This window comes from Chiroxiphia lanceolata, chromosome 23, assembly GCF_009829145.1.
Source record: "Chiroxiphia lanceolata isolate bChiLan1 chromosome 23, bChiLan1.pri, whole genome shotgun sequence".
Lineage (NCBI taxonomy): Eukaryota > Metazoa > Chordata > Aves > Passeriformes > Pipridae > Chiroxiphia > Chiroxiphia lanceolata.
Window position 1 is genome coordinate 6,193,813 of NC_045659.1, and position 121,486 is coordinate 6,315,298.

Consider the following 121,486-nt stretch of genomic DNA (forward strand, 5'->3'; position numbering starts at 1 on the left):
TCTGGAAAGAATTTCTTCCTAATATCCAACCTAAACCTCCCCTGGCACAGCTGAAGACCCAGCCCTCTTGTCCTACTGCTGGTTCCTGGGAGAAGAGCCCGACTCCCACCTGGCTCCCCCCTCCTGTCAGGGAGTTGCAGAGAGTCAGGAGGTCTCCCCTGAGCCTCCTCTTCTCCAGGCTGAGCCCCCCCAGCTCCCTCAGCCTCTCCTCGCAGCACTTGTGCTCCAGTCCCTTCCCCAGCTCTGTTCCCTTCTCTGCACCTGCTCCAGCCCCTCCATGTCCTTCCTGAGCTGAGGGCCCAGAGCTGGACACAGCACTCCAGGGGTGACCTCACCAGGGCTGAGTCCAGGCCAACAATCACTGCCCTACTCCTGCTGCCACACTCTTCCTGATCCAGGCCAGGATCCATTGGCCTTCTTGGCCACCTGGGCACACTCTGGCTCCTGTTCAGCTTTCTGTCCATCCCCACTCCCAGCTCCCTTCCTGCCTGGCTGCTCTCCAGCCACTCTGTCCCAGCCCGGGGGGCTCCAGGGGGTTGTTGTGGCCCAAGTGCAGGACTCAGCACTTGACCTAGTTGAACCTCATCCCCTTGGAATCAGCCCATGGATCCAGCCTGTCCAGGTCCCTCTGCAGAGCCCTCCTGCCTTCCAGCAGATCAACACACCCCCCAGCTTGGCATCATCTGCAAATTTGCTGATGATGGACTCAATCCCCTCATCTAAATCATCAATAAAGATATTAAACAGGACTGGGCCCAACATTGATCCCTGGGGACACCACTGGTGACCAGATCCCACCTGGATACAGCTCCATCCCCACCACTCCCTGGGCCTGGCCCTCCAGCCAGTTCCTAACCCAGCACAGCGTGCCCCTGTCCAAGCTGTGGCTGCAGCTTTACCAGGAGTGTGCCTTGGGAGATGGTGTCCCAGGCTGTGCTGAAGTCCAGACAGACACATCCACAACCTTCCCCTCATCCACCAGGCAGTGATCAGACAGGACCTGCCCCTCCTAAACCCGTGCTGGCTGGGTCTGATCCCTTGTCCATCCTGTAGGTGCTGTGTGATTGCACCCAGGATGATCTGCTCCATAACCTTGCCAGGCACTGAGGTCAGGTTGACGGGCCTGGAGTTTCCTGGGTCCTCCTTACGGCCCTTTTTGTGGATGGGTGTGACATTTGCCAACTTCCAATCATCTGGGACCTCCCCAGTGAGCCAGGACTGTTGGGAAATGATGGAGAGTGGCTTGGTGAGCTCTTCCACCAGCTCCCTCAGCACTCCAGAGTGGATCCCATATGCTCCCATAGACTTGTGAGGATCCAAGTGGCTCAGCAGGTCACTGACTATTCCCTCCTGGATGACAGGGGGGCTGTTCAGCTTCCTATCTCTGTCTACCAGCTCCAGAAGCCAGCTCTCCTCAGGACAACCTGTCTTACTGTGGAAAACTGAGGCAAAGAAGGTGTTAAACACCTTTCCTTCATCTTTGGTGGCTATGTTCCCCTCCATGTCCAACCAAGAATGGAGGTTTTCCTTTCCCCTCCTTTGCTATTGATGTATCTGTAGAAAGACTTTTTGTTATCCTTCACAGAAGTGGCAAGATTGAATTCAAATTATGCCTCTCTCTCTCTCTCTAATTTTCTTTCTACATGACCTAACTATATTCCCAAACTCTTCCTGAGTAGCCAGCCCTTTTTTCCATAGTTGGTAAGCTCTCTTTTTTCCCCTATTTCCTTTAAAATCTCTCTGTTCAGCCAGGCTGGCCATCTTCCCCCCAGCTTGCCTTTTGGCACAGAGGGACAGCTGCTCCTGTGTGTTCAAGACTTGCTTTGGAAGCATGTCCATCCCTCCTGGACCCCTTTGTTTGCCAGGGCTGTTTCCCAGGGTACCCCCTGAACCAGTCTTCTGAACAGGCCGAAATCTGCCCTCTGGAAGTCCAGCCTAGAGGTTTTGTAGCACTGCAGCCCATAGTTTGCTCCCATTCTGGCGCCCTAGGACGAGGGTTTGCCTCTTCAACCCCCCAAACCTTTGCAGTCCACCGCCAAAAGCACTTCGTTAACTGGCGGTGGGGCCGGGCAGCACCTTGGCAGGAGCCGCGTCTCCCGGAGCCGAGGCGCCGTTCCGAGGGATGGTTTGCTCCGAGCAGGAGGGATCCCTGCATGTCCCGAGCGCCTCAGGAAGCTCAAGCACGCCTCCTGAAGGCAATCCTCACCCAGGGTCCCCCCCAGCGACCGTGAGCTCCCCGCAGGCAAAATAAGGGAGGTCCGCGCTCCCCTGACAAAAGTTTATCGTGCACGAGCAAATCACGGCGCTGTCGTGGGGTTTGTGCTCGCGGAGCTCAGGTCAGGAGCACCCAGACAGGGTGTTATCCTGCTTTCCTGGGTTATTTTTGGCTCCCTGGCAGCATCTGGAGAAGCTCACAGTCTGTAGGCTGTTTATCTCTGCGGGACATCTGTAGGGCAGGGAAGTGCTGTCACCCCCTCTCCCCCGGAGGAAAGGAGGGGATTTACTTTGCAAACGGTCGGGAGCTGAGCTGTAGGGAGAGGTCAAGTGTCTGGGCTCTGAAAAGAGCAGTGCCAGTGCAGGCACCTCCCCGGAGCAATGTCAGAGCATCACAGGACCCCAGACTGCTCTGGTTGGAAGGGACATTAAGGCCCATCCAGTCCCACCCCCGCCATGAGCAGGGACACCTTCCACTAGCCCAGGTTGCCCCAAGCCCCGTCCAACCCGGCTTGGACACTTCCCGGGATCCAAACCCACAGTAGGATTAACTGACTCAGTCAGGTCCATGCAGGACCTAGAGAGACAAAACAGGACAAAGCCCCGTTTCTGCTGCACTACTCATCCTCAGCACAGCCAGTGCTCCTTCACAGGTTTTGTTACCCTTTGTTTTCCTCCTGATACAGCTGGAAACTGGAGCACAAGGAAAGGGAGGATTTGCCCACATTCACCCATCGCTTGGCACAGCCACTGCTGAGTCCCCTGGGGCTCAACAAACCTCCCCAGCCTCAGTGTAAGATGATTCCAGTGCTCTCCCTCCAGCAAACACACAGACTCTGCTGATATTTGTTTTAATTGCATTAAACCCCCATTTTCCAGCTCGAAGCAAGAGCAAATAAAGCCCACACTGCTGTTATAGTGGAGCCCTTCCTTTCCTACAACTAAAAAAATCAGAATGCCTTTCTTTCTTTTTCTTTTTCTTTCTTTCTTTCTTTCTTTCTTTCTTTCTTTCTTTCTTTCTTTCTTTCTTTCTTTCTTTCTTTCTTTCTCTTTGTTTGTTTATTTCTTTCTTTGTTTATTTATTTATTTCTTTGTTTATTTCTTTCTTTCTTTCTTTCTTTCTTTCTTTCTTTCTTTCCCTCTTTCTTTCCCTCTTTCTTTCCCTCTTTCTTTCTTTCCTTTGGAAATGAAAGAAGACATTTTCCCAGTCTCCCTTCCCTTTGCTATCAGCAGCCAGTCAGTCCCATTTGCAAGTCCTCATCCATCAGCACAAACTTTTGGGTTGCAAAGTTCTGGGTTTGTTTAAATTAAATTAAAAAGAGGAGGAAATGTAGAGGCACTTCTTCGGTGATGAAGCAGCTTGTTTTGAAGGTTCAGGTGAATCTGAGCTCTTTAAGACAGTTTTAAACTGTCGACTTCACCTAAAAGACTTAACCTTACATGAAAAAGCGTCTGAGCTGCAGCAGAGCCGGGAGTGCTCCCGGTGCGTCTTATTATTTTTCGTTGGGTTTTTCTTTTTTTCAGGGCTAAATGTATCCAAATACTTTACATTGTGCTTCTCTCTGAAGTGAGACTCTCCTTCCCTGCCTTTCTGGAAGTGTTTGAAGCCCGCAGGCGGCTGTGGCTGAGCAGCATCCCCGGGAGCCGCCTGCCGCCGCCCGGCCACACTGCAATCCCGGCTGGATCCCCAACTGCCGGGATGTCAGGGATGAGCCACAAACCACCCTCCTCTCACCGAGCTCGCAGGTCTGGCAGGTGCAGAAAGGCTCGTGGCTGAATAAAGGCTCCTTTTCTGCCCCTTTTCTCCTTCAGGGAGACAGAATTCACGGGGAACAGGCTCTTTCCTTATTAAATCAGCTGGAAAACGAGTCCGAGGTTTAGTTTTACTGCACCAGGCAGAGCAACCAAGTTTCATCATCCTCCTGGGGAGAGGTCACCTCGTGGGGGGATGTTGGCAGTGAGTGTGAAGGACTGAGCCTGACACGAGCTGACACTCAAGGCAATGTCCCAAATCTTCCCCAGACCCTCTTTCCTCCTCCCCAGGGCCATCCCATGACAGCAGAGCTGGGCAGCCACACCCAGGCTGAATGGGCCGTGTCAGAGCATTTCTCCACACTGGCACCTCTGGGTGGCACCTCCAGCACCCCAAGTAGGGCTGCAACCCACATCCCACATTGCCCTGCCTGCCCCCCAGGGTCCCTGTCTGGCCCTCTGAGCTCTTCTCCCACCTAAAGTCCAGAGAAGAGACAATCTACTGTGAAAAGGCATCACTTCAGGTCCCAGTGACAATAAATCTGTGGGCACTGGGAGCTTCCCGAGCAGTTCAAGGTTTTCCCGTCCCCCAGGGCACTGCTCTTTTACAGGCACGTGAAGAGCTCCACACTTTGGCTGCAGATCTGAACTTTCAGAGATCTTAAAGCCAGAAAGGACCATAGATTATCCAGGCTGACTTCCTGTCTAACACAGGCCATATGAGTCCATCCCCTTATTCCTACTCTGAGCCCAATAATTTCTGCTTGGCTGTACATCTCTTCCAAACAGGCATCCGGTCTTGATTTAAAGACTTCAAGAGATGGAGAATCCATCACTTCCCGTGGCAGCTTGTGCCAATGGTTATTTCCAATAAAGGAGGAAGCTATTTAGAGCTGGGCTTATATGTCAGAATCCTCTCTCAGGGTAAAGAATGGCTCACAGGCTGCTCACCCATAAAACAAAGGCACAAAGCAGTCACTGAAGAAGGATCTTGCCCCAAAAGCGAGTCTGTTCTTTCCCACTGTTGCAGCTGATGTATCTTAAGTTGGTCTTTTCTCTATGAACATCATCTTCCATGCCCATGGTGGCTGTGAAAACGTTACCTCAGCACATTCATTACCAGTGGGTTCTTTTTCTCAGAAACAACCCAGCACGTTTTGCCAACACACACATTTCCCAAGAAATCCTCCTGGGAGTGTGTGGCCACCCTGGTCCTTCCAAGGGCGGTGAGAGAAGGAGATGTTCTGCAGGAAACACCTCCATGGCTCCCCCAGTCTCCATGGATCTCTCAGTCTCCATGACATCCATGGCTTCCCAGTCTTCATGACATCCATGGCTCCCCCCAGCCTCTGTGATATCCATGGATCTCTCAGTCTCCATGGCATCCATGGATCTCTCGGTCTCCATGGCATCCATGGATCTCTTGGTCTCCATGACATCCATGTCTCTCTCATGGAGATCTCTTATCTACATGACATCCATGGATCCCCCAAACTCCATGACATCCATGGATCTCTCAGTCTCCATGGCAGCCATGGATCCCCCAGTCTCCATGACATCCCTGGATCTCTCAGTCTCCATGACATCCATGGATCCCCCAAACTCCATGACATCCATGGATCTCTCAGTCTCCATGGCAGCCATGGATCCCCCAGTCTCCATGACATCCCTGGATCTCTCAGTCTCCATGACATCCATGGATCCCCCAATCTCTCTGACACGCATCCGTGGATCCCCCAGTCTCCATGACATCCCTGGATCTCTCAGTCTCCATGACATCCATGGATCCCCCAATCTCTCTGACACACATCCGTGGATCCCCCAGTCTCCGTGGTCTCCCAGTCTCTTTCCCATCCTCCTATGTCCAAGCCAAGGCACGGAGGAGAAGGAAGGAGCCCATTGGGTTATCAGGATGGACATGTGGACACCTGGGTCTGCGTCAGCCTTTCCAGGTTTTTTGAGTTCCCATCCCTCAGCTCTGGAGTGGGACAGGCCATGGCCATGGCCCAGCTGGCTGAGCCTCAGCCTGGCCAGGCCAGGCAGCTCAGGGGAGCTAAGGGAGGATCTGGGAGAGCTGATGCCCAGCAGGACTGGGCCGTGGAGTGGGACATGTGTCCACTCTGTGCTACCGACCTGGACTTGTCCTGAATCCTGGATTCCCTTCTGGGCTGACAGGGGACTGGTTCTTGGGCAGATTCAGAGGACCAAGGCATGGCCCTGCTGACACCCCAGAGTGTACTGCCATGGACCACACCTGGGAGCTGTCCCAGTTTCTGTCCCAGTGCCACCAGAGTGTGCAAACCCGGCTGTTCCTGTAACCCCTGTTACCGAGTTATTTATATATATAAAATATACATTATTTGGTGCTTCCTGTTCTATTAACTGGCTCCAGGTCCCCAAGACATTTCCAGAGCAGTGAAGCAGTGAGGGCCACGGGAGCTCCTGGAGCATCCAGACAGGTTCTCCACACCTGGAGCGATGTAGAAGCGGGAGGGAGGGATGGGAGTTGCTCTTGACAACTTAATGCACTGAGATAAAAATTTGTGCATGTCTGGGAGGGCTGTCCAGGCTCTCAGTGAGGAGATTTGGCACCCACTGAGCACCTGTAGGAATCAACCTGGAACTGTAACTGTGGGAACTCGCTTGTTCCAATGGATTAAACAAATCTTCCTTTGCTGGAGGAGAATTCCCAGCTTGGCTGATAATCCATCTGGCAAAAAGAGCTGGACAAGATCTGAGCCAAACCTACAGATATTTTTAACCCTTGCAATATGTCTGGCACTGGCTGGTGGGGACAGATCTGCCCTCAAGTCTCAGCTTTCTTAGATCTTCCAAAATCAGACGAGAGAGATCTCCAGGATGAGGGAAAATGTCTCATGTGGTCTCATTTCCTCAGCTGATTGACAGAGCCCCCCAGCCCAGATACCACAGGCAGGGCAAAATATGGCATCCAAATCCATCGAGGAAGTTTGTTGTTTGATAACCACATCCTCTGGAGGGGACAGGGCTGCTCAGAAATAGGGTAGTGGGAGGAGCAGGACTCCCACATCCCCTCTTCCCCCCAGACAAACGGACCCAATTTCTGCCCCCGCTTGTCAGAATTTCTTCCCCATCCAACGGGATCTGAAACAACAAGGGATTTTTCAAAGAAGCACGTTTGGCCTCGGTATAAATGTTATTTTTCCGAGCTGCCACAAGGTGCCAGCATTTCAGAGTGTTCTGGGAGCCAGGCAGCGGCAGCTCAGCGCGGGGAGGACCCGCGGCACGGGCTGGACCCCGCTCTGCTCCACCAGCTCCCCCCAGGGCCGTCACAGAGCCCTCTCTGTCCCCATGGATTCGGTGTGTTAGGGGCAAGGGTGGGGAAAGAGGAGGAAAGCATCTTCATGGAGAGGTGGAAGAAAGCATCTTCATGGAGAGGTGGAAATCGTTGCTGTCTGGGCTGCAGACAATGGCTTGAGCAGTTTTGGGGCTGCACTGTGTGACCAGCCCGTGGCTCCCCTGTTTGAGGCACACACAGGTGTTGGATGGAAGGATGTTCCCTGTGCCCATGAGGACCATGGTTTCTCTGTCTGGGCTGGGCTGCCTCCTTCCAAACTCAAAGAAAACATCCTCCTTCTCCAAGACTGTGCAAATGCTCCTGCTGGATCTGTTTTGTAGCACTTGCAGTGGGAGTTTTCCCTCTCACTTCCCCAAACTGAGAGAGACAAATGAAGCAGTTCTGCATTTTCTCATCTCGCTTGTCTCTCTGGCAGGGACGTTCCCCTGGCAGCCCTGGGGAGCTCACAGCCCTCTTTCAGTTCTGTTCATGCCCCATCTGACCAGCTGCCCTCCACCCTGAGCCCCCTGGCAGGTCCCAGTAGGAGAAGAACGACTCTGTGGACCCCATCCTCCTTCAGGAGTCACCGCCCTGAGGCACAGGAGACTCCTGGATGTCCCCTAAATCTTACAGTGCCACCAAGAAGGAGCAATTGGTGGGGTTTTACAACCTAGTTGAGGTTTCTTCCTCTCGTGGAAAGACATACAAGAAATACAGCTTCTCCATCAGGCTGATAACCTTCTGACCCACCCCAAGTGCACCAGCAGTGCCCTGCAAGCCTTTGGTAATTCCTCTAATCCTTCACACACCCCAATCCCCAGATAGGCACTAACAATCCATCCTTTCTGCAGGGAGCTGAGCCACCTGGGAGATAGGATGCAGCAATCTGCCATGGCACCTGAAACCCTCAGGGGCTCCGTGATCCTTCTGTAACTCCTTGAAAGCCCCATCCACAGTGGCTGATGAGCTGAAGACATTCCCCTGGCACCCCTCAACAGCTCTCTCCAAAACAAGATCCAGCAGCCCCGTTTCATCCCCCTCCCTTCTCTATCCATTCCCCTGGAGATGGGGAGATGGGAGAATTAACACACTTGTTTCTGTAAATATGTATTTCTTCCCCTCCTGGCTCACTTCAGGGATCTTCTCTCCCACAGAGAGGGATAAGGAAGATAATTGAAGTTGATGGGCAATATGGTAAAAACACAAATCCCCTTTTGGTTTGAGGGAAGACAGAACAGCCAGCTGGTTTGGAGCTTTACTGCTCCGACCACAGCACGGGAGGACAATTTGGCTTGGGAATATGCCTTTGCAATCACGGAATTCCTCACCTCCCTGCAGCAAATCAGGATTGATGTCAGCAGAGCAACCTCAACTTTCACAACCCGAAGCCCAGGCCAAGGACTTTTTGTGCCTTGACATGATTTTTACACTCTCCAGTCTCCCAGCACTCTGCTCTCCGTGGAGGTGTGGGATAAATTCCCTGTTTCACTTCTGGAGCAGCGAGCCCCGGCTTTATCAGTGAATATTCAGGGAGACAGACACTGCTTCCAGACAGTGCTGTCTCCAGAAAGGAGAGCTGGGCCAGTGGGGCTGTGGAGGAAGGACTTGCCTGCTCCCTGCAGGCGGGTGGTTCAAACCACAGCTGCAGAGCTGCCCTCGGGCTGGTGACACACGGGGGATGCTCCCAAATGCAGCTTGGCCACAACCCTGCGCGGTTTTTTTTCCACACGCACATTACAAATGGACTTCTCAGCTCAAAAGTGGAAAAACAAATGTTTTCCCTCATGCCCCTCATTTATTTTTGTTAAGGATTGGGTTGTCTCTTTTCTTTAAATAAACTACTGATTTGTAGTTTCCTACCAGTGTTTCTGCTCTGCAGTTGAGGCGAGCCTGTGAAATCTTTGCGCTTAGGAAATAAAGTGGGATTTCATCATCACTTTTCTTCAGGGAAAACTTCCAGCCAGGACTTTACTACGTGGCACTTGGAGCACACCGGAGAGGCTCCTTCCCCAGGTCATGGAGTGGAGCCTACCAAAGCCAAACCTCAGACTTAACCCCGCTGATTATTCATCTCCTTCTGTACCACTTCTCAAAACTAGGCTTCCTAGCACTGGGAGACACTGGAAATGCCTAGTTTAACTGGGGCCATGGCAGGACAGCCATAGGGTGCCACTTGGCACCAGCAGAAAAGCAGCACAGATGCCAAAACATCTGGATTGTGCAGCAAAAGATGTGCCAGAGCCATTCCTGCTCCTTTCTCTGCTGCTTTGTCACTAACACAACACAGAAGGGCCTACAGAACAAACATGCTGCTGCCAGATGTTTAGAACATCTGCTCAGACCAATAAAGCAAAAACAACAACAAAAAATAACCGTGAAAAGAAAGGGAAAGAAGGAGCATCCACGGATCCTGCAGGGCACAGTCTGTGTTTGATGGGATGTGGTGGGATGGCCCACAAAAGCCTCATGGCATGGTGACACCACGGGTGCTCCCAGGGAAAAGCACTCCCATCCCCAGGGATGTGAGAGCCGTGGGGATTTGGATACCCCTCTCCCAGGGGTGACCCCATGGATTTCTGTGTCCCTCCTGCTGCCTAGGTGTCTCTGCTGGATGCTCATTCCTGCTCCATGTGCACATGACATCATCCTGCCTGTGTTCATGGCAGCCCTGGGTGGTGAGGGAGTGTTCTCATTCCCTACTGCAAACCCATCCCAAAGTGCAAACAGGCCCTGGCACAGACTGTGGGCTGTGCTCTGGAGCTCCACAGATATGGTTTGGGAAGCCAACAAGGAGCAAAGCATCACAGGGAGCTGGACACTGAGGGGCTGGAGTGTGTCCAGCTGGGGAAGGGACTGGAGCACAAGTGCTGTGAGGAGAGGCTGAGGGAGCTGGGGAGGCTCAGCCTGGAGAAGAGGAGGCTCAGGGGAGACCTCCTGACTCTCTGCAACTCCCTGACAGGAGGGGGGAGCCAGGTGGGGGTCGGGCTCTGCTCCCAGGAACCAGCAGTAGGACAAGAGGGCTGGGTCTTCAGCTGTGCCAGGAGAGGTTTAGGTTGGATATTAGGAAGGAATTCTTTCCAGAGAGGGTAATCAGCCATTGGAATGGGCTGGGCAGGGAGGGGGTGGAGTCACCGTCCCTGGAGGTGTTGAAGGTGAGACTGGATGTGGCCCCAGTGCCATGGGCTGGGTGACAAGGTGGGGTTGGGTCAAAGGTTGGACTCAATGATCTCAGAGGTCTTTTCCAACCTGGTTGATTCCGTGGTTCTGTGATTCTGTGGGTGGCTCCTGGCACAGCACCTCGCCCAGGATCACCCATGGAGAGTACCTGGGAGTGGAAACCCAAGAGCCTCAAGCCCAGACTGAAGTGAGTCCTTGCTGGGGTGATCTGAGCACTGGTCAGTCCATGGGGTGTCCTGGGAATGCTGTGCCCTGACAGGTCTGACAGTGCCCATTTTGGGCCCCACAGAAAGGGAAGCTCCCTGGGTTACAGCAGCACCTCAAGGCTGGTGCAATCCCTCCTGGGTGGGTCCTGCCCTGGCTTTGTGCCCAGGGGAACCTCAGCTCTACCAAAGTGGGGTCAGTTCTCAGGTTCCCCCAGAGCCCCAGCCCACCTCCTGCATGGTTTAAAGTCCTTGGTTTCAGCTCAGACCCTGAGCCCTCCAGGTGTAAACCCGTGTGAAAACACCCACCCTTTCCCCAGCCTGGCTTTGCAATCAGTGCCAGGTCTGAGGGAATTACACCCCAGCCTGGGTCGTGCCTCCATGTGCCTCTGTGGCCACCCCCTTGGGCCTGAATCTGCCTCCAAGTTTGTGCCAGAGCATGTGGTTGGTTAAAGAAAGCCCAGTAACCACAGCTGACAGGTTGTGACTGGGTCATAGAATCATGGAATCCTGGAATCATGGAGTCACAGACTCATGGAATGTTCATAGAATCATTAGAATCACTAATCTTAGAAAAGACTCTAATTCTTTAGAAGGTCTGGATCATCTTGCACGTCCTTCACACCTCAGCTGAGTGTTGGGATCTGCTCTCAGAGCACCGTGCCACGATGCTGGAGCCAGACAGTGGGATGGTTTGTCTTGCTTGGTCTGAGCTTTGCTACAGCTGGGAGTTGAACCCAATCCCTGCTCAAAGCAGCTGCCCCCAAGAGAGTGACCCCCATCCCACCCCTCCTGGCTGGGGACAAGGATCCCTGGAGCAAAACCAGGGGACAACATGTCACAGGAGGGCACTGGTACCTCCCAGCCACTGCTGTGGTAGGTTTTACATATGTAAATATATGCTTATATATATATAAAGTCTGAAGTCAGGAGAAATGAATCATTTGGCAGAGGTGCAGCTCTGGTTTGGTGACAGGCTCTGGCTTCCAAGCAGCTCTCCCAGAGAGCCTGGAACCAGCAGAGCAAAGAAAAACACCTCTGATGGGCAGAGAGGCCGGTGGGTCCCAGCAGGAGGGAGTCAGAGCAAAAGGCTGCAGAGGTGACCTCAGTGGGCAATAGAAAAGCAAGAGCAGTGCTGCTTCCAACTTAAATAAAGGCAGATATTCCACTCACTGCCTTCCAACCAGCCTCTCTGGAGCTGCCCATGCTCGTTCCTCCACAGTCATTTAAAAAGGCCCAGACAGAACTGCAGAGAGATTCCCCAACCCCAGCAAACCTGATTGACTTGCCACTCTACCCAGGTTTGAGCTCTACCCTCTGCATCATTGAATTCCCCTGCAGCAAGGAGTTAAATCAGAGTTTTAGTGCTCAGGGAGCAGAAACTGGCTTCTTTGCACAGAGAGCAGGTCTTTCTCTGGGTGGTGCTGCTCTGCCCTGCCCAGCGTGGGAAGCTCCAGCATCCTTCTCCTTGTCTGCCAAGGCTGCTCACCTCCAGCTGGGTCCATCCAATGCTGCCCAGCCAAGTGGAAAATACCATGATGTACATCTTTCCTTGGCAATTTTGGGATTCGTCAGGGCGGTGAATAATCTCATGCCTTCAAAACTGGAAACCTTTCTGTGCCTTGTGAAGCTGCCCTGAGTGAGAGGAGGAGTCTGAAGCAAAGAACAGCAAGGTCTTGGCCTCGGTGAAAACACTTGCTGGTATTTCCACGTGCCACCAAGTGCAGCATCTTTCTCTGGGTGACCTTGTATTTTGTTCAATAGCATGAAAAATCTGAGTAATTCCAGAGGAACTGGTTGTGCTCCTGTGTAGGGACAGGATTTCTCTCAAGCTGGAATGATTGTCACCACCTTGGCAGATGATCTGAATTTAACAGGTTAAAAGTGCACACATGGGGTGGGGAAATAGAGAGAAATGACCTGTGATCCATTACACTTGTGCACTGGGAAATATGGGATTTTGAAGCTGCAGTTTTGCAGGAGGGACACTTTTCCCCTAAGCATTGTGGTTTCACCTGGTGCAATCACTGGAGCTGGCTCACCTGGAGCTACAGCCATTTTCCTGAGGAAAATAGGGAGTGAGGACATCCAGACTCCAAAAATATCCCTTTCTGAATTGGCCAGAATCACAACACCCAGCACAAGGGACTTTTTAGTGTCAGAAGCAATTTCAAAAGAATAATTCACCCTCCTGCAGCGACTCCTCTCATGCTGTGCCCGTGTGCCCAGAGCCAGCACTTGCACTGGGGGAGGAGGTGTTTGGGATGGTGAGTTTTCCAGGGTAAGGCTCCTTCCTCAGGAGACAAAAGAGCTGGAAATTTTCATAAACACTGCAGTAAATTTCAGAGGATTTGATTTTATTCCAGGGCAAAATCTGGGGCATTGCTTTGGAGAGGGATGGAAAGAGGTGGGAGGCAGGAGGGGATAGTTTCCTTCCCAGACCCATTGATCTGCACAGGGGATGGAGAGGGACAATCCCCACGGGGCTGTACGGGCTGCCCAGGAGAAAATTCATGCTGGGGAATGTGAATCTCCCCCCTGGGTGACACCAGGGCTGTCTCTGGAATTCCCAGGCAGACAGACCCTGGGCAGGGTGTCCATACACTCTGCTTTGCCCTCATCCCTCATCCTTCAGCCCAACCCTTGCCAAGCCCTCTGATATTGCAGATGCATCAGGAACAAACTACAACTGGCAAATCATTGTATTTATGGCAGCAGTGTAATCACCTTTTAGCTTTCAGACCTAAAAACAGAGTTTCCCGACAGCTGGTTGTATCATGGCCCCATTAAACTCAATTCCATCAGCCAGGGCAAAAAATGCACTTTCTCATTCATCAGTGATTTTGAAGCTTTGACTATTCCAGCTAAAAAAAGAGAAAGGGGAGTAGGAGTCATGAAAATAGGAATATTTATTTTTGAAAGAATTGAAACACCTAAATATTGAGCTTTGGTGCTGTTTGAAATAGAATCAAACATTTCTAATCAAATGGGGATTGAAACAAAATGGATGGAAACAAAAATATAAGCACTTGACAACTACCAAACCAGGACATTTCAAATTTGAAAACACTTGGGAAAAAGTCTGAATTCAAGAGACATTTGTGAGCATTTGGGGGCTGCAGGAGGGGGAGCTGGGCTCTTGACAGGAAGCTTGAACCATGCCCCCACTCATCCCTCTGCTCTAACTCCCCTCTCCTCTCCACCTCCTTGGCTGATTTCAACCAAACAATCTCTAAAGGTTGGTTGTCCCAGTCACATTAAATTTGTACAGATTTTGCAAAAGTCAGCAGCTGAGGACACAGAGGGAAGAATGGGGTGAGTTGGGGCACAAGGAACATGAGGACACAGGAAAACAGAATTTATGCATTTGCAGAACATCTTGTAACAAAGAAAGAATAAAAAAAAAGCAATTGCCATGCAGTGCTGTTACATCCTTCTCCAGGACACTCCTTGTACCCTTTCCTGAAGCATGTTCCACTGGGTGCTGCAGCAGAGAGGACCAGGGCAAGGCTGCAGCCATGAGCTGGACTCCTCCTGTGGTTGAGGCACCTCTTTGATCCTCAGTCCAGGGCTGGTCTCCTCCTGCTCCCGTGTCCTGGTGCTCTGCACTCGCTGATGTTCTGCTCCTGTTTCTGTTTATTTGTCCTCAGTTGTGTCATTGTCTCGACCAGGAGCTTGGAAAGCTCCTTGGAACACTGGCCTGTGCTGCCTTGCCATCTGGCTGCTGGCTGACGACTACAGTAGCAAACAAAACCCAAGCATTATAAAATAGGCCTGTTAAAGTTGGTTTTTATGAAGAGGATAATAGGATGGGAAATGGGAGACTGCCTGTCTCGTGCCAAGCTGAAGAGGAACCATCACCAGAGCTCTCCAGACAAGGAGCTCTCACCAGGGCTGCAAAAACCCCTGGGTTTGAGGCTCCAAAGTCTGGGTGAACAGGAGTGGGGACACTGAGGCACGGGATCAGTCCTTGGGTCTGGGGCAGACCTAAATGTCCTGGTGCCCAGGAAGTGTTGGCATCCTACAGGGGGAACCAGCCAAGGAAAGGCAACTCTGAGGGTAAAGAATCTTCTTGCACGTCACTTGGAGTTGACTCTACTGAGGACAGTGGCAGTGCTGCTGCTCCTGGAGGGATCACATCCTGCTGCTCCTGGAGGGATCACATTCTGCTGCTCCTGGAGGGATTATGTCCTGCTGCTCCTGGAGGGATCACATCCTGCTGCTCCTGGAGGGATTATGTCCTGCTGCTCCTGGAGGGATCATATCCTGCTGCTCCTGGAGGGATCACAACCTGCTCCTCCTGGAGGGATCACATCCTGCTGCTCCTGGAGGGATCACGCTTGGAATTGGCCAGTGAAAAATGGGCTCTGGCTCAAATGAATCGATCTTATCTTCAGCCTCTCTTCCTCCCCCTGAGGGGAACACGAATGACTGAGGCTGCCTGGCTCAGCTGCCATTTCCCTGGGTGGTTCTGGGTGGATGGGCACTATGAATCAAAGTGTCACAGGGAGCCAGGAAATGGGCCAGGATGGAGAACAGGAGCTCAAACCACTCTACCACAGACCGTCCAGGCCAGGGAAAGCCCAAAAAGACCTTCCCTGCCTTCAGCTAGGGACTCAGGGCTGGGATTTTAGCAGCTCTCCAGTCCCTCAGATTTCCACCCCCTGTTTTTTGAGGCCATTTTTTGGCAGCTCAGCCACAGGAGCTGGGAGTTTGCGGCTGCCATCTGTTTTCATTGCCCTTCTACTTCAGTGGTGATGTGTAAACATGAGCAAGATGAAGGATTGTCCTGAGGGAGGTCAGAGATGGGGTGGGGAGGTGAGAAGTTGTGATGGAGCAAAGAATCCACACGGATTGAGCTGCACCTCCAGCCTAAAATTAACTCATCTGGTCCTTCAGCCACTCCTCATGTGTGAGACCTGCACCCAGTTTCTCTGGGAAAGGATGGCTGAAGGGAGGCTCTCCTGGTTTGCTCCATCCTTTCCCAGCCAAAGCCAGGCTTGACACAAGGCAGCTCTGTGCCCTCAGCACCCCCTGCTATCTGCACTGCCCTCGTTGCCATGGGCAGAGTTATCTCACAGGGGCTTGGGCAATGCAGCCCTGCCATTATCTCTGCTTTGCAGATGGGGAACCAAAACACAGAAAAAATGAAGGACAGGCCTGTGAAATAAACTCTTCAAGTTACATGTGCCAAAGGCCAGCAGTCCTCGACTCCCACAGCCATTCCCAGGGCCAGGGAGTCCTGTCAGTCCCACCAGGAACTGTTTCCTTCTATAGGTACAGACTTTGCTCTGCAGTCCACTCGGTGCAGGTCGAGGAGCTGCCACTTGGTCACCAGTTCAATTAGCAGCTCATATTCCTCTTTCAGCTCCTGGAGCTTCATCAGAGCCTCTCTGATCCCAGGAAATGAGTTTTCCAAATGAGGCGTGCCTGGGCCACTGATAAAGAAGGCATCAATGGCCAGTCCAATTTCTTCTCTATTCTCTCAATCCTTATAATGGATGAGGCATTGGAGCAGCCTGGCCTGGGGAAGGTGTCCCCGCCCATGGCAGGGGTTGGAATGAGTGCTCTTTAAGGTTCCTTCCAACCCAAACAATTCAATAGTAATTTCTCCTGTTTCTGGTTGTTTCCAGTATGTTTGTTCCCCAAGATTATTCTGTAAGGGTACCTGCTCTGAAAGCTGTGTAAAAACGTGTGTGCATGCACATGCACCTTAGAGCTGCCTGGATCCTAAGTGTGCTCAGACAGGAGGATCAGCCCCTCAGATTTCCCTGCGCTGGTTGCATCCCTGCTGTATCCCAGCTTCTCAAGGAATACACATCTATGTCTCCAAATTTACCCCAGAAGAAGGTCTGAATCTCGCACCCAGCAGAGACAACAGCGGGTTTTATTGCCTGCAGCACCATCAGGAGATCAGTTCATAGATTTACATAGCACTTGCCATGCAAGGATCACAAACTGCCTTTATCATTCCCTTCAGACCTGGGCTGCCTCGGGCCCTGGGTCATTATCTGATTCATGGAAGCTGGAATATCTCAGCACCTCAGAGATCAAAAGGAAACTCTGCATAGTTCAGAGAGAAGCATTTTGAGGCTGCTGGATGTGCTCTCTCTGAGCAGATTTCTCTTCCCATAGGAATGTTTTGCCACTGTGACCCAAACCTGGCAGCTCTGCCGCATCCTTGCAGTGGCACAGCTGAAGGGACCATCCCTGCCTCACACAGGGAGGGATGGAAAAGCATTTATATCCACAGAGCTCCACAGTTTTCCTCCACCACAGGAGCATTCCCACCCCTCCACAGCACCCCCAGCACAGACATTGTCCTGTGCCATCAAACAGGAGCCAAGGCAGCTGCACCTGAGAGAGCTCATTTGTCGGTCACTGTAACCACGAATATGTAGCACTTTTCATGCACACAGGATGACAGATAGCAGGGATAGAGATTTCCTACCGTTCCAGTTTGAGCACTGGGTACAAGTGTGTTCACACTGGGATTTTTTTAGCAGTTCAGGGATTAAGTCCCACCATCAGCACGGTGGCTCAGCAGAACTTCTCTCATGTGGACACAGCCTGAAGTCCTTCCCCATGGCTGGAGCAACTGGGTGTCACTGCAGCAAAACTGCAGCAAAGCTTGGCCTGGGAGTGCCTGGAGGGAGATGGTTGGTCATCCAAGGGCTCTGCTGCGGAAACACCTCCTCCCCTTTGGGAATGGTCTGATGTTTAGGAACAGGGCAGGATAACAGGAGCACAGGGTTTACAAGTGCCTGTTGCACCGGGACCTTCGCTGAACTTCCTTCATCAATCTCCATCAATCCTCCCTTTCCTACGCCCCAATCTGGGCTCTTAAACAGCTCCCTTCCTCTTTTTCCTCCCCTCTCTCGCTGCCCCCCAGCACATACGTGCACATTTCCTTTTCCTTAAGCAAACAATTTTCAGATTTAAAAGTGAACTCTCGCTGCAGGCTGGAAAAAGACAATGTGGCTTGGCTCCTTATCTGCTGCTATCTGCTGCTGCTTGTACTCACAACAGGCTGTGAGCCCAGATTGGCTTTACAGGAGATTTCAAGTGTTTATGAGCCACAGGAGGGAGAGAGAGGAGGGGAAATCTGGTAGAGAAGATAAGTCCAGGAAATAAGGCAAGTGACTGGAGCAGAGTCAACAAGCTCAGAGAGCAACCGGACACCTCCAAAGAGCCAAGGATGTGACTCAGTGTCACGACTCCAGTTCTTAGAAGAGATTCACCTCTAATGGTCCAGGAGGGTTGTGATTGTGATGGAAAAGGGAAACATCTTGATCTCTTTATAGACTTGGGATATTTTCCAGTTAGGAGCCCAAATGTAAGCTCCTCAATCCATAGGCAGGCTCCTAAAATAAACTGCTTGGTTTTCCAGGATCGTGCAGCACATGCTGGCTCCAGCAGGTCCCTCGGTCACACCGAGGGGTTTGGGATGTGCTGTGTAAATCTAGACCCTCTCTGGGGCCCAGAGCATCATCTGGTCTTTGTTCATGTGCCACCCAGAGCAACGTGGCTTTGGACCAACAGGACGAGGTAGCAGTTGCTCACATGGGCACTGGGATATTTTTATAATCACCGGGATATTTTTATAATCACCTTTTATCCCCACGTGCACAAGGTTTTTGATGGTAACTGGAAAAGCATGTTGGTTTCATCTGTAACGGATTTTAAGGACAAAAATATCTGGGCTGGTTGTGTCCGAGAACAGTAATTCACCTTGTTCTAGGCAGCCCAAAATGTGTCTCTGAGCACGGCTGTGCAATGAAAAGGTGAGAGTGTGTGCTCTTCCTCTGCAAGACCAGCTGGATGAAGTTTTCATGCTCTGATGGTTGTTTCTAAGCAGGAAAAAATTGAAACCCGTGTTCTTTAGGGCAGATGGTCTGGTTTTACCTTAAAATCTGTAATTTATGACATACCTTTCATATCTTAGCTACTGAGTATAAAGAGAGCCTTATGGAGACCAGAGTGACATTGATTTCCAACAGCCACCAGCTGCAGAACCCTGGACCACCCCATATTGTGCACTGATTTAGTGCTGATCTCACTGATTTAGCTGCCTGAGTCAACACCATTCTCCTTTGGTTGGTTGCCTGGGGGGTTTTCTGGCCCAGCCTTTCCTTGGGGCTCAGTTATTCTGCAGTTTACTTGCTCCAGCATCTTCAGTTTTCCTGCCCTTGTTGTCCCAGTCCTGACACACACCCAGCTTCAATTGTGGGCTCCAACATCGTCCTGACACACACCCAGCTTCAGTTGTGGGCTCCAACATTGTCCTGACACACACCCAGCTTCAGTTGTGAGCTCCAACATCCCAGGATCCGTGTGCTCAGGCCACTGGTGATAACCAGTGCCCCCAGCAGTGCCCCTGCTCCAGCCTCTCTGAGTGTATTCATGGAATCAGGGAATGCTTTGGGTTGGAGGGACCTTGAAGATCATCTCATTCCACCCCCTGCCATGGGCAGGGATGCCAGGATATGCCAGGATATTCCTCCAGTGCTTTCCATCACTGACACAAAAGGGAACCCAACCTTCCCTCCTCCTTCACACAGATTCCTCTTTCACCCACACACCTTTCCCTGTGAATCCACTTCAAATCCCAGTTTCATCCCCTCCACACTTGTGTTGTCTGAGGGTAGTGGAAGGTTCCCCAGCTATGGCAGGGGTTGGAACAAAATGAGCTTTAAGGTCCCTTCCAACCCAAATAATTCTTGGATTCTATAAAACCTTCATTACTCCCATCTCCTTTCCTTGCATAGAGAACAATTTCCTCCTGTCCCAGACAATTTCTTTGGCCCATAAACCCCTGATCAAAGCTGAACTCAGTCTCTCTGTTGTCTCTATTCCATTAGGGATGTCCTGGAGGCCCTGCAGGAGAACAGGGCTGTGCCCTGACCTTGAGTCGTTTCACGATACAGCAAAAGCTCAGAGCGAGCACTTCATAATATTAACCAGAGGGACTTCCCAAATCATCACTCCTTTCCATATGGGAACAGTTACTCTCCCTTATAAAGCACCTCTCCATGGAAAGGCTGCTCCGACGGGCACTGAAACGCTTTAATGCGACTGGTGCAGCCCGAGCTGTCTGGTGACAGTGCGTAGACAAGGCCCAGAGTGTAAGAGCTCTTCAAGGGAAAACCTTCTGTGGAAAGGGCTGTAAAACACCATTTTACTGTGTTGTTCTAAATTTCCTCTCTATTTTATGGTTCATCTAATTCGAAGAGAAACCCTCTCGGCGGAGAGGTGGAATGGGAAACATGCTCCCGTGTCAAAACACTTGGAATAGCATCAAGCTCCTGTTTTAGCCATTTATGTCTCCTAATTTCACCTCGGGGTTGGGTGTTATTTTTAATCCTTTTCATTCATTCAGCTGTTTATGTGGCTTTTGGTGGAGCTGCCTTTCTTCTCTCTCTCTTCCCTCCTGCTCAGCTCCTGTACCATCCACAGTGGATCAAAAACAAGGTGAGATGTTTCCAAGAAATTAACCTCTGGAAAGAAATAATGGATGTGTTTGCTTGGATGGTTGGTTTTCTGTGGAGACCAGAGCAGGTGGAGCCCCTGTAGAGCTCCAGAAGTGTCCTCAGGGGCTACCTGGTCTCTCCTGAGCAGCAGCTCCTCCAGGAGCTCCAGTTCAGGGTGGCCAGGGATGCTCTAAGGGAGCACCAGGACAAGACTTTAGGGTTTTGCTTATTAAAAAAAAAAAAAAAAGGAAATAAGCAATCCCAGAGCAAGCAGATGCAAAAGGAACAGGCTGTGGAGCTGGGCTATACAAGGAGAGGGAGCTGTGCTGGAAGCAAGGGCTCCTTGTGTTTTATGTAGAAAGAATAAATATTGTTATGTCTTCTGGAAGAGGTGCTTCATGCAAAATTCACCAAAAAGCAAACGCTGAACCTTGCAGTGAATTTGGGGTCACGGCTACTTCTCATTTCTTAAGAGGCAAAACTCTGCCAGAGAGAGAAAAGAGTTTTTAATTTCTTTTACTTATTTTCTTCTATTTTTCTAGTCATCATCGTCTGGGCAGGCGTGTGGAAGAGAAAGGGAGTGGTGGGGGCTCCTTTGGGATGGTAAATGTTGGGTTTGTTCAGTCAAAGGGGCACAGTAGACATTTAGGGGGGAAAGGTGTGGCAGAGCTGGAAGATGTGGGAGCCCTGACAGGTTGGGCTCTGACTGACAGGATGGGCTGTGACTGACAGGATGGGCTGTGACTGACAGGTCAGGCTGTGAGTGACAGGACAGGCTGTGGCTGAGAGGACAGGCTGTGACTGAGAGGACAAGGTGTGACAGGTCAGGACTGTTATGACTGACAGGATGGGCTGTGACTGACAGGACCAGGACAGGCTGTGACTGACAGGAAGGCTGTGACTGACAGGAAGGCTGTGACTGCTGTGACTGATGGGAAGGCTGTGAGTGACAGGACAGGCAGTGACTGACAGGTCGGGTTGTGACTGGCAGGACAGGGTGTGACAGGACAGGCTGTGATAGGACAGGCTGTGACTGACAGAGTGGGTTCTCCCCTCAGCACACACCCCCATTTTGTCTGTCGAGGACAGGGCTGCAGGACCCCCCTCAGGGCTCCATTCCATGTCCCCTCACCCCACCAAGGGCAGCAGGGTCCCCTCAGGGGGTGAAGAGCCCCCTTAGCACAGATCCCTGTCCTCTCAGGGGCAGCAGGGCCCCCTCAGTGCAGAACCCTGTCACCTCAGGGACAGATGAGTCCCTCACAGCACAGACCCTGTCCTCTCAGGGTCAGTAGGGTCCCTCAGTACAGACCTCTGTGCCCTCAGGGATGGCAGGGTCCCCTCAGCACAGACCTTGTGCCCTCAAGGGCAGACAGGTCCCCTTAGTACAGACCTTTTTCCCCTCAGGAGCAGCAGGGTACCCTCAGCACAGACCCCTCTCCCCTCAGGGGTGACAAGGTCCCCTCAGGGGCTGTGCCCCACCCAGTGGGTTCCCTCACCCCTCTGAATCTTGACGACCCCCAGGGAATGAAGGAGAGGAGAGCCCAGACTCTGCCAGGGGTGAGACATTCACCTCTGGCATCTCTGCTGGGAAGGGCCCCTCGGCATGGCCCAGCTGCCTCAGGGACCTCAGCATGACTCGTCCTCCTCTGGGGACCTCAGCATGACCCATTTGCATTCGAGGACCTGGTAGGGGTGGCAGTGCTGTCACCAGGGGCTGTGGCCACCCAGACAAACCTCTGCAGGTGCCACTGCAGGGTGTGTCACGGTCGTGTCACCGAACGAAAAGTGAAGGGGTTGAACACAAAAATCCTGGGGAAAAAAGGTGTCACCAGGGCCGCATGTCCAGCAGTGAGGCCCCAGGAGAGCAGAGGCTCCATGCTGGGGAGCAGAACTTGTGTGGAGTGAAGGGTTTGAGATGGTCCCTGTCCTGCCTCTGCCACTGAGGGATTAGATCCCTCTGCCACAGGGATTCCACCTCTTCCATAAGGAATCAGATCCCTCTGCCACTAAGGGATTAGATCCCTCTGCCACAGGGATTCCTGTCCCACTCTGCCACTTTGGCTGGAACAAAGATTTTGGTTGCTCTGTAGCAGTTTCCATATGATGTCTGAGTAGCTCTGGGAATGTGTAAGCCTGATTTAGACCACAGTGAAATAAATGGTTGTCATATATTTCTGTGACCTCTGCTAAAGGCAGAATTCTCTGGATACTGCCCAAGACCTCATGGGATGAGCTTGATATTCCCTGTCTCTCCTGGACATGGCTGGACCCACAGGAGGCTGGTGCAAGGCAGGTGGAGAGTGTGGTTCTGGGTACCTCAACACTCTGGTGAGCCTCTTAAAACAAGGTCCATGGTGGCCATGGTCCTCTGTCACAGGGATTCCTGTCCCACTCTGCCCACCAACCTGTCGTGGGATCTAAGGTCTTATCACCCCATCCTTAAACTTTCCTTCCCACCCTCTTGTCTGTGAATTTATTTGGGCCAGCAAATGTCATTGTAACACTTATATTCTGCCCAATATAACCTGCAGGAGGATGTTGCTGAAGACTGGTTAAAATCCAGAGGAAAACAACCCACCTGGATTGAGGATCAAACCAGTCACCAACCCAGGCTGGTTTAACGGGAGTTCCATGACATCCCACAGACAGTAAATCATTTCCCCCCATGTTTATAAACAACGGGAGTGGAAACTCCACTGTTTTGTAAAGGATCGGGTCTTTAACAACACCACCAAACCCCCATGTTTTCCAGCTTCACAATAAACACTGTCAAAATAAATATCCAAACGTCCTCAAACCCGGGCAGCCCAGCAAGTGAAAGGTTCTCGTTCCCATTTAGCAGAATGGGAACAAGGGAATTAAAATTCCTGGGGCACACATGAACCTTCACCTACCATTCCTTTTTCAAGAATAATATAGAATGTAACAATTACAGCAATTCTTTTTTTCCTGTCCCCTCGTTTTATCTCTGTAACTGAAGTTTCCCTTTTGTTGTGATAATGATTTTATCAATAATTTATGATTATTTATTTGAATACACTAATCACATTCATCACTAATATAAGACCAGGGTGAAACATATTCTATTTCAAAGGTGTTTTTCATGGTAGAGAGTAATTTAGCAAAGCTGAAATGTCTTTCCTAAAAATATTTATAGTGCTTTTGCTAATTTTAAGTGGAATTTATCAAAGTGCTTTTACTTAGATTGATTAGTGGAAATGAAACAGTAGATCTTCATTGAAAAGGGTCTTTCTGAGATCTGAATGAAACTTTTTTGTGATGGTAATTTATTACAGAAATTGTTTTTCATGACAAAATTCTAAATTTGTCCTTTTTATGAATTGAAAATAAAAATAAATTTTAACAAGGAGAATTTTCCTATAAAACTATTATTATATTTTAATTTCAGGTATATGGCTAATGATAATTAACTACTTCTTAAAGTCCCAGCCAAGTGCCTTTTTTATTAAATGTTGCATAAAGATAGCACAAGGAAAAAACAGAATTTGCTGCCACTGCCTCATCCAAAAGCTCCTCAGCAGAACAGCAGATGAAAAATCAGATGGACATCTCTCCGTGGCAGTTGTGTTTCACCATTTCTTTCTTGAGAGGGAATTTAGGAGTCTGTTTTCATTCTAACTCTGTGAGATCCATTTGTAGCACCCAAAGCACGTCCAAAGCCTCAGTCCCTGCGGTGGGAGCAGGACCTGGCAGGGTGTGTTGAAGTCCTTCATCACTTGAGCTTTTGCCCCTCGGCCACTGATGGATGTTCAAGTTTCCTCCCTCCTAAACCCCAGATTTGGGTGTTGTGGTGGCTGATTTCACTGAGGCAGTCACCACCTCAGCTTTTGGTGGCTCTCCTTGACCACAGGCCCAGGCTCCAAAGTGCCTCCAAATTTTGGACCAAGCCATGAGAGGAGCAGAGGGAAAATGAGTTGTTGCCATTATTTTCCCATAGCACAAGGAAACGGAGATGGCCACTTAAAAATCCCCACATTTTCCTCCCAGGAAAGGGAAACAAGCCCAGAAGCGTGTGTGTGGTTCCATGTCAAGCGCTGGAGCTCCTTTTGACTTCACATACTTTCCCCTTATTTCTAATTAACGTGTTGAAGAATTTTAAAATGTAATAAACATTATTTCTAAACAACCAGAAAGTAAAGTTTGCTTCTTTCTGGTTTGATGTAAACATTTATAGCACAGCTCCATCCTTAAACAGTTAATCTTATGGTGACCTATTAAAATAAAATGAATTGTGTTATAATTCATCCTAAAGCAACCTCAGGGTTAGTGTATCAGGTAACTCCTGCTTTTGCAGCCCTCATGACGTTTTTAATCAAATTCAGCTGTAATTGCTGGAGCATTCACATGCCTCTTTTAATACTCTGCCCACATTTGGGACTCACACGAGTCTGTTTTCTCTTAACGTATCTAATAAATAGAAAACATGAAAAGAGCACATTTCGCAGGACTCGGAGCTTTTCCACCGTTTCATTTGTTGCAGCAATTGTCTGACAGGCTCATGGGAACGGAGCACTTGTCAGGTTCCCCCCGCACCCTCGGCTAAAACCCTTTGTGGATTTTAAGTCCCTGTTTGTGTTGCTCGCACCCCGTTAAAGGGGACACGGGCACGGGCGGGAGCGGCTGCCCCGGGAGAGCCCGCAGGGATTTCAGAGGCATCTTGAAGAAATCACCGCCGGTGATGGATGTTGAAATGTTGCTTATGTACAAGTCACCTACGGTTTGGTGAGGAAAACTGGAGATGTCGTGTCTGCCGCCGAGATATTTGGATAAACAAAACTCCCGCAACTTTCCCTGCTCAGGAGGCTGGAGGGGGGGGGTTGGGGGGTGTGGGGGTTTTTTTTTTCCTCCTTGGTCTGCGATGCTCCAGCTGTTTCCAATTTGCCAGCAATTTTCTTTTGGGCTAGTAAAGCTCCCAAGATGACTGCAACTGGCCACATGGGTCTCTCCGCTCGGCTGCGGGGTTTGGTTACAAGGGGCAGCAAAGCCAGCTCAGGATTCAGGGCACTCATCTCCCCGAACCTGGGAGTGCTTTACATCCCGACTTTTTGTTAACGCCAGCCTTTAAAGTTTATTTCATTGCAGGCTGGGAGGCTGCTCACGGCTCCCTGTCAGAGGTTTGTTAAAAAATAAAGGAAAATAACAGGAAAAACGCGCGGGGGAGCGATGCAAGCGCCTGTTACCTGCCCCGCAACGAAAAGGAGGGGAGGAGGCGTCTGTTAACACAATAGTAAAGCCCTCGGGGTTCCTCTTCAGCGCAGTGTTTTGTGTAATTCACACGTGGAAACGTGAGAAAAGAATGAACGATGACTTTGAAACGTGAGCCGGTCCGCTCACAAGCCGGCTCGGTTGTGAGGGCGCAGAAGGAGTTGTTCCCATCCCCGCAGAATAATGAGATTAAGGCTTGGAAAGAGCATTTTTAACCCCGCGCACGCGATGTTTTAAAAGTCATTTAAAAATGACAACGCTGCTTTTAGTTCGGGGTTCCCGCGATTCCCCCTCTCTCCGCACGTCACGAGTCCCTCCTGTCGCTTTGCTTTTTCCTTCCTTAGCGTCTCCCTAAAATCCCTGTCGCTTTACCTTGCTTAGGAAACAGTTCCTCTTGCCACAAACAACAACAATTATAATAATAACAAAGAATGCGAAGAATTTCTATATTAAAAAGCGGCTCTGGCGAGGTCCCTGGTCACTGGGTCCAGGTCTGAGTCTGTTTTCCTTGGAAATTGGGAGGAATGCTAAACGCCTCGTCTACCAGAGAGTAAATTGTGTGCGGAGCTCTAGGCACGGCTCCCAAGTTGCCCTTTCACCCCTTCACTTTATATGTTCCTCTTATTAAGGAGAAAAATGTTTCAATATGTTGGAATTTGGGGCAAAGCCGGCAAGGAGAGAAAGAGAATAGAGAATGGAAGGACATTTTCCAAATAGTTTTGGTAACCCTTCTGGGGGTTACGTTTAAAATTGATGTTGTACTAAAATCCCTGGAAGTTTCTTGCCCAGGTTAGTGCAAAATATTATTTGCAAACCCTTCAGAGATGACAAAATGCACCAGAAACGTGAGGAAAAAATACATCCCCGAACTGAAGATGTGTTTCCTTTCCCTCCCTGAACGCGTTACTATTTGATCGATTCTTATTAAATAGCTCAAAAGATCTGGAGGTTTCGACTCATGGGGAGGAATGCTGGGTTCTTGGTCCAAAAGAATATTTTGGAGCTGATTCCAGCTGGCTTTCCCAGCCTTGTGCTCTGTCATGGTTTCAGTCCTGCTTCAGGGGGAAACGGGTTAACTATTTCCAAGGTAAGAGTCGGGGGAAAAAGCTCAAAGTAAGGAACGATGATTTAAAAACGGATATTTGAAACTTCCTTATTTAAAAAGGGGGATTTAAAGTAGCACTTGAGCTCCACTCAGCGTCTCTTTTCGGCCTGACTCCTCAGCAATATTTTTTTTAAGAAAGTTGTGAATTTTTCCCCCTCCTATTTTTTTTTCCTTTGCTGTGTTCTTTAAAGTCTCTCGCAGCTCCAGGAGGGCTCATTGGGCGAAGATGTCCCAGAGCCGCGATTAATCGGAGGGAACAGCTGGAATATTGATAAGGGCGGAAAACGGAAATCAAATGAAAAGTGGAGGGCACAGAAGCGAGGGAAAGGAAAGCACGTCCTGGAGCTGCGAGCAGCACAGAAGCCCCCTGAGGAAATGCCTGGTTGATGCAGCCTGTCTGGATGGGCTGGGAATTTTAACTTCAGCGCTGCTCTGGATCCAACAAGTTTAAATCTCTCCTCTCCTCGCAAAACTGCAGCGGCAAGGGTAGTAATCCACAGGTGGGGGAGTTCTGGTTTTGGTCTCAACCTGGATCTTTACAAACTGCTCTGCCACTGGCTGAGGGGAAAGGGTATAAAAGGTGAGTCATTTAAATCCCGGTAATAAGAATAAGCAAGAGGCGATTCTAAAAGCGGTTTAAGAGGCCCTTTTATATTGTGACTGACGCTGGCAGGGCGAGACGATTGATAAATAATCCACTGTAGACTTCTGAAAACGGGGTCCAAAATATGCAGATGTATTTATTTTATCGCACTGGCTTAATTAGAAGAGGGAAGTGATGGGGGGAAAAAGGGGGGAGAGCGCTAATTAGGGGTAAAGAGGGGAGCGGGGAAACCAATACGGGAATCCTTGACCCCAGAAAATTTACTGGCGAAACAAAATTACCTCGTCCGTCCACTCTGCCTACCCCCACCCCCCGGTGCAAGTTCAGAAGCAAAAGAAACTGGAATGTGTTAGGAGGGAGGACGACAGGAAAAAAAGAATTGTACTTATCAGAAACACATTGTCCAGTTCGGAGCCGGCTGCCCTCCTGTGCCAGCTGGCCGCGTAATAAATGCTGGAAAAATCAATAAAAGGGGGGTTACGTGCAGATAGCGAACTTTTATTTTCCAGTTGTTGAGCTGTGGGGGTTTTTTCTTGCTTTCTCTCTTTTTTTCCCCGTTAAGTCAGCAGATGTTGTGGGGCCGCGGGGGTGTCCCCGGGCTTTGCGGAGGGACACAGCTCCGGACCGGGGCTCTCCCAGCTCCAGCGGCCGGGCTGCTTCATTAACCAGGGCCGTGATTAACCGCCGGGGTCTGGCTCGGATTAGACCAGGACAAACTGGACTAACTGCGCCCTCAGGACCCCACAGCCTTTCCTGCAGAGCTCCCAAAAAACACCCAACAACCCACGAGTGTCGTGCGCGACTCCTTCTGCATCCTCCTAATCCCGTCGTATCATTTCTCTGTAGTAAATTCTGAGTAAACGTCTCGACTTTTCCCTCCCCATCCCGGGAAAACGGGACGGAGCAGCAGCGCTTGGGAGCCGCGTGCTGAGGGTGGGGGTGTGGATGTGTGTGAATGTGCTTGTGCTTCTTAATGATGCCCTAATTACACTTGGCTAATCGCTTTCTGGCGCTTCCCAAAAGGAATAAAGACCCTGAGAGGAGCGAGTGGGGAAAAAAAAAACCCGTTATTGGATATTTTCGTGCCTGTTTTCCCACACACCGTCACATTTTTCACGATCGTTGTTAATCTCTGCAGTGATGACTCGGGGGTGAGAGGCAGAAACCCCCCCCGTTCATCGGGAGATCATCAAGTCTTAGAAGTACAGAAAACCAGATGTAGTTAATGCAAGTGTGACAGAAAGTTTGGGCAGGATCCGAGCTAGAAGGGCTGAGAGTGACAACTCTGAGGGTTGGGGTTTTTTAAATATTTTGAACGATACTTCCATTCGGTATTATTTTTAATTTATCGTTTAATTATTGTTGGTGAGAAAGGTTCTTTAAATCAATCTTGGCCGGCAGGTTTAATGGCTCGGGATGGTTTCAATGAGGCAGGAAAGGCAACTGCCCTTCACTTAGCCAAGTGAAACCCTTGGATACAAGTCAATAGGGTTAACTAGTCTCGACATGAAAACATGAGTATTTCAGCTGGCTTTTAATTGTTGGCTAAGAAATTCAGTTAATCAAATGTCAAACATTTCCCTCTGCTCTGGACAAAAGTGGAGAAGGCTCTTTGCCTGAGGAGAAGGGGGAATCCAACCAAACTGCTACTAAAAACCAGAAATAAACCCCTGCTTTGTGAAGTCCTGATATTACTTGAGTTTTAGTTACTGTTCTGGATGTGTTTCTGTGTCCTTTAAAAGTTACACTTAAATGCTTGATCACTCCTCTTTAAATTTTATTACTAATTTTATTATTCAAACCATGTTTTATTTCTCTTCTTGTCTCCATACAAGTATATGATTTGATTTTTTTTTTTTTTAAATTTATTTCAGGTCAAGTTAAGGACCTTTGAATATATCTAAAAAGCAAGTAAGGATGTTTCAGACTGTACCAGACACCTCGTCTTACGTCAAGGTAAGACATGACAGCATCTTTAAACAGGTAATGTCAAAAATTACAATCCTCCAAAATTCACAATGAATATTGGTTGAAATGAATATTGAAGTTGAAAACCTTGCTCTTTCTTACTGAATTTAGCAGAAAAAAGGAAAATAATCCCTCTGCCTTCAGTGGGAGAGGGGGCAGAGACTCAAATATCACAGTTATCCTTCTGGAAATGGGCAGGATTGAGTCAAAAGTTGGGAGAACAACAAGATGTAAAAGTGGTTTTGTCTTTATTGCCCTGCACTGGTGCTCGGTTTGGGGGGTTGTGCCATCCCAGTGTCACAGGAGGGTGCCCTGAGCTCCATCACAGCCGGGGTTTGTCGCTCTCAGCCCAAGGTGACCGCGGTGCTCCCAGCGCTGCATCCCTGAACTGCCTCCAAAGTTCTGCCTCCCCGGACACCCTTCGGGGCTGAGCCGGAGTGAATTCCATTGCACTGCCCTCCGCTCCTCCTCCCTGCCAGCTCCTCAGTCCAAAATGCAAAATGATCCGGGAGGGTTTGTGTTTTTTGAAAGGTACATTTCAAAATGGATTTAAAGGGGGAAAATATTTAATGAGTTAAACCAAAACATCTCTTTGAGTTATGAAGAAATGGGTTGTCACACCAGGCACTGGGTGCTACTGGGATGTCTTTCACAGTGTTCCTGGTGGTTTTCCCTTAGTCCTTCCATACAATTTAAAAAGTAAATTAACTTCAGTAGATTGTTTTTTTTTTTAATCTGATAATTCTAAATCTTGCACTCTAAATAGTTGTTTGTACACATATATATATTTATAATTTAAAAAATGGATCTTAGAATGTATTTTGATTTGCCACTTCTGCCTCTCTCTTTTCCTTAAAATTAAAACAAATACCAAAGAAGGGTTGGCACAGCCTCGTCCCTTTATAACTCAGTTGAGCACTATATTATATTTGACATCATATAGGTTTTTTTTCACAACAGTTCCCAAGAATGTAAATAAACCAAGTCTGGGACATCTGGGTTACACATTTAAGGCAAACCCTGCATGCAACAGCACTTAGGGAAAATCTAAAACACAAGCTCTTCTCTCCCTGAAGAAACACAGAAGGGTGTTAACTAGAGCTGGGTGGATAATTTGTAATGAATAATTTATTACAGGAATTTGGTCTCTCTTTTTTTTTTGCTTTCCCTTAGTCAAGGATCCAGGCCTCAAGTGGGATTTTCCTGTACATACATATTATTGGGAATGATCCACTGCATGGTTTCTGTGTATAATCCCTGGGTTATGGCTCATTTTGGGCAGCTCGTTAGGAGTATTAGCTGCAATCAAGTTTGGTGGGATGACCCCCAGGTCATGTGGCACTGCTTGTATCCCCTGACTGGATTGGATTGTGCAGCTCAATGGACCAGGTTTCCAGAGCAAATCCAACCAGGAATGGTCAAGATTCCCCATTTGGTTGAGATCCCCCCCAAATCCCACTCCCAGCTCAGTGTTTCAGGGCGTGTTGGTGACTCGATTTTACTTTAGCCGAGATTCTGCAACAACAGAAACTCTGTGGAAAACAAAGGAAATTCAGATCTTGGGAAGTGAAAGTCCCTCCCAGCTCAAGCAGAGCAAGCTGGTGCCCAGCCTGGGCCTGGCTTTAGCAGGAATTCCCTCTGGAACCGCTGTCTGTGGGCTGGTGCCCAGCCTGGGCCTGGCTTTAGCAGGAATTCCCTTTGGAGCTGCTGTCTGTGGGCAGTGATTGAGCTGTTCTGTTCCCAATGAAGAGATGAAGGCCCTGTGACACCCTCTAGTCTGACATCACTGCCTTTTGTTGGGAGGTAGATCCAGCTGCTGCTCCAGTTGTAGCACAATTCCTTTTGAACTAAGTGGAACCAAGATCCAGGCCTAAATAATTCAATATTCCAGTAGGATTGAGTGAGTCTGTCCCTAACTGGGTCGGGATAACTTATCTTTAAGAACAATCCTGCAGGCAGAGGGCTTGGACAAAGTCCTCTTGGAATGAGTATGTGCTTGATCCAGCAGGAATAGCTCCTCAGGCAGGGCAGGATTTATCCAATGTGCCAGTTGGAGGGATGAGGGAGCTGTGTGAGCCTTTTATTCCAGCCCTTCATCTTCACTGCTGTTATTTTGAGCAAGGATTTTGTCTCTGGTGTTTTGTCTCTAAAGCTTCTTTCATACCAGTGTCTTTGGGGAAACGATTTGTTCCCGTGCTTAAAAAAAAAAAAATCAACAGGATTTTCACAGGAGTCTGATCCAAAATCTTCTGAACACAAGGGAAATGTCTCCCATTGACTCTTCAAAGTTTGGTTGGGCAGCTCAGTACCTGTGAGATAAGGTGGTACCTGGGAAGCTCACTCAGAGCAGTGAGGCTGTTCATAAAAGTGGGAATGGGATTAAATTCAGGGAAGTTAGAACCTGAAACGTGTGGATTGGGTTAATCTCTGGCCCCTCTGAGCTTGGTGGCACTTTCTGCTGACTCAGACACACCCAGAGCCAGCAGAGAGGTTCTGACAATGCCTCGTTGGTTGTACAAGAGTTGGGATTGACTGATGTTCCAGGCAGATAGTTGGGAAACACGGCTGTGCATCCAAACCCTGGTGGAGTGAGCTTGGTGTTCCTAAGGAAGACAATTCAACTCTCCATTCCTCCACTTCTCCAGCTTTCAAATGTAGATGCAGCTGCTGTATAAGAACAAGGAGCTGCTCAGACTTGTCTCTCCTGCTTCCCCACACTGATCTTTCAGGACTTCCCAAGCTGTGGTGAGCAGGAAGTTTGAAAAGCAAAAGGTTGAATCCCGACTCCTCTCTCTTCCCAGATGATGATGATGATTCTTCTTATTGTTGTTATTTTCTTTCATGTCATTCCTTCCCCAGAAAAACTTACTTCTTCATCCTATGGGAGGGAGAAGTATTTTACTTATTACTTTTGTGGGATGTAAATGCTACCCCCATCAGGAAAAACAGCACTTGGATTGATGTCTTCTACAAATCCTCTTTGACAGATGCACAATGTATATCAACTTTAGGTTTATTCTGTGCCTTGTACAGAAAAATGCTTTGTCTCTGTGTGTTGTACCCCGGAGGGGGCTTGTACAGGGTGTTCCACAGGAGCTCCCAGGAGGAACAAACTCCCTGTCACACCCCTGGGGGACCAAACAGCCTCTGAGAACCTTCTGAAGGTCACACTGTTCTTGTCGGGGCTTGGAGGGGTGAGGTGAGGAAGCTGGCGGGGAAAGAGGAGGATTTCATATTTGAATGGTTTGTTTTAAGGGGGGTGTTTTAACAAGTGGAGTCACACTGGTTGAAGTTCAGCCTCTCAGTGTTGTAACCTTGGTTTACATCCCAACCACGTAGGATGTACCTAAAGCCCTGATAACAGACCCTACACAACCTCCTGCCCAACCTTCTCTCTCACACTTCCTGTATGTGCCTCGATGCAATGGAGGGGTGGGAATTCATAAAACTGAAAGCTAATTTTGATCCTTACTGGCTTCTTCTACACAACTGTTCAAGTATTTATATCCCTCATACCGTTAGGGACTTACTGATCTGCAAGTACTTAATAATTTACAGTATATCAGAGGGTGCTAATCTCATCTAAACATGAGCATTTGACTTTAGAGAATGGAACATGTAATATAATTGGGAAATTAAATTTTAAAAGAAGACAGCACTGGAATCCTGACTGTAGGGATATGGAAAGAATTAGGGCTATAAGCAAAGCAACATGACCTCTGAATACTGATTTTTTAATTATTACCATTGCCACAAGCTACTCTGGGCCACAGCAGCCCCTGCTCCCCCCCTGCACCGCCAGTCTGTGCTTTGACATGTGTGGAAAGGTGGCACAGGAATAGTTTTGGGGGGTGCATAATTCACTCGCGCTTTTCTTCTGCCCTTCGGCAACGTCCCAGCGCCGATCTCCCCTTTTATCCCCAACCCCCTGCTCGCACACTCAGCGCTTCTGCTTTCGCTTCCCCTGCTTGGAAACGCAGCCACTGCCCTGCCCTGCCCTCCCCGAGGCATCCCGGGGTGCACCTCCCGGGGCCGGGGGGAACCTCCCTTCCTGCTCCTGGAGTCCCTTTTCTTCCCCTGGAGCCCTTTTCCTTCCCCTGGAACCTCTTTCCTTCCCCTGGAACCGCTTTCCTTCCCCTAGAGCCCCTTTCCTTCCCCCAGAGCCCCTCTCCATCCCCTTGAGCCCTTTTCCTTCCCCTGGAGTCCCTTTCCTTCCCTCAGAGCTCTTTCCCTTCTCCTAGAATCCCTTTCCTTCCCCTAGAGCCCTTTTCCTTCCCCTTGAGCCCTTTTCCTTCCCCTGGAGTCCCTTTCCTTCCCTCAGAGCTCTTTCCCTTCTCCTAGAATCCCTTTCCTTCCCCTAGAGCCCTTTTCCTTCCCCTTGAGCCCTTTTCCTTCCCCTGGAGTCTCTTTCCTTCCCCTAGAGCTCTTTTCCTTCTCGTGGAGTCCCTTTCCTTCTCCTGGAGTCCCTTTTCTTCTCCTGGAATCCCTTCCTTTCTCCTGGAATCCTTTTCCTTGCCCTGGAGAACTTTTCCTTGCCCTGGAGCCCCCTGCCCAGGCAGCCGTGCCGGCTGGAGGCAGGACTGGCCAGGTGAAGCCCCTTGGTCTAAGCAGAAGGCAAAGGAGAGGGCGATGATGTTCCCGGTGATGTTCCCGGTGTCCCGGCATCACCCCTCCTCTCCCCCTCTTTTCCTCTGCCGCGCCTGGAGATGATATTCCAAAGCTTCTGCGGGAAGTGGTCTCCAGCCCAGCTCTTGGAAAGGGGGACGAGGATGGATTTTCCATCTCTGTGCAAGCGCGGGGTTCTCGCTCTAAAAATGGGTTTAATGCAACCATAACGTTTGTGGGGCTGTACAAAGAAGCATATTCATGGAGGTAAAATGGGCTGCGTGGCTGGAAACAATATTGGGTTTGTTCTTGCTCTCACTCGGCCTGGAAAGTTTACAGAAGCCCAAAAGAGAGAGGGGGGTTAATTCTTTTTAAGGACAAAACAGGGAGGTTTTCTTTGGAGCGGGCGACGCGCAGGGCACTGCCAAAGCCCGGCACGGACACGTCCTCCCTCCCGCTGAACAGGAGCACGGGCTGCTCGGGACAGGTTGCAGGGAAAGGGTATCCTGGGATTTCCCTTGTTTCCCAGCGAGGATGATGCTGAGGAACCGAGCGAGGAGGAGCCGTGCGGGCTCGGCCCGCAGGTGCTCAAGGATGCGCGGGTGGAGCAGGAGGAAACCTGGGCAGCTGGAGAACGTGGCGGGAAAGGGAAATCAAAGCCTTCACCGACTGGTTTTTCGGGTAGTGATGTTCCTACTGAGCGCATCCTCCAGCGCTTTATCCCTTTCTGCCTCTTCTTTTTCCCTTTTTTTTATGTTTTTCCCCACACTCCCGCCCCCCATTCCCGGCGTCCCGCAGGATTTCAGTTCCTCCCGGCTGGGCTCGGGCCGGCGGCTCAGGCACCCCCAGGGAAGGGGGAACGGCGGCAGCTTTGTCGGCAGAAGCTGCTGTGAACTCCCACGTCGTTCTCACACCTCGGGGTGATTAATTACGCAGACACCGAAACGTTCTCTTTTGGACGCTCATTTCTCGGGGCAGAAACGCTGCTAAATTGTTGGACTTCAGCAAGTCCTTGATTAATGCCTTATGATAAGTTGGTGCTTAAGGATTTCGTTCTTGTTTGCACTTACCTCTCTATTTTACAGAGAAAGATCCCTTCCCGCTTCCCGCTGTCCTGAGTTTTCCCCGTGCTCAGCCCCAGCGCTGCGTGGGGAAGGGCTCTTGTTGTTCCCTTCCCGCTTTACCTTCAAGACATGGTTTGAATTTAGGTCGAGAAGGTGGGAGAGAAGTTGTTTGTCTGCTGGAAATGTGGCATGTTGGAGCTTTCCAAAATAAACCAGACCCTCGGGCACAAGGGACGAGCTTTTGCAGTGACCCTCGCATTTAGAGAGCAGCAACCAACTCCCTCCCCAGCTCGGCGACCTTCTAATGGCTCCATTCTTTCACAATTTACAGAAAAACGCCCCCCTCCAATATGCTGGATCCAGGGAATTTTGTATTCCAGCCTTTCCTATGCTCCTACGTTTAGAAGGAGAGGAGGTGTGGAGGGAAAGGGGAGTGAGAAGGGAAGAAAAAAGAGAGTAAACGCTAAGGGGAAAAAAATGCTTTAAATCTTTCCTGTAAATCTCCAAATACATGAAGTCTGAGGAACAAATTCAAAGCAGGCACGGACGCCTGAAGAGAAGTTAGAGAGAAATATTCTGTTCCATTCAAGCGCATCAAGGGTCTCGCTGAAGCCTTGTTTGGCTAAGGTCAGACGAGACTGGGTTCTCCAATAAAAATAAATCTCAAATTAATTATGGCCTCAAGCGAGGGGCCAGACGTTTGGAGCTAGTGCACTGCAGTCTGTTTTTTTGGCCTTCAGTATTTTTGTTTTTTGTGCCTTAGCTTTCCAATAATTGCGGGATGGGGGAGGGAGGGAGGGCGGGGGTGGTTTTATTGGGACGTGGGGCTCAAATAAAAGCAGCCAGGACACTGCTCACCCCGCTCTCCGCCTAATTGAGGTGCAGCTTCAAAGCTACTGCATCTTCTCCACACCGCTTTTAAGACATTATGATTTACTTAGCACCGATTAGCAGGGAGCAACTTTCCGGCTTCAAGCTCCCAAATCTCATGGGCTGTTCCTGTAGGGAGGAGGGACCCGATCCTTCAGTCGTGGGGCTGGAACACTCCACTGCTTCCTTTTTATTGCTGGAGCTAAAAAGCAGAGCTTTGACCAATTAGTTTAGTTTAGAATTGGGATTCGTTTCTGGGGATCAAATCCCAGGGCTGCAGTTTGGGCTTTTGGCTTGTGAGGTTGTGGGTTTAGAAAATAAACACAACGCGTCGCGTTTTTCATTCTGCAACGGAGTCGGTGCCAGAGGAAAGTCAGACCCAGAGATTCCAAGCGTTCACTGAGGCTGGTGGAGATTTTCCCCTCTAGTAAAGGCTGGAGCAGGACAAACTCTGGCCTTCTGCAAGTACTCAATGATGGCAAACGTTGTGAAACATGATTATAGAGAAAAGAATATATAGGAAGATATATATATATATACAAAATATCGCTAGCACAAGGTACTATATATATATAAAATACATACATATATAATATATAGCACAAGCTACGTGTATAGAGAAGCTGGTTACAACAAAGAGGACGCTTTGTCTCAGTTAATGCAAAATGAGCCACTTTCCAGCGACAGAGCCAGGGCGTGGCTGCCGCGTTTTCTGGGGCTCCCCTCCCGTATTCACTGCGTGAGTTCGCAGCGACCCCAGGCCGGGGTGAAGGAGAGCTCAGCTGATGCTGTTGGGGTCAGATGGGGTGACAGAAGCCAAATCCCCTCTCCCATCCTCCGAAAATCATATTTCTAACCTGCGACTGAGGCTCGGGAAGGTTTCCATGGTGTTTATTCCTATGGAATAACTCGACGGTTTTAATTGCGAAGTGATGCCCGCTAATCCCGTGGGAATTCCAGACGGAAAATCCATATCTTTAGGGTTCTGCAATCCCGTGAAGTCCTGTAGTTCCCGGCATGGAGCTCCACTGAGGGGTTAATTCCTTTGGTACTGCCCGTGAATCAGTGACGGGCTCAATCCCCCCAGAGTGTCCTTATTCGTTTCGGTCGGATCACCCAAAATCGGCGTTTTCACCTTCTCCGGGTGAGGCTGCAGCCGGTGTAACCCAATAATAAAGACGAGGAGAGGAGGTGGGGACATGCCAAGCGCTTGAGATCAATATTGAACTAATTAAAAGCTCGATAATTTCGTTTCATTCATAAGCGCAGTGAAAGAAAAAAATCGTACTACCAATAATTGAGGAGTAACTGATTTCTACCAGCCTGTCCCAGTGTCAGCATTTGAAATCTTCCGTGGTTGCCAAGATCAAATGATTTTCCAGATGTCTGGTGGTAACCACATTAAACAGATCATAATTCCTTTGCTGTATGTACATGTGCATCCAAACGTCGAGCAACAGATTAAAAGTTGCGCACATTGCTCAGCCCCGTGCGCGACTTTTTCTGCCAGGCTTTGCTCCCTTCTCACTCAAACGCAGTCAAATACTCAGTTAAATAACAGAAAAATACCCAAAGTCACCGCACAATCACCTGGGATGATGCAGAGCTTTGGCGCACGGAGGTTGTGAGTAGCTCAGCCTTATACAAAAAGTTTGGGGTGACTTCAGGGGTGAGTTTTTTGGAAGGGGGGGGGAAGAAGGAGGGAAGAAACAAACAAAAAAAACCAAAAAACCCCAATGAAGCAAAGCTTCTATTGTTAAGTTATTTGGGAAGAAAAGAACAGATTGTTCGGCTTGTCTGAGGCAGTGTTTGACAACTTCGCTCGTTATTTTATCTCCCGGATTTTCGCAAATGTTTTAGCCCAAACCCAAGAGGTAAGACAGCAACGTCCCTGCCAGACCCGACCTAACAAGTGACCCGACCTGGTACCGTTTGGAGCCATCCCCAGACATGCAAAATAAGCCCCTGAGGGTCACGGTGCCCGTCTGGCCACAAAAGGCAGAGCTGGGTTCCTAAAATATCTCCAGGTGGGAAGGAGAGGGGTCTGTTTGGCACCTCCCCCCCTTGGGAGCGCTGGGGATGCGCGGCGGGGGCCGAGTTTGTTTGTCCCCTCAGCCGGGGCTGGGCAGGGGCTGCCTGGGGAGGGTCGGGCTCCTCTCCCATGAGCTGGGCACGTTTTCAGGTGGTTTCTCCCCACTGCCGGTCCACAGCCTAAACCCAAAGTGCCCTGTGGGGTCCGTGGGTGACAGAGGCTCTTTCCACGGGATTTTTTTCCCCTTCCTTTCGCGGTTCAGGTCCTCAACCTGTCCTCTCCCTCACCCCCCGCCCTCGTTGCTTTTCGGGGTTGGTGGGGAGTGTTGTCTAGAGAGGAAACCATTTGGGTTTTGAAAGGATGCGTTTCACTCTTCCCTTTAACCTCTCGCTTTTCTGGTCGCTGCAGCCTCCTGCCATGTGGTAACGCCGAGGGGGGAGCGGGGACAGAACACTGCCGGGGGGGAGACGGGACGGAGGGCAGGGAAAAGGCAAGAGAAATGCGGAAAGCAAAGGGTTAACCGCGATTTCTTTTAATTGAACTCCAGTTCTTGCGGCCCTAGGCAAGGGGGGACCTGACCCCGCTAGCAGCATCCAGATGTGCAGCTCTCCGGGGACCCCGGTGCAGACCCCTGGACTGTGGAGCAGACAGGGGGGGCCGGGGGTGGGGAGACGGGAGGCGGCCGGGCTGTCCCTCCGCTCCCCCCCTTCACCTCCCGGCTGCGGGCGGCCTCAATCGCTGGCAAGCAGCGAGCCCAAAACCTCCAGGTCTGGTCACGTTCAGCACCGTGTCTGCATCTGAACTCCAAAATTGTAGCTGAATTGATGAGGCTAATTTCAGAGGAGGGGGAGGGAGGGGAGGGAGGGGCAAGGGGGATCTGCAGCTCTCTCCTGCCAGCTCCGGGCTCGCAGAAATAAAGTATTAATAAGGCAACTCTGCCGCAGCCGAGTAGAAACACTAGTGGCATTATTGCATTTCCCCTTTGGAAGGGGCGGGTGCAGGATAACTTTGGATATCATTTTGATTTCCCCCAACCCCCAGCCCCCCTTCCCGTGGTTGGACTAAAGACAGGGGGAAACAAAAAGCCTGGACACAACTGGCACTGGACAAGGTAATCCATCCTTCCCACCGAGAGACCCGACGTGCAGGAGAGTCCTCCTGCCTTGGCACTTTTCTTTCTTGGTTTCCCCTCCTTTTATTCCCCGCTCTGCTCTTTCCCTCTGCGTTGTTTGCAGAAGTGGGGCAGAAAGGAGCCCCGAGTGTTGCATGATGTGTTCCGCTGCTGCTTATTTTTGCGAGGGAGGGGGGAAGCGGGGGAGCCGCACAGGCGGGTATTGTCTCCTTTTCTCGGCTCCTCTGGAAGGTTGCAGCTTTTCCCGGAAAAAGGAAAAGCGCGTTTTCTCCTCTGCTGATCGCTCCCGTTTGAATGAAAGGGAGAATTGCACGTCAGAGGCTCGCCAGGTCTAAAATGAGATTTAAAGGCTGGTGGTTGAGGGTTTTTTGTGTGCGGTGCCCGTTAGGACACGGTATGGGAAGGGAAATTTCGGCCGATCTGATAATCACCGCGAATTGTTGTCATCTTTAGCCTGTAAAGTGGGTTTCCCTCCTCTCGTTTGAGTGAGGTTTTAACAGCTTAGCGAGAGACTCGCACTATGAGCGGGAAAGGATTCCCAGTCCCTGGAAGAGATGGCTGGACACCCATCCATCCCAGTGTCTCCCCCTCAGAGCCCGACATCCCACCCCTCGAGACGAGTGGGAGTGAGGGGAAGGGGCGAAAGTGGCAAAAAGCCTCCGCTTCCCCTCAGCCCCATTCCCAGCCTGGATTTAATTGCTGGAGTCGTCTGTCTGTCTCACATTATTGCACTTACCGCTCATTTCTGGCAGGGACCGGACCCTCGTCTCACGCTCCTTGCTGGGAGGCGTGAAGGAGGGGGAGCGAAGTATGCTTTAAATACATTTTTTTTTCTTTTCTTCCCCTGCCCGCCGCGACCGAATCGTATTTACGGTTTTCTCCCCTTAATTTTTGCCGGTGACTGGAAAACGCATTAATAAAAAAATCTGTGGGAAGAGACGGAAATTCAGTGAGTCAGGCTGAGGCTGCTCCGGCCAAAAGGAAAAAAAAATGGCAAAAACCCACGTTAAACTAAACTGTGGGATGACACACGGCGCTGGCTAAGACGAGCTGGGGTGCAAGGCAAGGGCTGCGCTGGACTGGCCGCCCCAGCGACAAACAAGAGCTGTGACAGAGGTACCCATTGTTCTGCCCCTTCTTATCTAAATGGAGCAAATATCCTGTATGTAAAATATATATATTTTCAACAAGAAGGCAGGACCAGAGGAGAGACGAAAGTTTCCTCCTCGAGTGACTTCACTTCCCAAAATTAGCAGAAAAAAACGTTTCATCCGGTTAACTGTCTCTTTTTCGCTCTGCTGCAACAACCAAAGTTAAAAAAAGAGAGAGACGGAGAGAGAGGGAGGAAGGGAGGGAGAGAGGGGGAGAGTGGGTACGGAGCGAGCAGCAAAACCGCTGGAAGGGCAGCGAGAAGAGCGAAAGAGAGAGAAGGATAAAGAACTTCAGGAGGCGTCGGTCGCAGGCTAAACCGGGTCAATGTGTGGAATATTGCTGGTCCCGGCTGGAAGTTATTCTAGATGGACGGCACTATTAAGGTAAGGGGGGCAGGACGGGCCGGGGGTCCCCTGTAGCCGGGGGGGCGCCGGGAAGGGGCGCAGGGCCGGGGCCGGCTACGGCCGGGCTCTTCTCCTCCTCCTCCTCCTCCTCCTCCTCCCTCCTCCTCCTCCTCCTCCTCCTCCTCCTCCTCTTCCCCGTCGGCCGCCGTCGCGTCTCGGGGCTCTCCCCGGGGCTCGGGGGGTTCGCAGACGCTCGTCCCCGCTCGGGGGGGGCTCGGAGGGGCCGCGGGGCCGTGCCCGGCTCCGGGAGGGCAGTGCCAGCTCCTGCCCCGGGGCTCGGAGCGGGCTCGGAGCTGCCCCGCTGTGCCCCCGGCCCTGCCGGGAAGGCTCCGCTGGCTCCGGTGGTCGCCCCTGCCTTTGCTCCTGCAGTCATTTCTTTTTTTTTTTTTTTTTTTTTTTTTTTTTTGGCGGGGAGTTGGAAGAGAAACATCCCCTGGCTTGGGGAGAGGCAGCGGGAAAGGGAAGCTGAGTGTGTGGCAAATAAACCACCAACATAACCAACCTCGGGTGGCCTTGAGCAACCGGGGACGCTGCCCGGGCTCGGAGAGCGGATTCCCCTCCTTCCCCCCGTCCCACCGGCCAGTCCTCCAGCCTCTGGAAAGATGAACCGAGCCTTTCCAAGCCCCTTGAGGTGCTTCTCAAAGCCCAGAGCAGCACAGGGGGGACTTTCTGGCTTTGGGGGACCCTGCCGCGATTCTTACGGGCTCTTCTTGAGGGAGCGCTGTAGAACAGGAGCAGTTTGAACAGAGGAGCCTTGAAGCAAGAGACGCTGTGGGTGTGTTTGGGTTGGAGGATTTCGAAAGAAGATGCCTATCGCCTGGGTGGGGTGTCATTTCGTCTTAAAAGTGCTCTTTTTTTGGTGTATCTTTTTTTTTTTCCCTCCTTTTTTTTTTTTTTCTTTTGCTGACCTGGGTAGAAAAAATGCTGCAAACTGGCAGGAACTGAAACTTTCTCCCTTAGATTGCAGCTTGTGACAAGTGCACGGTTTGGAAGGGTCTCAAAAGAAGGGGGAGGGAAGGAGAAGGGCAGGAAGAGAAAATGGAAAGAGGAAAGAGAGAGGGAATGAAAGGGTGGATGTCGGAAAGGGAGAAAGTATGAGCATTGAAAGCACAAAATTTGGGAGGTATGTCAGGAATAAGACAAGTTTTCCCCTCCACCTCCTCAGGTCCGTAGCAAAAGTAACCTGGGCCTCATTCAGGATAAGTTTAGTGCACCACAACCTTCTTTGATTTGCGGAGCCCTAAATATTGTGCAGTGAAAGTGCAGAAATCTCCCATCTGTAGATCTGCTGTGGTGCACACATGGACCTGCTTTGCTGCCCAGGCCACGAGCCCTGAGCGGAGCTGAGTATTCCCACCAGGCAGGGAATTCCTGGAGCCCCGGGAGCTGCTCCCATCCCAGGCAGCCCGTGTTGCACAGAACTGCTGCTCACCCGCAGCCCCTGCGGTTCGGGGATGAGGAACTGCGACACTTCGCAGCTCCTCTTACAGTCACGTTGGGAGGCTGTGGCCGAAGGAGGAACTCACTCAACGCATCCCAGGTCACTGCCCCGGCTCCCGGCCCTGCCCACTGCCTGCTCTGCCCTTGTCCTGCTTCTCTCCTGGGCCAGAAATGACCTGGCTGATTGCTCAGACAAACGGCATCCAGAGACTCCAGATCTCCTCCGGGCTCGCTTACTGAGCTGTTCCAAGTTGCTGCAGGTGCCCATGTCCTGTTTGCCACCTCTGATAATTTCCCCTTTTCTCGTGCCATGCACTGAGCTCAGGGCTCTCTGGTGCCTCTGGGATTATCTGAGATCTCTTGCAAGTTTTCCTAAAAAGTGGGTTCAAGGAGTATTAACCCCACGCAGTGACAGATTTGCTGCAGAGAAGGGAAGGGTTAGGCCACCTTGCCTGGCTTGTCTCAGGTGAAGGGCAGCAGGAGAGGATGTGGCTTCAGATGCTGCAATGTTTTTGTGCTGAGCTCTCCAGACAACCTGTGCTGCAGGGTAGATCCTCTGAATTCTAGGGCACAGCAAAGCAAACCCGTCCACATCCAGAGAAAAGCAATTTAAAAGCAATCGTGCCTTAGTTCTGCTCTCCCAGAGTTGTACACGTTGATTTATCTCAGAGCTGTGTTTGTGTGGGGAAAAATATGGCAGAAAGATGCATGGAAGTGACTGGAGAGCAAGAAAAACACAGTAAAAAGCCCTTTCATCATCTCCAGCAAGACTAGGGGAGGGAGCAGATGAAATCTGAGTTCCGGGGCGGGTAAGAAACGCTTCCCTCCCCGAGCTCAGAAATATTCCTGTCAGTGCAGGGAGCAGTGCTTCGTTTGGGAGAGGGCTATGCAGTCCAGATGATTTTCTTCTTGAGCAGTTTAAACTTGGCAAGTGATTCTCTTTTTTGAATTTATGCAAAACTATTCCACGGACTAATTATTTTAATTGAGCCAGAGACTTTTAGCTGCACGCTTGGCAGGTGCAGGAGTTTGGGTTGAGTCTGCTGTGAAAATCTCTCCCTTTGCTCTGCAACCTCTAATATTGGGCTGGCACTTTTCTCTCAGTCTCTCTGTGCCATTCAGAAAGAGTTTTGGTGACAGATTGGTTTTACCCACATGGAATAATTTAAGTGCACACCTGCCCAGCTGCAGGGGAACTTTGCAGTGAGGGGGTAAATCCACTGGGACCTTGGGCACTCCTAAAGGCTCCTGGGGAAACAGGGCATGGTCAGAGGATAGATGTGGTCAGGATTATCCTGGCCTACGCCTGCACCCTTTGTGGACATGGCACACAAGTGTGTATTAAAGTTGGTTCCAGAGTTTTGAACCCAAACCTCATGGACATAAACATATAATATGGAGCCAGCTCAGGACTGTAAGTCATCTTTCCCCACCATGTGTGACTTACATCCTATATGATATTGCTGAGCCATCACAACAGGTCCAGAACACCTTTAATTTATTCGCAAAAGATTTTATATCTTGAGGAGAATTAGATCACTTATTGAGGAAGTGAGAGGCGATTTTTGCTGCATTCTTCCAATAATCTGTTTAATAGCTGGCATGAGAAGTGGCCTGGCTGGCTCAAAAAGTGCCCTCTAGAGCAATGCTCAAAGGTCTTTTCTGGAGGAAGAAGAGCAGCAAACCTTTCTGAGTTCATTCCCGCATTCAGCTCATATTCAGCACTGGCAGAAGATGATTTGGAACCAGGGAAACCCCCGACATTTGTGTTTGCACTAATTATAAATAGTTGATAACACTTTTATTGTACAACTCCAGGTATTCCCAATGCCATGTTCTGAGGGTTAACCCCCTGTTTTGATTAATTTACGTTGTGTTTGGAGTGTTTGGTTTTTATTGCCTCAAATTAATTCGAAAAAGGGTCCATCTCATCAGCAGCAAGCTGCCCGTGCATGGACTTCCTCACAATAACAACTGGTGTGGTTTCAAACTGGTTTAATTGTTTCACTTCCACTTTATGTGGGGAGAATAATTAAAGCCAATACACTTGCTAAAGCCTGGCTGTTAATAAGAAAGCACATTTTGTGTAGCTGCTGCCTTCGTTCTGTGCAAACATATTTATCCTTGTGTTGTGGCCATCAGAGAGGCCACTGAGGGACATTCAGTGAGGACTTTGCATTTCCCAAGGAGGTGACAACCAGAGTTGTGTCCCTCCAGGAGAAGAGGACTCGTGTGTTGGCGTTGCCATGGCAAAGGGTGGGGTGGGGTTTGCAGAGCAATCACTGTTTCTTGTCGTTTGTGAACCGTGGGCGTTCGCTCTCGCCCTGGAACTCGCCTTCAGGAGCTCAGAGTGAGAACGTGTTCCCCTTCTGGGCGAGTTTCAGTGCCTGTTTGGCCCTTTGAGGTCACCCTGGCTCTGGCCCCCGAGGGATGACCCTTCCTGGCAAAAGGGCATCGACTCCCAGGGCAAACTCCCAATCTGCAGATTGAAAAAAATGACAAATAAATCACCAAGATTTGAGGCATGACAACTTTCCACGTTGCCGCCCCTCAAAAACAACTTGGAACAAAACCATCTGGAATTTCCAAGGCATCAATGACGATGTTCCTTCATACCCTGGCCCCTGTTCAGGACACATTTATTATATGTAATAACTTTCTGATATACAACAGCAAAAACCTGTTAGAAATGTTTTATAATTGGGATATTTTGACAGTGCTGCTTCATTTTCCCTCCAAGATCTGTGTGCAAATGCACATCTTCTGCCTCAGCATAAGCTTAAATCATATTGTCACACTGACTGACCCTCCAAGTGTCCAGTACTGACTCCCACTTGCAGTTAACACTAGGAAAGCCTTTTCCAAGCCTGTGGCACAATGTTTCCTGCTAAGAGAAGGATGGTTGGTCTGAAACAAACCTAACACACAACAAAACAGTACAAGTGCTTAGATTTTGGGTCCTTGGGGTTTCACTCAGAGGCTTTAAGGAGGTGCTGAGAGCCCTGTGTAGTTTCTCTGCACCACTGTGGATTTTACCTGAACAGGATGTGGTCACTTTGAGTGGTAGCAATGCGTGTCTTGAGGATTTCATGCTTTTATTTTAGTTATTAGTTTGAATTCTGTGATATTGCTGGGGGGAGCACCCAGCTTCTGTCAGTCCTTGCAGCATCTCTTCTAAGAAGAGTTTTGCTGGTGTGTAAGGGTGTTATTTATTGCAGTATTACAATCAAGAGCAGCAAAGGGGAGGGTTGCACCTTGAAGTGAGGACTTAGATGACACTCTGAGAAGGTGAGATATGCTGGGGAAGGGCATTTATAGAGTTTATTTCCTTCAGCTCTCCCCTTCCTGGACTTACAGAAGGCTTTCCTCTTGATTTCAGCTCCCATCTGCTCAGAAGGAGCAGGTCTAGAACACACGAATGTACAGCCTCATGGCAGAGCATCTGCCATCCTGTTTTCCCCTGCAACACAGCCGTGTATGCAGTTCTTTTCCAGCCCCTCATCAGCTGCCTCCTTCAGTTCCTCCTCCTGCTTGACTTTCCCTGAGCACTTACAGAGACTCCACGTCCCACCTCAGTGCAAACATGCACCAGCAGGAAAATTAAAGGAGCCAAGGGAGCCTTAACTTCAGATTTCCAGATATTTGTGGGTTTGCTAAACCCCTAAAGCTGCAGGAGCTTGGTGTTAGTGCGTGGATGTGCACGGCTCACCTGGCAAAAGCAGCTCTGATACATTAAGCTCAGTTCTACAAGTTGGTTTGAAGGTAATTCTCCTCCAAACTGTAGAATTCTGGTCAGATCTTTCCTCCTGAATTGAACAGCAGGGTCTGTGCCTCTCTTTTGCTCTCCTGCATGTGAACACAAGTGCCCAATGCACACTGGCATGTAAAAAGAGCTGCCTGCAGGGCCCTCAGGGACACAGGGCTGTGTCACACCTCCCTGGGTGACACCTCAGAACACTTTCTGAGCAAACAAACGATTTTGGGTGCGACTGTGAGTGCACATTTATAGCTGGGTTGGAAATACAGACTGAAATATCAGCCCACAAATGTTTTCTGCCTCCTTCTGGGAACCATCTGCCTGCTGGGGGACCCGAGTCTTTGATGCCCTGGGTGTTGTGTCCCTGCAGACCCTGACTAGGGTGTCCTAAACTGCACAAACAGCAAGGGTGGCACAGGACAAGGGCTGGTGTCCCCTGCTGAGCTCCAAATATCAAAGCCTGCAGAATGTGAGTGCATTTGCTGCTTGTTTTCTCTCTTGCTCTCATTACCCAGGCCACACAATTACTGATGCATATCTGCAGCCAGTAACACCGATCACAAACCTGCCTCTTGTAGTAAAGCCGCAAACGTTCCCTTCCCTCCTCCCCACCTCCCCCACCAGCAGCTTTTCCTTCAGCTCTGAGGCAGAGCCCCGAACAAAAGGGGGGTACCTTGGTCTGAAAGGCACTTCAGTATGTCCTGACAATCCTTCTGTTCCTCCAAAGAGCACCAGAGTTTGGAAATAAGGACCACCAGTATTTAACACCAGAGACACTTGATTGTGCCTAACTCTGTTTTGCTTCCATGTTTTAAAGCCTAAAAACGGGGGGGTGTAAGGTGGGGTTCTTGGGGTGTCCTGTGCAGGGCCAGGAGCTGGACATGACGATCCTTGTGGGTCCCTTCCAGCTCAGGATAGTCTGGGATTCTGGGATATTTGTCTAATTAAGTAAGCAGTTAAATTTGAAACAGCCTGTAACTAACTCCCCTCAGCTCCCAAGGGTGACTGTTCCCTCTGAAAGCCAGGCTGCTTCCTGGGTGTTGGACAAAGTGTCCTGGTTCTGTTCACAAACACACTGATTAACACTGGAACACTGGCTAAGGGGGGCATTGAGTGCACAATTCTCCCTGGAAATAGATGGGAAAGGAAGGTGAAATCTCACAGACATTGTGCAAAATCTCAGCCTTTCTTCTCTTCATCATCAGTCTGATGCTGTAAAGAAAATTACCTTCTTCATGTGGATCAAACATTCTTTCTTTTCCTGACTTTTTCCTAAAATTCAGTCAGAAACACAGCTCCACACGGGCTCCTGTAGTAAGTGTCATGGATACACCTCAGCTTGTTGATTTATTTGCATATATCTTGTTCCAGTACACACTGAGAGCTCAACCAGAGCTGTGAAAGAGTAAGAAACAACTAAAAAAACCTTATAAATCTCCCCTCCCCAGGCTGACAAAGCTGCACACCCAGGAACTGAACGTTATTCTGGCCCACACTTGTCAATCAGGGGAGGAAGAGAAAATATTGTAACGGGCAGCAAAGCTTTAATTAGTCATTTACTGATTTCTCATTCAGCAAAAAAACCTGCCCTTCTTAATAATGCTGGTTTTGATCTGAGGGGAAGAGATAAATCAGCAAGAATACAGTTTTTTAGGTTGGGTGATGAGTGAAAAGAAGAAACTATAGTGAGGTTTGGTGGGGTCAGGGGAAGGTGTGGTGAGTCCAGGAAACCGATTTCTGCATGATGAGAAAATTCTTATCTGAATGGTTTTATAGCAGCTTTTTCTTCCAAAAAGAAGATAAGGAAAAGATTAGGAGAGGTTGAAATACTCTTTTTGCAGCTAAAGGCAGAATTTGGCTCTCTGGTTTCTCTGAATAACTCTTCTTGTTGTTCCAAGCTTGATTGACTTATAACTGCATCTGAACCAACCTCACATCAGTTCCTTTTTATCAGCCAAAGTGAGACTTCCTGTACTCCACAGTCTGGTTTCCTGATGTGTTTCCTTTTTCCTTTTAACAGAACAAAGGAAACTGTAACTCCTCCGCTGCTCCTGTTCCAAATCTCCCTGGGACTTCATACAATGTTCAGCAGCGAACATTTCCCTTGTATTTTTATCCCTGCCCGGTGGGGCTGCCTGGAGTGACAGTGCCCTCTTCATCTCTGCTCGAGCTTTGCACTGCCACAGCTGCAGAGGGGCAAGAACCCCGGGGATGTCGAAATAAAACCACTTCCAGAGCAGTGGGCAAGCCCCCCTGGCAGCTGCTGGGAGCTCTGGGCTACCAAAGTAAGGCAGAAAGGGAAAATCTTTGCCCAAAGACTCTGTGTGTTACTAGAAACACGGGCTTTGTTACAGCAAATGTCAGGTGTTGAGGTCTCATTGATTTGCACACATTTGTCTGGGTGAACTTCTTTTTTTGACCCTGGGGCTGGGACTTTTTGTCCTGAAATAGGGAGGTCAGTGGCAAAAATGGTGCCCAAAATGGTCACACCACAGGAGGCAGTGCCTGGTACCCCCTGCAACTGGCAGCCCTATATATTTTAATAGGAATTGTTTTCAAACCACCACACTGAGTGGCAATTACCCTTCTCACATCTGTTTTTCCCTTAGCTGTTAAGGGCTGCAGTCCCCCTTTCAGTCCTGCCATTCACAGCAGGAACATGCTATGGATGCCAACTCCAAATTCTGCCTTGCAGGAAGGATCCTGTCTCCCTTGGGAAGTCCTTTTCCCCAGCTGACAGATACTGAGACACACCATCCTTTTATCATCTCTGCAGGTCAGAGCTGATGCTCTTGTCTTTATAGGAATCACAAGTTCTTGTTCACTTGAATGACAAAATCACTTGTCTTCTTGTTCTGGAGGCAGAGCTCCCAGGGAATCCTGCTTTACCCAGGCCCCAGGGAAGAGCAGGAGCTGGGTTACTTTAAGCAAGGAGAAGATTACCATCCTTGCCCTCCTGCAGAACTGCCTTTCTGCAGGTTTTGGTGAACTGATTTGAGGTTTTCTCATGTAATACAAAATCCTGAGCCTTTGCATTCAAAAGGTCATTTTTAATCAAATGGTTTTGGTTGTCCAGCAAAAAGCATCAGAAAATTATATCCCTGCTGTAAAATCCTGGGGAAATTGAGGAAGTTTCACCTTTTCTGCTGTGTTCTGTTTATGGAACAATTTCTATTCTATTTCTAATTCGATTTCCATCAAAATTCCATTGATTTAATCCCTATTAAACTCAGAGGATTTGTCCATGAGGGTCGTGTTGCAGATCAGCCTTCAGGACTGACTCCTGATTAGAACCAGAAGTCGTGACTCGTGTGATTAATTCCTTGTATTACGGGAGTTGTCCCCAGAGGCTCCACCAAGAGGAGCATGGCACGTCACATGGAATAAGAGCCCAAATCTGCGCAGGCAGAGGAAGAAAACAAGCAGGAGATGAAATGCAGGAAGCATCTGGTCACTCAGCAACTCACCATCAGAGATGTAAAGAGTCTGTTCACAAGTGTCTGGAATTAGAACTGACCAGGGACTTGGGAGCAGAGGGTGGACTTTGAATGGTTTTACCACTGATGCACAGAAAAATCACTAGAGCCAGAAATTATGGATACAGGGACAAGCTCAGGAGGGGACAGATCTCCTGAAAATTGATCCCAAAGGCTGTAAGTTATTGTGAGCAGGTCTCCCAGCTGCTGGGGTGTGTTGAGGCGCACTGAGGATCCACATCACTCGTGCTCCTCCACACACAGTTGCTCCATCAGGGATAATTTTGCCTGCTGCTGCCACTCCTAAACCCAAACTTGCTCCCAGAATTCACAAGCCGTGAGTCGTAGCAGCCTTCCTTAATTAGATCTGATATGCACATGTATATCTCTCCACAGCACAAATATTTATATTTTGGTGATATTTCTAAACTAATACATCTGGCTTCATTAAGCCCAACCAGGCTTTAGAACAAGCACTGTTGGACAAGAACTCACGGTGTCATCTGCAAATATACAGGAATTGTCTTGTAACAGGACAGGAGAAGGAATGATCTTAAGGGAGGAACTGAGGCAGAGAGCAAAGCAAGTGTCTTATCAGGGTCTGGGGTGCTTTTAACGGCCCATATTTCTCCCAAATCCCTGTTCTCCCAGCCCAGCGTGCGTGGCGATGTGGTGTGTCTGTTTTACCCAGCGCGGGGGAATTCAGGCGGGGCTGGAATGAAACCCGAGCCGTCCCTGGGCAGCCGGAGGGAGCCGGGCTGTCAGTGCCATGGCCCGCGGCCAGCCCGGCTCCTGCCGCTCCTGAGCCCCTCCGCACGGCTCGCGGGACACCTTTTCCTGCATGAAGCGGAGGAAGGAGCAGGGACAGGTCCAGGCTGAAGAGCAGCCAGGGCTGCTTGCCCAGGGAAATTTTACAGAGGGAGATGTAGAGCAGCACTGTGCCAGGGTACCTCCTAGTCCTTTTCTTCTGAAAAGCATCTCTGTCCTCTCCTTGGCAGTGACACCAGGTCCTCTGGGTTGTGGGCAGAGTTTTACAGAATTACAGAATCCCAGAATACGCTGAGTTGGAAGGGACCCACAAGGATCATCAAGTCCAGCTCCTGGCCTTGCACAGGCCCATCCCCAAGAGTCCCATCACAGGCCTGACAGTATCATCCAAATGCTTCTGGAGCTCTGGCAGCCTTGATGCTGTGCCCACTGGCCTGGGGAGCCTGGCAGTGCCCGACCACCCTCTGGGGGAAGAAAGGAGGAAGAAGCTAAGACTGAGTGTACAACAAAAAGTAGTAGTAAGAAGTAAGACTGCAAACTTTCCCATTGCCCAGAGAAGCAGCAACATGCCACTATTTAAATGACAACTGAACACCAAGAACATGATTAAAAAGGACATGGAATTTGTAAGCAGTTGGTAAGCAAATGTTTGAACAATCAAGTTCAGTCTCAGTTCTACCACTGCCTGATCCATTTAATCTAGAAGACATTATTTGGATGACTTAACACTTTTATGGAAGGCTGTGTAAAACAGTTACCCAATATGCATCCCCATATGACCCTTTTTTTGGTAGGAAAAGTGTTATTTCCATGTTTAACTCTGAGTCCCAACACACTCCTGCCTGGGACATCCTGTCACTGCTACAGGTAACACTGGTCTCTGTCCCCTTTACTGGGTTCCACAGGGCATCCCAAACCCAGCTCCACAGCTACCGAATCCTTTCCCTTCACCAGCACTTCCAGAGCAGCAGGCAAAGGTTTCAACAAAGGGCTGGAGTTCCTTCCATTTAGAAGGGAAAGCTAATACCTTGAAGTTCAAGCTTGCCTGACTATAAAATCCTCTGGATTTGCACCACAGTGTCCCAGAGCAGACGTGTTCTCATCCTCACAGAACACGGGGTGGTCACTAATGGATGGAATAAGCTTGCAGTTAGCTCCCTGCCTCCTCAGTTTGGTATTCCCATATGTCATCTCTGCCTAGGAAGGATGTAATTATGGTTGATCGTTAGTGTTATGAGTTATCTGTGCTCCAGCAGTGCCTGGAGGCCAGCGTGGGCTCTGCTGTGCTGAGGAGTCAGTGTAACAAGAGAGTCTTCTTCAAAATTCCTGAGCAGTGAAGAGAGGTTATGGTACTTAATCTGAACTCCAGAGTGGGAGCAGTTCTTGGGCTCCATCTCTGCTGTCAGACATGACCACTCGCTGTCATTCCCTTCCCAAAATCCTCAAGGTTCTGTGAAGGATGGATTTTCTTCCCACCCCCACTGCTCCCCATGCAAAGGCCTTCTGTAACTTCTTCATTCTGAGGTTTGGATACTTTCTTCTGATTTTGGGCTGACATATGCTCATGCCTGATTCATACCTTTCTCATGCCAGCACTACTGGCCTTAGCAGCACTTTCCCTTCCCTGACCTACACCCCCAGTGTATTTACAGACCACTGCCATACCTCACCCTTGTTTTGTGGGGATAAACACAAATCTTCTACTCTCCTTCACACCCTCCTCCTCTTGATTATTCCTTAGCCCTCAGATGCACCTGCTTCCATGGGAATTTGCCCTTTGGCACATTCCACTGGAGTGGCACAGGCTGTTCTCAGTGCTTGGCATTAGCACACACTGGAAGATCCCTCCCTGATGCAATCCCAACATTGGGATGCTTTGGGTTTTTTAACTTCTGGTGAGTCAGAAAATCTGTGAGAGGTTAATTCACTCAGTCTTTGTCTCAGACTGGTCGAGTCAGCTGTTCTGGCACCTGTATGAGATCAGGCACTTCACCTCTATGTGCTCCAGTTTCTCACCCACAGGAGTTAAACTCCTCCTTCCCTCTCTGCCCGGTGGGAATGACTTTGGCTCTGTTCAGCAGCAGCAGGGACGTGACCTCAGTGCAGGCATGACCTCCAGTGCCATGGCATGAACAGACAGACATCCAGTTTCTGCCATTCTGTTCTTATTAACCTCCCCAACCTTCCTGAGATATTGGGTGTAGTTACAACCTTTGGGTCTTGCACATCTTTGTAATGGGGTTTGGAGAACTGCAGGAATGTTTTCACCTTAGCCCAAGGACCATTCTGAGCTGTCCAGAGGAGCAGGAAGGGTGTGTAAGTGCAGCAGTTGGCACGTTTTGCAGCAGTGCCCTGGTGAGAGAGGCCAGCAGAGTACGTGCCTGTGGAGCTGCTCCATTGATTCACACTCAGAGCACACGCACAGAGCCAAACCTTCAACTGGGCCTAAATACCAGATGGCTTCTTACATAAGCCAAACTTTATGTGTTTTAAAAACTAGCAGCCAGTGCAGGCTCAGGCCCTGCTCTGGTTGTCCCTTTCTTCCATCCACTCCTTACCCTTTTGCAGCTCGGTTGTTTCAAAACTACCAGCTGCAGCCCTCCAAAAATAGAAAAGGATTCATTAATCACCATAACCCTAAGCCACAGAAACTCTACCTTGTGAGCAGCACTTTGCTCCCCACGTGCTGTTCTGTGCCAGCCTGGAGGAGCTGAGGTGCCCAGGGAAGTGTGTGTGCTGGGGAAGGTGTGTGGGCACCAGCACAGGGGGGAAACGTGCAGGGAACAGGGCGGGGGAGCAAAGGAGCACAAAGAGAGCAAGTTGTGGAAAGAAATCCTCCAGGTCCTGACAAACCATTCTCCCCAAGTGCTTTCCAGGTCCTTCCTTACCCAGGTAATGACCACAGCTATTTGCAGGGTCCAAGGACCTCAGCTTTGCAAGGACGGCCCTCCCTTGGAGGAAGGTGTGTTCATCCTGAGATGAACCTCCTCAGGAGGAAGGTGTGTGCTGTTTTCACACGAGAACACCCTCTGATTCCACATCTGTCTCCAGATGTGCCTTCCCAAGGCTCCTCCAACTGTACCTGAGTGTGTGGTGCATGTACAGTGAGCTCAGAGTTCAGAGTGTCTGGTACAGGTGGTGTGGGCACAGTTTTGTCCCCACAGGGCTCAGTGAATGTGCAAGACACTGAGTGAACAAAGGGCTTTGGAGTTCATCAGCTGCAGGGGATAAAAGGAGGGTGGTTGTGCTCTTGCCCTGTAGGTAAGAGCAGGTTAAACCCTTGCAGGTTAAACTGATGGAGTTAACAAACAGCTGAAAAATGGATCTGTTTCAGGCAATGCTAATTTTCTATGTATCACAGAGTCACAGGATGGTTTGGTTGGAAAGGACCTCAGAGATCATCTCATCTCATTCCACCCCCTGCCATGGGCAGGGACACCTTCCACCAGCCCAGGTTGCTCCAAGCCCTGTCCAACCTGGCCTTGGTCACTTCCAGGGATGGGGCAACCACAGCTTCTCTGGGCAACCTGTGCCAGGGCCTCACCACCCTCACAGTCAAGAATTTCTTCCCAATATCCCACCGAACCCTGCCTCTGGCAGTGGGAAGCCATTCCCCCTTGAACTATCACCCCATGCCCTCGTCAAAAGTCCCTCTCCAGTTTTCTTTCTTCAAAAGTCATTTTGTGGGACAAGTCCTTGGCTCTTGTTTTTCCTCTGAATCTTTCTGTGACTAAACCCAGTTCTGCAGGGACATGGATTCATGGAGCTCCATTCCTGCCTGGGTGGATATTTCACTGCTAAGCACTGTTAAGGTGCTGAAGGGGGGCAGGATGCCCAGCTCCCACTCCAGGGGGAGTCCTACAAGGGATAGTTTTGCTGTAAGAGTAACAAAAAAAACCCCAAACCCAAACACGGCATGTTGTGCTTAAAACATGAGATCATGATCCAGGACACTTGACTTCCATTCTTGGCTCTGCCAGTGACTTTCTTTCCAGCCTCAAGAAGCCAATGAACTCTCAGGCAGGACTGGTCATTCCCTATTTATCTCTTTCCTAGAGTCCTTGAGCTGTTTGGAATAGGAGCCATCCCCCAGAGTGTGTTCACCCAGGGACAGCTTGAGGTTTATTCATCCTGAGTCAGGTGGTGGAGTATTTCCCCAGGGATTGTGTCCAGATGTGCACTTGGTTATTCATTCTTCGTAATGACTCAGTTAATGGGTTATGTAGATAAGGAGATTTCTAGAAGAGAAACATGTTCAGAAACATGTTCAGAAACCTGACACTATCTGTAACAAAGCTTTCTTAGCATCTAAGATGATAGTCAGGCATCTATTATTTAGTAAGAAGATAAAGAGGAGAGATCTGCCCCCTGGTATCTCCTCTGCTCAGCAGATAATAATCAGCTCACATGTCCCTCTTGCCAAAACTGTAGACTTTGTGAAGAACGAACCCTGCAAGGAGAGTCTTTATTCCTCCTCCTCATCCAGAAACCCTGAGCAAACTGGTTTCTGTGCCTTGATTTTCCTAATTGTAAAATAATAATGGGTAATGCTCCTCTGAGGTGGTGCTGAACGCTGACAAATCTCCACAAAGAGCTTTGTAAGCCCTGGATAAGGAACGTATAGGTGCCTAAAATGCCAGAAGAAAATTGCCCTGAAATTAGGTCCAAAGTAGCTGGATGAAGAGTTGGAGTTTTGCAACCAGGAAAGAAGCTATTTATAGGATATAAATTGTTCTAATACTTATGAAACACAGAAAGAAACAGGCTCTGCTGTGCATCCTCTACAACCCCAACCTGCTGCATTAACAGGAACCTCACGAGACACCTTGTGCTGAGCTGGTGCAGCCCCAGCCCCTCAGCTCGAGCAGGGGAGAGGGGAATCCCACGGGAGGGGCAGCGGCACCGCCGGCTCAGTCCAGCACTGCTCTATCTCCAGCCCTGACAGTCCAACAGCCAAAGGTCGCGTCGGCTCTGGCTGTTCCTCCCGAGCAGGAAGGTGTGGAAGGTGCCGGGGAAGCAGAGCAAAGCGCTGTGGGTGTGGAAGGTGCCAGGGAAGCAGAGCAAGCGCTGTGGGTGTGGAAGGTGCCGGGGAAGCAGGAGCAAAGGCTGCTCTGACGGTGTCGATGAGCAGGGTGCGAGCAGCAGGAGCGGGCACAGCTCACCGTGCCGCGCTGACCCGCGCTCTCAGCCCTGTCATTGTGGGATTTGGGCTGTGGGACAGGTGCAAATCTGCTCCCAGGTCACAGCCGGGGACGTGGCAGGCAAATTGTCATTGGAGGCTGCGCCAATAAGGTAGCAGCTCTCGTCTCTCAATTGACCCGGAGGAGCGGGAAGCTGTTCCGCACGCACCCGACGGGCCGGGAGCGCGGCCGGGGCTGTCCCTTTGTCCGCCTCCCCACTCCTGGAGCGAGTGCCGGGCGCTGAGAGCTGAGCCTCAAAGGACAAAGGGGCGACAAATGCTGTTAAAACTGAGTGTACTGGTTTGAGCAAGCTCGGAGCCCTCCCCCTGCTCCGCGGAGCTCCGGAGGTTGGCACGGGGGCGGTGCGGGAGTGGAACCCTGGGCTTGGGTGCAAGAGGCGGCTTTTACTCATCTCAATAAAAAGGATCGCACGAGGTGAAATAAAAAGATGCACGACTTATATAAAAAAGGTGCACAAGTCACATAAAAAGGTGCAGAAGGTAAATAAAAAATGAACGAGTTCTATAAAAAGGATGCCCAAGGTAACTAAAAAGATGCAGAAGGTGCATAGAAGATGTACAAGCTAAACAAAAGATGTACAAGGTAAATAAAAATATACACAAGTTACATAACAATATGCAGAAGGTAAATAAAAGGATGAACAAGTTCTATAAAAAGGATGCAAAAGGTAAATAAAAGATACAGAAGATAAAAGATGAACAAATTATAGAAAAAGAATGCAGAAGGTAAATAAAATACACACCAACTTCTATAAAAAGATGCAGAAGGTAAATAACAAGGTGCACACGTTCTATAGAAAGGATGCACAGGTAAATAAAAATGTGCAAAAGGTAAATAAAAAGAAGCACAAGGTAAACAAAAGATGCAGAAGGTAAATAAAAATATACACAAGTTCTAATAAAAAGGATGCACAAGGTAAATAAAAAGATGCAGAAAATAAACAAAAAGATGCACAAGGTAAATAAAAAGATTCAGAAAGTGTATAGGAGATGCACAAGGTAAATAAAAATATACACAAGCTATATAAAAAGATGCAGAAGATAAATAAAAAGTTCAACCAACCAGACAGCCCGAAGCACAGAAGAGCTGGGCTCCTGCCGTGGTCACTGCCTGCTCCTCTGGGCCCAAATCAGGGTGTTTTAGAAAAGTGCTCCTCGTCTTACTCAGCTAAGGCACAAAGGGCCTCATCAGTGCAGGAGCTGGGAAAGATCCTGTGGAGTCCAGGTGTTCTCTCTCTGGTCATATCTCAGTGCAGTGAGGGTGAGGGAGAATGAATTTCTAGGAATATCAGGAAGAGTGTGGTAGCAGGAGCAGGGCAGTGATTGTTGCCCTGGACTCAGCCCTGGTGAGGCCACCCCTGGAGTGCTGTGTCCAGCTCTGGGCCCTCAGCTCAGGAAGGACATGGAGGGGCTGGAGCAGGTGCAGAGAAGGGAACAGAGCTGGGGAAGGGACTGGAGCACAAGTGCTGTGAGGAGAGGCTGAGGGAGCTGGGGGGGCTCAGCCTGGAGAAGAGGCTCAGGGGTGACCTCCTGGCTCTCTGCAACTCCCTGACAGGAGGGGGAGCCAGGTGGGGGTCGGGCTCTGCTCCCAGGAACCAGCAGTAGGACAAGAGGGCTGGGTCTTCAGCTGTGCCAGGGGAGGTTTAGGTTGGATATTAGGGAGGAATTCTTTCCAGAGAGAGTGCTCAGCCATTGGAATGGGCTGGGCAGGGAGGGGGTGGAGTCACCGTCCCTGGAAGTGTTGAAGGTGAGACTGGATGTGGCATCAGTGCCATGGGCTGGGAACCAGGGTGGGGTTGGATCAAGGGTTGGACTTGATGATCTTGGAGGTCTTTTCCAACCTGGTTGATTCTCTGATTTTATGATTCTATGATCAGGAAAAGGTTCTTCCCCAAGAGGGTGGTCGGGCAATGCCCAGGCTCCCCAGGGCAGTGGGCACAGCCCCAAGGCTGCCAGAGCTCCAGGAGGATTGGACAACACTCTGAGGGCAGGCTGGGGTTGTTGGAGTGTCTGTGCAGGGCCAGGAGTTGGACTGGATGGTCCTTTCCAGCTCAGCATATTCTGGGATTCTCTGATTCAGACCTATTCCTTGCACACAAACATCTGGAGCTTCAATTGGTCCCTTTGTTACACAAAGACAGCCTGGGCTTTTGCCTCCTGCAGTTTCATTTTGAACAATGATATTGCAGATTTGATGAAGCTTCTGCACCCTCCCCAAGACAAGAGGGGCAGCCCTGATAAAAGGCTTAAATGCATCTCCTCTGTGCCAGAGGAGCCCTCAGGAATGTGAGGAGGCTGGGCCGAGTCCTTGGGCGGGTGGGAACAGCAGGCAGGTGAGCTGGGAGCTGTGAACTGGGAGCTGGGAGCTGGGAACTGAGAGTTGGGAGCTGGGAGCTGGGAGCTGGGAGCTGGGAACTGGAGCTGGGACTGGGAACTGGGAGCTGGGAGCTGGGAGCTGGGAGCTGGGAGCTGGGAGCTGGGAGCTGGGAGTTGTGAACTGGGAGTGGGAGCTGTGAACTGGGAGCTGAGAGCTGCCTCTGCAGGGACCTCTCCATGTCACCAGGCTGGGCTCACAGCAAAACACTGTGTGACACAGTGCACGTGGCAGGAGCCCTTGGGTCTGGACACCACATGGCCAGAGAGGTTTTGAGAAGTCAGGGTATGAAAGGGAAGCAAGAAACGGGACCGTGTGGGGCCAATCCACTGCTGTGGACGGGAAGGGGAACATTGGGTGACATGGCAGTGCTGGGCCCAGCTCTTGTGGTACTTGGGCTTCATCTGGAAAGTCTGAATTTCATTCTAATTACATAAGAATATCAGTATTGTCTAATAAATGTGAGTTTCTAAGGGTTGTAGGGAAGAGTGAGAAATTCGATCCTAACAAGATTTAAAATCCTGCTGTAAATACAATTCCATATTTAATTAAGACTATATTCAATTAAAGCAGAGGGCTGTAAAACAAAGCCCTTCATTGCTTGCTGTGTGCATCCTACTAATGAGCATCATCATCTTAATTAATAGAAAGTGAAAACAACAACAGGATGGCTTTAGGGGTCTAATTTTAGGCTGTGATGATGAACTGTCAAGGAAGGGTCAGGTAGAATCTGAGACACCAGCAGAGTCAAGGATGCACATGACTGTGCCAAGGACATCCAGGAGGTTATAGCCTGGAGCAGGGCTGGGCAAACCAGAAAGAACCGGGGGGGTGGCTTGTGCCCCATCAGTTTGATGGAGAAGTGAACCCTCCTGCAGTGCCCTGTGCCAGCTTCAGCCCTGCCTCACCCAGGGAGAGGTGGGAGCGATCCACCAGGTAGGGGATGCAGAGGGAGCAGTGTGAGAGCCCAGCATTGACAATTAACCTGGCAACTCCCAGGAAAAACCTTCCTGGGAGATGAGCTCGGAGATGTCGTTTTGCCCCCCTCTCCCAGCCCGCTCCCTTCTATTATTCCCTCTATCACACGGACGATAAAAGGAAGGGGGGGCTGAATCATGTTTATTAATTCCCAACGACAATAGGACACCTGGACCAGCACCTGTCAGAATGTGATGCAAATTAGCGCAGGGAAGCTGTTCTCGATCAGCACAACCATAATGAAGCGCTAATAGAAGCACTAATGATTTGCAGGGCGAGCTCTGCCGGGGCATTGGCTCAATTGCAGTAATTAATGCGGCCTTCCCGGGCTGCAGCGCTGCTCCCATTCACAGCCACTTCCTGAGGCTTTTCTCGTGCTGTTTGTTTTTTAAACACACAAACTCGGGACTTATTATATTTGCAAACAATGGCATCGTGGAGATGCTCTGATTTGCTGCAGAGATAGAGAGGGATGGTGTTTGAAAGCTTAAATTAAACCAGGATTTCCTTCTGTTTTCTCAAAGGAAAGGTTACCATTTGCTAATAACTGTCACAGGCTGTAAATGGCCTCAGTGTCATATGATGGATTCTTCTGATTGCTTTTAATCAAGGTTTTCAGATATCGTGGGGTGTAAACAGAGAAATGAACTGAACGTTCATGGGCTGAACAAACCTCAGGAGATGTGACTAAGATAAGAAATAACTGTTCTGACGATGAAGTAATAGCAGATCCTTTGCTTCTTGAGTTACACTCTTTATCATTATTATTTTAATGTTCTCTGGCTGAGATAGACTGCTCTGAGAGATGGAAATGTGCTCAAAGGTTGTGTGAGTGGGTGGAGGGCTCTTTACCCCACAGAGATACTCAGTTGTTAGACTATCTATGTCCTCTCTCATATTTGGGGTTTTTCTTCATCTTCAGGGAAATTTAGACAATGGAAATGAATTAGTCTCTTTACAAGTTCAAATCAGAGAGAGATGGCAGAGTTGAGGCTGGGGATATGGAGATGATCTGTCCATGAAAGTCATTCCTTTCTGCTGAATTTCTCCCTGGGAGAAACGGGTAAATGGGAAGGTATTTCAATACCCTACCTGAAAACAAAGGGCATGGAAAGGATTCCCAAAATGAATCTCAGGGAAGGACATTCCTATCTTGAAGAGTGAACCCTGGGTTCTGAAAAAAGGTTTTTGGAGTCATCAATTTCTTTGCTAACATGGCCCAAAATATGAGAAGAACGTTTGTCCAGTTGGAGCAGGGAGTGCATTTTGCAGAAATTCAGGACCTCTGGTGTGTGTTTGTTTTTTCTCATGGCATCTCAGCGTGGATCTGCAAATCTGGTGAAACAAATAGTTTTGGACCAGACGTGGGGGCGGGGGCTGGTGGGAAGTCCTGGCACAGCAAAGCCTCAAAGGGACAGAGAAAGGCAGAGGGGGCCGGGGGGAGCTGGGCAGGGAGCACACGGGGTGAAGCTGCACAGCTCCAGCTGACACAAGCTGTGTCCTCTCCCACGAAAAACTTCATCATAATCTGTGCCGAACATCACTTCAGGATAAACACAATAATGCTATAAATACCACTGGCCATTTCCTGTTGTTCTTACTGCAGCTTGCACGGGGTTTGTGTCTGGGTGAGGGTGTGACTCCCATGCACACAGTAACACATACATTACCCTCCTCCTCTGCTGCTCCCGCTGCTCTTGGGGCTTCACTTAAAAGGTCTTTTTCTGTCTAAAACTCACTTAACCCGTGGTTTGTTTCACTGAGCTTCACATTCATCAGTAGTGACTCCAGCAATATTCTTTGTGTAAAGAATTCAGAGCAGCAAAACGGCCAAGTCTGGTGTTAGTGAGTCAATGGGGTGACCCGACAATTTACATACACCTAATTACACTGAAATTAAATACACTTCAATTAATTACACTTAATTGCTTAATTACACTTTAATATACTCTTCACACCCCTGGAAGTGTTCAAGGCCAGGTTGGAGCAACCTGCTCTAGTGGAAGGTGTGGAAGGGGGTGGAACTGGATGAGTTTTAAGGTCCTTTTCAACCCAAACCATTCCATGAATTTAAGAAATAATAAATCACATTCATACACATTTCTCATCCCAGGCTATTTCATTGTACACAATTCTTAATTTTGACTGCCATACTGAAAAAAAATTAAACACCTTAAAACACGAATTGAGAGAATTAAAAGTACAAACTTCTCCCAGCGTGTTTTATACTTGATATTTACTGAATTGTGCATTTTGTTGAAGTGGAATTTTTATTTTAGTGAAAACAGAAGCAAAAGTCACACTTCCACCTGCTTGTTAATCACATAAATACCACAAGAAGAAAGGAAACAAACTGCAGCTGGAAGCCCCTGGATCTGAATGTATGAATTAAATCTTTAGAGAAGTAGACTGAAAGTTCCTGTAACTATATAATTTTTAACTCAGCAATTTCATTCAAAGAGCTCATTTTTTAAAATAGTGTTGGCAATGTGCTTTTTACTGAACAGAAAGAACTAAAAACTTGGATTATAAATACTTGCTAAATGGCTTAGACTTTCCATCCAAATTAAGCCAAAAACTTAGGGTCATATATTAAAATAACTTGGGCACATCCAAAAAAGATGTTGTGCTGCTTAAATCTTAAAAAGTTCCCTCCTAAAGTGAAAAACAAACTCAGGTTTACATTATTCAGACTTACTAAGCTTGCATTTGTCTTCTTTTAAGTACATGGCTGGTTCAAATCAGACAGCCAACCCCATTTTTATTAAACTAAAACAATTAGAAATTGTTTCTTCAGGTTATGCGAGAAAATGGTTAAAGAGGATTTTGATTTGAGAGGGACGGACTGAAGAGAAACTGCCCCGTCTGTGGCAGGAACCAGGACCCAACTAATCCCTTTGCTGCTGCCCATGAGAAAAAGAACAGCATATTTTTAAAAAAGATCATTGTCAAACAGCTTGAGAATGTGGCAAATGAGGCAGAGTGGGTGTGTGCAATGGATACGTTTCATGGGAGAGGCGAGGAAGGAAATGGGAATAGCAGGCAAGGCTGGGGAAAAGGGCTGATGAATGAAACAGAGACAGAATGCTCTGTCCCTGCTCTGCCTATTGACATTTTACCTCCCTGCAATTTTATATTCACTGAGATAAGGCAGAGAGTGGGATTTTCAAAGCTTTAATGAAGGATAAGATGTGTTTTGTTTGCCTGATTCATATTTTTGCCTTTGAAGACGTCCCTAAAGAAAACACCTTGTTGACACATCCCACTCTGGCTCAGCATCAGGAGAACCCAAAGAACTGGGCTCTCAGCCTGACTGTGCTGCAGTTGTGCTGTTTGACCCCCAGGGAGTGACATCTCTGTGCCTCATGTTAAAGGAAAGTCTTTTACAGATGAGAAAACGGTGTGAAATCCCCCCCTAAACGACCTTTATTTTGTGAGATAAAGCCAGGCAATATTTGGACATGTTTAACAACACCCACTAACATTTTTCTTTGATGACACTGAAAAAATTGCTCTCCTGGTTATCCCTGAGGTCCCTTGGCATTCCTAAATATGCTGTGTGTGCTGTGACATGGAGAAGGAGCAGGGGAGAGTAAAGCATCTATAATTACATCAGTATAAGACATGGAAAATGTATCTGTCCATGATCTCCACTGTCTCTGCTCCACCACACCTACATTTATCTGTATAATTAGAATATTAGCACATATAATAATCTTTTGCTCTACCAGATCTTGCTGGAAGATGACTCCTGTTTCCAGGCAGCTCAACCTGTTCCTCCCCACTGCCCCATCACTGGAAGTGTCCAAGGCCAGGTTGGACAGAGTTTGGAGCAACCTGGGCTGGTGGAAGGTGTCCCTGCCCATGGCAGGGGGTGGGATAAGATGGACTTTATGGGCCTTCCAACCCAAACCATTCTGGGATTCTGTGATGTAACAAGTCAGGTTCATATACCCTCCTCATTCCAGGTTATTTCTGGGATTCCATGGCTCTGGGATTGATTCTATGGTTCTGCGATTCCATGGCTCTGGGATTTCATGGCTCTGGGATTCTATGATTCTGGGATTTCATGGTTCTGGGATTCCATGGCTCTGGGATTCCATGGTTCTGGGATTCCATGGCTCTGGGATTCCATGGTTCTGGGATTCCATGGCTCTGGGATTCCATGGCTCTGGGATTCTCACACCCTCAGGCAGCACTTTGGCAGCATTAATGTTTATTTTTGGGGGGCCATGTCTTTGGTCAGTGAATTTGCCCTTCTTAACTTCTCATTCCCAACCAAAAGGGGAGAGTTTGGGGGAAGAGTTGAACATTTACAGCTCTGAGGCACAAGAGGGGCTCTGATATCTCCCCAGATCTCTCACACTGCTGCTGTAATGTCACCATCTCCCCTTTAGAGCTTTCTTCTGAGAACTGCACTTTCTGTGTCTGTGTAAAACTACGTCGAGCTCCTTCCTGTGTTTCTGGATCATTCATGCCCAGCTCTCACACAGTGCTTTGCATCCACTGATTTCTAATGGAATGTGTCCCTACCCATTGTAGGGGAGTGGAATGAGCTGATCTTTAAGGTCCCCTATAACTCAAAGCATTCTAGGATTCTCTGATTCTAGTTTTGAGGTGCTTTACCCGAAATGTCCTTTTCACCACTTCCACTGTTTTGTAGCATCTCCATGAGGTTTGTCAGCAGGTCTCCAAGCAGGTCTCAGATCCCCTCAAAGCTCTATTTGTGGGGGAATAGATTCCCTTTCTCACTGTCCATCCTCTGAACATCATCCAAAGCAAGGTTTCAAATCTCTTTGTTGTCCCATTGAAGACAAACTCATCCCCATCCCCACAAACTCCCAGGAAGAGCCAGGGCAGGGCCAAGGGGGCATTGCTGAATTCCTGAGTGCTGGAAAACCCTCCCTCTGGAGAGGGTGCTGCTGGGAAATGACTGTTAGACCTGCCATGAGGAACATGTGCTGCTTGCCTTGGGTGTTCACGTGGGACCTTCCCAAAACTCTGATTTTTTGGGAGCACCACTGTGTTCCTGAGTGCTGAGGAAGATCAGACCCCTCCCCACAATGTGGCTCAGGCCACTCTGTGTCAGGGTTCCCCAACAGGAAAAGCACTTTTCTTTTGTCCTGATGTCTCTCTGAGATCTCCACTCCCCTCCAGGAGAGGAATGTGGTGTAGTTTTAGTCACCACAATATCAAAATGCCAAATGTCAATGACATTGAGGTACCTGCACAGGCAAATGGCATCTGCCAGAGTCAAAAACTGAACAGATCTTCTTAAATTATTTCTAAGCATTTAATTACCTCTTTAGGTGTTTGTATAAGTTGTTAAAAACAGAATTAAAACTCTACAGACTTGAATATTGCAATTTTGCCAGGACACATCCTCTGGGAATTTGGGTTGGAGTCATTCATGCATTCACATTAAAGACACAAATACAGAGTTACAGGGGAGGTTGGATCATACATCACCCCAAAGGCAAAGGCAAAGTTTCCACTGGCTTTGCTGGCACAGTGGAAAGCCTAAAAAGGCTTCATTTGGCCCCGTCTCCAACACTGTGGCAGAATTCACTGTGTATCAGGGACCTGCACAAGGAAATTCATGTTAGATAAGGTCTGACTTTTTCCAATCAATGGCTTTTCATCAGAAAAATGCAAATTTATCAAACTCCTCCAATTCACTGGAAAGGCAGGGTTTTGACAGTCTGATCAAAGCCCTGCTTGGTGCTTTCTCAAGTTTCTCAGATTTTCTTTTGAAACTACTCTTTAGTCGGAAACAAAAGCCAATTGCAATATTTTAAGAAAACTGAAAAGGTTAAAACTGCAACGAAACATTGAGAATATCTGAAACAAAATGTTTCAGTTAACTCAAGGTGGACTTCTCTGGATAATTGTTTTGACCTTCTGTCCAACATCAGGGTTGGAAAATTTCTTTCAGCCCCCACAATTTTCTTAGGATCTGACGAGGATGTGTCACCACGTTCTACGTTTGTCCATCTCTTACCCTGTGGCCTTGACAGCCAGTTTTACCTCCTCACTTTACACTTCTGCTTGAGCTGAACAAATAATTTTGCTGCCTAGATGGTAAATGAGGCCACATTCCCCAAATATCAGTCTAGTACTGAAACCACAGGACCATCTTGTCTGTGCTTCCTGTACATTTCCTGCTTGCTTGAAAGCTGAGGAAATGAGGTACCTTGAGGTGTGAACATGAGCAGTGTATTTGTTTGTGCTGTGAAAGCACTAAGAGACAGAGACACAGACCATGGCTAAATGTGCCAAGAACTGCGCTCAGGAAAGAGGAAAAAACTCGCCTAAACTCATTCCCCGTGGCTTTTCCAAGTAACATGTTAAACAATCCATCTGGACAAACTTCAGGTACTGCCTGAAACTCTTAGTCAGGGAAAAACATACGGTTGGTGTTGGTTTGGGACTGAGCCAAGGTGTGCCTCGAAGTATTTTCTTTCTTTTTAAGCTCTCAGTGTCACTAAAATCAGAAATGGGGCTTTGAAGGGTGCTTGGTTGCGTGGTGGGTTATTTTTTCTGCAGTGCTACCATTTTTTTAACAAGAGCAGAACCAGAGGCTTTGACCCAGCTCGAGAGCCAGTGGTGAGATGCCAACCCACTGACTAACACAGCTCAGGCCACAGGGGTGACACCCAAATTCCCTGGGCAGGGATAACTCCTCTTCAGTGGCTTAAAAAAATCCCAGCCAAGTTGATATCTATTTTTTTTAATCCTCCAAGAGCTTTAGCAGCAAGGAGGGTCTCACTGAGCCCTGAAGCCGTGGGTGCCTCTCTGCAGGGCAGCTGCTCGGGCAGCCCAGGCAGAATTTGGAGGTTTATTAGCCAGGGGAAGCTGATTGATTTATTAGAGCAGAAACCTCTGGCTTGCTCCACCACAGGTTATTCTCCAAATGCAAAACTCTCCTTCATTTCACACACACAAAATAGCCCAAGTGCTGTGTTATGAATGGGCCCCTTTGTTACCCTGTGGATCGCCAGGACAGACTGTTTAGTTCATGTCTGTACATTAGCACGGGAGGACGGGGTCTGGGAGACAGATGTGGCCTTTAATTGCATGGAAATGTTCGAGGATCGTTAAGCCTGTTCTGACAGGGGTTTTCCTCTGGCTCAGGGAGCACGGCCTTGTTTTGGGAAGGCTCGAGGAGCAGCCCCACAAGCAGGACCTTGTCCTACTCCCTCACCCCAACACTAAACAAAAGCAGAGAGGCTCAGTGAGAAGCCCCCCTTTCCTACCAGAGCTGCAGAACTTCATCTCCGAGAGAACTCTCTTGAAATCCATCTGATAAAGGACTTTTCACCACAGCTCAGGGGACTTGCCCCGTTTGAGATAAGAGCAGCCCTATCAGCCCTGCTGAGAACATGGAGATGTGCTGAGAGGCCTCCTTCTTATTTATGGTAGTCCCCACGGGCTGAGGGTAAGAAACTACTCAGCAAGAGGAAAACATGCTGCAATCACCTCGGAAACCATCCCAAAGCTTCAGATGGAAAGGCAAATCCTCTGCTCCACAGGAGAGAGAGCCTGGGGGGCTGGGGTTTAATCCTAATTTAGCTACACTCTACAGAATGATTTTGAGCAAAGTGTTCGGTTGCTTTGTGTTGGTTCCCATGCTGTAAAATTAAGAACAACCTCATGTGTGCCTCCGTGGCACCCCTGAGATAGTGGCTTTGTCTTTTGGGATCATTGCTATCATTTTAAAAGTTTGACAGCTCTGTATTTCAGTTATCAAGCCAGAGCTAATGATTTTCACTTGAAAACCCAGAATAAATCAGAAAAACTCATTCCATTAATTACGAAAGATGGGGATCTGCTGAGGGTTGGGTGAATCACACAGAGGTCTGAGCAAAGGTCCTGGAGAAACCTGACAGAATCAGCCCCAAACTGGCCCTTGGATACACCTTTTTAGCGTTACTTCCAGCCCAGGAAAAGGTTTGGGATGCAGAGCTGAGTGACCTGCCCAAAGCCACACGCACTGAGTCAGGCTCAGGGCTTGGATCTGCCTGCTGGCAGCCCTGGCTCCCAGCCCCATCCCTCCCAAACCCCCTGGAGCCTGGGCTCCCCCTCCTGCCATGGGCTCAGCTCGGGCCTGGACTCATCCATGGACCCTCCATCACCAGGGCCAAGGGCAGAACCTGCCATGGGATCTCACAGGTGTGGAAAATCATCCCTGGGCCAGGCTCAGACTGTTCTATGATTCCATCACTTCTCAAGGGATCAGTAGCAAGAGACCTCATTTATCTAAGCCAGGCCCAAAGCCCTTCTCAGCCCCAGGCTGATAAGGCCAACAGACTCTGTTCATGGGCACTGATAAGAGATTTCTGGTGAGGGTTTTTTTGCTCAGCCTCAGAGGAGGAGAAGTTTGAGGAAAGTAAGTTTGCTTTGTCTGGAGTTTCTAGCTCTGGGATAACATGGTCACTTCTATGACCTCCTGCTCCAAGGACACTGGATGACTTCACAAAACCTGAGCTCTCTGACGGGGAGCAGGCATCATACAGACGGGGACACTGAGGAGTGGGGACATCAATACAACTGCAAAAGAGCACATTTTTAATTTTTACTCTCACTTTTGACGTTGAGTGAGCCAGGAGGCAGCATTGTCTGCCTGATTCTTGGAGATGCAGCACCAGAGCTGGCATTGGAGGTGTTTATTCAGTGTGCATGTTTGTCCTCAGCAGCAGCTTCACTGCAGACAGGCAGCAGAGACTTTTCCTGCTGCAGTTCCCTGAAACGTGAGTGTTGGTAGGGTGGTCTTTTCTCTGTGATGTTTGGTATCAGTGGAAAGAATAGCACCTTGTCAACTGCTTTTGTGTAGTGCAATGTTAACTTTGGGTTCCAGCCCAGGTGCCAGGGCAGCATTCAGACCGTGTGTCCAAGAGGTAGGAGGGATGGCTATCCCTGAATCCAGTCCAGGCTTTTCTCTTGCACCAAAATGAAAACATCACGTTTCTTTGTAAAAAAATGAAAAAGCCCCTGGGAACTGGTGTAAACTGGGTTTTCCTCTTCGAATATCTCGATGGAGATTGACAAAGAAAATATCTCAGTGCAATCCTGCTGGGCTGTTTTCCTTGGAATGCCACGAGCAGCTTGTTCACAAAATCTCTGCTTTCCTATAGGCGTAGGCAGGAACAATCCCGGCCCTGGAGCCGCAGGGCTGGGCTCGGAGCACAAGGAAAACAGGGATCTGTGCCATCCAGCAGGGTGGCAGCCTCAGTTCCGCTGCCAAGAGCAGGAAGCAGTGGGAAGGGGATGAGGAGCCAGCAGAGCCTGGATGTGCTGCTGGAGGCATCACTGTGGGCACCCAGCCTGGCAGAGATGGCACTGAGTGAGCAGAGCAAGGAAATGGGAAACATGGGCCCAGCAGCAAACTACTCCTCTCATGAGGTTTAAACCCCATATTTGAGAGGGGTTCAAGGGACTGTGGCTCCCAGCTCCTGTCAAATGTGAGTGTGATTTGTGGGGCTTTTGAAAATCTCAACCTCAGGACTTGTCCATCCCAGTAAAAGCCATTTTTCTGGCTCGAAGGCAGATATCAGGTTCCCAGGGCTGTATCAGGACCATGCATGTGCTTCTTGGCAAAGAAATAGGCTCCTGTGAGTCCTGACCCACCTTCCCCTTTCCCTTATCTCTGTGGGATGCACACTTGACACCAAGCCTAAGTCACCAGCTCTGGGCTCAAACCCTGAGTCTGTGCTCTGAGTATCGTGAGCACCAACACCCTGAACACAGATTTAACCAAAACTCAGCTCAGTGCCAAACTCAGAACATAGATTGGAGCCCTAAGGCTGGAAATCCAAAGGAACCACATCTGGTTTAGGATTCAGCTGCAGGACTGTGCTGGACTTGTGTTTGCCCCTCTGACCAAGCACCAGACCTTGCTCTGTGCACTGGAGATGCCAGGGCTGGGTTGTGCCCTTGATTTCCTTCTGGCTGAGCCTTCCCATGGCTGAGCTCTCTCCAGGTGAGGGTGCTGAGCTCTCCCAGGTGAGGGTGCTGAGCACTGCCCTGGGCTCTCAGAGCAGCACACTGGGCTCGCTCTGGAGACGCTGCGGGATCCTTTCCCACTGTTGTTTTTCCTTAGTCTGGGCTCAGTCATCTTGGGCTGAACGTGCCTGTTTTGTTCTCTGCAGATGGAAACACAACAGCCCCTGATGAAGGTTTCCTGATGGGCTTCCTGCGATTGTGCAGGAATGGTGTCAGGGAACAAAACAGGATACTCTGGCGGGGTTTGTGAATGTAACAATGGTATCAAAGTGGAATGAAAAATAATGAATGGGCACTGCTGGAGCTGTGAGTCAAACCTGAAATATTTATGTCTCCCCAAACTGCCACCTCCCTGATCTTGAATTCCTGGGAGAACACTCTTCTCACAGTTTCCAGTGCTCTGGCAGTAGGAACCCAAAATGAAAAGATAAGATTTTATGGTTTGCACCTATTCCTTCGTGCTTTTCACACTCCACTTGCTGTCTCCTTTTCCTAGGCAGCCAACGAGGAGGCACAGAGATGGACATGCCCTCTCTCTCAACCCCCCCACTACTTTTGGTTTCTCCACTTATTGTTTTCCTTTCTAGGGTGAATCATTTATATTTAAAAACTTCAATTTATCTTTGCATATGGAAAACAAAACCAGCACTATCCTCAGATAGTCTCAGTTTCTGATATGAGTAAAAATAGCACCCAAAAGCTCTGCTTTGAGAGAAAAGGTGGCACTGTTGCAACAGGCAGATGCAGCTCAAAGTGAGCTCAAGCTTCCTGACACAAAGTGCCTGGTCAGTCTGCAAACCCTTGCTGAAATATTTGCCCCTGGAAAGCAGCCCCTGGCACCACATCAAGAGCTGGGCAGTGGGTGCTGCAGGACAAAGCTGAGCTCAGCACAGGATTTCAGAGCAGCAGACACTGCATTTATGCTCCAGGCTAGTCTGGGGTTGTCAGGAAGCCAGACTCTGAAACCATCCTGCAGTTTGCCTTGCTGTGTCTTCAGCAGCAAAGCCCATAAAAACACTGCAATAATATTTACTGAAGTGGGAATGTTCGCAGTTGGATCCATGTGTCTGTGTTTACAAACACATCTGCTCCGCATAAGTCAATTATTTTACAAGAGCAAGGGAAAAAATAAAATTAAGGGGATAGTGAGCTAAACCCAGGTGGATTTGACTGCAATCACCCACACAATGTCAAGGCTTAGTGGAAGAAAAATAGAACTTTGGAGGAGAAAAGCTGTGGGCAGAGATGAGTGGAGATAACAGCACAGCAAAGTGGCTGAGGGGAGTGTTGATACGTGACAAAGGCTGATTGATTTTCTGGGAACATGACATGGCTTGGAAAAGATCTTGAGAGATCACGTAGTCCTCAGCCTTAGCAGGGTTAGGCTGTTCATTGGTGGAGGTGAATCCTTTTGTAGTGAAATTAGCAGCTGAAACAAGAACCCTGGCTCAAGTCACGGCCATGGCAGAGCTTCCAGCACCTGGGACAGGCTTCCTGCTCTACCTCCAGGGCTCAGCCCTCATCCTAAATCATCTCACATGTCCTGGTTGGCAGAACTGGGCAGAAATCCTCCCAAACCTTCTGGGAACAGAAGCCAGGAGCTGTGGTTTGTCCTGATGGGCAGACACCTCCTCCTAGGTCCCTGTGTTGGGACCTGGCAGGGTGGGGAGCACTGGAGAAGTCAGGAGTGCTCAGGAAAATCCCTATCCCAGCCCAGGGAAGGTGAGTCAGCTGGAGCCTGGCAGGGATGTTCTAGGCTCCAGAGCAGAGCTGCTGTGGTCTAGAAAGGAAGAGCTGCTGCACAGCTCCAGGATTTGGGGATGTGTGTCTGATGGAGATGGGATGGTGGTGTATTATGGAGATGGGGATGGTGGTATTATGGAGATGGGATGGTGTGTTTGATGGAAATGGGAGCTGGGGTGGGTGTGTTTGCTGGAGGTGGGATGATGTGTTGATGGAGATGGGATGATGTGTCTGATGGAGATGGGATGGTGTGTATTATGGAGATGGGATGGTGTGTATTATGAGATGGGATGGTGTGTTGATGGAAATGGGATGGTGTGTTTGCTGGAGGTGGAGATGTTGTTTGATGGAGATGGGATTGATGTGTCTGATGCAGGGTGGAAGAGTGTATGATGGAGAGGGGATGAGGCGTGGAGTTGGATGATGTGTCGATGAGATGGGATGGTGTGTCTGATGGACGATGGGATGGTGTGTGATGCGAGATGGGATGTGTTTGATGTGACTGATGGAGATGGGATGGTGTGTATGATGGAGATGGATATGGTCCTGATGGGATGGAGATCTCTATCAGACTCCCCCAGTCTCTCCAGCCCCATGCTTTCCCTACATTCCTTTCCAGGGTCAAGAGGCCCAGCAATACTTGGGCAGGTTCTTGTCTATTCCACCTCCTCTCCTGTCCTGTCTGAGATCATCAGAGGCTTCTCCCAGGGGATTCCCACAGCTCAGGGCTGCTCTGAGCCCCCTTATCATCAGCTTAATGCAGCAACTTGTTGGGAAGGAATACTGTCAGCTGGTTATTCCCACTTGGTGGAAACAACCAAAAAGGCTCTGAAACCGTTCATGTGAAGTCTAGACTGAGAAAAAAAGTCATTAGTGCCAGATCCTATAACGTGTGCCTGAAGTCAAGTGCTTTCCTGCAAGTGAGGTACAGAGAATGCATTTAATTTTTACCCTTTTTGAGTCAGATTATTGGGATCCTGAGATCAAATATTGAGTTATTGATTGTAGCAGCCTTCTTTTACCTGCTTGGTATGAACTTTTGTGGGAACAGTGAACATACAATAAGAATAAAAGAAATACATAGAATGCCCTAAGAGAGTTTGCAAATTATTTTTGCCCCAATTTTAGCTGCCTAATCAGTGGGTTTTACTATTTTTCACTGTGGTTTTTCTATTTCTACCATTCTACTCCTGCTTTGTTTCCACCTAGCACGAGTTACCAAGTTGTGGTTTCCCGTTTATTCCAATTGTGAAGGAGTGATGCTGTGTTCCAAGATGCCAAGTTGCCCTTGGATGTAGCCTCTGGTGAAGGGAAGGCCAAGGCAGCCTGACTCGCAGGAGAAGTTGGTGGCAGTTGTCCCTGTCACTGATGTGCTTTGGAGCTGTGAGTGAGTCTCCAGTGCAGATTGGAGCAAATGCGTGTGGATGTCATAAAATAATTAAAGAAAGCCCTCCTTTATCCACACGAAATCCTCAAATCTGCAGAAATTTGGACACAGTTTACTGTCTTCTCATCCTTAGTGCTGCTGCAGCAGGGAAAGGGCTCTGGCCAGCCTGGGTCTGGAAGGGTCGGGCAGTTGATAAAAGAGGAAAGAGCCCTTTGGCAGGATTGCTCTGACCTCGGATTCACAGGCTGTTAGGATGGATTTCCAGCTGCATTCAGGAAAACCTCAAGTGAACCTAATGATTGTTTGAAGGGCACCAAATGGATTGTGGTTGTTGGCAAAAATGCCCAGGACTGTGATTTTCCCAGGGGGAGTCCTGTGAGTTCCTGCCCCCAGCCTATCCTTTAGGAAAGGAAAGGGGAGCAGTGGCAGCAAACCTGGAGAGAGTGGGCTGGGAAAGCTGCAGAGGGCTTCTCTTTTGGCTTGGTCAGGTGCTCTTGGGAGAGTGATGTATCAGAGTATATCCCAAGATCACTGTTCATGTCAGAACAGCACTGGCCGAGCGCTGTGCACCCATGGGGTGCACAGGTCAGCTGGCAAGCAGCAGGGCTGCTGAGGGAGGAGAAAGACCCGGAGAGGGAATGATTCCAAAGGTTACCCGAGAGCCAGGCAGGAGAGGAGATAACACGCTGCCTTCCTGCCTCCCAGTTCAGTGCCCAATCCATCCCAATGTGCTGCCCAAGACCAACACAGACCCTGCTCCTTTTGAATTGTGTATTGGGCTCATTTTCTTGCCAGTCTGATGTTAATCTCTGCTCTGTGAGCTGCTGGCAGCAGAAGTGCTGACTTGAAGCCACTGCAGAGCCAAAGCCAGCTCTACTCACGCTCCTCAGTGCAAAAATGGTTTCAGGCCATGTGGGAGACTGCTCTCCTGCTCCTGGTTTGGGGCTTTTGGCATCGTAGCTCTGGCCCTTCAGGAGCTGGGTCCATGTTGGTAACACTCTCTTTGCAAAAATATTTCGGGAGTGATTTTCTCTCAGGATTAGGAGTGATGAAATTATATTATTGGGGGTGGGAAGAGGAAAGAAGAAAGTCACTCCTCTAGAGGTGGAAGTGATCTTTCCATGGCAGGATGGTTCAGGTACTCAGCATTTTGTCTCTTCTAAGTCAGACTTTGTGGAGGAGGCTGAAGCTTTGATCTTTAGCAATGCCTTTTGAATGTGGTTATGGTCAGAAAAGTGAAGGTAACGAGCTCAGAGTTGATATTCAGTGAACACACATTACAGGTACCTGGAAGGGGCTGTTGTTGAGGGCAGTGGGTGATACCTGGGTGAAAGCACCAAACCAGGGCTCATGGTCACCTCCCCAGCCCTTGTTCTCCTGGCCTTTCTCCTTCTCAAATGTCCTCTGCCAAAGAGGAATCTTTTTTAAAGCATTCAGGCCACCTCCCTTTCCTGTGAGGAACCAGGATAACTTGCTGGGAGCACTGGTGGACTGCCAGCCCTCCCCAGTGCGTGACCAGAAGACCAAGCTGGGTTCCCTACCCACAGGACCAAAACCAAACTGTACCTCACCCTATGTAGCCCTTAAACCTGGGACCTGGGTCTAGATGGCTCATCTAAAGAAAGGAAAATCTGCAAATTTGCCCTTTTGCAACTCTAAACTGCTGCATAAATAACAGCCAAGGCCCAGATTCATGTCTGAGGGCTGCAGGAGTGTGTCAGCCCCTCGCAGAGCTGGTTCAGCCCTCGGTTGCACAGTTCAGTGCTGGGGCTGCCACTGGAGAGCCTGGGCTGGGCTTCCCGGGAGCTGGACTTGCCTCGGTTGTGTGAGCTGCCAGAGACAGGACTTGCCACATTTATGCCAGGAATGTGATTAAAAACTGGAAAAACTGAAGCTGGCCTATTCCCAGAGGCCATATAATGTAACATATATGCCAGAGGAACACACACAAGCCCCCTGTCTCAGGCTCAGTCTGGGCACCCAAGGCCACAGAGCGGGGGGCAGAGGTGTGGGGGGACCTGGCGAGCTGGGGCTGTCTGGGCAGGTTGTGTTGGCACCCAAACAGCTCAGTGTGTTTGCCCAGTTGCCTGCTGTCACCAAACACCAAGCAGCTCTCAATTCCAGCAGAGAGACATTTGCCCTCTGGTATTGGATTTAACTGCTGGTCTCTGCCTCAGCCAAACACACCCTGAACAGACCAGCCCTTCAGGACTGCAGCTGCGGCCAGGCAGAGCCCATCACAGGGAGCACAAGGAAGGTTCTACAATTTCTCAGCTGTAGCCTGACACTCTGGCAGGGCCAGCCAAGCCCTGTCCTTCCAAGGGAGGGAACTGAGTGCCGGGTCCCGTCACTGCCGGGACGTTCCCAGGTGCTCCCTGGCAGCAGAGGCACCTCCCACTCCTGTGGGGTTGTTCAGCTGTGGCTGCAGACACCACAGTGGAGCTGATGGCAGCAGGGTTGGCTCTGTGCCACCCGACTTCCCTGCCTGTCCCCAGCCCCAGGTTTGCTGTTTGCAGGAGCTGAGCAGGTGCTGCTGTCGCTGCCTCCTCTGCTCGGGCACCTCAGCTCCCCCAGCCCTCAGGCTTCTTGGAGCTTTTGTGGCTCTCACCAAACCATTCCTGGCACAGGAGGTGCCCTGGTGGCATCCAGGGCATTTGAAGTTCTTTTCCTGTGAGCCACAGAGTTTTCAAGACAGCAAAAATGCAGCAGAAGGTAGAGCTGGGCTCCAGTGCTGCTGGGCTCAGTGCTGCTGGGTTCCAGTGCCTCCTGCCTGTGAGGTCACCACTGGCCCAGTTAACACCAGTTGCACGCAGGCAGGTCTTAGCAGCCACTTGTCTTTCAGGAAGATCCTTATCTGAGGAAGTGGGTTCTCCACCAGCTATTCGGTGTATCACACAGAAGTGTACTCTTGCCTGTGTGTAAAGTCAACTGGACTTGGATGCAACCCCAGTCACTGATCCAAGTCCAGGGCCATCTTTTGGAGTGTTGTTGGGTTTGGGTTTTTTTGGGACAGCCAGAAAGATCCCTGCCTTCCAAATTTTTTCCATCTTCTTCAGAAGTAAAATGGCTTTAAGCAGAAAAAGCAGCCTAGAATTAAGTGGTCCCGACTCCGCTTGAATTCAGAAGAACCCCCAAATATCTGCACAAGTCCTGCTGAAGCTACAGTGTTTGCTGTAAAAAATATTGTGAGCAACCTCTCACACTGATTAGGTGGGATAACCATCATAGCTATTTTCCCAGATATTGTTTCCCTTAAAAAAATCCCAATTTATGTATGTTTTTCGACTGGAAATCTCCAAACCTTGGAAATTTTTCTTTGATGAATTTGCTGTGGTGCTCGTGGTTTCCTCGTCTCTGCCCAGCAGAGGGTGGGTCTAGAGAGTCCTAAGTCAGTCCAGCAGCCCAGGAACATGGGATTCACCTGGCACCTCAGGCCAGAACGTGGGCAACCCCACGTTTTTTGTGCTGAGAGGAAATGGAGGCCCACAGAAAATGTGTCATTTAGGAAGCCAGGCTGACATCCTGAGTTCAGCGAATCAGACAAGCAGCAAGTCACTCCATCTGACCTCCGAAGGGAAGGCTTTGCTCTCCTTCAAGAGCTGAACCATCTCATGTTCTTGGACCTTCCTACACAGCTGAAGGTCACAGCCTGGAGACAGTCCCAGCCCTTCGAGGGACACAATTCACATCAACTCTTCCCAGGGGCAGCTTCCACTCCCTCCCTTACTCTAATTAAAGCTGAAAAAGGGAAAGGGTGTTTCTGAATGGTTGTGAATCCAGCAAGGAAAAGTTACTGGAAAGGTTGAACAGTGTGAGCTGCTCCCAGGAGGCAGCATCGGCAGTGTGGGGTAACAACTCTCAGCTTTGTTGTTTCACAGAGCCCCTGGGAGAGGTTGATCCCAAGATTTTTACAGCAAACACTGTAACTTCAGCAGGACTTGTGCAGATGTTTGAGGGTTCCTCCTTAGTCAGGCCCACTTAAATTCTAGACCACTTCAGCTTATTTGGGTTTGTTGCATGATCTGAGATCAGAGATAGAAAAGTGCTGATTTCTGTAGATGCTGCCCTGACTCTCTAAGTGGGTTAATTCAGGCTGAGGGGGATTCTCATGTTCACCCAGTAGACTCCCAGCTATTGGGAGTCATGGTACCATCACATTTTTTGTGATGGTACCATGAGCCCTGGTGGTCTGGTGGTTAGGATGCAGCACTCTCACCACTGCGGCCCGGGTTTGATTCCCGGTCAGGGAAAACCCCCGGGCAGATGGAGCTCGTCAGCCCTGTAAGGCCATCCATCTAAGAGAAGGTCACTCTAAACAAACCTATGTCCTGAGGACCTCACTGCCACCGTCCAAGCTCGCTCGGCCCCGGCAGATGAACTTAGGATTAAAGGGTGGGCTCAGCTCAGCGCACACTGTGTCTCACCTAAAAATCCACTGCGCAGGCTCGAAGGGTAAAGACCTTTCCCAAATCTTTGTTCGCGAAGAATGGCCGTACATACAACCATGAGCCTGGTGATTCCTGATTTGCACTTGGATTCTTGTGCAATGGGGGTTCCACGAGCTGCATTTCTAAGTTTTCAGAATTTCTGTTTCCCTCCCGGGTTATGGAAGAATTTACAGAACAAACCCCGAAACAACGACTGGGGGGAGGTGTGGACAGAACAGTAATTTCTTATTTTTAAAGGCTCACAATAGGGACTGTGCCCTGTGAATTTTGCGCATGAGGGGCTCAGCACACACAACTTTCAGTTGTCTGTCTGTCTGTCTGTCTGTGTGCTGAGAGTGACCCACTGCTGCCCACACATCACTGGTATCTTTGAATGCTCAGTGGATCACACAGTAGGTGAGTCTGTTGCTGCCTTTGTTTTGGAGGTTGCTCCATTAATTCACATTAAAAGAGTATGTGCTTTTAGTCTGGGAGGTTCCTCCTTCGGTTTCTGCCCTGCCAGCCATAAAGGCAGCTGTGTTATGTGTGGTTAACTGAGCTCCAGCAAGAACATGCAGACCTTGGCAGATGCACTTTGAATCACCAGGGCTGTGCCAAAGCCATCAGAGCCCAGCTTGCTTTGTGTAGGAAACCTGAGCACATCAACCCAAGGAAGTGCATGATCAAAACTTTTTGTCAACAGTAGGAGTTTCAGCAGGGGAAAAAAAAAAAAAGGATGACCATTTCCTGTTTTTAAGCATTTCTAGAAATGCATAGTTTGGTAAAGCACCAGTCCTACACTTCCCACAAAATAAACAAAAAGTGTAAAGTAATGCATTTTTTCCTGCACCACGAACACCCATAACTCTGACCTGCACTGGCTGCTCCTCCTTCAGCAGTAACCTCAAAAACACACAAACCCCGTGAAAGGAGATGTCACTGCAGAAATGCTGCCCACTGCACATCCCTGGGCTGAGCCGGGAGCAGCAAGTGCACGACCTGCAGCTGGAGGCGCTTCCCTGAGCAGGGAGGGGACAGAGCAGCCCCTTCCCCGTTTGCAGAAGTGACCCGAGTGCTGGTGCCACCCCGAGCGAGCACAGGCAGCAAAGCAAAGCCAAGCCAGGCCAGCCCTGCTTTGCATAGGGGTTGGTGGCCCCCGGGGGCTCTGATTCAACCTGCGATCCTGGCAGATGGTGGTTGCAGACAGCGTGGGGCAGCTGCGGCCCTGCAGGTGCTCACCAGCTCAAAGGAGAACTGCAGAGGAGTTGCTGGTTTAGTCACAGCTCTGAGGGCCTGTTTTGTCTCTCCCCAGGAGGCTCTGTCGGTGGTGAGCGACGACCAGTCCCTGTTCGACTCCTCGTACGGCGCTGCCCCCCAGCTCCCCAAGGCAGACATGACGGCCTCAGGGAACCCCGACTACGGCCAACCCCACAAAATCAACCCCCTGCCCCCGCAGCAGGAGTGGATCAACCAGTCCGTTAGGGTCAGTGTCAAAAGGGAGTATGACCACATGAACGGATCCAGGTAAGAGCCTTCCCACACCTGCTGTTGATTGTAAATCACAGAATGTCCTGGCTTGGAAGGGACCCACAGGGACCAACTTCTGAGTCCAAATTCCACATGAAAACACAGCACGGACCATCCATTCCTGCTCCTGTCCTGCATATCAACAATCCCCCTCTCTGGGTAGGACCACTGTAGGACCATATCCCCCTCCCCCTACAGTTCCTTCCGTTGGGACTCGTTTTTTAATGGCCTGAGCATCTCACTCTGGCAGTTCTTCAGGATGGATCCCATCAAACACTGGGATCCCAGTCCCCACGAACCCTGCCCAGAGCAGGTCAGGACATTGCCAGGGCAGAGCTCACGCTGCAAATGCTGCTGTAACCCACACCTAGTCCATCACCTAGTTCAGCATCCCACGGATGTGCCGCGGTCCAAGGGCTCACAAAGGTGGTCAGACCATAATAGTTGGGGTTTGTACCAGTGCTCCAGAGTGAAGCAGTGACAGCTGCACTCCTGGACTGTCAGGGCTGCACTGGAGGGCCCTTTTTACTGTATCTGAGCTCTATTCCTGGTCCACCAGGGCAGAAGCAACCCTGTGAAACTGGAGGGCTGTTCGATGGAGAAGGGAAAAAGAGGAGATGAGGTCCTTTAGGGCAGTTTATGAGATGTAACAACACAAAAGTCCTGTACCCATGTCTTCTGTGTGGATATCGGTGACCACCGGTGACACAGAGTCCAGGAGAAGTTGGAGCAGCGTTTTGACACCACGGGGTCACCGGTTGTGGTGTAACCTCTCCAGCTCACAGCCAAAAGAGTAACAGGCCATTCCCCAGTCATTTGTAGTTAGAGCTGGAAGAGGTGAATCATTCCTTGTTCAATGACAAATTGAATGACTTGAAAACATTTAATTATCACAGCTCAGGTTGCCTCTTTTAAAACCATTTCTCCAAAACCAAAGCTTAGAAACAAGTCCCACCATCTTGCACGTAACCTTTAGGTGTAAAAATTTCAATTTTTTTTTCAGTTTTAAATACATGCAATATAGATAAACTTTTATTTTTAACGTAGGGTTTTAGAGCTCATATTAATTTTAAATTTTATTTTAATTTCAAAGTCACGAACACCTCTAAAGTAGGGTGTTAATAAACCCTCAGGGGTTTTTCTGCTCTAGGGTTACTTTAGCGGCACATTTTCCTGGTTTCTGAGAACAGAGTTGGAAACAGAAAGCAGCCTTGCACTTTCAGACTTTTGCAGTGAGATGATGGTGTTAAAGACATCAAACAGCAGCCTGTTTTTGTTTCCTCGTAAGAGTACAGTAGATGCTGATTTTGCTCTCAGATAAAGGTCTCTGCAGCAGTTGCTCTCTCAAGGTGATTATTTGTGGGCTGAACTCAACCTTGCCCTGGTTGTACCTCAGGATCATTTCTCAACTTCATAAAATCTATGTGGATTTTTGCACTGGTGCTTTCAATCTCAGAACTGAGGCTGAAACGGGGAAACGAGTTATTTCCTCAAAGACACAATCCCTGGATAACACAGAGACAAGGATGGATCTTGAAAGTACCAGCTGGAGTTTTTCATGGTCATGGGGACACCTTTGGCTCCCAAGGCTGGTTTTCTTAGGAAGAGGAAGCCCTTTGTAGCATTGCCAGGCTGCCCACAGCAAGGCCAGGCTGGATGGGGCTCTGAGGAACCTGGGCCAGTGCAAGGTGTCCCTACCCACAGCAGGGGTGGGATGAGATGGGCTTGAAGGTCCCTTCCAACCCAAACCATTCTGGAATTCTCTGACTGCATCAGTTGCTCACACCCCCAGTGTCAGATACACACTCACAGTGTTTCCTCCCATCACACTTTTCTGTCTCACTCAGGAAATTTTGGAAGGCCAAGGGAACAAGTAGTGCTGTCACATCCAGGCATCATATATTTGTGCTCCTCAGCCCCTGTACAGATTCTGAGTGTGGGCACTTGTATCCCCAAATTGTCCGTGCATTGCATTCCCTACCTGGGCTGTCCTTCCTTTGGAACCCTTCTGTGCCAATGTCCTCATCTGCTCAGGAAAAAGGAAAATAATCTGCTTGGACAAAGGGATTCATTACCAGCTGGAAGAGCCCTGGGAGTCCCAGAGAAAGGCCCTCCAGGAGTGTGTTGGTTCTGGGCAAAAAGGAAATCCTTCCTTATGGACTTGCTCGAGACTATAAGGTTCTTGGGTAGAAAATAAGTGTCCTCAGTGTCTCTAAAGGAGGAGTGAGAACCTCCCAAGCTGTCAGACAAAAAGAAAAGGCTGTTTTGCGTGTCAGGACCAAGCACTGCAGTAGCTTCCAGCCTTACCTTCTGATAACTCATAAGCACAAGCCCCAACCCACCCATGACACGAGAACATTCCCTTGCCTTCTCCAGCCTCTCTCCTGTTCAGGGCTAAAATGTACCATCCTTTCTTGTGTGGATCACAGTCCATGGGGTTGGACTGGGCCACTCCTGTGGCAAAACCAACACATGTGGGAGTGACAAACACCAATCCCAACACAAATTCACTCCAGCTGCAGGTGGATCCCAACCCCTGTCGCCCTCCCTCTGTCCCTGCCTCTCCTGCTCTTCTTGTTTCTCAAGGACACTCTACCACCGAGTTCCAGCTGCCTCTCACAGGAGCAGCCTTTGTTGCCTTTGTTCTGCCTTTGTTCTGCCTTTATTCTGCCTTTATTCTGACTTTCACCTGTGCTGTGGGGAGGGGGGGGGGGGTACTCAGGGACAAAGCTGCAGGGAGCTGCCAGGGGAGGAGCTGGGGACTGCAGGGGACAGTGCCCAGCTTTGCTTCTCTCTCTTGGAGACCAGCAACAGGTCTGGGGGTGTGATGAGCTGGGTTGGTCCTCAGCAGGGTAGGAGAAGGGATCTTTGAGAAACCTCTCCAAGCTTGTTTAGCAGAGCCCTCAAAGTCCTCCAAGAAACCCCAACCACCTCTGTACCCCACATCAGATTGTCCTGGTTTACTCCTGAATTAGAAAGAATCTCCCAGATAACTCCATTCCAACTGTTTACAGGGGATGCCCAGGGAGGGATCTGTGTTTTAGGAGAGAAGATGAGAGTTCTGTGAAATTGCAAGATTTAGACAGAAATTTTGTGATCATTTCCAGGATTATCAGACCCAGATGCAGGTTATGGCTTCAAACTCTGCCCTTGCCTTCACAGACAGCAGCTTGCTCAGAGTGAAACCCAGGACTATATTTAATTATATTTAACCCCCCCCCCCAAAATAAACAAACAAAAATCTTTCACATCTTAAATTTCAGTGAATGAAGGAGAAGGATTATTTAGGAAAATGTTGGGTGAAGTTTAACCCAATTTACAGTCCATGTTTATAACAGATTTTTTTGCTTATGTTTTACATAAATTCCAAATGCAAAGAGTGAACAAAGCAAGAGAAATTCCAGATCCTGACTGTATTTACTGAGTTACTACAGATCTGCACTTGTAGCTAAATTCAGGGAGTGATTTTTAAAAAGGTGTTACAAAATTTGTCTGATCTTCAAATGTGAAAGAATGTTCCAACATGCTGATGTGGGCAGGGATGTGGGAAAACTTCACTGGGGCAATTCCAGGATTTTGTCCAGCTAAAGTAATGGAGTCAGTGCTTTGAAAAGGCTTTGGAGACATTCTTTAGAGACATCCCAGAGGAGCTGTGGCTGCCCCATCCCTGGCAGTGTCCAAGGCCAGGTTGGACGGGGCTTGGAGCAGCCTGGGACAGTGGAAGGTGTCCCTGCCATGGCAGGGGGGTGGAATGGATGGGCTTGAAGGTCTCTCCCAAACCAAACCACTCTGGGATCCTGTGATTTTATATTTCTCTTGCTTTAGAACATTGAAATATGTTCTGAAGGTCTCCAAGTTCAGCGACCTCAGAGGGGTTTTGTGCCACAATAATTGTGTCAAACAAACCGAAGGACCATCCGTGGTGTCCGCAGGAATGAGCTCCCAGCGGAGCAGCGTGTGAGCCCTCTAGTGGGATCCGGGGGTGCTTCTGTGCCCGGCACGGCAGCCGAGCATCCCCCTCGGGTTTGCATTGACCTGCCTGGGATAAACAACCCGAATTTTCCCGACTTTCTGCGGCGCCCCTTCTTCCTGCAGCCTCATAGTGTCTGTCAGTGTGACTCCCCTCCCGAGGCCTTCCCGGGAGCAGGGGTAAAGTGCAGGTGGATGCAGGTTTGGAGGAGCTGACTCTGCTCCTGGCCTGTCAGAGGGAACCACGAGCAGAATTCCAGTATGTCTGTGCTCCCTGCCTTCACTGCACACCAAAAAACACACTAAAATCTAATTTCAAGTGTAACTATGAAAGCTGAGATGACCAAATGGGGCTTTACACAAAAAGTGGCAAATTCAAAAAGAAAAGAAGGTGGGAAGAATGAAAGAATGAAAGGATAGGAAGAGAGGGTTAGAAAAGAGGAAATATCCCCTGATCACAGCTGAGTCAGCGTCAGAAATTCCTGAAATCCTTTTTTTTGTTCTTTGGAATGGAAGCCAAAGGTGATTCCTAGACAGAGCCCTGGGACAGTAATTGTTTGTTTCCAGGTGTCTGGAACCCAGGCTGAAGCTGTGCAGAGGGTTTATTAGTCAGTGCCAGGACAGCTGCTTGTCCAAGACTTTCCCAAATACCACATCTTGGCATCCCAGAGACTGCCACTGGAGCTGCTGGAACGAGGAGCCTTTGGACAGACAGTGGGAATGGGTTCTGTTCTATATTCCTTGGCCTCTGTCATTGCCACAGGGATGTTGTGAAAGCAGCCTGTATCCATTCACGTGGGTAGATCCATGTTTCTGCCCAGAGCCTGTGGAACCACCTGAAAGTCTGGAGTCTGTGAAAAACCAAGGATTAATCTTGGTTTTAATCTGCAATCCCCCCACAAACATTTTCAAATAATGAGGAAATCTTTATCTAAATCCAAGCCTGCCTGTGGGCAGTGCATGAGCTAAGGAAGGGGTGATATTCCTGGATACACCATTCCTGGCTCACAGCTCCTGCTCTCATCAGATACCATTGTTGTTCCCCACACTGCATTCTCTGTGTGGCCACAGCTACACCCACCTTCTGCTGGGATAAATCCCACTGAGGTTGGGGCAGGACAGGAACAGCCATCCTGGAGTGCAGAGAGGGTTCAGTCTGGCAGTGCTGATTTCCCAGGAAAAGGCTCTCTTTGGATCTGGTAGGAAATCTTGGGATACACAGGACACAAAATTAAGGATCTTCTCCCGTTGCTGTCACTAAAGATTTCCTGGTGTTTTCTTAAGGACAGATCAGTCTCCTGCCCAGGGAAGTTTGGGTAATGCTGTTCCCAGTTATGTCTGTCCAATGGACTGGGATCCAACCATCCTGAAAAGTTCCTCAGAGGGAAGGGAGGCAGCCCCACGGACACAACCCGGTCAGGTACAGGGAGCACATTCTGTGTCCTGCAGGATTCGTGGAGCAGCTTCTCCTCCCACAGTGGTTGGTGGGGGCACCTCAGTCCCTTCCACTTCAGATTTTTCAGATCTTTCTGAGTTTTTCAGGTTGTCTGGGTTTTGCTGCTGAGACTCACAGAGCAAGGAGGGGGTAGGGAGGGTCCAAACTGCCAAACCAAGAGTGTGTGATGTGAAAATATCATCCCCAAACCATGGAGGAGATGTGACAGCACCGGGGTCACTGCTGTCCCTATGCTGGGTGGGTCATGTGAAGATGCTGAGCAGAGGGAGCAGAGACAGCCAAGGGCTCTGTGGTCTGTTCCTGAGGGTCATTTCATTCCAGTAGAAAGCAGGGATAAACTGTTTAGAAGATGTTATTATCCAGGAGTCTGGATATCAGAGAATCATAGAATCCCAGGATGGTTTGGGATAGAAGGGACCTTAAAGACCATCTTGTTCCACCCTCTGCCATGGCAGGGACACCTTCCACTAGCCCAGGCTGCTCCAAGCCCCATCCAACCTGGCCTTGGACACTTCCAGGGCTGGGGCAGCCACAGCTTCTCTGGGCAACCTGTGCCAGGGCCTCACCATCCTCCCAGCCAAGAATTCCTTCCCAATATCCCACCCAACCCTGCCCTTTGGCAGTGGGAAGCCATTCCCTGTGTCCTGTCCCTCCATCCCTTGTCCAAAACTTCTCTCTGGGAGCCCCTTTAGGCCCTGGCAGGGGCTCTCAGGTCTCCCTGGAGCCTTCTCTCCTCCAGGGGAACCCCCCCAGCTCTCCTGGCTCCAGAGCAGAGGGGCTCCAGCCCTTGGATTTACTCCAACAGCTCCACGTCCTACTAATGTCGGGGGAGCCTGAGTTGGGCACAGTACTGCAGGTGGGGTCTATGGTGGAACAGTATCCTAGAGGTCTGTATCAGCATTACCCATGTTATTATTTCACCATAAATAGTGTGTGTCTCAGCTGCAGGGGTTATTTTTCCTGGATAACTTTAACCCAGAGCAGGGGGGTGCGGGTGACCACTGCAGAAGGACCTGAGGCAGCAAGGAGCCCCTGGGATGTGCTGAAAGCAGGGAACTGTGGTGCCTGAAGGAGGGAGAATTCATCCCCAAGGCAGGTGGGAATCCACATGTGGGGCTGTGCGTCCAGCTCTGCCCCAGCCCTGGGCTTCCCACCCCACCCACACCAGCTGCTGGGCCCCAGGCAGGGCAGGAGCAGGTTGGTCCCCTCCCAGGGCCAGTCTGACACCCTGGAACATGGATGCTCTCCGAGTCTTCCCAGGACAGGCCGTTCCTCAAGTTCCTCAGCAGAGAATCAGATCCTTTGTGCTGCCTCAGGGCTTTTTCTCTGCCAGCACAGACAGCGTTTAACACCTGACACAGAGCATTTCAGCAGTCTGAGCCATGAGCACATTCCCTGTGAAAACCCGTGGCCCTGCAGTTGCTCAGCCTCTCCTCACTGCCACGGGGACATTAAACCTTCAGCAGTTCCCTCTCCAAAGGCGGATTTTGGTTCCCTGCCTGGAAAAACAGTAGGCGAAATAGTAAAACCTTAAATTCGAACATGTGTAACTTATACATCTTATTTCCATTTTCAAGCAACATTCTCTTAGTAAGACATGAGGAAAAAATTACCATCTGCCTCAGAATATCTCGGTGGAGCATTTATCTCCCAGCCATGATAACCAAAGCTCAGTAATTTCTCCCTCCCCCCCAGTTCAGGTTGAGAGACAAATTTGTTTAGTGTCCTGACTGGGAAGCCTTGCCAGCTGAACTCAGAGGGTGGGATTTGCTGCACTGTCATAGTTCTTACCCTGCAGCAAAAGATTTCCTCTCAAACCACTTGGCTTCTGGCAGAGAAGGAGGATGGCTGTGGGATTAAACCCACGGCCTGAACTGTCCTGAATGTGGGCTCTGGGATTGCTTTGTGTAGATGTTGGGCATGAACTCACCCTTGGGAAGGTGAGGGCAATAATGTGCCCTTCCCTGGGATATGCTGGGATGTACTCTGTGTGTGTGGCAGGCTCTGGGCTGGTGTTTGAAGTGACTAAAAGCATGAGTTACTATTACAGCTGGATAAAAACACAATCCATGCTCCCATCTGTGGTTGGAGGCTCACAATTGTCCCAGAGCAACCCAGACACTTGCCAAGGCTCTGCAGGCAGGCCAGAGCTCAGCACAGAGCCACCTGAGCTGCTGAGTGTTCCCTCCTCATCACCCCATCACCTCCAAGTCAAACTGGGGCTGGAGCCTTTTCCGCACACCATTGCTGTGCTCTGGGGTTCCTGACTCGGGCCAAAGGCACCCAAGATTTCCAGATTTCCTCTCCAGGACTGGGGCACTGTTAAGCACAGAATCATAGAATCCCAGAATACTAGAATCCCAGAATCATAGAATCACAGAATCCCAGAATGATAGAATCATAGAATCCCAAAATCATAGAATCCCAGAATCATAGAATCCCAAAATGATAGAATCATAGCATCCCAAAATCAATAGGATCCAGAATCATAGAATCCCAAAATGATAGAATCATAGAATCCCAAAATCATAGAATCACAGAATCATAGAATCCCAAAATGATAGAATCATAGAATCCCAAAATCATAGAATCCAGAATAATAGAATCCCAAAATGATAGAATCATAGAATCCCAAAATCATAGAATCCCAGAATCCTAGAATCCCAGAATACCAGAATCATAGAATCACAGACTCCCACAATCAGTGAATCCCAGAATCTCAGAATCACAGAATCTCCTAATTTGGAACGGATCCATCAGGATCATCAAGTCCAATTCCTGGCCCTGCACAGAACACCCCAACAATCCCCACATTGTGCTGAGAGCCTTGAGCTCAGACTAAGAACAGACAAGATCAATTGTGTTCAGCCCTGTGGAATAAGGCTCTTCCTGCTAATATTGAGTATTGTGCTGTGACTCCCCTGTCCCTTTGGTTGTATCTTGAGTTCCATGTTAATTACCATGAAGGGGTGTGTCCCTGTGTCCATGCAGAGCTCTGCAGAAGTGCCTTAGGACACGGGATGGGCAGTGTCTGTCAGGGGACAGGCTCCACGGAACAGGAAGGTTGTTTTAACACCTGGAAGAGCCCCAAAGGGCTCCCAGGAACACCCAGCTGTACCTGCAGGGTTGCTAAAATGCCCTGAGCAACAAAGGATTGAGGGCAGTGGAGTGTGCCCAACAGGCCCATGTGACAGGTACATGCTCTTTATCTGGTTTGGGGAATTCAGTATTCCAGAGTATTGAGTATGGCCTGCAAGCAGCCACTGCCTTGTCTGGAAGTCATTCTTCTTGAATTCTCCAGCTCTCTCTCCTCCAACTGCTTTTGTTATCAGAGATCCCCCAGTGAGACTTATGGTTCATAGATCACCCTGTAGATCCTGTGACAGGTCAGAAATGGCCTCTCCCACCCTATAGATCCCATGACAGGTCAGGAATGGCCTCTCCCACCCTATAGATCCTGTGACAGGTCAGGAATGGCCTCTCTCACACAGAAGAAACTCCTGTTTAACATTCCACCTCCCGGGTCATTGCCATGCTTGTAACCCAAACCTGCAGGGCTGGCAGGGCACAGTGATGGTAACTCAGCTCTTTCCTTTCCCATTCCAGGGAGTCCCCCGTGGACTGCAGCGTGAACAAATGTGGCAAACTCGTGGGAGCAGGGACAGAGTCCAACCCCATGAGCTACAGCACCTACATGGATGAGAAGAACGGGCCTCCCCCCAACATGACCACCAACGAGAGGAGAGTCATCGTCCCAGCAGGTACCACCAACCCCCTGGTCCTGTCTGCTTGCACTGAATCAGGACAACAAGCAGACAATTAGTGCTGCTTCTTTTTTTTTTCTTCCCTCAATTTTTTTCCCCTGGAATGAAAAGCTGTTTTGGTTTGTTGAACCAAATCCATCTCCCATCATGTGTTAGAGGAGAATCTGTTTCCTGGGACACACAGAGGATGATCAAAGAGCACAGTTCATAGGCAAGACTAAGCATGAAGTGGGTCCAAATCATAACTCCCATGATGCTCCCAGGATCCAGATGCACATTCATGTCATATTGACTGGTTCAAAATGAGCTATTTTGTTTTCATTTTTTTGTTAGAAGTAGAAACCCAGAAAAAATTATATTTTACAGGAACTACATTATCCTTCCAAAAACTGTTACACAGAAACATTCCTGTCCAGCTCTGTTTGCATTTGGTATCCACATCTGCTCTCTGGAATTGGCAGGATGCATTGGATGCATTTGGATAGTCAAGGGTGAGCTGCTGGGGAGGCACCGGTGAAGGTTGAACCTGGAACAAGGAGCCTTTTGCCCTGCAAAGTTTATAAACACCACCCATATAAACAGTCAAGCCCAGGAACTTTCAACCAAGAGCCAAGTGCTGGCCCAGTTTCTGTCCCAGAACTTGCTCTGATTTGGAGAGTTTCACCCAGGGCAGGGAGGGTTGCCCTGAGGTGTGCCCAACCCAGCAGACAAATGCTGGCAGGACGAACGTGCTCGTGGAATTCAGCTCTGCTCTCTGACCGTGGCTTGGCCACAAGCAGATGACAATTCCTGAGCATTTGGTTGCCATTAGGATGAAAAGGAAAAGCCAGTAAAAGACTGACAGCAAATCTCCAAGCCCCATGGAAGCTGTCCTTGGGCCCTGCTCTGAGGGACTGGCTGAGCTGGTTGGGGACAGCCTCAGGGCCGTTTGCAGTGTCAGCACTGCCCAACCAGTCCTTGTGTTATCAAAGGTGTTCAGCATCCATCCTGCTCCCCACCATGCTGTTTGGACATGTTTAAAACACCAAGGGTGAGCTAAAGTTAGCATTGTTGAAAGAGGGGAAATTTTAGTGCTCTCGGTGGAAGAAAAGGTTTCAAATCTTCCTTTAGAAGGGAAGTGAAGAAAAGAACTTTTTCTCCCCATAGTGAGCATCCACAACTCAAAGTCTTGAGAAACTTGTGAAATAGCAGTGCTTTACCAGACTTTGGAAGACAATAGTGAACATCATCCCAGACCTCTGGCTGCAGGACATGAGAAGACTCATCCAAGAAAGGCATTTGGAAATTTTAATATAATCCAGAATTGAGATTTATAGTGCATTAGAGTGAAGATAAGCAAGAATAATGTCACATTAGGCTTACAATAGTAGTAATAACAAACTCCAAGCCATGTTTCAAGAAGGCAGTTTTTCAGAGACCATTCAATGTCTTTTACAGCGTTTAAAGGGAGGCCACAAATTCACTCTGCCCTCTAGATGTTGTGTGTTTTTGCAAAACTCAAGACAAATAAGTCTTTCAATTAAAAAAAAAAATCCTCCCTTGAATACTTCCATTGTAAAATTTGCAGCCTTTTGCCAGTGCTTAGAAAGCAGAATTTAAATTAACTTTGCCAAGACATGAAGGAAATCCATGTGTTGTTCCCAAAGCAGACTTGCAAAGGTAGAGAGTTTTAAATTCCATGTTTAGAATTGAGCTTTAAGCAACCCAGGTTTACTGGAGCCTCAGTGGGGAAATGTCACAGTTATCAGTTCAGTGTTCCATGGTCCCATGTCTCCATTTCATGCTGTTATTCTGGAACTGGAGTGCCCAGGAATGCACCAGGTAGAGGCACTGCCTGACCTTTGTGCCCAGGGATCCCCACATCCTGAGCACACACAGTTCACAGCCCTGGCCCAAGGAATTATTTGATAAAGTTATTTTATAAATCTGTGGCAGAGGCATCTCTTGTCCCTGCCCAGAGCACACCCTGTGATCCTGTGTCCTTCTGATCCACGTTCTCTGCTCCTCGGGACCTGAGGCATTTGAGGTTTGTCTTGGAGCGATGGCCCAGCTGTTAAAGACACACCAAACATCTCCAAAGTTTCAACTTCACTTTGCAATCCTCTCCAGCTGCAACAGAACATGAATTTGCAGCTTAAATTTTGAAATGGGCTTCGTGGGGAGCAGCAGCACAGGAAACATCTGAAAAGGCAGATACGCTCTGCAATGACTCTGTGAAATGGTATCGTGGCACAAGCCTTGCTGGGGCTTTCTGAGCTCAGGCTCTTTGCAAAACTCAAAGGCTGATTTCTTTTTTTAACTCCCTCCCCATGGGCTCTGGGTCTCCAGCCGGGTTCAATCTCTCTCCTACGTCACCACCAGCAATAAAGATTCCCCAGCTGGGGCTCTGCTGACAGTCCCTAATGATGCAGGAGACAGGATAGAATCCACATTGCCCTCCGAGAGCTGGAGGCTTTTCCAGGAGGTGGAATTGTGTTCCTGTCAGCAGGGTGAAGGCTGTGACTCACAGCCATGGCAGCCTGCTCTGCTTGAGCAATAAGAGGGTTTTTTTCAGAGTCCCTTTGCTGACCACAAATCCCCCCATCCTCCTTTCAAATGTCAGCTGTGGGGACCTCCTGGTGCACTTGTGAGGGATGGTGGGACTGCAGAGCCCTGATGTCACTGCAGAGCCACTGCTGGGACAGGCATCCCCTCTCAAAGGGATGAGTTGCCTTTGGGAAGCTTTTTTCCAGGAGAAAAGTCCCAGTCCAATGTCAGCAGTGTCGTTCCCAAGCAGAGGAATAAGATCTGGGCAGGTGGGAGGCAGTGCAGTGACCCTGCCAGTGTGTCCAGCACAGAGCTTGTTCATCTTCCGAAACACGTCGGGATCAGCAAATTCCATGTATTTGGCTGTGGGAGCAGTGGTTAATGCTTTGACTGGGCTGCAGTGAGTGCTGGAGGCTCGTGTGTAACCACCCCCTTGTGCTTCCCTGCCAGATCCCACCCTCTGGACCCAGGACCACGTGCGCCAGTGGCTGGAATGGGCTATCAAGGAGTATGGATTGATGGAGATCGACACCACCATCTTCCAGAACATGGATGGCAAAGAGCTCTGCAAGATGAACAAGGACGACTTCCTCAGAACCACCTCCCTCTACAACACAGAAGTTCTGCTGTCTCACCTCAGTTACCTCAGGGAAAGTGAGTATTGCCCTGGCTCAGCCCTGCCCTGACACGCTGGGAGGAGGAGCTGAAGTGTGTGTTGCACTTCTCTAGGGATCTTCCTGCAGGATGAAGAGGAGGGAAGGGGAGGGAAAATGAAGAGAAAAGCACAGGCAGAGGCAGCAAACATGGAAACAAGGAATAAAAAGTGGGTTGGAAAGCTCATATTTACTCAGGTGGAGTTCCTGGTGCTACCAGGGAGGTGAAGAACTGAGCAGGACATGAGATTAGATAGTCCTACAGATTATAAAAACATCTGTGGCTACGTGATAAAAATACATATATGTGCTGTAGAGATCAAACCAAACATTAACTGATGTGGCACAGGTAAATTATCCCCAAATTTGCATCTGGAGGGCTGTGCCCTTTCCCTCAGGCTTCTGGTGAAACTTCTTCAAAACAGGACCCCACAACTGGCCTGAGTTGGAGATTTCCTGTGTTCCTGGAGGCCCAGGTTGGTTGGAAAGAGGAAAAAATACAAGAGTCATTCCCCAATGTAAAGGTGCTGAAGCAGACACCATGCAAATGAACCAAAACTCACAAAAAACTTGTGGAAGCTCTTTACTGCTCCTCTCTGTCCCACAGTAGAGCCTGGGATGTACCCAACAGTCCTTTTTGCTGCATTGAGCCCCAAAACAGGAGCTGTGAGCAGTCTGCTGAGCTACTTCTGGAACAGCATTATCCCAGCAGCCCAAACAGGAATGATCCCCTTATGGATGGCACAGGCTCTTGGGGAGGCTTAGTTTCAAACTCAGATTCCAAGATTTCTGTGCAACCATCAGCATGTCCACAGCTTCCAAATGTCTCCCCTTCATCTACTAATGGAGCCAAAAGCATCTCCTTCCCTCACAAAGGTGTGCTAAGGATGATTGTGCTGAGATGAGGCCAGAGAACTGGAGCTGAGCCCCACATGCTCCAGGGTTTTTTCAAGTGAAACAGCTTTTGTAGCAGTATGATTATTTAAGGACGCAAAAATCAGGAGAAGGTGCCATAAATCAAGGTGGGAGCACAGGGAGAGAAAGAAAAAAGTCCATTTTCTGCACTAGAAAATCAAATTGTGATGGAAAGGCAGCTGAAGATGTCTTCTCTGGCCAGTGCAGGCAAGGATGACAGCATTTATTGAGGGTGTTCCTTCAAAGCTGTGCAGTGCTGGTCTCTCCCTGCTTAAAATCAGTAGGAGCTTTAGAGATTACAGTGGCACAAGAGTTAGATCACAGATGGGTGCCTCTATAAGCCCCACCTTTATTTTTTTTTTGAGAAGCTGAGCCAAGGAAATGATTCACAACAAATAAAAGCTGTTGGATTTGAACAGTTTTTGTCCCTTGTGGCTTCACAATAAAATAATTTCCCATCCAAAAGAACTGGTGGATTCCATCCTGTTTCATCAGCAAAGAGCTGCTGGGTCACAGGACACTTTGGAAGGCAGGTTTGCACACAGGATTACACACTTTTCTGGGACAGGGAAGGCAGTGCTGTGAAGGCAGAGCTGCTTGGGCCAAACCTGCTGACTTTGGGCAAATCAGGTTCTTTGTAACCAGAAATGCATCTAAATTCCCAAAGGATAAATCCTCAAGTGAGACACTTGAATTGCCTTATTGACAAGGCTGGAGAATGGACAGGGAGAGAGAGTTGTGTGGGTTTGATCAGGTTCAAATTCTCCAGGCTGAATTTGAAAGGCTTGGCAGAGGAGTTGGTTTCCTCTCTTTCTTTAGCTCCACACAGCATCTCCAGTGCCTGCTGTCCTGACATTTGGGGTGTTCAAAGCCAGGATCAGGGGAATCACATTGTTGATCTCATGGCATAAGCCTGAAGACCTGGATTCAGTGGCCACCTTTCCCATCTGCTGCTGCCCATTTGCTCAGGAACAAATTCCCAATTGATCCCACCAAGCTTTAGATGCCTTGAACTCTGGTCACATTCTGGTCTCCACTGACAGAACAGAAGCCTCAGGGCACGGTGAGATTGAGGAAAACAGTCCCCTGGTTCACATCTTGCTTTAAATGCCTGAAATGAGGAAGAATAATTCTCTGCCTCAGTTCCTCTGGGCCTCAGTTTTACTTTCTGCAAAATGGGCCCAGTCCTCCTGCCTTCCCTTGGTCTCATCCATGGACATGGGAAGCCTGTGGAGCAGGATTGTGCCTCCTGTCTCCCAAGAGGGCACGAGGCAGCCCCGCTGCATTTGCTGCAATAATGATCATAAAAATATAACGTCCTGCCAGGGGAGTACCTACAGTGATTTCTGTGCTCTTGAGCCACTGCAAAACCCCAGCAACTTTGCTGGATTCAGGCAAATCCTTTATTCCTTTTTCACCTGGAAAGGAGGGTTCGATCCCAGTCCATGCCCAGCTTTTCTGATTAGAGATCTCTCTGTGCTCAGACATCATGAAGTGCTGTCCTGCTAAAGCAGCTCCTGTGTGCCTGGGGCCGGGCAGCCTCCAGGAGCATTCCTTTCCCTGCAGCTGTTCCCAGGCTAAGGACAGTCTGGATTGGGGATCGCTGTTAACTCCCTCCTGGAGTAACGCCTTCCAAAAGAGCTGATTGTTTTTCCAGCCTGGCTTCCAGTGGATGTTTAGTGCCGAGCTCTGAGCTCAGTGCCACGGGGACATGGGCTGCTTTTTCATCCCTTTTCCCCCTCTGGAAGGTTGGTTGTTCCAGAGACACCCAGCTCTGCTCCTGCTCAGAGTGGGGAATATGTGATGGCAGAAAACACAGGAGAATTTGGGGAAGTTGCAGACCCACAGGCTCGATTACCTCTGCCCAGTCCCTCTCCTGAAAAGTGTTCATCCTCTCAAGGTGCAACACTGGGTATGTGAGGCCAGTGGCTCCTCAGCTTTGGTGTTTGTTTTCCAAGAATCAAAGCTGATCTGAAATTTCTGAGCCTGTTTGCTGTCCAGGCAGGGAGAGTCCCTCAAAATGAGCTTCCTCAGAAGGTTTTCAACATTTAACCCTCCTGATTAGGGTGAAAACATTCTTGCACCTGCCTATGAAGTACCTTATTTTGGCACATCTGAGTCCAGATAGAAAAGATAAACCAGTAACATCTGCAAGACCACAACAAAAGCTCACTCTTAGTTTTGGAGATAGAAGGTTCAGGTGAGCTACTTAATATAGCCAAGACTAAACCAAACTCATATCAAGCACCTTTAGTCTCCAGGTAGCACGTAGGTCTGGATCAGAATGGTGCAGTTGTTTCCTGTTTCCTTTGCTATTGAAGGAGTCAGGAATTCCGGTGGCTCTGATCTTTGGGAGATTTCAGATTCCAGCCCCAGTTCTGCAGCACTCTCCATTCTTTGGAGCCTCTCAAAGCACCCCAGTAGCTTTTTCATGGAACTTACTGTCCATCCTCTCCAAACAATCATCTTTCTTTATGTGTTTCTCCCAGTTGTCTCTCCAAAATTGGGAAGCCATGCCTTGCTTTTCCTTCTCTTTGCTTATCCCCACACACCTTGGGATTCCAGGCTGACTGATCTTTTTCAAACACATTCTGCCTGGTGAATCTTCTCCAGGCAGCCAGTGGGAAGGGAGATTTAATGTTTCCACGCTCTGTTTGGGATGAAGATCAAAAGAAGCCCGAGCTGTCACCTCCCTGGTGATGGGGGTCAGTGTGTGGGGTCTACAAATAAAAAGAGCTTGAAGGGGAAAGAATGAGACTGTGGTGAGAAGCAGAAATCTGCCTGGTGGTTTCAAGCCATGTATTAATGCCAAAGAAAACTATCCTGCTAAATGCAGCAGAACCTGGGTTGTACCAGGAGCTGTGGAGAGAAGGCCACGGGGCTTTCAGAAAGGGAGGAGAAAAAAGACTTCTTGATTAAATAGACCCCAAGACTGTGAAACTGAGATGTTCCTGCACCTCAGAAGGATGAGCTGCCCCGTGAAAGGGAAGGTTTTACAGGGAAAAACTTCTCCTGCTCTGGTTTTCAGTCCTTCTCCACCTTCCTTTGTAATTAATGCAAGGGAAATAAAAGCAAGGGAAAGGTGGGGGGAACCACAAGATAAATGTTTAATATTATTTATAGGAGACTGTATTGATAACACTAGAAAAATCTGCTCTAATCTCCGGGGTCACACACCCAGAGAGGGGGAATAAGAACAAACCCAAAATTCATCCCAGCCAAAGCTTTGCCCAAGCAGTGAGGGAGGGAGCAGCCTGGCCTCTGTCTGTCTGTCTGCTTCCCTCTGTCCTGAGCTGTCTGTGCCTTTCTCTCTTTTCCTCCTTCATTGAAACCCTTAATAGGAAACACATTTCCCTTTCTGTGGTGTTCCCACCAGAAACCTCAGACTGCCGGGCAAAGGTGAGAACTTTTAGCAATTAAATGGGGGGAGGCGCCGGCCCTTTCCAGTGGCTTGGGGTGCATTTTTTTGCCTAAAGTAGCTAAAAGTCGATCGTACCGGCTTGTTCGCGGCTATTCGTCACCCCACCCCCATCTCCTCCCGCAACCAGGCATTTGCAGCCTATTCAGTCATAGGAAAGCGTGTTCCCGAATTCCCCAGCACTGCCCTGTCTGGCAGGGCCGGGCCGCACTGGGGGTTGCACTCAGGATTCCTTAAAATACCCTGAAAAGCAGAGAGGGGTGGGGAGGAGTTTCCCCACAGATATTCAAGAAAGAAACGCCAAAGCCAGAAACCACCTGATGAGAAAACAAGTTCTGTGGATGAGAATATGAGTTCTGTGGATGAGAACACAAGTTCTGTGGATGAGAACACGAGTTCTGTGGATGAGAATATGAGTTCTGTGCATGAGAATATGAGTTCTGTGCATGAGAACACGAGTTCTGTGGATGAGAACATGGATTCTCTGGATGAGAACACAAGTTCTGTGGATGAGAACACGAGTTCTGCAGACAAAGCTGCTCCAACTCCAGCAGCAGCAAAAGGGCAGCAAACCTCTCTAAATACTGAAGCCAATCTTTGGCTGTCCCAGCTTTCCCAGCCAAGGTGCCCTTGGGATCCCTTTGAACTCTTTACCTCCCAGTTCACCATGTTATCCGTCCTGGCCTTTTGAAATATCCCATCTTGCAGCACCTGGCAGAATCCACCCTCCAGGCTTTGTTTTCCAGCCCCTTCTGTCTCTGTGTGAATGCTGTCCTTGGCTCTGTTTGCATTTGGGGAAGGAAAGGAATCCATAGGAATGGAGGGCAGAGGGCCAGGAGAATCCAGCACCTACAGTGGCTCTTGGTTCTGGCAGCCTGATCCTCAGCTCCCACAGGAAAGCAGGACACACTGGGATACTGAGGGGCAAGTGAGGCCAGGGCTAGTTGGGATCATGTGGATTAGGGGAATGTGGAGACTGTAGGGCCAGTCCCAAGATCCTAATCTGGGTACTGTAGGACCCAGAGGTGTTCCTGGCCCTGCCACAGGCTCTGGGGTGCTCAGGCCAGCACAGACATTAGGATTCTGCTTGTTATGTGGTGCTCAGGACTGAGCACCTTCCATGGGACAGAATCTCACTGCACAGGGGCTGGGGGGATCTGAAAAGCAGAAAGGGTCTGGAAAAGCACTTTTCACAGCAGGATTGGTGCCTGCTCCAGTTCCCTACAAACAAGGACCTCTGCCTTGTTAGGGATGTCTCTGCCTGATGCAGCAGAAACTTTTCCAAGGAACCGGAGGAAAGATGAGCTTGGAAGATTATGTAAACACATACAACCAGAACAACCATGAAATGTGCATTACATGCTGACTTCTGAGAGCTCACAGGGTCTCTTCCTCTATTTCCAGGAGAGTTTCCAGGAGAACCAAAGTAAAATGCTCAGAAAACAACATTTCTGCCCCAGACGGTGCAAAACAGAGACCCTTCCAATGGGTTCTTATTTGTGCTGCTCTTGAATAGTTGTATGTCAAGTGGGGCTGGATGGAAAGGCCACTCTGAACCAAGAAAATTTTCAAAATCCCCAGGGCATGGGAGATGCTGGAATACCAGTGAGGTTTGTGCAGCTGCTGGCCCCAAACCAAGCATGTGACACTCTAAAAATGGCCAGGTCCTGACAGTGCAATTCATGGCTTTTCTACTGTATGTTCCTCAAACAGGAAATTTCTCTATCACAGCCAGTGAGAGAAAAGCTCCTTCCTTATCCTGCAATACAATCTGTGCCACAATCACTTCTGGAGGCTCTGCTGGGATAGATAATGTACCTGGATAAATGGGCTGGACAAGCTAAGCTTTTATATCAGTTTTCAACAGGGGACATCAAGGTGCTCAGTGAAGGACACAAATATCTTTACTTTTTGCAAGCAGAGAAACAGCAGCACGTGTGGGACATGCAGCTCCCAAGCTTTTAGAAGAATTCCATAGAAAATATGTGCCTAATTAGCTGAAAAACTTGGTCTTTAGATCCCAATGACAGAATTTCCTCCCTGCCTTCATGGTTGCCCATGGCAGAGCACATTCAAGCTGCAATAACTCCTTTTCTTTTCCTCGCAGGTAGCTCACTGCTGGTCTACAACACTCCATCCCACACAGAACCCTCCTCACGTCTTGCCACCAAAGAAGGTCAGTGTTTTGCATATAGATGTCCTGCCTCCCTGGGCTCTCATGATGGCTTTGATTGGGTTAAAACTAGACCTTTTATGTAGTAACCCCCGTGTGAAAATGTTCTGCTCTGCTCTGCCTGCACAGCATTTCCATAGAATAATTAAATAAACAAAGTAAGTGGCGGTTTTCAGCCCAATCCATGGTGGAAATCCCATCTCTGCTGGGCCAGCCAACACCCTGGCAGAAAAGGTGTGTCTGTCACTGTCACACTGTGTGCTGCTGAGCTGATGGACTGATGGCATAGTTTCTGCTCTTGATGGGAAACAGTTCCAAATCTCAGATGCACAGCCAGGACTTGAGACACTGTTTGTCTCTGAGTTTGTAGTTGGAGTTCATCTTCCCATCATAAAGTCTATTCCTGACTAAAGGCCACTCAGGTACTCCAAACCCACCCAGGAATCTGGTTTCAAGCAGCAAGGAAGAACAAATGTATCTTTCTGACACTTCCATTTTGGAACATTTGGATTTTCTTTTTTCAAACAACCCCATTGTTTTTTAATCTGTTAGAAATTCTGATGATATAAACCTTGAAGTTTTAAAGTTAACATTCAGGAGGTTCCTTCAGGCTTTTGAGTTGGTTGTGTATCCTTCAGTCAGGTGTCTCAGGTTATCTTCTGCAGCTCCAGTCCTGCCCCTTTTTCTTGTTTTTAAGGAAAAACTGGATTCTCAGTCACGCTAAGGTTATGAGAGTTGGTGTGATGGGTGTGATCAGAGAATCCCAGACTGGTTTGAGTCTGGGGGACCTCAAGGATCATCTCACACAACCCCTGCCTACATAAGACAAGTTCCAGTTGAATTGATAAAGGCCAAATAGGGTGAAAAAAAGAGCAAAAATCTGTTCTTGTGCTCCATAACTCACTTGTAGGAGTTTATAACTCACTGTGTAGGACTGGAAGCCTTGGGTTTGGTCTTCCTTTGCCTTTGTGCAGCTGCAGGAATGTTGGGCTTGTTCTCTGCACTGTGTTCAGCTCCTCATTTGAAAAGTTTCTGGGACAAGTGTGCAGTGTCGTGTCTGTGAGACAACCCACCTAGAACCAGCCTCCTCCTGTGCTCAGACAATCTCCTCACCTCATATATAAACACCCTCATGGGTGTTTATACACACATATATTTATAGACATATTTATTTTTATATATTTGTGTATAAATATTACATAAATAGATATTTATATATTTTATATAAACACGTATATGATTTTCAAGAAAACTCAGCTTCATGGACGAGCCACAAGTTTGCATTTCGAAGAATAGTGGGGAAAGGCAGAGGTTCTTTTATTTAAGCAGCTGGAGAGACAAAAGCTGCCATTTCCCTGAAAGGCTGCAGCAAACAGCTCCCACATTTAACAAGCTCCTTCATGGAGTGTCTGGCTCCCTCCTCGACTTGCTGCTCTCCCAGCCAGCCCTTCTTTCCCCTTGCATTTCATCTCCAACATCTGTCTTGGACCCTGCACACGACATCAGGGCTGGTTTTTCCAACAGCTCCTTTTATGCAGCCTGTAAATATCCACTTGAGCTGTGTGTTCCCCGTTCTCTCTGCTGAGACAGGCACTGATTGATAAAACCTGGGATATTACAGAGACAAAGCTCTTCAGGCTCTGCTGGGACTGCCTTGCCATTGACAGTCTGTTTAGAATTGATAAGAGCTGGGCCTGCTCCTGGGTGAATAAAGCACACACGTGCTCCTCCACAATTCCCCCTAAACACCCTCCAACCCTCTGCTCTGTCTGTCTCAGGCCAGGTGGTTGCTAAAAATAAAGAGAAAAAAACACAATTTTTTTTTTTTTTAATTAAAGAGAAATGCTCTGAATAAAATTGCACTTCTCTGAATTTCTTAAACCTTTTATCTCTGTGACTTGGGCCTTGAGTCACTCAGGCTGAAAGAAATTTGAGGGGAGAAGGGTTCCTCCCCCTCCACTTTTACTGGCCCCTGGGGTGTCCCTTTAGTGCTGCCGGCAGAGGTTGGGTTGCTTTCTGTCAGCCTGGGTTTCTGAACTTCCCATGGTACTTTCATCCTGTGGCAATAAAGGACTGAGCACACCCACGGGGCAGCCAAATAAAAATTAAGAGCTACACAGAAATGCTGAAATCCCATCTACTCCTCTCTCATTTCTTCCTTTCCTCGTTGTTCCTTCAATGTTGAATCTGCTGTGGGATCAACTGCCCCACTTCAACCCACTGATTCATGCTCAAAATGTTATTGGGGAGATAAGATGTCAGGGTAAGAGGCAGGAGAACACGACAGGCTGACAGATAAGGAGCTGGGGGAGCAGAATGAAGTGTCTCATCCAGTATCACAGAAGAAACTCATAATGAACATAAAACTGGGCTTGTAATTCCTCAGCCTTGGTCTAGTCCATCAGGCAACAAGATTTTCCTTGCTTCCTTTTAAGGCTTTTCAATGGGCCCATGTCAGGATGATGCTGTCATTTTTGGAAAAGAAATTTCAGGTTAAAAATTATGATTTTTTATAAGTTAACTTCTCAAAAGATTAAACATTTTTCTTTGTGTCCATGCATCTTGAATCTACTAATCCTGTAAATACTTCTTCTCTCTATGCCTGTGAATAAAACCAGACAAATTTTTCTAACCACCTTCCCTTGAGGATTCCAAAGCAGGAGGATGTGATGAAATAGCACAAGAAATGTTAGAGAGAGGAAAAAAATACCATTTTCTTCACTCCTCCTGTAATTTTTCTGAGCTCACCTCAGTGATGCCAACAACGTGGCTGTGCAGGTTGCAGGGGGAGCCCCACGCTGTGCATGCATTGACACTGCTGTACACACACATCCCAGCCATGGCTGGGAACAAACAACCTCCATGGCCAAAACCAGGCTGCAGCTGCAGCCCAGACAGCTGCAGATGTTCCAAATGCAGCACAGAGCTCCCAGATTGTTCCAGACAGAGCAGGGCAGCGGGGTGGTGCCCCCAGGAGCCCTTGGCCCGTGTCCCATGGCTGGTCCAGGGCTGGTTTTGTGCCCTGGCTCTGCACACAGAGCTGCCTTGGCTGCCTGCAGCTGCAGACTTTACTCCCTTTTTCCTTTCTATTTTCTGCCCTCTCACTTCTCCTCTGCAGTGCCAGCTCTGCAAACAGCAGGACCTGCAGCACTGCTGTGGGGGAGCTAAACTGCTCCAGACACTACCTCCAGAAACTGCTTCCAGAAACTTCCTCGGCTGGAGCAGCCGAGCTGTGCTCTCCCATCAGCCAGGTACAGACCTGGGGGTGTCCAAAGGACTCTGGCTGCCTGAGCATCCTCTCCTCTCAGCCCCATAAACACCCCAAAGGATGGCATTTAGCGTCATTGGGACAAATTGTCTTCAGCTGCCTGGGAGAAACAAATTGCCTAATGAAAATCACCAGGAATTTTTGGCTAGAGAGCAATTTTCTGGGAAGTGTAACGTTGCTGAATGGAAAGATTTGTGTCCCCCTCCCAGCTCCCCAGTGGAGACAGGGGCTGTTTCATTTTCCGTGCCTCTTTGGAGCAATGACTGACGTACTGCAGGTACTGAGACACAGAACAAGAATCTGTGAGTCCAGGGAGATTTAAATTGCTCTGCTGCAGAATGGTGTCATTTCAGGAGTTTTCCACAGGGACATGGAAAGTATATTCACACACAACAACATGGAGAGGCCACAGGGCTGTGTCCCAGGTGGCTCTGAGCACTCTGGCCTCCCTCCAGCACATTTTGGAGGTCTGTGCTTGCTATGAGTGTGTCGGGGGCTGTGTAATTCCTGTGTTTAATGTCTAGAAGGCTGTGCAGGGGTTGAACCCGGGCAGGGTAGAGGCAGAGTGGTGGAGTGTTGCTGTGTGGAGTTCCACGTGTGCAAACAGGCCCGTGGCAGTGCCTGGGGTGTGTGGGGTGCTTTTAAAACGTGCTGGTGCCCAGGGAAGTGGGGGCAGTGCAGTGAGGTGGCAGAATGGGGGGAAGGAAGGCTCAGTGTCACCTGTGAGGATTCACCAGAGTGATTTCTGGGGCTGTTGCCCCCAGGTGACAGGTATGATCTCAACTAAAATGCTGCATTCAGCAGGTCTGTCCCCCAACACTGCCCTCTGCACACACCAGGCTCAGACCAAGGCAAGAAAATCACAGAATCTCAGGATCATTTAGGCTGGTAAAGCCCTCCCAGCCCATGGAGTCTCCTCTGTGCCCGATACCCCCCTTGTCCCTCAGCCCAGAGCACTGAGTGCCATGGCCAGGCCTTCCTTGGACACCTCCAGGGGTGAGGACTCCACCACCTCCCTGGGCAGCCCCTTCCAATGTTTAACAACCCTTTCAGTATCGAAATTCCCCCTCGTGTCCAACCTGAGCCTCCCTTGACACAGCTTGAGGCCGTTCCCTCTCCTCCTGTCCCTTGGAAGCAGAGCCTGACCCCTCCCCGGCTTCCCCCTCCTGTCAGGGAGTGTAGAGAGTGAGAAGGTCCCCCCTGAGCCTCCTGGAGCTGGCTGAGATCAGTGGTAAACCAGCACTAGCCCAAAGTCTCATAAATCCAACCCAAATTCAAGCAGAGCATGGGAAAAATGGATGTGCCACCTGCATTTTCAAATAGAGAAGAAATCTATCTGTGCATCCATGAATATGGATGGAGGAGATGAATTTTAGAAGTTGAAGTCTGTGGCCATTCCATGTTTAGGTTTGGATTTTAGAGGCGGTTGTGTGAACAATAAGCATGTTTGGGTGTAAAGGGTGTTTGCTTGGATGATTTGCTGGGTTGTTGGCAAATTTAAGAACATAAATAAATCAGTGAACCCTGATATCCACCCAGTGTGGGTTCCCGTGGCTTTGTACCCATGTTCATTGTGAGCCCCTAAGGAAGCGTTTCCTGATGTTGGAGCATCAAAAAAATCTCTCTCACACCAATTCTCTGGTACCTCACAAAACACGAGTCCATGCAGCTGTTTTTTGCACCATCACGGCTGCAAACTCACTCCTCTTTCCCCACAGCTTCCTTCAGATTGGTAGGAACTCTTCAAAACTTGTGAAATTCAGTGACGAGTTGGGGTGACAAGTTCAAATTTGGGGGGACTGGAGAAAGGGGGGCAGAGAGCGTGGGCAGGGTGGTTGTACGAGTACGGTTCCCACAGGAAAACACTCTCAAATTCCTGCATAAAATTCTTCTCCTGAAAAGGCCATTTTTCAGGTCTAAAAGGTTGTCATGTGAAAAATATTGACCAGTTTCAGTAAACTCTCCTTGGAGTGTGTCAGTGCAACCCCTTTTCACAGCAAAGGTTATAAACCCTCCGGCTTCAGTGGTGTCAGAGAAAAAGCAGTTGCAGGCTGTGCCTTCCTCATTGTCTGTACTTGCTAAAACATTTCTCGATGATATTTGTGTGCCTGGTGATGAAATATCCCATTTTTAGCTCCGCAGCAGAAAAAGGGGAGGCTTTTTTAGTGCTTCTTTTATTTCCACTGTGTGGTCAGAGCAGGGATTTATGATTCCAGGAGAGACAGTAGCAGGCGCGCTCGGATTTTTCTTTTTATACTTTCTTTTTTTTTAATTGTTTTCCTTTGAAATTCCAGAGTTAGTGTTTTGTCTGCTTTCTCTCTGACCCTCTTCGGAGGCAGGCGTGTGTTTTTTCACCAGAAAAACTGGAAACAAAGAATCGTTGTCTTTAAGCTGTAGCAGGCAGGAAACCCAACTCACAAGGGATCACCCCGAGCCAGCGCTGTCCCAGAGTAGACTCCAGTTCTCTGAATTCAACCTGACAGCTTGTCTGGAGCACTTTCTAAGTAACCATTATCCTTCCTTTTCTCCCAGCAAAAGAGCTATTATTTTTTTTGCCTGGGGTGCACTGCAAGCAGTGTTTTTGCACATGTGGGGGGGTCACACATTTGCTGGGGTTCAGCCTCTGCCTCAAAAGCTCTTGGAAGCGCCCTGGCTGTTTCCTAAGACAAGGGTGAATTTGTTTCCTGATAAAATTTGCTTCCTGCTAATGAGTTAAATGGGCAACTGATGTAAAAATGTGTCTGTGCATGTGTCTCTTCCCTTTTCTCTCATGTGTGCTGCCTCTGGCTTTTTGCTCCATAAGGATCAGGTTTTTTTACTTCTGCATTTGTGCATTTTTCAACAAGGGCGAACTCTGAGTGCATTAATGGTTTGGTTTTACCCCGAGTGTGGGGGGAAAACATCCCCAGTGCTGTTGGCACATTTCTGCACACGCAGGGATGATCTGGAGGATTCTGTGGGTGTCCAGGGGATGCTCAGGAACACATCCTTCAGGACTTGTGTGTCTGTGCTGTTGCTCAGCCTGGCACACGTGGCTGTGGCTGCAGCCCTGAGTAGCTCAGTACCATGGATCTTGGCTGGGAAGTGTCTGCTTTTCCAAGCTGGCTCTGGGAGGGATTCTTAGGACACATCCTCCAGTCTTTGTGCACTGTGCATTGGGATTTCTGCTGCTGATATTAAAAAAAAGCAACAACAAGAGAAAAAAAAACACCCTCATTGCTTCCTCCTTTTCTTCATAATGTGTCTTTGTGAGCGTTGCAGGGGCAGCTCAGCCTGGATCAGGAAGTTCCAGCTCTGCAGAGCTCGGGGATGTTTTTCCAGCCACAGGCACAACTGGGGGCTGTCGCCTCTGGCTCAAAGCAAACAGGGAGTGACTCCAGGATCTGGAGTGGGGGAGCAGAGCTCCAGGCTGGGAACTAGGCTGTGTAAGAGCTCCTTGGTGTGCCTGCCCTGAGTCTGATGGCAGAGGGATCCCCTGGTTCAGCAGGGCCTGCCCTGAGCACACCCTGCCTGTGCCAGCTGAGGGAGTCCCGTTGGGAATCACAGATCACAGGATCACACAATGGGTTGGGTGGGAAGGGACCCTAAAGCTCACCCCATTCCACCTCCTGCCACGAGCAGGGACACTTTCCACTGCCCCAGGTTGCTCCAAGCCCAATTCAACCTGGCCTTGGACACTCTCAGGGACAGGAATCCTGAATCCCAGTTCTTTTCATACACTATGTTAAGCTCCAGATCCTGTCTGATGCTGGAAATAAGTGAGCTTCAGCCACAGGACTTAATCCATCATTGGATTTCGAACAGGAGTTAAATCAGAAATGTTTGATTGCTCTGCTCTGTGTTTCCATAAGGACAGCAATTCATAACTGGGCTCTCAGCTACTTTCAGGCATTCTCAAGTTAAATCTGTTCTTCATATCCATGCTCTGCAGCAGATGTCTTATGTAAATCCAGTTCTCACTTGATTTGAGTTGACTTCAGGTCAAACCCCAGTGTTGTTCCAAGCCTGGACTTTAGATCTGTAAAACAGGTTAATAACAACAGAGAACCAGAGAATCACAGAATCATTCAGGTTAGAAAAGACCTCCGAGATCATTGAGTCCAACTGTTAATCTACACAGACGTAAAGGGTGCAAAAGATGTCTTGATAATATTTTTTTAACTGTGAAATAATCAAATAGCCTGATACCATAGAAGTTATTTTGAAATTAGTCTACGCCCAGTGAGTTGTTTCCTCTCAGTGGAGAGACTTAGAATTACTTAATTACGATCCCTGTCCTGGTGATTCTTCAGCTCAAGGAGCAGGATAATGTGTCTTGGAGGAGAAATGAATGAGTTTGGTGCTTGAAGGCACTGGAAAGTCTCATGAGAACAGTCACAGTAACACCGACTGACAAACAGCATGACATGGCACACATGCCAGTGGTTTTAATTAGCAGAAATAGTAAATTGAAAAGCAGAAAAGCAGAACAAATGATGCTGTGAGATTTTGAGGCCTCACAGTTTGACACACATATCACTTGGACCTGGGCTAAAGGTGATGGGAAGCTGGGAGACTTGCATGAACCACCTCATGTGGCCACTGGAAAAGGCCAGAGGACTCCTCTCACCCTGCTCTGTTCCAAGGCCTGTCCCACCATCCCTGCCCAACCTACAGACAGCTGACAGCCCAGAGCCTGCACAGAACAGCTGGATCTCCACAAGCTCTGGCTGCTGGCACTGTGGGTTCTCACTGTGTGTGTGGAGCAGTTCCAGCGTGTCCACGGAGCCAGAGGGAGCTACGGAGGGACCTGACGGGCTCCTCAGCTTTTTTGTCTGCTGCCATCACCTAAAATAAGCCATCTAATGTTTCTAGGAGGACATGGAGGTGGTTTTGGCTTCCTTGCCCCTCCACAAAGCCACAGTCTGGGTTTCTTCTCTCCAGGTGGCTCTAAACACAACCCCACGTCTCCAGTGGGATCTGCAGGAGGGGAAGTGAGGAGAGAGAGGGCTGGACATGCAGCGCTGGGCACACCTTGCTGACATGTTTGGTTTGCAGCAGGAGAGGGTTTTGTCCCCAGGTGCCTACACTGGGCCCTTTCCAAGGTGCCAGAGCAGTACCAGCACACACAGCGTCCCCTGGGAGGAGCAGCTCCAGGTCTGTGCCCACCGCTCCCTCTCGCCCTATAACAGAGTAGCTGCAAAATAGACCTCAAGTGACCACGTAGATTAACCCCAAGCCTGGATCCCCCAGGACATCTGGCTCTGCTTTCCCCATTTAGAGCAGCTAATTTAAATTCCAGCCACCAAGCCAGGATCCTGTCTGAAGCAGAAGGACTCCTTGCAAAAACCAGTCTGTGTCCTGCTGGAGAACCCCAGGGCTCAGAAATACAGGAGGACCTTTCCAGAATAACCTGCCTTGTTTGGGTTGGGAGCACAGGCACTGTATTTCCAGGCAGGACTTGGCCTTCCAGGTCCCAGTGAAGCAAGGAGAAGGGGAAGAAGGCTGTGAATTTGAAGCAGGCTCTGAGATCCACAGGATTCTCCATGCTCCTCATCCAGGGAGGAGAACTGTGAGGTCTTGTGCCCTCTTTTCCTTCTCTCCCTAAAAAGTATTTGCCCAGGTGATCACTTCAGTCACTCCTAAGCCAGGATACCTGGCTCTTTCCTCTGTCTCCATGACTTAGGACAAACCACTTCCCATCCTTCAGCTCTCAGATATCTTTGGAACTGCCAGCTCCAGCAGGCAGAGATCTGTGGGCTCTGTTGCTCAGCACCTGCTGTGCTGGGGAATCCAGATCCTCCCAAGTTTCCTGCACGTGTGTTTCTCCAGCCATCTCCAAAACCTGACTTCAGGAAAACCCTGATGTTCAGAGCACTCTGGAAGCCCAGCAGTTCCCAAAGCATCCAGTGCCTGCCTGGAAAAGAGCTGCCACTGCTGCCAGTGATACCATGAACAGGAGAACCATGCCATGGTGTTCCTTCCCAGCCTTGCTTGCACTTAAGGACACTGTCAGACTGAATCTTCTAAAGAAGATTCCCCCATAGTGCCCCTAAAGCATTTAGTCCATACATGACCCAGCCCCACTGTATCCACCCTAGAACAAAAAGGCCTGAAAAATGAGGATATTCCCAGCCCAGGGAATGTTGTTCTCCTGGAAAGCCTTATCAGGGCTGGTAGCACAAAACAGTGCCTGAAATGGTTTGACTGAAACGGCTCCTCTGGAGAGAGCAGGATGGAGGGGCTGTCAGCACTTCCCAGCAGCTCAGGAAGCACAGGGACTGTGAGCCTATTGTTCAGCTGAAACCCCCCCCTCGGGCCCAGGCTCCCAGATTTATAAAACACCGGGGTTGTTTTTAATTTTTCAGAACTTTTTAAAGCTTATCAAGAGAGGGTTTGCTCCCTAATACATCATATCTGAAACACGGCCTGCCTCATGCCTCACGGGACTGCACTCAGGCTGGAAGGACTGCCGGGGGTTTGGGATTGTGGGCTGGATTGCTGGGGGATTTGAAGTCTGGTTTCCTAAGGAAGGGAGTCTCTGTGTCTGTCCATCTGCCCCAGCAGTTTCTATCAAATCTGCCCCAGAGCTCTGGGCAGCAGGAGAGGGGGCAAGCCCCAGCTGGGACATGGGGTGGCTGGAAAGGTGAGCTGGGCTTTGGAGCTGCCTTCCCTTCCCATCCCAGTGCCTCCTGCACACTCCACAGGGCACAGTGGGCAGCCCTTCTCCCTCTCCACACCCCAGGCTCAGCCCTGGCATTCCTGGGACACACTCAGCTTCTTCTCCAGATCAAGCCCTTCCTTTGTTGCACCAAACAGTGTGACCAGAGGGACCTGCAGAGCTTTGTCCGCTCAAAACTCTGCTGAGCTTTTCAGGCCCCCCTGCCTCATGCCCAGGCTTGGCCTTGCTGATTTTGCCATCTTTTAAGCCTTTTCTCAGCCTTTGCAGAGCCTGGCAGGCTGTCTCACCACTGCTACTTCTGATTTACACCTAATTCCAGAGGAATCACTCGACTTTGAAAGGGGAGTTGCTCAGCAGAAGATGAAAATTTCCAAATGGCACAGAGGGTGGAGAGGCAGAAGCTGAGGGAGATTCGGGGTGAGAAGGTAGAGACCAAGGCTAGAAAGGGTCCAGAGATCAGTGCTACAGTCTGTTCCACTCATCCTGATTTCTGGGAAAGTCAGTTCATCTGGAAAAGGCACCTAAAGCCTGAGGAAAGTGTCTTTATGCATGCAAATAAATAAAATGATATTTAACCTCCCTCCTGGGCGCGCTGTGAGTGTGAATGTTTGCAAAGCTGTGAGATCCTCGGTTGAAAGGTGCTGTGAAAGTGCAAAGCATTATTAATATCCTTTACCTTCCTCCTAATAGAGTCTGCATTCATGCTGGGGAATTGCTGGACATAAACCAGACAGCTGCACAATGACATTTCTTGAAAGCATCTCTGATTTATTTTCTGCTCTTTAATTCCATTTTGTATTGAACACACATTTGTCATTGGACTGTTGTTCCACGGGGCCTTTTAAGTCTAAACCAGACATGCAGACCTGATCCTTTGCTGGTGTAAATTTGCCCCCAACTCCACTGTTGCTATTTACTGATTTACACCAGGACAGAACCTCAGGCCAAGTCTTTTAATTGAATTTCCATCGCATGGCAAGTTTTGGTGTAAAACCCAAGTGGTTTTAATGACAGATAAGGCTCCCTGTCACTGTCTGGCTGGAGTTCTGTGGGATCTCTTTGAGCCACTGAGCGTCAGGTCCTGGGAATGATGTGTTTTTGCAGGAACCCAAGTCTCTGGATACATTCCCTGGCTCTGCCTTTTCCATTTTGCTTTGAACACGTTCAGCTTTAGAGTCTGGGCCTGGGAGCTGGGAGGGCTGGGGTGGTTCCTTCACGTTGCACAGATTCTTGTGAAATAAAAATATTTTCATGGATTTGGACAATTATTTTTGAGAGGGAGAGAAAGAGTTGGAAATTTGCAGTAGCTGAGTGCACACGTTACTTCAACAGCAGTGTCTGTATTGCTGATTATTGCATTTAACCCTTCTCACCATGGCAAAGTCATGCTCAGAGCTCAGTCTCATCCTACAACACAACATATTCCCACGCCTTACTCCATAATCTGTATTATATAGGGAGAACTAAGGCAAAGGAACTCAGTCCACCTGGGCACAGTCACATTCACACTTCCAAGCTGACACTTTACATCCTAAAACTCCAGCCTACAAGGAAACCCATTCAGAGAGGTTTGGAATGACAATTTTGACCAGGCTTAGCCAAACTGGAGCCAAACCTTGATCCTGCCCAGCCATAGGGATCCAGGCCTGGTCAGCACATCTGGAATAGTGTCACTTGCGGGCTAAAACCCCTCTTTCTGGGACACTGGAGCAAAGCAGGTTCCTCCTCTGGGACAAGGGTTCTCCATCTGGAGGAGGAGGAAGACCATCTCTCCAGATGATGCCTATTATTTATTCAAAACACACCAAGGACTGAATCAACCAACCCCTTTGTAGGAGTTGCTTCACTTGAGTCAATGACCTGACCCCCAAAAATCAGAGAAAACTGAACATTTTCAATGAGTTCTGTACTTTTTGCAAAGAAACTTTTTCCTCAATTTGAAAAGGATTTTTCTGTTGGAAAATGAATTTCCACCTTGCTTTTTACCAGGAACACCATGTGACATTTCCATTAAGATTACATTAGGGCCAAACTCTTTATTGGTTGAATTAACCAAAATGTACATTAGCATCTACACCAGTGGAAATGTCTGAAGGTTTTGCCTTTCTCAATGCAGGACTCATGGTTTTTCCAAATATTTCCCAAAGCATCTCTCTAACAGTTCTAGTTGTAATCCTTCAGAAGGAGATCCCAGGGGAGAAATGGAAGTCAGAGCCTGGCTGCAGGGAGGACATGGGAAAAGGCTTCAGCCCTCGTCCCTGCTCTCCTGATCTCAGCCCCTGATAGAGCTCTGGCTCACTGGGATGGAGCCAGGACGGTTTTCCAGCCAGGAAAATGCCACCAGGGCAAGCAGCACCTTGTTTACAGCAAGGACAAGCTGAGGGCTGAGCTTGGGATGAAGTTCCTGGAAGCACCAGGCTGCAAAAACCAGTGTCCAACCCTGTTGAGCCTTGTCCGGCCTCAGGAGGGGGGACAGGGATCACTGCTGGGAACAGGGATCCCTTAGGGGACATGGATCACTACTGGGAACAGGTATCACTGCTGGGGACAGGGATCCCTTTGGGACAGAGTTCCATTCAGGGACAGGAAATCCTTCTGGGATCAGGGATCCTTCATGGGACAGGGATCCCTCATGGGACAGGGAACCCTTCTGGGGACAGGGATCTTTTCTGTGATCAGGGATCCCTTCTGGGGGGCAGAGCTCCCTTCTGGGACAAGGATCCCTTCTAGGGACAAGGATCCCTTCTTGGAGAGGGATCTCTTCAGGAACAAGGATCCCTTGTGTGATCAGGGATCCCTTCTGGGGACAGGGAACCCTTCTGGGGACAGGGCTCCCTTCTGGGACGGCGTGGCTGGGGCTGTCCCCTCCCTCTTCCCAGGCTGTCCCATCCCACTCTTTGTCCCCGGCTGAAACCGTAGCGGTTTGTTTTTCAGTCTGATCTATTTGCAGTGGGGTTTGTGGTTTCTGCAAAAAGGGAAAAAACCAAATAATTAAACCAAAAATAAAACCGGGCAGATTACACGAGCTCTGTTTCCCCCCACTCCCCTCTCCTCCCTCCTCCTCTTTCTCCCCCTCCCTCCCCTCCCTCCCTTCCCTCCGTGTTTTCCTTTCCATACCACTAACCAGAGGGCTGGAATTTCAAAGCTGCAGCGGCTTTCCCAGCGCCGGCAGGAATGTGCAAGTGCCTGGGATGTATCCACAGGGAGCTGTGCCGTCCTGCCGTGCCCTGGGATGTATCCACAGGGAGCTTTGCAACCCGACGGGCACGGCACGGGCAGAGGGGCCCTTGGAATGTCACTTGGGAGGACGCTTTTCCACCTTTTCCCTCTCCTTAAAATAACCTCCTTATTGTGCCTCGAGTCTTCAGCCTCCCTGGATTGAAAATCCCCCTTTTTTTTTTTTTTTTTTTTTATGAAATAACAGAAAAGTTCATTTCATCCTCCTTTTCTGCCCCTGGTCTTCTGAATCTTGGGATAAAAGAAGGTGGATCTGCTTTTGGATAGGATGAGTCACGCTCTAAATTCCATTGGGTGCCATGACTGGACTTCAGGCTCAAGAACTTCCCAAACAGTCCCAACTCTATTTACACCCCTATTTACACCCCCTTGTCTTTGTGAGGGGCCCAGGGGAGCACAGGGGATATGGGAGAGACAAAAATACAGACCTACAGGATTCCAAGCCAGCTGGGACCATGATCCCAAGCCAGATTCTTCCAAGGTTTTTGTAGGAAAAGGTCATTTCAAGCCCTCTGTGCCTGTTGTCTTTCCATCAGTAGATCCCTCCTCTGCAGTCAGGAGAGCAGGACGGGGCAGTAATGTGAGTTCTGGCCTCTCCAAAAGTAAATTGTCCCAGTGGGGATCACAAACTGTGCAATGGAAGATCAAAATGAGGCGGTGGGAGAAGATGGGTGTGGATGGCTTGTGTTGGGAGCATCAGAAAGGTGGAAAATTCAGGGACAGTCAGTAAGATAAGAGCTGGAATTATGTTATGGAGAGAAATAGAAACAGACCCCATTATTTTTATCACTGAATCATCTATTAAGGGTGAGAGCAGGAACCTCTAATATTTGCAGGACTTGATCAAGGGATCAGGAGCAAATCCTGTGTACAGACCCCATGTTACCACCCACCTGTATTGTGGGGTGATGCTTTTAGGGACAGACATGGACCCTTTGGGCAGATTTGAGAGTTTCTTACAACTTTCCAGAAAGCAAAACTCCAGGCAGAGTCCAGCAGGCAGAGAGGGCCCCCCTGCACGAGCTCTGCTCACACACTGCTCTTGCTCTAGCTGGGTTTAGAGTGTCCTGGAATTCCCAGTCACCAGAAATATCAGTTCCTTGTCCCTAAAAACTGTGTGTTAGCTGCATATCCAGCTGATACAGCCACACTGCCCCGTTTCCACTCCTGTTTCCCTGTGCAGCCCTCCAAGGTGGGCACATTTCCCACTCAACAAGATACTACTGGCTGTAAATAAACGTGGCAGAGCCTGGCTGACAGATCACACTGCCTTCACTTTGCAGCTTTCTGAGCTAAGCAAACCCCAAAGAAACTTCAATTTAGTTTTTTCTATAAACCCCTATTTTTTTTGGCCTAAAAATCTCGCTTAAAAAAAGAGAACTTGCGCTTGCAAAAAATGTGGAAATATGTTCCAACATGGAAGGAGGTCAGAATTTACACATTTCGAAAAATCCAATTTTCTGCTCACAACATGGGTGCAAACTAGAGAACGGAAGTTAAAAGCATGGAAGTTAAGCTGCAATGACAGAAAGTTACTAAAGTATCTACATAGTATTTTCCTTGTCTTGCTGCATCTTTAGGATATTAATAAACATCAATAATAATAATAATAATTTATATATATAAATATATATAATATTAATATTTTTCTTGCCTCATCTGCATATTTTCACTTTACAGTGACATTTTTAATTTCTAGTGAAATCTCTAAACTTTATAGTGCAATTTCAAAAATATCAGCCCTTAGGCTTAGGAAACTTTTCCCTCCCAGCCAGTTTATTCCTGTTTGATGTGTCTTGTACTTGCCTGTCCTCTGTCCATTCCTCCCCTTCTGTCCTGGTACAAACAAGCTCTTTCTCTGTCTCCCCAGGCCCTCCTGTCGCAGGGACACAAAATGTGAACAAGACAACGGAGCAGCAGCGGCCCCAGCCAGGTGAGTGTTGGCTTTGTCCCTCTGGAGCACCTGGAGTGGTCCCACACTGGGGGGATAAATGTGTCAGAGGCAGAACCAGCTGTGGGTTTGGACACTAAAATATAAGAAAGATTTAAAGCTCCAAGAGAGGGTCCAAGGGAGGCAATGAAGGTGGGAAAGGGCCTTGATTTGAAGCCGTGTGAGGACACTTGGTGTGTTCAGCTGGACAAGAGGAGACTGAGGGGAGACCTCAGTGCAGTTCCAACTGCCTGGGCAGGGGCAGAGGAGGGGCAGGGACTGAGCTCTGCTCTGGGGGGACCAGGGACAGCAGCCAGGGAATGGCTGGAGCTGTGTCAGGGCAGGCTCAGGTTGGATCTCAGGCAAAGGTTCTTCCCCCAGAGGCTGGTTGGGCACTGCCCAGGCTCCCCAGGGCAGTGGGCACAGCCCCAAGGCTGCCAGAGCTCCAGGAGGGTTTGGCTGATCCTCTGGGGCACAGGGGGTGAGCCTGGGGATGGGCCTGTGCAGGGCTGAGGTTGGACTGGATGGTCCTTGTGAGTCCCTTCCAATATTCTGTGACTCTGTGCCAAGCTGGCAGGGCCTCCCAGGGAGGTCTCAAGGCAGTGACTCCACAGGGTCAGTGACTGTTCCAAAAGGGTTTCTGGTTTGCTGCTCTTTCCTTCCACATGCCAAAGGAGCATCCTTGTGCTACCCCAGTCACTGTGGCTCCTTGCCTCGGCTCATCCCCTCTGGCTCATCCCAAGGCTGTGGAGCAGGTGTGGGGCTGTGCCAGCCCATCCCCTCCTCACCTCGGGCACAGCTGTGCCCGTGGAATTGTCTCCAGACAGACCCACTGGGGCTTCCCTGCTCCCAAACCACCCCGACCCAAAGGAGATGAGCAGACCCCGCTGGGCAGCGAGCACTGCAGTCCCTGCTGCTCCCCCAGGGCCCTTTGAAAGGCTCAGCACCCCCTGCCCTGCCCTGCACAGCTGCTTTCCATCCCCCTGCTTTATTTCAGGGGGTTGGTGCTTTTGGCATCGATTCAATCCACCAGCAAACACTTCAGACCCAAATCACCAAAACCAGAGACAGGCAAAGAAGTGCAGAGATTAGGGCTGAGGAGGCCCCATGAAAAGGGAAGGAATTTACTCCTAATAAATACTTTGTGGGGTTTTCAAGAAACACTCAGCCTCGCTGGAGCCAGGGACAAACTCCTGGTACTCTCATTTGTCCAATGCTCTGTTTGCTTCAGAAAGGGAGACTTGGGGGAATATTCCATGAGCTTCAGAGGGCAGCAAGCTCAGCTGCTAACAAGTGAATCTGAGAATCTCATCTACTGTCCAGCTCTTTTTATTAGGAGAAATATATTTAACCCTGATTTGTTATTTTCTACTATTCCACAGTGGTTTTTCCCATGTTTCATGTTTTCTAGTTGACGCATCAGTGTAGGGTAAGTCCAAAGGGATTACAGACTGGGAAAGCAGGCTGAGACCAGTGCCACAAACACTGTGCCATTTTGGATTCCAGAAATAGTTGGTGGTTGTTTGCTAAGAAAGAAAGAAAGAAGGAGCACATTGGATCTGTTCCAGGCCCTGGGAGAAGGGGCAGAAAGAGTCAAGAAAGAAAATGAAAATTTGGTTTCTGGAATAAACATAACGAACTGTTGTTTCTTTTTGGTGAAACGTTTTTTAAAGTAAGTTTGCTGGGTGTTTTTTTAGATCCCTATCAAGTCCTGGGGCCCACCAGCAGCCGTCTTGCCAATCCAGGTGAGTTCATTTTACCTTTCAGACCCTCATCATCAAAGGGCGCAGATTTCCTGCTGACCTGCTGCTCCAGGATGGATGAGCAGCTGCTGTCCCTCTAGTCGGGGTGAGCTGTGAGAGCCACTGAGCTCAGTAACTGTGCCCCCACAAGGGTTTTTGCAAAAACTCTTACAGAAAAGTGAGGGAAGTGGTGCAACATCATCTTTGTCAGGACAAAATCACCATCCTGAATGTTCTTACCCAAACCCAGCATTCCTTAAATAGACTTTTATAGGGGACTTAAGTGCTGGTCTCTCAGATTCGCAGTACAGGTTAATTTATCACTGTCTGCTGTGGATGAAATGAATGAAGGCACAAAATATCTCTGAAATTGCCTGTATAATAACTGTTATCTGCAGGAAATAATCCTTGAGTTTGGGGAATGAGACCTGGAGTAAATCTTGTTTGAACTGACCAAACTGAAACACATGGAATGTTTGTAAGAAAACATCCTCAAAATGCTCTTAACTTGTATAACCACAGCGAGAAAAACCAGGGGACCTCTACTCTAGGGCAGAAATAATCTCATGTAACTCAGGTCACCAACTGGAAACTGGAGGTATCCAAAACAATATCCATGGCAAACAGTGAGCAGTGCAGAGCTGAAATATCCCTGTTAACCTGCCAGTGAAAAGCTCTGCAGCGCAGTGTGCTCGGCAAAAACCCTGTTTATGAACAGCCCGAAGATTTTAAGGCCAAAGGCGCCCATTATGAAATCTAATCTGACCTCAAACCCGGGAGCAGAACAAAGGGTTGACTAACTTGTTTGCTGGGAACAGTTTATCCATTGCTACGCAAGCCCTTCCAGGGCTGGAGGAGCCGTTCCCAGCAAAGGTCGAGATAGTCCTTCTGTTTCCTGCCTTTGTCCGCGCCGGGGGCAGGAAGCGGCGGCTCATTTCCTCTCCCCCCCGGCTGTGTCACAGGGAGCGGGCAGATCCAGCTGTGGCAGTTCCTCCTGGAGCTGCTGTCGGACAGTTCCAACGCCAGCTGCATCACGTGGGAGGGCACCAACGGGGAGTTCAAGATGACGGACCCTGACGAGGTGGCGCGGCGCTGGGGCGAGCGCAAGAGCAAACCCAACATGAACTACGACAAGCTGAGCCGCGCCCTGCGATACTACTACGACAAGAACATTATGACCAAGGTGCACGGCAAGAGGTATGCCTACAAATTTGACTTTCACGGCATCGCCCAGGCCCTGCAGCCTCACCCCACCGAGTCCTCCATGTACAAGTACCCGTCGGATCTGTCCTACATGCCATCGTACCACGCCCACCAGCAGAAGGTGAACTTTGTGCCCCCACACCCTTCTTCCATGCCTGTCACGTCATCCAGTTTCTTTGGAGCGGCCTCACCCTATTGGACCTCCCCTGCAGGAAGCATTTACCCGAACCCCAACGTGCCCCGCCACCCCAATGCCCACGTCACACCTCACCTGGGCAGCTATTACTAAGTGCTCTCAGCTCCACGGGGCCTTCATGAGTCTGGTTGGACTTTTTCTTTACTTCTGGGATTTTTATGGGTTTTTTGGGGGACCCTCAATGGATAATTGTGGCCTTTCTGGGGAAGAATTAAAACTGGATATTGGTTATTTCTGGACCAAACCTTTTACTTTTGTAACTTTGCCTCTTGTGTCTTGAACTGAGAGAGATGGAGAGATGGAGAGACGCTTCTGTGGGCCAGTACTCTGCATTTCCTTGGGGTTTGATGCTTGTGTCCTCTGTAGGAAGTGATGATGAAGATTGTTCACCGTTACCTGAAGTGATTCTTAGAAAAATTTTCAAGGCTTTTGACAAGACATAGATCCACCAGTGGGTCGTAGGAAAGGATGACTACCTGGAGTTTTCTCTCACTGTGGAGCACGTAGGCAATTTGACTGTTAAGTGGAGGACACTGGGCTGCAGGGGACCACAACTGGAATCTTAGCTTTAAGGCAGATGAGGATTTTTTTTCACCCAACTGGAAATTAAATATATATATATATTCATATATATATATGTACATGTATATTTTAAGAAGTAAAGGGCATTGAAGGAACTTTTCTAGAGTGTACAACTCCACTAGAATGTGTCTTAACTCCAGAAACATCAGAAACCAGAATAAAACGTGACGTGGTGTCAAGCACAGACATTCCTTGAAAGCTGAATGAAGTGAAATAAATGACAGCAGGTCCCCGGGCGGTGCCAGAGCCCGAGGGGCCTCTCGATGTAGCGATTCGCGAACGCTGTGCGTTTGTCAGACCGTCGTCCAAAGGGTCAACAAATCAAGGCAAATTACTGTATAAATTATGCAGAGTTATTTTTCCCTATATCTCACAGTTTTAAAAGAAAGAGTAAATAAAACGAGTTGACCTCGGTCACAAATGCAGGTTTGTTTTTTTTTACTGCCAGCTCAGTCTGTTTTTGTTTTATTTTTTTTTTAATGTAATTTGTACATCTTTTCAATCTGTACATTTGGGCTGTAGCTTTGTACTTTTTGCTAAAAAAAAAGAAATAAAAAATAAGACATGAGTAATGTATCTGTTGGAGATAGCCTTGATCCTGCAATTGGATCCATAATTGACTCCAAAGTTGCCAGAAACCTTCCAGATCGCCCTGGGTTTGTCTAGAGTAGAGCATTTTCTCATATTAATCTGTTGTAGTTGTCTGCAAATTAACTCCACTTCGCTCACATGTTTGCATTGAAGCTGATTGAAAACATGCACAACATTTTAAAGCAACTATTTAAATATTTTGTGATCGTTTTTCACCAAAATCTTTAACTTTGGGAAGATCTTAACCACTTCATCGATAAAATTATCAACCACCTCCTTTTTGATGCCTCCTGTTGGGGCTTTTCCTTGAAATCTGAAACATTCCCAAGTTGTCAGCCATCTCTAGTTTTGCACATGTTAATTTGATGGTTTGGTGCCATAAACAGAGGGTGAACCACAAATATTTGGGTTTTAGAACAGATGTCTGGGGGGTGAGATTTACATGTATAACCCATTAAATGACTTGTATTAACTGGCAACCAATTAACAGGATCACAACTATCTAATCTAGTCTAGACACAACCTCTGGGGCTCTGTGTGGGGGCAAGGTCTGGTCCATGTGCATCCGATTGCAGGAGAGTCTGAACCCAGAGCTCTGGAGTCTGCTCAGAACTTTAAACAGAAGCACTGATGCCATTATTTAACAAAGTGGAAAAAGAAGATCAAGCTAATCCCTTTAGGTCTTAGTGCTCTCGGGGTGTTTATAAGTAACATTACTGCAATAATCGCAAAATTGAAGTATTTGAAGAAATTACCCATGGAAATGGGGCTTTTGCTACTATATATATGCAATGTACTTTTTTGGATATTAAAATATATATAATTTTGCAAGCTATCTTGGTGTTTTGTTTTTTTTTTAATGTATTAATGTTACAATGAAACAGTTGTATGAAGAAGATGATGTAAAAAAAAATGTGACAAAATAAATGGTGGTTCTCTTCTCTAAGGCATCACACTGTCCCACTCTCTCCCTCCCCTCTGATACCTGCCGATGAAGCATGAACTTGATATTGAATTTAGATAAAAAAAAACAAAGCAGCTGCACAGCAGTGGCAATCAATCCTTATCACTAAAAAGTGTATTTACAGTATTAGTTGTATATTTTCATAGTATCACTTACAGTATTTATAGTGTAAGTGTTGACCACTTATTCCAGAAAACCTCTGTCTGTGGAGCCAGTGTTGATTGGACCTAATTTAGTTATTGAGGTGCCTAAAACCCAGGCTCCAGCTTTTGTCCATGGACAGAGAAGGTGGAAGAGCAGCCCAGGCTCAGGGCAGTGTTTGGCAGGAGGATGTGGCAGAGCAGGAGCAGCCCCTGTTCCCGTGTCCCAGGGGTGGGATCCCGGTGCCAGGACGTGCTCCCACCGCTGGCTGGTGGCTCCTGGGCACGCCAGGCTCCGACAGGAACATCTGCGTGTGACCATCCTGCTGCCTGCTCGTGCTTCCCACCTCTCCCCAAGCCCCAGGGAAAGCCAAAGCATTCCTGAGGTGGAGGCTGCAAAAACAAGCACTGCCAAGGAATCTTCTGGTTGTGGATAAAGGTCAGGCCCAGGCACTTCCTGCAGCCCTGCAGGCACACGGGGGCCTGAGAGACATCAGGATCTCGCTGCAGGTTTGATAAACCCTCAGGAACCCGGGGCTGCACGAGCTCAGCATTTCCTTCCTCCAGCAGCCCTTTGTTGCTGAGCCCTGTGCAGTGACGTGATCAGCTTTGAAAAAGAGCAACTCCAACCAGCACAGAGCTGCTCCCTCGCTGCAGTCGAGCCCCGTTGCTCAACTGAGTCACAAGAGCGAGTGGTTTGGTGCTTATCTCCATTGTTTTTCACTTCTGCACTATCAAGATTAATTCTGGATGCACATCACCAGCGTTTTATTTTAATGCTTGTGCCTGCCCTCCTGCCAGTAATAGGAAAATCAGGAGATGAGATTGCACAAAAATGTCTAAAGGCAGAGTCTGGAGGTTATCAGAGTGCAAAGATGACCTTGATAGCAAAATTTGGCCAGTGGGAACTTTGGTGAAAGAAAAAAGACGCTTGAAAATAACAAACAATATAAGAAGTATCTGTTTCTGGCTCTCAACATCTTAAAGGAGCCCAGACTGAGGGTGAAGGGGATCAGCAGCATCACAGCTCATGTCCTCTCTGTCTCCTTCACCTTCTCTCCAGGGTACTGTCTGATATTAATCTTTGCTAGTATTTGCTAATACTTAGCTTTAGATATTAATATTTGTTACTATTTGCTAATATTTAGCTGCAGACAGATTCTGCCTCCCACTACAGGCTGTGTTCCCACAGACGTCTCACACCACAGTGCCAACAACCTCGGACCATTGGGGCACTTCCCAGGCACCTTTCACAACATTTCCATAAGATCTTGATAGTTTCCATTCCTCAAGAACAAATAACAACCTAGAGATTGGAATAGGCCATTTGTACCCCCCAAACCAGCCCAACTTTGCCAGGTTGGAGGTTCCAGGGGTGATAGCTGGGGGATCTCCCCTCCCACCCCAAGTTTCTGGGGCACACTGAGAGCAAACAAACAAGGAACTGGGCAGCACTAAAGCTACTTTTTACTTTTCCCAGAGGGACAAGGCAGAAGGAGTTCAAGTATTTCAAGCTTAAATCAGAAAGTTTACCAAACAGATGGTTGGGATCACATGGTTGTGAGTTGTGAGTCAACAGGGACAGTAGAAAATCTTCTCTGCATGGAAGTTCAGGATTCAGACCTCACCAGGAAACCCAGCTCCCACTGCAATCAGGGGTGATTTGGCTGTTAATTCCCAGTGATCTGATATTCCCCAGGATCTCTGTCCTATCCCCAAGCTCAAGCACTGAATGGGATCGAGCTTAAACCTGCCAAACTACAATTACCTTGGCATCCCACCTTCTATAAGTAGATATTGCAGCTTGTATATCAGGTAGAATCAGTGATGGCTTTACAGCCCAGAGCTGCAGCTCCCTCAGCTGGGATCTGGGTGCTGGTTCCCCTGTTTGAGATGTACCTGCCTCAGTGTGGGGATCAGAAAAGGGAGAACAAGAGGGTTCTTCTACTGCCTCATTACAGCCAGCAGGTTCAGAACCTGCTTTGAACTGTATCTTGAAGAAGGTTTTATCCCCACTGCTGAGAGTCTGGAGGATGGAGCTCCAGCTTAAGCACTTTGTAGATGCTCTAAACTAGGAGATGATAAATCCTTCTGAAGTCAGGCACCTAAGATCATTCCCATCCATTCTATTCTATTCTACTCTATCCTATTTTATTCTGTTCTTTTCTGTCCTGTCCTGTCCTATTCTATTCTATTCTATCCCTATTCCTATTCTATTCTATTTTATTCCTATTCCTATTCTATTCTTATTCCTATTCCTATTCCTATTCCTATTCCTATTCCTATTCCTATTCCTATTCCTATTCCTATTCCTATTCCTATTCCTATTCCTATTCCTATTCCTATTCCTATTCCTATTCTATTCTGAAGAACCCACCCCTTTACACACAAGTGGCCTCCTGCTTTATATACCTAAAAATTGTATTTCAACCCCAAGCATGAATTTCCAAACAACTGCAGGTTCCCAATACTATCCCAAGGAAGAGGGATTTCCCTGTGCTGAGACCCTCCCTCAGCAAAGAGAAAGACATTTCTCACCCTAGTGCCCAACAAGTGCAATGCAGTCCTAATGAGACATTAATTATGAGGGAACTGTTCCATAACTTCTGTTGGTGCAAACATTGAATGGGAAGCTGGACTTGCCCAGCGGTGTTTCATACACATCCATGGCAGTAAATGACTGTACCTGAAGCTCTGCACCAAAAGCAGGGATGAACCAGCTGCTGTTTCCCAGCTCTGTGTCCCAAGGAAAGAGCCATCAGTCTGTAAACTCTGGGTTAAGGGAGCCAGCTTCACTTTATTATCCTATTACAATAATAGAGTTTTTACAACCTGCTTTGCTGTGCTGATCCAGTATTTTTAATAACTACAGTGAAATTAGTTTGTGATTTCAGCCTGACAAAGTAGGTTCTCCCACATCAAACCAAGCGTTGCTGCATTTGGTGTTAATTAGAGCTGCAGTCTAGAGGCACATCAGGGGCTGGGGTTTATAAATTCACTTCAAAGACTCCATCTGTATATTTTTGCAAAATACCCAGCATAACACACAGAGGACAATTTTCATCTGTGAAAGCAGAACTCGTTGCAAATAAAGTTCAGACTTTTCTGTCACATTAGAAGAGAATTGAGACCTCTGGTTAAGGCCACGTGAGGAGTGACAACGTGTAATTTAGCTTGTGTGTTTCGAATTTTTCATCTCCAGAGGTAGAAATCCATGTACATAAAGCTCAGATTCTTCTGTTGTATCAGAAGAGAGTTAGAAATCCTAGGAAAAATTCATCTCCTTTTATTCTAAGTTGCAGCTGCTGCAGGAGGATGAGCACCGGGGACTCTGCAATTTGGTGCACAGCGATTTCACCACAGGAGTTGCTTCTTCCTTTCCAGGAACTGCTGCAAACCTGTTATTTGCTTTGGCTTTTCCTTAACTTTCTGTCTCCTGGAGCTGTAAAGTCTGACTTTGGATGCACTTCACCTTCCCTGCTGCTGCAAACCCCATGCACATTCCAGAGGAGTCTCCTGTGCTGGCAGGCCAGGCCTGGCCATGGACCTCTGCAGCTCTTGGGAGCACCAGGTTGGTTTTCCATGGGGTGGTTGGAGGGGGTTTTGCTATGAGTGTTGGCAGAGGGTTCCTGTAATTACCTGAACACCATTCTTGGGCTTTCTGTCACCCTCAGGATGGTGTATAATGTATATATATTATATATATACACTTGCCCCATCCCTGGAAGTGTCTAAGGCCATGTTGGATGGGGCTTGGAGTAACCTGGGATAGTGGGAGGTGTCTCTGCCCAGGGAGTGGGACTGGATGGGCTTTACGGTCCCTTCCAACCCAAACCACTCTATGATTCTATATATTATATATAGATATACATTAAAATAGTATATTGTAGTGTTCAGTCAAAGAAGAACATGTTCAGTCTGGGGTAGATGTTGTGCAGAGTTTAAAATGTCCCTTAAGCAGCTCCTTAAGATCCCCAGCCAGACCCTCCAAGCTCTGTGGACACAGGGATACCAGCATCCTGCCCTTGCTGTGGGAATTTGGGGAGCAGCATCCTGCTCTGGGTGGGGTGGGGGCAGGGAGGAGCGGGGGTGCTCCAGGGAAGCTGTCCCTGCCTGTGGCAACCCATTCCACGATCCAGAGCGGTGCTGTCGGATCTCCCGGCACTGCAGCACTGAGGGAGGTGAGCTGGGCTCCCAGATCCATCCCAGGTGATGTGAGGGCTCTACAGACACTGCCACAGTGGGGGGGACTCCTTGCTGTGTGCCAACTCTGTCCTGTGCCAGGGGCACTCCCAAAGCACGGGCACTTTGGGCACTGCTGCAGAACCACCCCGGAGCAATGCCTTGGGGCCCTCCTGGGGTAGCCTGAGGTAGAACTGCAGAATAATAAAGGTTGGAAAAGACCTACAAGGTGATTAGATCCAACCTTTAACCCAGAACCACCGTGGTGTTGGTTTTTAACAGCTGGGGAAACTGAGGCACAAAGAAGGGAGCAGGGACTGGTCTGAAGTCACAGAGCAGAATTCCAGGTGGAATACAGGCCTCTCCAGACGCAGCCTTGCCTTTCCTAATCCACCCCCCACCACAGACTCTGTTTTAGGTGCTGCTGCAGCACGAATTTTACAGCCCCAGCCCTCCACTTACACATCACCTCCGAGTTCACTGCACAGAATTAAGTCTCCCAACACTTCTGCGAAGGGGCTAAATACACCCAGCTTGCACAGC

General features: G+C 48.9%; 1 protein-coding gene and 3 long non-coding RNA genes across 8 annotated transcripts; 1 reads left to right on the forward strand and 3 right to left on the reverse strand.

Moving 5' to 3' along the window:
* Positions 1 to 9,057: 9,057 nt before the first annotated feature.
* Positions 9,058 to 11,096, reverse strand: LOC116797764. The gene is made up of 2 exons (XR_004360746.1): positions 10,972 to 11,096; positions 9,058 to 9,310 (listed from the first exon to the last, which is right to left on the reverse strand). It is a non-coding gene; the product is annotated as an uncharacterized LOC116797764 (long non-coding RNA).
* FLI1 (Fli-1 proto-oncogene, ETS transcription factor) lies at positions 10,629 to 116,492 on the forward strand. Of its 5 annotated transcripts, none has more exons than XM_032709589.1 (9): positions 10,629 to 10,646; positions 28,942 to 29,023; positions 77,159 to 77,370; positions 86,405 to 86,559; positions 89,539 to 89,742; positions 96,182 to 96,250; positions 111,284 to 111,346; positions 113,041 to 113,088; positions 114,048 to 116,492. In XM_032709589.1, exons 2-9 carry the CDS (start codon positions 28,985 to 28,987, stop codon positions 114,575 to 114,577), a joined length of 1,320 nt encoding a protein of 439 aa, XP_032565480.1. In that variant the 5' UTR covers positions 10,629 to 10,646; positions 28,942 to 28,984; the 3' UTR covers positions 114,578 to 116,492. The 5 variants fall into 5 exon arrangements, with proteins under 5 accessions (XP_032565480.1, XP_032565477.1, XP_032565479.1 ...); XM_032709586.1 differs by lacking the exon at positions 10,629 to 10,646 and adding an exon at positions 11,300 to 11,538; XM_032709588.1 differs by lacking the exon at positions 10,629 to 10,646 and adding an exon at positions 21,672 to 21,689.
* Positions 18,455 to 29,094, reverse strand: LOC116797763. The gene is made up of 3 exons (XR_004360745.1): positions 29,018 to 29,094; positions 23,701 to 23,704; positions 18,455 to 18,467 (listed from the first exon to the last, which is right to left on the reverse strand). It is a non-coding gene; the product is annotated as an uncharacterized LOC116797763 (long non-coding RNA).
* LOC116797762 lies at positions 19,969 to 21,810 on the reverse strand. The gene is made up of 2 exons (XR_004360744.1): positions 21,629 to 21,810; positions 19,969 to 20,159 (listed from the first exon to the last, which is right to left on the reverse strand). It is a non-coding gene; the product is annotated as an uncharacterized LOC116797762 (long non-coding RNA).
* Positions 116,493 to 121,486: the final 4,994 nt, after the last annotated feature.

Coding starts and splice junctions, on each gene's coding strand:
- FLI1 (XM_032709589.1), top strand. CDS start 28,985: ATGTTTCAGACTGTACCAGACACCTCGTCTTACGTCAAG. Junction 89,743..96,181: donor CCTCAGTTACCTCAGGGAAA/GTGAGTATTGCC, acceptor TTTTCCTCGCAG/GTAGCTCACTGCTGGTCTAC. Junction 111,347..113,040: donor GCAGCAGCGGCCCCAGCCAG/GTGAGTGTTGGC, acceptor GTGTTTTTTTAG/ATCCCTATCAAGTCCTGGGG.